The 144,179-nt window shown below is 40.1% G+C and overlaps 2 protein-coding genes across 2 annotated transcripts; both read right to left on the bottom strand.

Annotated features, from left to right (window-relative positions):
- Window positions 1–50,983: 50,983 nt before the first annotated feature.
- LOC122731980 (solute carrier family 15 member 2-like) lies at window positions 50,984–100,313 on the bottom strand. Its single transcript, XM_043972207.1, has 25 exons — window positions 99,043–100,313; window positions 98,698–98,779; window positions 96,805–96,949; window positions 93,835–94,059; window positions 93,415–93,514; window positions 90,887–90,974; window positions 89,078–89,107; window positions 88,485–88,556; window positions 83,587–83,669; window positions 83,049–83,135; window positions 81,243–81,332; window positions 77,445–77,498; window positions 71,681–71,734; window positions 71,345–71,377; window positions 70,606–70,694; window positions 70,333–70,414; window positions 69,228–69,359; window positions 66,299–66,349; window positions 62,794–62,955; window positions 62,590–62,636; window positions 55,110–55,217; window positions 54,715–54,811; window positions 54,443–54,586; window positions 54,131–54,235; window positions 50,984–51,100 (listed from the first exon to the last, which is right to left on the bottom strand). Exons 1-25 carry the CDS (start codon window positions 99,094–99,096, stop codon window positions 50,984–50,986), a joined length of 2,331 nt encoding a protein of 776 aa, XP_043828142.1. The 5' UTR covers window positions 99,097–100,313.
- A 5,141-nt stretch (window positions 100,314–105,454) lies between these two features.
- EIF3F (eukaryotic translation initiation factor 3 subunit F) lies at window positions 105,455–111,604 on the bottom strand. The gene is made up of 8 exons (XM_043971088.1): window positions 111,254–111,604; window positions 109,605–109,675; window positions 109,258–109,337; window positions 108,731–108,868; window positions 107,858–107,949; window positions 106,899–107,035; window positions 106,625–106,738; window positions 105,455–105,766 (listed from the first exon to the last, which is right to left on the bottom strand). Exons 1-8 carry the CDS (start codon window positions 111,573–111,575, stop codon window positions 105,689–105,691), a joined length of 1,032 nt encoding a protein of 343 aa, XP_043827023.1. The 5' UTR covers window positions 111,576–111,604; the 3' UTR covers window positions 105,455–105,688.
- Between the last annotated feature and the right edge of the window lie 32,575 nt (window positions 111,605–144,179).

Here is a 144,179-nt window from a genome sequence, read left to right as displayed (position 1 = left end):
TATCATCATATCTGCAAAAAGAGATAGTTTTATTACCTCATTCCCTATCCTTATGCTTTCTATTTCTTTTTCTTCTCTTATTGCTAGGATTTCCAATACAATATTGAATAATATTGGTGACAGTAGGCATCCTTGTTTCACACCTGATCTTACTGGGAAGTCTTCTAGCTTATCTCCATTACAAATAATGCTTGCTAATGGTTTTAATATTTTCAAAAGCAAAAGGGCTGGGGTTCTATCCAAGAACAACTTAACCAGGAAAATTGAGTATAACCTGCATGGAAAAAAATGAACATTTGACAAACTGAAAGACTTTCAGGTATTTGCAACAAAAAGCCCAGAACTCATTGTAAAATTTGATATAAAGGATCCAGAAGAAATATAAGGAAAACATTAAAGACTAATTATAAGGCACTCATTAAGGTCAAACTGTTTACTTGTTATACATATATACACATACATATATTTATATGTATAGAAATACTATAATTATTTTAAAAACTGTTGTCATTACTAAGGTAATTTGAGAAAAAGGTTGGAATTGAGTTGTGTATGATTCGGTGATTCTAAAACACAAAATTGGATAGGAAAAGGTAAAAGAGAGCAATTATATTATAAAAAATGGGGTGTGAAAGGAAGAACTAACACAGAGGAAGCAGGTGGGTGTGGAGGGCTGGTAATTTTGGAACCTTACTCTCATCTGGTTTGAAGAGGAAACAGCATGTACATTCGGAAGGGTGGGGAACTTTTCTGAACATGTAGAGAAGTGAGAAAACAGAGGGACAGGCCAGGGGAGGGAATTTTAGAGAGATGTATGGATTGGAATTTGGGAGGGTGGGGGAGAGAATATGGGGATTTTGGGAGGGGAGTGTGGATTATGATTGGAGAGAGTGGGGGAGAGGATGAGGGGACTCTTGGAAGGATAGGTGAAGTGGGGGTGGGTGGGAGGGTGGAGGAAGTAGATAACAGGGATAGGGTAAAAAGAGAGGCTGAAAAAGAAAATGGTGAGCAAAAATGGAGGGACATTCACAAATAGTAATCATAACTTTGAATGTGAATGGAAAGTTTATAGCAGCTCTCTTTTGTGGTGGCAAAGAACCAGAAATTGCAGGGATCCTCATCAATTGGGAAATGGCTGAACAAGTTGTGGTGGATGGTTATGATGGAATACTCCTATGCTATAAGAAATGATGAGCTCAATGATTTTAGAAAAGTGTGGAAACACTTGCATGAAATGAGAGTGTGAAGTGAATGGAACCAAGAAAACATTGTATACAGTAAGGTATTGTTTTAAGAATGACTTTGAGTGACTAAGTCATTTCGACTCTTGTAAATATACAAATTAAATCTACATATATAGGCACACACACCTATTTGTGTCAAATGATAGCCATCTCTAGGATGAGGAAGTGGGAAAAGGAAGGAAAAAAGGAAATTTATGTGATGAATTTGTTGTATATTTACAGGAAATAGCAAGTTGCACGTGGTAGATTTGCAGTTTCATGTGTAATCATCTTTCTTATTGTACCGTGTTATGGAAATGCTTGTTTTGTTTCATGAATTGAAAATAAAATAAATTTTTACAAAAAATAAAATGAAATTCATCATCTTCCCCTCTGCATCAGACCAAACTCCAAACCTCCCTATCGGGGAAACCACTATCATCTGAGTCACCTAACTGTGTAACCTCATTATCATCCTTAACTCTCCCCTTTTCCATATTTTCCACATCCAGATATCTTAGATTAGCACTAACTGACATTTCCTACCCTTCTGATCTGATCATCTTCTAATCTCTTCTCTGCTGTGGCTGGACTGTGCCACTGGCCATCCCCTATTCATGTCTATGGATTTTTGCCTCAGTGTCTTTACTTACCTCATCCCTTATTCCAGAATGCTCTTCTCCCATTTCTTCCCATTGAAATCTTCCCCAACTTCCAAAGTCTAGCATAAATGCTATGTCTTCCATAAAGCCTTCCCTAATTCCCCCAATTAGTGGATAGAAAGTTGGACCCAGAAAGACCTAGGTTCAAATCCTACCTCAGATACTTATTGACTTGGTGACTATTTTGGGCTACAATTTCCTCATTCATAAAATGAGAGAGTTTAACTCAAAGGACTAAAAGATACCTTCTAGTTCTAAATCTACCTATGACCTGCTTCCCCAGGCCGTAAATAGCGCTCACTTTCGCCCTTCTCACGTACAGTTATAATGTACTATTTTGTATTATAATAATTTATGTAAATGCTTTGTCTCCTCTATTTTCCTACCTTCATGGATGTTTTCCTCTGAAATCTTTATCTTTCCATGGAAATAGTCCTGAACAATGAGGATTTTTTAAATCTTAAAGGACCGTATCAACATCTGCCATTATTATAATTTTGATTATTCTCGGTGACTATAGCAGTGAAATACAAGTTTTGGCGGGTCTGACTGTTCTGGAAAGGTTTGAATAATAGACCTGGCCAACATACTTTGTCCTTCAAGGACCAACTTGGCTAATCTCATCAGCAGAAAATTGAGCAGGTGTTGAGTTTTATTTATTTATTTATTTTTTGGTCACCATCTAATGAAACCGTCTAATAAGTTGCAGAAGGGTTTTTTTTAATAAAACTTGGCAGCAACTGGCATGTAGAAGACAATAAGTGGTTGTTGACAGAATAATTTCTATCTGCATTGGTGGAAGGCTTATGCCAATTGATGAACTAATAGATCATTCAATCTTTAAGTCCCTTGAAGGTACTACTACAATTGATTCAAGTCCCAATTCCTCAGGAGACCCAGCACGGTATTGCTGTGTTGTGTTTGCAATAGGTGTTCAGCTAATGTTTGTCTAATTGAATTGAATTCATGAAATGTGTTGATAAGATAGGATCCATTTGTCTAAAACTAGTTGAAAGCAGCTGATAGCAAGAATGAGGTCCACATAAAAAAGCCACTGCAAAATCTGCTAATACCTCTGTGTTTCAGTCCCTGAGTGAAGTGGACGCCAGTGACAGTGTTTATCATATGGATGAGTGTTTGATTATATAACAAAACATAAGTGGGATTGAGGGGCTCAGGAAGAGTAGCTGTTCCTGGGAGGTGCCTGTGTCATGCAAAGAATGAATGTCATTCTAGACAAAGTTTGCATATTTTAAAGAGCTTTGATTTACTATCTTAAGGGAATCTGCCCTATAATATGAAGGAAAAGTATGTCTAGATTATAGGTACAGAAACTGTGACTTCTGGTATGTGACACACAGAAAGTTTCTTTGTGGACAGAATTGATTATAGAAATTCTGCCTTTGAAGAATTTAACTGCATGTAAAGATGAAATAAGTTTTGATTGTAATAGTACAATCATTGAACACAAATGAGTTGATCATCCAATTTTTTAAAAGAATAATCATACAATTTAAATAAAGAAGATTAAATTTAAGGCCATTTCTACACTTACTGGAAATGATATGAGATTTATGGATCTTCACAAGGAGTCAGTGACCCTTATAGCAGGATGGAGCACAATTTGACTGTGTGGGGTATATAATGTTGTTTGTCCTTCATTCTCGAAGATAACCATCAGGGTGATGTCATGACTTGTACTGAGTTGGATTTAAGTGAGAGAAGGCTGTGTAAAGTCACCAACCTCATTCTCCTTCAGAGCCATCTGGATCCAGTGGCAAGATATATATCAGGATGACTGGAGATGGCCGCGGATGTTTAAAACAATTAGGGTTAAGTGACTTGCCCAGGGTCACACGGCTAGTATCTGAGGTGAGCCTGGAATTCATGTCCTCCTGATTCCGGGACCAGTGCTCTATACACTGCACCACCTAGCTGCTGGGGGATAGAATATTAAAGTTGGAGCAAGGAAGATGAGGATTCAGATCCTACCTCTTACACTTGCTAGCTGTGTGACCCTGGGCAAGTGGTTTTCTCAGCTCCTCATCTGTAAAATGAGGTTTAAAAATACCTTTAGTACATCAGAGGAGTGATGCGATGTTTAAATTAAATAATGCATGGAAAGAACTTTGCAAGATTGATAAACATCTTTAGTTATTATCATTAATTCCCAGTCTTATAGGGGACTGGGGCTCCTGTTGCCCTAATATTTGCATAATTAAGGTGGTTAGAAAAGTACTTGCAAAATCATATTAATTTTTAGACGGAACATTGCTCTGGCTCATATTAGAGGGACTAGACTGGTTTCCAGGGCTTTAGATGGGAAAGAATAAAAATGGAATCTTTCAGGGCAGCTAGTGGCACAGTGGATGAAGCACCGGCCCTGGATTCAGGAGGACCTGGTTTCAAATCTGGCCTCAGACACTTGACACTTACTAGCTGTGTGACCCTGGACAAGTCACTTAACCCTCATTGCCCCACCAAAAAAAAAAAAAAAAAGGAATCTTTCTTCCACCCTATTACCCTACCCATTAGTGAGTACTTGGAGCTATTCAAGGAGAGAAACAGTAGGGAAGAAAGCATAGTAAGAAGAGGAAAGGAATGCTCCTGTGAAGTGGACTCTGCCAAAGGGATCGCTGGAGTGTCACGTCCACCTCCTCATCTCCACCTGTGGACACATGACAGAATTTCTGAGGAGGATCATCTTCTGATTGCAGAGTTCTATTTTCAGAGCCTTTCCTCCCATCAGTTAGCTTACACAATTCAACTAAAGAATCCTTGTACAATGAAAAGAATACTGAGCTTGGGATCAGCAGACCTGAATTCAAGTACTGACTCTTATGCTTAGTAGCCATGCTGCTGTGGGTAGAGTCCTCTCTTTGTCTCTTTTTCCCTATTTGTAAAATTCAAGTGCCTACATACCTCACAGTGCTATAAGGGAAGCATAAGGCACAAGTAATTGGGAGCAATTATTATTGTGAAATAGGATCATAAGTCATAGGATCTCAGTCAATAAACATTTATTAAGGACCTATTGTTGCATGCCTGACATTATGCCAAGTGCGGGGGTTTAAAAAAAGACAAAAGACATTATCTATTTTCAAGGAGCTCACAGCCCACTGGCTGTATGTCTGGAAGGTGCCAATCTTCTAGTTCAGCATCCCTTATTTTATAGATGAGGAAATCGATGTTCAGAAAACTTAGATAACGTTCTCAGTCATGTTGTTGTTGGTGGTGTTCATCCTTTGTTTTGTAAGAGGGCCAGTAACATCATGGAGTGATGTCTTGATTTGCTTGTGAATTGGATTGAAGTGAGGCAGAGTTGCACAAAGTCATCAGCTTCACTCTCTCTTCTAGAGTCATGCAAGTCCAGTGGCAAAAGTCAGGACAATTGGTGATAGCTCAGGATGCAGTGGATAACCCTGGCATCTTCAATGTCTGACCAAGCTCTAAGCTTTCCACAGTGCCCGATTTATGGCCATTGGAATAAATTGTTCTCATCTACCTGTTCTGCTGGGAAATCTTCCCATGCTTGAGCAGGCATTCCCTCTAATTCACCAGTGGGTTCAAGGCCTGTTGGTTACCCTTAATCTGGTTTAGACTGTCTGTTGAGATGGTTTTACTAGGCAGTGGCCACCGCATATGCTGCAGCTTCTTGAAACCACAGGTGAGAGTTGGGTAAAGGTGGAAGAGTAGTCCTGAAAAGGGCTCAGAAAGCCTTACACCAGAGGTACTAGTTCTCCCTAAACACCCTGAGGAGCTAGGTGGCACAGTGAACACAGTGCTAAGTCTGAAGTCAGGGAGTCTCATCTTCCTGAGTGCAAATCCAGCCTTAGACACTTGACACTTACTAGCTGTATGACCTTGGGCAGGTCACTTAATCCTGTTTGCCTTAGATTCATATGGGTAGTAAGTAACAAAACTGGAATTTGAATCTACATTCTCCAAATTCAGTACATTTCTGACTGTACAAAGCAGCCCTAACCTTTCCACTTTACTACACTGTGAAAATATTATCTTTTTATGTTAGGAGTTGGTGTTTCTCAAATATTTCGATTCTCTACTGCCACTAGAGACTGATAGATTAGTAAAATATGATAGAAAAGTTATTTTAGTGTGAAAAGTTATTTTAGTGATGGACAAGATTTTAGTAAGGTTCTTGTCAAAGCTACTGTTGATATCTTCAGGGACAAGATGGAAAGATATGGTCTGCCTCTGGATGACAGTTCAGTTAGATTAGTTTGGAGCTCCGTGAAAGACCAGGCTGGAACATTATTGATAGATAGGTCAGTGTCAAGGAAAAGGGAGGTCTCTAGTAGAGTGTCCCCATGAACCTGTACTAGGACCTATTTTTTCCAACATTTTTACCATTAATTTATTTTTAATATATCTTATTTATTTCATTAAATATTTCCCAATCACATGCAAACATTTTAACATTCATTTAAAAAAAGTTTTGAGCCCCAAATTCTCCACCATTCCTCCTGTCTTCAGAAAACAAGCAGTATGATATCAATTATACATTTGGAGTCATGCAAACCATATTTCCATATCATCATGTTGCAAAAGAAAACACCTATACACAAAAAACGCAAGAAAAATAAAGTTTTAAAAGTATGTTTCAATCTGCACTCAGAGTTCATCAATTCTCTCTGTGCATCCCTGTCTCTCAGTGTCTCTCTGTCTCTGTCTCTGTCTCTTATTCTGGAGGTGGATAGCATTTTTCATCACAGTGTGGTAAAATATGAAAGTTTTTAACAGTCGGTTAGGATAACTGAAAGACGCCAGTTTTTCAAGGACCACCCTTTTGGGGAGGAGACGAACAGTCCGCCTGCTGCGCACGTCAGACTGCCTGCGGGACTCGACTTCCGGGGTGGAGAGAACGGAAGTAGGGGCTTTGGCCTGCTTGGCGGGACTCCTGACGGCGCGGCACAGACTCTCTCTCTCCAAAGGTGGCCTTTTCGGTTTAGTGAGTTTTTATAAGGAACATAGACTAAGCTTAGACTTAAGACGATTTGTATTGTGTTTCTACTTTCCTATCCTTCTAATCAACATCACCTTGTGACTACCATAACAATAAATAAAAAGGTCTATCTAGAAAAACCAAAAGCTTCTTCCATTTACTAGTTTGGGAGATAAATTAAGGGAAAGGTTAAGTAGGGGAGATTTATGATCTAATATCCAATTTTAAATCTCACAACAGGTCCTTTGGGATTGTCATGGTTACAATAATTCAGATGAAAGAATAGGTGACAAATTTGCAAATGATGCCAGTCTGGGAAAGATAGCTAACCTGCTGGGGTGATAATATCAGCATAGCAAAAGGTTTCTCCAAGTTAAAACAATAGGCCAACTTACTAAGACGAAATTTAATAAAGCATTTAATAAACATTTACTGTACTTGGCATTGTGTTAATGTCAAGTCTTGCTATTGATTCGGCTATTTGGAAGTTTGGTAGGAGGAGAATTGACTTTGTAACAGTGCCTTGTTTCTGTGCTTGTTGGGAAGTGACTTCCTTTTAAAACAAAAACATCAATAAGATAAAAATGAAAATGGAGGAAAAGAAAGTACTGCTATTGTGTTTGTTAAAGACCCTCACCCAGTAAAAGAATGGCGAAACATAACTAGAGTTCATGTGATAGGAAAATGGCTATCTTAGTAAAATGCAAGGTACAAATGAGGCAACTGGGCAAAATGACGTTAAAAAAGTGGTGAAAGGGGTTCTTTTTTGGCTGTACTTACAGAGGTGTAGTGTTTAAGGCCAGTGAAGTGTACTATGACCTGACCTTATCTGGCCACATAAGGAAGTGTTGTGCTCAGGTCTGGGTGCCCTAATCTAAGAAAGACATTGACAAATTAATGGAGGCATGCTTCATGGAGAGTAACCAAAATGGTGTGGAAACTGATAATCCTGCTTGAATGAGCTGGGAATGTTTACCCGTTGGAGGAGATTTAGGAGGACCATGTTGGCTGCCTTCAAGGATTTGGAAAAAGGATCTTGCTTGTTCTCCTCAGCCCCAGAGGAAAGAATTAGATTTAAGAATGGAAGTTGCAATGGGGCTAATTTTGGCCAGCTACAAAGAGAAATTTCATAATAATTAGAGCTGTTCAAAAGTGGAACAATTTGGGGCAGCTAGATGGCGCAGTGGTTAAAGCACCGGCCCTGGATTCAGGAGTACCTGAGTTCAAATCCGGCCTCAGACACTTGACACTTACTAGCTGTGTGACTCTGGGCAAGTCACTTAACCCCCATTGCCTAAAAAAAAAAAAAAAAAAAAAAAAAAAAAAAAAAAAAAAAAAAGTGGAACAATTTTCCCCTGGTGTTAATGAATGGGTTCCACTTCTCTGGAGGTCTTCACTAGAGCCAAAGCTAGATGACCACTTGTCAGGGCTGATGCTTGCTCGGGTATACCTAGGACTACATGATCTTGGAGATCCTTCCATCTCTGGTATTATGAACTATACCAAGTATCTTTTATACTTTAAAAATAGTTTTCTTTTTTAACAGTACTATTTTATTATTTTTTTTTAACAAATTAAATGTAAAGATAGTTTTCAACATTCATTTTTATAAGATTTTGAATTCAGAATAAGCATCCTTAAAAAAACACTTTACTTTTGTTGTTTTCTTTTGCAACACCGCTAATATGGAAATATGTGTTGTGTGACTCCGCATGTATTATTGATATCAAGTTGTTTGTCTTCTCAAAGACTGGAATGAAGTGGGAAAGAGAAAGAGAATTCAGAACCCCCAATTTTTTTTTTATTTGTTTTTTTTTTTTTTTTGCAGGGCAATGAGGGTTAAGTGACTTGCCCAGGGTCACACAGCTAGTTAAGTGTCATGTGTCTGAGGCTGGATTTGAACTCTGGTACTTCTGAATCCAAGGCCAGTGCTTTATCCACTACACCACCTAGCTGCCTCCAGAACCCCAAATTTTAAAAAATGAGTTAAATTTTTTTTACATGTAATTGAAAATATCTAATAAAATAAAGATTTTTTTTAAAAAAGAAGTAAATAGGCTTATACATAATTAATTAAGCAGAACCAGAGTAATTTATACTATAATGCCAATGTTGTAAAAATGAAAAATTGTGAAAGACTTAAGAACACTGATCAATGCATTAGTTAACCATAATTCTAGAGGACTTGACAATGAAGAATGCTGTTCACCCCCCTGACATAGAGGTGATGAACTCAGCATGTAGAATGAGACACATGTTTTTAGATATGATCAATATGGAAATTTATTTTGTTTGACTATGAATATTTTGTTAGGAGGATTTTGTTTTTGTTTTTCTTTTCTAGAGTGGGGGGAGGATGGGAGAAAGAAAAAATGGTTTACAATTGAAAAAAAATTAATTACACTTTTTTAAAGAAAAGAAACAGGAAAAACCATGCTTCCACAGAATTAGTTATACAATATGTCATCACTTACCTTGCAAAGAGTAGCCAAGAATAATATAAAAACTTATGGTAAACAAACCCCTCGAATTACCATAGCAGTGCTTATAGGAGGCAGCCACCTATGCCATTATTTCATTCAGATTGCTCACGACAATATCATGTAAGTCTTTTGTGTAAAAACACAAAGTTATTACATGTAAAAATATTTTTCTTTTTCGTTTCAATCTCTCTATTTATACCTATATTGGATATTTTTATGGACAGATATGTATACATAGAAGTGTCTGTATACCATATATGTGTATGTGCATATGTGTGCATATGATAAAATTAAAACCCAAGTACTTGCCCAGAGACTAGAAGGGATTAAGCTTCAGAAGCAGCATTTGAATCAATTCTAGAGACATATATTAAGGTGTTACATATTTATAGCTCAAATTTAAAAATTAATTAACACCCAATTATGTGTGGAACATAGTACTCATACCTGGTGTGATGTTTAAAATCTAAATTGTGGTCGCCTTAAATTAGAAGCTTCAGCACCAGTCTTTGGGCATTAAACATTTATTAAAGCATACAGGTATTCACAAGGAGTTCAGACAGTTAAGAAAAAGCCCATCTAGCATAGAGTTCCAGCCTGGTTGGGTTCTTCCTCAAGTCCTCCTCCAGGAGCCTGCTTTAATCAGGAACTCTCTAGCAAGCTGATTGTGGAAACTTTTTATAGGTCTGGAACAGAGGCGGTCCTTACACACTGCTTCAAGCTGATTGGTTGGTATCATCCAAATCCATTGGTTAAGGGATAGCCAGGTGTGATTACAATCCAGTTAACTTGAAGTAGGCTTAATTAGCAGTCAATCACTCTCACTTGATTCAATCAGTATAGATTAATCTCTAGGTGGGTCTTTGACTATCTGCTAAGTCCCATTATTTCATCACACTGGGAATTTTGCTCAGTTAGTGAGCTCGCATGAGTGCATACGTGCGTGCGTGTGTGTTAGAGCAGAAGGGTGTGCCAGTAAATTGGGCTCAACATACTTCAAAGTAAAGGCAAGACTGCACAATTTTCTGGTTAGTTCAGGATGTGTAGATAAAACAATTAAACTATTTAGGTCAAAACTATATTTTGATGCCTTAATCTGTCTCTCTGTTTCTTGTCTCTCCCTTTTCTAATATATTCTCTATATGACTACCAATATATATGTCGCTCTCTTGCTCTAGAATCTTCAGTGGATATATATTGATTTGACAAAGTCCAAACTTCTTAGCACGTTAGCCTACCTTTTATTTTAAAAAGTTATTGATAATCTTTTTCTTTTCAAAATATCATTGTCATTTCCCAAATAACTCCATATCCCCAATAGAATTCTCTCTTGTAGCAACAAATAAGTACAGGGTATTCCACAAGTCTTAGTGTAGTTTTAAGCTAGTGAAACTTTAATAATGTAAAGCTTTAATTAGCTTAAAGCCTTGAGAGCTTAAAACTGAACCAAAAGTTTTGGGACACCCCGGTGATGTGGTCAAATCCAAGCTTAGGGAAAATCACTTTGGCACTTTGGATGGACTTAAATTGAGAGAAAGAGAAAAAGTCTCCCATCAGAAAAATGCTGTTATTTCAGAAAATGAGACAGGGAGGGAGTCTGGGTAAGAAAGGAGGATTGCAGAAAGGGGACCTCAAGGCTAAAAAGTCTTGCAGGTGCCTAAAAGTAGATATAGAAGAGAACTTCAAGGCTAGTAGACTTGCTAGTCCAAGTGTGCCAAAGGTTAAAGCTAGTTTGTACTGCACTTGCTTAATTAGTTTATGCATATTAACTGCCAATGCCCCAAAGGCAGGGACTACCTCCATTTTCAAAAATTTGATGTATGTAATGGGAGAGGGGACATGTTAAGGGGAAATATGTAGAGGTGTTCTGGGAAGATTGTACACCTCTTAGTCCTCCACCAATGAGGTGAAATGGGGAGGGACCTTTGCTATAGGAATAGTAGTTTGCTGTGACAAAGCATGCTACTCTTCTATAGTTTGTGCCCATTCTTGTGTTCACCAAAAGGGAAAGTCTAGTATTTTTATTTCTGACAAAATGACTGTTAAAGCTTTACTAGCTTCACATCACACAAAGACTTTTGAGACATCCTGTATACGAGAAAAACAACTCAACCATTTGGTCACATCTGAGAACTATAACCCATTATTCATGTCTAGCCAATCATGTTTGGAGAGGCGTGAGGCTTGATTTCATCATCAGTGGTGATTTCTAGACTGCTTTTCCAGAGCTCCAAAGCTTACTCTCTTTGGGTCTCTGGGCAAGTTCCTGGGCTTTAGTTTCTCCATATCTGTAAATCGAATGGGTTGGACTAGATATCTTCTGAGGTTCCTTCTGTCTTTAAATCTGTGGTCTAGCTTATCCACCCAGATAGATCCAATAAATTCACAGGTTCTTGGCTTTGCTTAGTTTTGAAAAGAAGAAGGGAGAGAGGGAGGGAAGGAGGGGGAGGTTGCGCTAGGCCAAACCCTCTGACATGATTGATCATGTAACTGGGTCATTAGGAGACAAGGATTTATGGGGGAAATACTGATAAAGGATAAGTCAATGGGATACCCAAGCAGAGGGCAAATCTCAGCAACAGATACCAGAAGCATGGGTGACTGAACCAGAAATTTAGAAAGCTGGAAGAGAGGACTGATGAGCATCGTTGGATCAGAGATTTATAACTGGACCTTAGTGTCTAATCCTTCTATTTCACAGATGAGGAAAATGAGGCAATTTGGAAGTTAAATTACTTTTATTCCCTAAAGCCCAGGTTCTTCCTCAACAAAACATGAGAGCTGGACTGGATAGCTTCTCAGGTCCTTTCCAGTTCTAGAGCTAGGACTCTTTGAAGTAATTTGACATCTATGAACCTTGCTTTGCTCATTTGTAAAATGACGATAGTAGTAGAAATGAGGGCAGGGCCTGCTCATCAGTTTTTATCTTTGAATCTTTGGAATTGTCTTTGTCTAGCATTTTTTCTTCAAGGTTTTCTTTTGGTACAAAATGACTAATATGGTCATGTTTTTTGTATTTGCACATGATTGACCCTTAATAAATGCTTGTTAAATTGAACTGAATAGGGGCAGCTAGGTGGCGCAGTGGATAGAGCACTGGCCCTGGATTCAGGAGGACCTGAGTTCAAATCCGGCCTCAGACACTTAACACTTACTAGCTGTGTCACCCTGGGCAAGTCACTTAACCCCAATTGCCTCACTGAAAAAAAAAATTGAACTGAATAACATTTGTGCTTCCAGCCTCATGGGATTGTAGTGGGGAAAGCATTTTTTAAACTTTAGTGCATTAGGTAAACCACCCAAAGTGGTCCTAGTATGCTAATCCACTGTTGGTTGAATTGTGAATGGATTCAACCATTCTAGAGAGCAATTTGGAACTGTGCCCTAAGGGGTATAAAACTGTGCATACCCTTTGATTCAGCAATACCACTGCTAGGTTTATATCCCAAAGATATCCCCCCAAAAGAGAAAAAGACCTGTTTGTACAAAAATATTTATAGCGACTATTTTTGTGCAATTGGAAATCAAAGGAAAGCCCATCAATTGGGGAATGGCTAAACAAGCTGTGGTATATGATGGTGATGGAATATTATTGTGTTATAAGAAATGACAAGCAGAATAATTTTAGAAAGGCCTGGAAAGACTTAGATGAACTGATGCATAGTGAAGTGAGCAGAACCAGGACAGCAATACTGTTTGATGAAGAATTGTGACTATTTCAACTATTCTTAGCAATTCAGTCATCCAAGAAAATCCTAAAAGACTAATGAAACATACTATCCACCTCCTAAGAAAGAACTGATATTAGCTGAATGCAGACTGAAGCATGCTATTTTTTACTTTCTTTCATTTTTTCTTTTATTCAAGGTTTTTTTGTTCAAAATGACAAATATGGTAATGTTTTATGTAATTGCATACGTATAACCTATATCCGATTGCTTAGTTCCCCAGGGAGGAGAGAGGGGAGAGGGGGAAAGAGGGATAGAATTTGGAACTCAAAACGATAAATAAAAATGTTTATTATAAAAGAAAAAATACGTTCTGAAAAATAACATAGTCCCAGTAGACACTTGGATGCCATGCCCAGCTTCATACAAGTGAACTGGACTTCTTACTCACTGAAAGTTTGAGAAGAGGTAGAAGGCATTTTGGATCCAAGACCACCAAGCATTTGCTTCAAGTGAAAAAGAGAATGGGGGGGTGTTGCTTTGTGAAAGAAGAAAATGTGGACTTTTAGGAATGATAATGGATCTGAGACAGATTTCAGTAATGAATTTGGCCTCTTTGAGGGGATCATGCCCATCTGTCATCTGTTTGACCATGTGAGGTATTTCATGCTGCTGTGTTGGACCCCCATTTAGTGGGTACCCCAGTCAGCCATCTGGGGCATGTCTTTTCAAAGAATATGCAGTATCTCATCTCTATTTCTGTCTGAGCAAACACTATAACATTCCTCTGGGTAATTCTGTTCAGCTACACCAAGCTTGGGATTCCCCTCGTTGGAAGATGAAGTCAACAGGACTCCTTGTTTAGGCTCCTGAACAGCTTTGAGGTGTCTATGAAGCCAGTGGAAAAGGTACAAATATCCGCCAACTGAATCACAGAAGTAACCTTATAGGGTGTCTATTCAAGCCTCTTACTTTACAGGTGAGGAAACTGAGTCCCAGAGGGTGTAATTCTTTCCTCATGGTAGAAGAGTCAAACACCACATCTGCACAGTTACAGCACAGACTTCATGGAATGACTGAGTCTATGAGATGTTTGGTTTTTAGGTGATGTTTTATATTCCTTAATGAATATTAGAGACAGGCAATCAGGGCCTTGTGGATGGAGAGCCAATTCCGGAATCATGAAGGCTCGGGTCATGCTCCTCCTTCTGACATAGTTAAATCATGTAACTCCGGCCAATCCATCCGACTCCAACACAGTCTTCCTACTGCCTTCCCTGAAACCTGGGGAGAATAACAAATTACACAGTGTATCATGCTCAGTTACAAAGTACTTTACAGGGTAATAACACTAAGCAATTTATAGCACTTAAAGGTTTGCAAAGCACTTGACCTCTTTGTCATTTGATTTTCACAGTGATCCTGGGAGGTAGGTGCTACTATTACACCCATTTTACAGATGAAGAAACTGAGGCAGGCAGAGGTTAAAATGACTTGCATAGGGTCACAGAGCTAGGAAGGGTCTGAGGTGACGCTTGATCTTAGGTCTTGCTAAGTTAAACTCTAGAGCTCTAGATACTGTGCCATACTGCCTCATCCTTTCCTCTCCTCACTTTATGGATAGTCTCCTTGGCACTTCTCGACTGCCTGTGAAGTAGCTACTGCAGGAATTGTTATTCTGACTTGGAGAAAACTGGGCTCCAAAAGGTTCAGAGATTTGCCTTGAGTCACTCACTGTCTTAGACTGCTCTGTATGGGTGCAATAAAGGGGTTGGAGGTCATGTCTACCATCATATAGTCACTGAACAGGTACTAATCTTCCTCACTGGGGGAGGGGAGGGAACAAGCATTTATTAAGTGCCCACTATGTGCAAAGCACTGGGCTAAACATTTTACAATTATTATCTTTTTTATCTTCTTAACAACTTTGGGAGGTAAGTGCTATTATTATCCTCATTTTATAGTTGAGAAAACAGAGGCAAAAAGGGGTTAAGTGACTTGACAAGATCACACAGCTAGTGAAGTGTCAGTCCACATTTGAACCCAGCTCTTCCCAACTCCAGTCCCAGTGCTCTATCCAATGTATCACCTAGCCCCAGGAGTAAGCAACTATACCAATCAAATCACAGGTCTTGTGGGGTTTCTTTTTCAAAAATGAACCCCCACCTCCAACCAAAACTCAGGTTCATTCTGTGAATGTGGAACGCTGTTAGTGGTGCCTCACTAACATCTCTGTCCAGTGCATAGTCCGCATGCAAACCCGCAGAAGGCTACTTCTCTCTTTTGTTGGTCAGCAGGGTCCCCATCACCATGTGTTTGTGCTTAGGTCTCCTGCCTGCAGCAGGTCTATTTAGGTTTCAGGTAATGTGAGGGTGGGGACCACCACCATGCTCAGTAGTAGCTCAGCCCTCTCACCATTTCATAGGCTCTTAGAATAATAGATTTTTAAAAATTGTTTATTTTTTGTGATATACAATTATATGTTATACATATATTAAACATAGATATAATATACAGAAAGACATATATGACATATATAATGTAAATGTTCTACATTAATACATTTAAATTTACCTATATATAATACATATAACTTAGTATTTTAATTCCTTAAATAAAAGGGTAGAATGATATATTCTAATACATATAACTTAGTATTTTAATTCCTTAAATAAAAGGTAGGTTAGAATGAGCTTATCAGGAGCCTTGATTGCCAGGTAAAAGAATAAGAGTGTTATTTGGTAAGAGAGGAAGCCATTGAAGGTTTGCAGGGCAGAGCAGGGACAAAATGAGATCTGTTCATTAAAAAGATTAATCTGGCAGTATGTATAGGATACATTGTTAGGGGGTCAGGGCAACACTAGAACCAGGGAGATTCTCTCATTTTGTGAAGTTGCCCATTTCACAATTTCTGTGCTACTCAAAGAACAAATGACTTGCCTTCTCACACAATTTTTGTCAATATAGGAAAGATGGTTGTATTAAGTTCTGCCCAGAACAGAGGACCATGGAATGAGTACCCCATGGATAAAGATAAAGAGGGAATGTGTCATATAATTACACTAAAAGCTACCCCTAGAGAGCACATCAAGGGCAGCTGGGTGGTGAAGTGGATAGAGCGCCCAGTCTGGAGTCAGGAAGACCTGAGTTCAAATTCAGCTTCAGACAGTTACTAGGTATGTGACCCTAAGCAAGTCACTTAATCCTTTTTGCCTCAGTTTCCTCATCTGTCAAGTGAGCTGGAGGAGAAGATAGCAAATCACTCCAGCATCTTTGCCAAGAAAATCCTAAATAGGGTCACAAAGAGTCAGACATGACTGAATAACAACACCACAAGAGAGCACACGAATGATTTATTACTCAAAAATTTCCATCAGCTTTTATTTTCAAATGCTTCACTAAACATTTTCAGTCATTATTGCTGTCCATGAGAGCCAGGATGGTGGAGTGAATAGAATGTTGGAAGATGTCTGAAAGACATGGGTTCACATCATGCCTCACTAGCTGCGTGACCCTGAGCAAATCACTTACTTTGACCTAGGCCTGCCTAACACTCTAAATTGCTGAGAAGATGTTGAACTGCCTTGAAGAGTGAGTTTCTTTACCTGGGAGTTTGCCCTCCTGATGAAATCACAGGTCTAGTCCCTATTCCTTTCCACAAGCCTGGGAGGACTGTGGGGCTTTGTTTTCTCACAGACAGATGGCACAGAGGAGAGAGGAGGCCTATGTCACATGGAAGGCACAGAGGCTGAAGCAGATCATGGTCACCACTGGTTGTTTTGATAGTTAGGGAAAACAAGAGAGCAAGTGGACAGGGCACTTAACTGACCACCGTTGGGTCAGTCAGCTTTCTCAGGGGCATCCCCATGCCTCAGATATGCTTTCTTTCTCCCTAAGCCTATTCCTCTTCCTAACTTCCCTATTTTTCTCAGTGGTAGTGCCATCCTTCCCTCATCCTCAACTCTTCATTTTTCCTCACCACCCAAAATCTGTGAGTTTCCAAGTCTTGTCAGTTCCACTTCCTCATCATCTTTCACACCTGTCCCCTTTCCTACGTTCACGACGATCACCACTCTAGCTGAGAGCCTCATCATCCCTCACTTGAATTATTATAAGAGCTTTCTGCTTCTAGGCTCTCTCCTGTCCAGTCTATCTTCCATACACGTATCAAAGTGATGGTCCTAAAGCACAAGTATGACCATAAAATATAAACTCCCATGTTTGGCATTTAAGCTCCTTCACAACATGGTTCCAGCCTAATTTTTATATTATTCCTCCTCGTATACTCTGTTCCAGTAAAACTGGCCTCCTGACTCTTTCCTGTACATGACATCCCATCTCCCACCTCCAAGCCTTTGTAGTGGTTTCTCATGCCTGGAAGCATCCCTCGCCGCCGCCTCCTCCTCTTGAAATACCTAGGTTTTTCAAGGAACAACTCAGGTGTCCTTTCCTACAGGAGGCCATTACTGATCTCTCCTCCCCTTCCCAGCTGTTAGTGCTTTCCTCTCTTGAAAATTACTTCATATTTACTTTGCATATGGTTTGCATTTACTTCTCTGATGTCTCTCCTCGGTACAATGAAAACTCCTCAAGGGTAAGGACTACTTCACATCTATTTTTTATACCTAGCATAGTACAGCACGTACTTCATAAATCCTTGTAGACTTGAAATTAATTGAATTATCCAGCCTTGGCTGCAACAGAAAGAGGAATGTAAGGACATCTCAGCTTCTTAAAGAAAACAGCTATGCTCAGCTCTTCTTCCCTGCCCTTTCCCATCACTGCCATCAGCCTCTCCTGGCTCCTAAGAAGCCCTAGCCCTCTCCCTCCTAAATGCTTTCTCTCTGCTTGATGAGTTCTACCAAATTCCTTTTATGGTGACAATATGGTGTTGATACCTAAACCAGGAAGAATGAAAACAGAAAGAAAATTATAGACCAATTTCCCTAATGAATATTGATGCAATAAATGTAAATATTTGCAAAACAATTGTAACAATTTATCACCAGGATAATACACTATGACCAGGTGGGATTTATACCAGGAATTTAGTGCTGTTTCAACATTAGGAAAACTATCAACATAATTTACCACATCAATAACAAACTAAACAAAATCTTATGATTATCTCAATAAATGCAGAAAAAGTTTTTGACAAAATATAGCGTTCATCCCTATTAAAAACACTAGAGAACATAGGAATAAATAGAGCGTTCCTTATAATGATAAACAGTATTTACCTAAAACCATCAGCAGGCATTATATGAAATGGGGATAAGTTAGAGGCATTCACAATAATATCAGGAGTGAAACAAGGATGTCCATTATCACCACTATTATTCAATATTGTACTAGAAATGTTAGCTTTAGCAAAAAGAGAAGAAAAAGAAATTGAAGGAATTAGGATAGGCAAGGAGGAAACAAAACTATTTGATTTGCAGATGATATGATAGGATACTTAGAGAATCCTAAGAAATCAACTAAAAACGACTATAAACAATTAACAACTTTAGGAAAGTTGTAGGATATAAAACAAATCCACATTATTCATCAGCTTTTCTATATATAATCAACAAAGCCCAGCAGCAAGAAATAGAAATCCCATTTAAAATAACTGTAGACAATATAAACTGTTTGGGAGTCTACTTGCCAAGACAAAACCAGGAACTATATGAACACAATTACAAAATGCTTTTCACACAAATAAAATCAGATCTAAACAAATGGGAAAATATCAATTGCTCATGCATAAACCATGCTTATATAATAAAAATGAAAACCCTTCCTAAATTAATTTATTTATTCAGTGGCATACCAATCAAAGTACCTAAACTTATCTTATAGAGCTAGAAAAAATTTAAATATTCATCTGGAAAAACAAAAGGTTAAGAATATTAAGGGAACTAATGAAAAAATGCACAGGAAGGTAGGCTAGCTGTACCAAATCTAAAACTATACTATAAAACAGCAGTCATCAAAACTATTTGGTACTGGCTGAGAAATGGAGTGGTAGATCAGTGGAATAGCTTAGGCACAGGAGACACAGTAGTAAAATATTATAATAATCTACTTTTTGATAAACCCAAAGTCTCCAGCTTCTGGGATAAGAACTGAGTATTTGACAAGAACTGCTGGGAAAACTGGAAATTAGTATGGCAGAAACTAGGCATCGCACACCATATAACAAAATAAGGTCAAAATGGGTACCTGATTTAGATATAAAGGGTGATACCATATGCAAATCAGGAAAGGAAGGAATAGTTTACTTCTCAGATGTATGCAGAGGAGAAGAATTTATGACCAAACAGGAGATAGAGAATATTATGAAATGCAAACTGAATCATTTAAATTACATTAAATTCAAAAGGTTTTGTACAAAACAGAAGCAATGCAACCAAGATTAAAAGGAAAGTGAAAAGCTGGGAAACAATTTTTACAGCCAGTATTTCTTTTTTTAAATTTTTTTCTGATAAAAGTATTTTTTTCCAGTTACATGTAAAGATAGTTCTCAACATTTGTTTATACAAGCTTTCCAATTTCAGATTTTTCTCCCTCCCTAGACAGCAGGTAATCTGATATAGGTTATATTTATATATATAATAACATTAAACATATTTCTGTATTAGTCATGTTATAAGAGAAGAATAAGAGCAATGAGGAAAAACCTCAAAATTGAAAAAACAACAGCACCAAAAACAAAAGAAATAGTATGGTTCAATCAGTATCTATACTCCACAGTTGTTTTTTTTTTCTGGATTTGGAGATCCCCTTCCATCATGAGTCCCCTGGAACTCTCCTGTACCATTGCATTGGTGAAAAGAATCTAGTCCATCACAGCTGATCAATACACAATGTTGATGATACTGTGTACAATATTCTTCTGGTTCTGCTCATCTCACTCATCATCAGTTCATGCAAGTCCTTCCAGATTTCTCTGAACTCCTGCTCATCATTTCTTACAGCACAATGGAATTCCATTACATCCATATACCACAACTTGTTCAGCCATTCCCCAATTGATGGGCAACCCCTCAATTTCCAATTCCTTGCCACCATAAAAAGAGCAGCTATAAATATTTTTGTACTTGTGGGTCCTTTTCCCTTTTCAGTATTTCTGATAAAGGCTTCATTTCTAAAATATATAGAGAACTGAATCAAATTTATAAGAATACAAGTATTTCCCAAATGAGAAATGGTCAAAGGATATGAATAGGCAATTTTCAGATGAAGAAATCAAAGCTATCTATTGCAATATGAAAAAAATTGTTCTAAATCACTCTTCATTAAATACAAATTAAAAGAACTCTGAGACACCACTTCCCACCTATCAGATTGGCTAATCTGACAAAAAAGAAAATGGTTGATCAGGAGGGTGACTAAAAAATTTGGATCCAGCTTTCCATGCTGTCCTCCCCTACCCCTCTACTGCCTAATGTTCTCTCCAGGGGCCTGGAAGACCAACCAGTTGCAATAAATTGGAATGACTCTATTTTTATGTCCCAGCTGGTTTGAACAAATGCACACAAAACACTGATACATATTAAACTATTTCAGAAACAAAGATATATCTAATGTAAATTGACTTTGTTAGTTACTTCTATACATAAAGGATTCATTTACTTGCATTTCACCAGTAGAGAAAATAATTCCTTTACAACTTGCCAGATTATCTCTATGATTTATTGTGACCAGCAATTTGATTATCCTTATAGCCAACATGATAATGAGACTATCCAAACTGAGACAGGTTGGTCATGGAACAGTATGTACAGTCTATCACTGCTCTCATTCTTGAGCCCCTAATTCTGCTAAAGCTTAAGCTTCAGTAACATATCCTTTAGGAATCATGGGTACCCCTCCATATTAAGAGGAAGATTTGGAATAGCAATAAAATGGAAGAAGGGCTCCAATAGCGAAATGAAAATTCTAACTGCTTTGGAGAGTGCTCTGTCTTTTCATGGCTCTCCAGACAAAGGGAACAATTCCCCACCCCATAAATTCCATAATCAATGACTGAGGGTAGTAATGGAAGAGTGAACTCTAGGTAGCCACACTAAAATTTCAGGCTCCTTTCCCCACTGTGAATTGTAAAGTCAACAGAGCTGATGCATCCCTGATACACATTTCAACCCTGCCATATATGCCAAGGCCAAGACAGCATTTACATCTTGAATTGGACATCTTTCCCCAATAAATAAACACATCAAATGCCCATCTCTCCTGCTGTGAGCCCAAGAGGTATAAACATGTGAGTGATTAATTTAATTATATTTATGTTAACTTCTGGATTTAAGGAGCATTCTTTGGTAAACCATATTTCCAAGATTAAAAAAAAAATTGTGATCTCAAAGCAAATTTAGCCAAATGTTAGCTATCACCTGACAGGTTGCTATGAGTTGAGTAGTTAATTTAGATGACAACTGTAATCTAGAAGAATACAAAGAGGGTGATTAAGTAATGGCAGAATACAATACAGAGAGATTTGTTAGTGCCACCAGTTGGGATTTGCTTCTAGGCTGTAGAGTAGTACTGACCCTAGCTTTGGAATTAGGTTAGCCAACATTGAGATAGAGTATGCAGGACTGGCAGAGTACAGGGAAGACATGGGAAGTCAAGAGGACAGATATAAGGAAACAACTGTAGAACATTATAAACTATCCAATTCTAGGTTGTTATAGCAGTAACATGGTGCTGAGAAGAGATGATCAAGCTGAGTAAGACAAGAGGAAAATTATGAGTTGTAAGATAGAATCAATGTCTTGATGAAGCTGAATGAAATCTATGAATGGGTCACTGTAGGGACAAATTGTTAAGTAATAAGGTGGATCAATTTTTGAGTTCTTTGTGATGGAGATCACTCAGCATGGCCTCACCCACTTTCCTGTCTTAAAGAACTCACAGCTATCTGCACCAGAATTCAGACACTGAATGCCTTCTTTCCTTCCTTCCTTCCTTCCTTCCTTCCTTCCTTCCTTCCTTCCTTCCTTCCTTCCTTCCTTCCTTCCTTCCTTCCTTCCTTCCTTCCTTCCTTCCTTTCTATTTCTCTCTCATTCATTCTTTCTTAACAATAACAAACTAGCTTTTGTATATAATCTTGTCAGTAATTTCATAGAATCACAGAATTTGAGGGTTAGAAGGTATTTCATTGGCCACCTAGTTTTACCACTATAGGATGATAATCCCTATGATAACAACTACTCACTCATCTAGTCACTTGCTTGAAGACCACTAGTAAGAAGGGAACTCATGACCTTCTCATTTGATCCATTCCATTTTTGAACAACTTTAACAGTTAGGAAGTCTTTCCTTATATTAAGCTTCAGTTTGTGTATATTATTATGATCACCTCTATTCAACTTATACCCATTGTTCCTAACTCTGACCTCACAGTCTCAGCAGAACAAGTCAAATACCTTGGAATGAATGAAAAAGGTATTCATTGTTTACTATACTCCAAGCACTGGGCTATGCACTGGGGACACAAATATAAAATAAGACAGTCCTTTCCTTCAAGAGGCTTATATTTTTATTCTTTTCAGAGAGACAACACATATAGGGGAGTGGTAGCTACAAAAGAATGTCTTGCTCTGAAAGTGACATGGATAGTAAGTAGAGTCACAGGGCAATTGACATTTTTTTCCAGAAGCCATCTTAGTATTGATTAGATTACTACTACCAGAAGAAGATGTTGGAGAGCAGTATGAAACATTCAACAGAGCAATAAGATGGCTGAGTGAGAATGGTCAGGGGTATGACACACAGTGCAGTCATTTAACCAGTGTACCATTTTATATGCCCATTTGGGTTGAAAGTACACTAATAAAACTTACACTCATCCATGCATGCAACCAAATTTTATTGACCATTTACAAATTACTGTAATATTAATTAAGGGGTGGAGAGGAAGATGACTACAAAACAAGGTTGTCCCATTGGTCTCTGTAGCTGTGGAATTGAGTCAAATGCTTTGGGTCATCTGTGGAACTTAAGAAACAATCACCCAAGCACCAAGAAACTGCCATGATGTCAGACCAATCTCTTCTTTCTTGAACTATCCATGTGGGTGACAGGTATGATACTCAGCACAAAATACTTTCCTGTGCTGTTATAGAAACTAGCCTCTTTCTAACTGTGTCTTAGAGTGTGATGGTGCTAGGGCCCTGAACAGAAGCATCAAATACTCATGGACTCAAACTTCCTTCTTATCCTCCCATTTTTGTTGACTATTTAACAATACAAACATTAATCCCCATAGGAATAAACCACCAACCTGACTCCTCATGGTACTCTCAAGGTTCCCTCTCCACCCAGATGGAGGCCTTTTGTCCCCTTTCAAGGTAGTATTCTGGAAAATCAGCAGTGCCTTCAGGTGAACACAAGATGCTTAATTTCTAAGTGCAGGGAAAACAGGGATTTGTCCTAGTCATGACCAAGGAGCAAGCTGATGGCTGGGATCTCTGATGGTTCTGGACAAAGGTATTTACAAGTTACATTTAAGTTCTGTTTGGTGACCAAGTACCTAAGCTTTTGGGGAACGGAATCTATCAATCAAAGCTTTAGTTCATTAGCAAGTGTTTATCAGTTTTTTACCAATGTTGACAGGACATGCAGGGAGGAGATATCCAGTGATAGTTGAAGATGTGAGATAAAGATTTTGGGGAGAAGTCAGGACTGGAGATACAGATTTAAGAGTCATCTTGAGGGGGCAGCTAGATGGCGCAGTGGATAGAGCACCGGCCCTGGAATCAGGAGTACCTGAGTTCATATCCGGCCTCAGACACTTAACACTTAACTAGCTGTGTGACTCTGGGCAAGTCACTTAACCCCAATTGCCTCACTAAAAAAAAAAAAAAAAGTCATCTTGAGAGAGTTGGTAATTGAATCTATGAATATAAATAAGATCACCAAGAAAGAAAGAGAGACAGAGATGTATCCATCTTGTGGACAGAGTAGAAAGAAGAGAGTACAACTCGAAGGATTAATATTGTCCATATGTTACAGGGTAAAAGGAGGAATATAAAATATAGCTAGTGTAAACATACTCACCCTTCATCACTAGGCTTCTCTGGATCTCAGTTTCCTCATGTGTGAAATGAAGACAAGATTATTTCCAAGGTTCACTTCAGGTAAATGGTCTATGATGCCCATTTTGGTCATCCTTAAAAACTGTTACTAGATATGATCATCCCTCAGGCTATTATCCTATATATGTCTTCCATTTCTAATCTACACTCCTAGAAAAAGGTCTATACCCATTGCTTTTATGTCTTCTCTTTCCACTCACTGGTCAACCCTTGGAAATGTGGCTTCTGACTTTTATCACTCGATTGAAAATCCAAAGTTATCAACAATCTCTATTGTCAAATTCGATGGACTTTTCTTAGTCCTCATTCTTCTTGATCTCTTTTCTGCATTTGACATTATTGCCCCTTTTTTCTTCTCTGGATACTTTTTCCTCTAGATTTTCATGATACCATCTCTCCAGGTTCTTCTACTTCCTGTCTGCCCACTCCTTTATCACCCTTGCTCTCTCATCATCCACAGCATCCCTTCCTTCGGATGTTCCTCTTATTCTATCTTGGTTCCCCTTCTCTCTTTATAAGCTCATCAATTCCCATGAGTTTAAATGTTAGCTATATGCAGAGGACTCCTAGATCTATATAACCAACCATTACTCCCCAAAGTGGGGTCCTGCATCACCATGTGCCTATTGAACATTTCAAATGATGTGTCATGTCATTATCTTATCCCCAAAACACACCTCTCTTCCGAACTTCCATATTTCTGTCAAATGTGATGTCCTTCTTCCAACCTCACATATTTGCAAGCTTGTCATTACCCTCATTCTCTCATTCTTCTTTATGCCACATAGCCAATTGACCACTAAATATTGACATTTCTGCCTCCATGGCATCTCTTTCCTCTAACCCTTTCTCTCAACTCCCACAGCCACCTCTTTAGTTCAGACTCTTCACTTTTCACTTAGACTATTTCAATAGCCTCCTCTCTGACCTCCCTGTCCCCAGTCCCTCCCTGCTTCACACAGCTTCCAAAATGGTTTTTCTTAAGTGTAGACCTGACCATGTTACTTCCTTAATCATTAAACTCCTGTGGCTTTTCTGGCTCCTCCAGTGACTGCTAAAGTCCCTAACCTATCCTACTAGCCTCATTAGACAGTACTCACCTTCAGGCACTCTAGGGACTGGCCAAATTGGCCTTCTTGCTCTTCCTCACACACTGTCCTCCATCTCTCATCTCCTTGGCTTTCCAATGGCTGTCTCCCATGCCTGAAATGTTCCCTCTTTTACCTCCATCTCACAAAATCCCTCTTCCTTCAAGACGGATCAGTCTCTACAGGGAGCCTTGCTTGATCTCTTTGTGTCCTCAATGGCTAGTGCCTTCCTTACCAAACTACCTTGTAATTATTCTAAATATACTCATATATGCACATGTTATTTCCCCTAGAGAATGAAAGGCCCTTTTGCTCTAAAGAGCAAAAGTTATTTCATTCTTTGTCTTTGACATTTCCCCAGTGTCTGCTATATAGTGAACACAATAATTGCTTATTGATTGATAATGACGTTATGACTGAAAGTGGATTATTCCTTTTGTAGAAAGAGGGATCCTGGACCTGCTGGGTTTTTTGTTTGTCTGTTTGTTTGATGAAGGGACAGCTTCTCTCAATGCAGATCATTAATTTTTCTGCACCACATCATCTTAGAGAATTGTCTAGATCAGAGAATTTAAGCAACTTGTACATGAGAAAACAGCCTGAATATGTAAGAGGTGGGACGTGAACCCAGGTCTTCCTGACTCCAAGGCCTAGATCCCCAAAGCACATCACCTCTCCAGGTTTGCACAAACATACTGTGCTATTTACCCTACACCTTCACCTTTTCTTCCTCATCTATGATCTGATGAGATGACAACTATGGCAACACTTGCTGATTATTTTGCCCTTTCAGATGTGACTTTCTTATAAAGATGCATTGTAAATGAAGTGATGCTGAATCCCTGCCGGCCTGCTGGCTCTCTTTTCCTAATCTAACTTTGGATTTGCCAGCCCAGCCCAGCCCAGGCTTCATATGAGTTGTCCAGGAAAGTTTTCTTTAGGATTCTTTCCTCTCCCCTCTGACCTTTTCCCCACCCCCCTCCACCTCACTTTTTTCTTAATGCTCAATTAGAGAAGGGTGGACATAGGCAGATGAGGGGGTGGGTGTGTCCAGCCCCTACAGTTTGTGACCAAGAGAAATGAGAGTGACATCACCTGAAACAATAAAAGGGCTTCTTTTGGTGCGTGGAAGACCTATATATAAAAGTCACATTTAAGGGTCCTGCAGTTTAATTCAGCAGCCTCCTCAGGTTTACTCAGCATTAACACAGCATCAGCTGCTAAGCCAAGCCCTCTGAAGGAAGAACTTTTCTTCAGACATTCCTGGGTGAGTAGACTTTATTTTCTTTGGGTTCAAGCAGCTAAATGATTTGATTATCAGGCAATTACTTAGGTGTCACAATTTCTTTCCAATGGCATGCTACCTTGGGGTGGAAGCTAGTCGAGTAGAAAATATTGCAAAGCAAAAAGAAGCCTTTGAAAACAATTCGATTGTGTCTTTTGAGATGCTAGAATATTTTTTAATGCAGCAATCTAAAAAGTATGTGTTGATTCCTTGGTTGAAATTAGAAAATGAAATATTCCCATGAACAATGGTTTCAATAACTGAAGAAAGTTGATGAAGGCAGAGATTTGTATTACTTTTCCTCCAGAATCAAGTCAGTCCCACATAAAGAATGCTAGATTTGAAGGGAAAAGGAACTTGGTTTCTAGCAGGGGTGATTAATCTGGAGTCTGTGAACTTTTAAAAGCAAATACCTTTAGATAATTTTATTTCAACATAATTAGGCTTCTTTAGAATCCTATGCATTTTAATTTATACATTTAAAAACATTTTTTTCCTGAGAAACGGTCCTAGGCTTCCCCAAACTGCCCAAGGAGTTCTTGATACAAACAGTGTTAAGAAACTGATTTATACACTAGTGTTACACAAGTACAACCTGAATCCTGGCCATTGAAGTTGTCCCCACTTCTTCACTATGATAAAAACTCCCATTATGAGCCTCCTTGTAAAAATATTCCCTCCCACCCTTCTTTTGTATAGAATGTTATCACAGGTGAGCTCTCCTCAAACCTTGCTCTATGTACTGACAACTCTGCTTTTCCTGCTTATACAGAAAACCCAACCAGTACAACCAAGAAAACTTGAACTTGCCAGATGCTTTCATTCTTAAGCTTTATTGTTATTCTCTTGTGGGGGGATCTGTTTTCAAGAGTGGGGTTCTTGGAATTAAGGACAGCTAGGGGGTAGAACGGATGGAGTGCTGGATCTGGAAGCAGGGAAACACAAGTTCAAATCCTACCTCAAGACTCTCATTAGCTATGTGACCGCAGGCAAGTCACAATCTTTTTTAGCCCCAGTTTCCCCATCTACAAAATGGGGATGAGTAGCACGCACCTTTTAGGGTTGTGATGAAGATGAAATGAGAACACTTGTGAAGTAGTTTACAAACCTTAAAGGGCTATCACCACCACCACCACCACCACCATCATCGGGTATTAACATTTCCAGAGCTCATGTGAAATATCTAGAAGTATCCAATTAGTCTAATGTTAAAAAGTGGAAATAGAATTATCACAGGCAAGCTTTCCTCAAACCTTGGTCTTTGCAATGGCAACCCTGCTTTTCCTACTTATTTGGGAACCCTAACCAGAACACTCAAGAATAATTCAACCTGTCAGATGACCTCATTTTTCAGCTACATGATAAATGTGTGCTGTGAATGTGTTCATATATATGTGCATGTAAAATGTTTTACTTTGATAGATTATTTTGAAAATTTTGATATTTTTAAATTCCATGTAAAAACAAATTTTAACATTTGGATTTTTTAAAAAAATTGAGTTCCTGATTCTCTCCTTCCCCTGTCCCCCATCCTTGAGAAGGCAAGCCTTTTTATATAGATTATACATATACCCTGGATAGATTAAAAAAAGAATTTGAAATTGCTTAAGTTTTAAATATTCCCTTTCTTTCTTTCTTCTTAGTGAACATGGTTTCTACAAGAGATGTGGCAAGAGCCATCATGGTCTTGTATTTAATTGCCTTACAAATACTGATGGAAAATCAATCAAGTAAGTATTGTATCGTGGTTTGCCCTATTGGTCAATTGGGCAACAGTTGTCTTTCAATTCATTCTGGAAAATGGGAAAGAATGAGTTAACCAAATGGTTTATGCTCTCTGTTCTTTCTCCTTCCATCTTTCTCTTGCTCCCCCTTTTGTCTTCCTCCAACTCCCTTCTTTCCCAGGAAGAGAGACTTCACTTTGACTGAACTGAAACTGATGGAGGGAAAAGGCTAAGTTCTAAAATGAGGAAAACAGGAAGGCATTGTTGAAAAAAAACGATCAAAAAGAGAGCAACTCCCAATTAGATCTCCAACTCAGTCCTTAAGTCCCTTGTTGCCCCTGCAGAGATTTGGCTCCAAAAGAGGGCAGACACCAGTATGGTTGCAACCCAGGATCAGCAACCAACTCCAGGAGAGAAGACATTTGGGAAGATTGACAAAGCTGACGTAGACGTACTGTCCAAAGTCAATCCCTACTTAGAATAGGTCCAACAAGAGATTGGATCACTATGGCCCAGGCCCCTGTGTCATCACTGTTCATGCTGCTGATTATTCTGACTCTGTTGAAATGACCAAGGTCCCCTGCTTGTCCTAGCCCCTAACCAGCTGCATTTGAATGACCATCATCACACTTATTGCTTGTTTTATCCTATCAATCTGTATTCCTTTAAAGAGCACTTTCAATGATCCTATTTCTATTAGTAATTCTTTTGAATGTAAGTTTGTGCACAGCTTATAAAGGAATAAAATTGTACTTTCGAACCTCTGTTCTACTTTACAAGGCCAGATAAAATCCTGCCAATGGTAATGTCAAACATGAAGCTTAGTATTTGTAATCATTTATGAGTATGTGGAGTTATGACTAATGTCATAAAATGACAGGGCTGAAAAGGCCCCTGGAGGTCACCTTGTCCAATCACCTCCCTGTACACTGGAGAAAACTGAGACCCAGGGAACTGGTGTGGTTTCCCCAAGGTCATACAACAAGTTAGTGACCAAATTGGAACTAGATCTTGGGTCTCTTACTTCCTACTCTAATTCCTTTCTACTATACCCATCTGACTCATTTTAAATTGAGCACTACAGTTAAAATCACAGGGGAAAATTAATATATTTCATACTTTTAATATATTAATTAAAACATGTTTACCTGTTGCTGCAATATACTAAAATTATATGTACATAATTTTGGTTTATATCTAAATTAAAATTATATATACACATATATATATATATACATATATACATACACAAGCGCACACACACTATATATACACACACACACACACACACACACACATCAGGGCAGCTAGATGGAGAAGGGGATGGAGTGTTAGGCCTGGAGTTGAGATGACTCATCTTCCTGAGTTCAAATCCAGCCTCAGACACTTAGTAGCTATGTAACCACAGGGAAATAACCTTATTTGCCTCAGTTACCTCATCTGTAAGATGAGCTGTAGTAGAAAATGGCAAACCACTCCAGTATTTCTGCCAAGAAAACCCCATGTGGGGTCACAAAGAATTCAACACGACTGAAATGAATGAACAACAACATATTTCTATTAAGAGGAATTGCATAGCACAGTGGAATGAAATTAGGCCTCTAAGCAAGTAAGACCTGGGTTCAAATCATACTTCTGACACATACTAACTGTGTGACCCTGGATAAGTCACCTAAACTTTATTTCAGTGTTTTGTTCAACTCTCTAGGACTATCATTTACAGAGCAGGTGGCAGTATGTGTTGGCAGAAGGAGTTTTCTCATCTGGGAGTTCTCTATGCCAATGAAATCCCATGTTCTGTCCTTAACCATATGTTTATGCTCTGCATCAGGAGTCAGTGTGGTCTAGTCTATAGAAAGTTGGCCTCAGAGTAGGCCAGTCTGGGTTCATGCTTCACCTCAGATACATGCTGGCTGTGTGGACCCTGTACAGTGTTTAACCTCTCAGTGCCCAGGTAACTCTCTGCAAAAGAGAAGACCTGGGGCAACATTGTCTCCATCCTCCTGTTTGAAGAGATGTGCAATAGAGGAGGCATTGGGCTAGTGGGTGTGGTACCGTTTAATGGAATTTTGCACATGACCTGCACGACCTGGGCTGGAATCTGGGCCCTGGCACTTATAATCAGTCTCCTACCTTGGGTAACTCACTTTCCTCACTTGCCTCATCTGTAAAATGGGGATTCCTCTATCTCCCTCACCAGACTTTTGGAAGCAAAGTGCTTCGTAAACCATCAAGCAATGTGGAAATGTGAGGTGTTGCTGTTACACTCTTATTCTGCTCGACCCCAGAGGGAAGAACTAGGTTCAATCGGTAGGAACTGAATAGCCAAGTTTCAGTGCCTAGAGTGCCCCAGTGCATTATAAGCACTTGATGAATGCTTGCTGAATTGTATTGAATTAACCATTGGAACTTAGAGGGAGCTAGGTGGCACAGTGGAGAGAGCACTGGACCTGGAGTCCCGAAGATGAGTTCAAATCCAGCCTCAGACACTTACTTAGCTGTGTGACCCTGGGCAAGTCGCTTAACTTATGTTTGCCTCAGTTTCCTCATCTGTAAAAAGGAGATAATAATAGTACATATCTCCCAGGGTTGTTGTGAGGATCAAATGAGATCATGGTTGTAAAGTGCTTACCATAATAGCTGGCACCTGGTGAGTGCTACATAAATGTTAACTGTTGTTTTCATTATTATATTTATTTATCTGATAGTGAGATGGGTTGTTCCAGAGAGAGTGAGCTCACCATCATTGGAGGTATTCAAGTAGAGGCTTCATGGCAGCTTAATGGGACACGGCAGAGAAGATTCCTTAACTACAGGCTCAGCTTGATGACCTCTGAGATCCCTTCAATTTCTGAGATTCTGTCATTTTAAAATGTATGCTGTTGTACACCACCAGGGAGGGAGCCAATGGCATCTTGGATCTTAGTGAAACTGGGCTGGTTATGTAAAGAATGACCAGAATAAGGCCCGTGTGAGTCCAAGGCTTTGCCAATGTGCAACAGGCTACTTACAGAGGAGCTACTTAATACATGTTGAGTTCTGGGGTAGCTAGGTGGCTCAGTGGATAAAGCACCGGCCCTGGAGTCAGGAGGACCTGAGTTCAAATCCGGCCTCAGACACTTGACACTTATTAGCTGTGTGACCCTGGGCAAGTCACTTAACCCCAACTGCCTCACCCAAAATAAAAATAAATAAATAAAAGTTGAGTTCTTAAGAGGTTAAGTAGTGCTAGGGTTTAGGCATTCTGGGCTTTAGTGGTTTCCTAGGATTTCACTGTGCTTTATAGAAGGGTTGCAGATTCATCTGCATCGATGAGCTTGTTTCTGGTGAAATAGTCGTTAAGGGGACTTCAGTCAGTCTAGGTGGAGTGTGTTGGGGAAGATTTCATTAGTTTCTGCCACTTGAAGCTGATTAAGTCTTCTCTTAGAATAGAGTGTGTATGTGTGTGTGTGTGTGTGTGTGTGTGTGTGTGTGTAGCCAGTTTTGGATATCCCTTCAATATATTCTGGAAACCAGACTCCACAAAATGGAATTGCAAAATACTGATCACATCCACGAGCTTTTTTAGTTCCAAAACTTATACACTCTTATATACTCTTTTGGTCACATGGCTTACACAAAATGCTAACTGAATTGCACATATTTCCTACTATTTCAGGGATATGTGATGGTGAGTGTAGGCGTTCTCTCCACACAAAAAGATCTCAATCCCTCTAGGACTTGAAGGAGTCTCTAAGAATGAAAAATTCTTCATTCTGTAGCCAATCTGGATATAGATGTTCTTGTTGTTCAGTCTTTTTTCAGTTGCGTTCAACTTTTTGTGATTCCAGTTGGGGTTTTCTTGGCAAAGATACTGGAGTGGTTTGCCATTTCCTTCTCTAGCTCATTTTACAGGCGGGAAAACTGGAAGAAACGGGGTTAAGTGACTTGCCTAGGGTCTCATGGCTAGTAAGTATCTGAGGCTGGATTAGAACTCAGGTCTTCCTGACTCCAACTCTAGGCCCAGCATTCTATGCACTCGACCATCTAACAGCTCCTTTAGATATTGCATTTGACTTAATTTTGGATTCTTTGCATATACACATATTATCTACCTTGGTAGAATGTAAGTTCTGTGAGAGCAGGACTTGTTTCATTTATGTTTCTGTATCCTTAATGTGAGTACATTGAAACACCTCATAAATGCTCATTGACTGATTAGTTAGTTGGTTGTCGGCAGTCACAGTTGGTCATCAGTCTGCTCCCCTTAAGCTCACATATTTAGAGCTGGAAGGGACCCAAGAAGATTTTCATTCCCTACAAAGCTTAAGCTTCACTGTCAGAGAGCATAGCCCTTAGGAATCCAGACTCATCTTCATATCACAGGTAAGTCTTTGGAAGGAAACTTAAGTGGAGGAGCTTCATTCATTCATTCATTCATTCATTCATTCATTCATTCATGTATTCATGTATTTATTCTTTCGTCAAACATTTTATGGAGTACCTGCTGCTTTACTATGTGCTGTGGGAGATTTTTAAAAACATGAATAGGATATAGACCAGTCCTAGTGAAGCTATTAATTAAGTAGGATCCTAGGTCTCTTGCCCAGGAATGAGAGAGGAAGGAAAGAATTAGAGAAGACTTCAGGTAATCCAGTGGTATCAGACTCAAATAGAATGGATCCCTCTTAATTGATATTGCCTTCTTGTTGTTGTTGAGTCTTATCCTACTCTTCATGAACCCATTTGGGGTTTTCTTGGCAAAGATACTGGAGTGGTTTGCCATTTGCTTCTCCAGCTCATTTTACAGATGAGGAAACTGAGGCAAAATAGGAATAAGTGACTTGCCCAGGGTCCCACAGCTAGGAAGTGTCTGAGGCCAGATTTGAACTCAGGAAGATGAGTCTTCCTGTATCTAGGCCTAGAATTCTATCCATTTTGCTACCTTATCAATCCATATCGGCTTTTTAAAAAGCAAAATAAAAATCAACCCCTCAAATTAACACCTATGTTGTATTATATTTTTAATTATTTTGCTAAATGTTTCCCAATTACACTTTAATTTGGTTGGGGAAACAATCAAGAGTTTTGTCACCACTTGAGGCTGCAAGTTTCAGCAATTTTAGAAAGCATTTATTAAGAACCTACTCACAAAGTCCTATGTTAGGCTATTATATGTAGCATTTCCATGGAGGAGGCATTCAATTACTTGGCCAGTTCTAGTGAGGCTATCAGCATAAGCAGCTGCTTGGGTCCATGCTTCCCTACTACATGACCACAGACTGTAGGCAGTCTGAGATTTACATAGTCTCTATAATAGTATATCAGTCAATAGACAAACATTTATTAAGTAACTATTATATGCCCAGCATTGTGCTAAATGAATGGAGATACAAATACAAAGAATCACTCCCTCCTATTAAGAAGCTTACATTCAAACAGAAGAGACAACAGTGTAAATTTATACAGAACAAATCTCAAGGGAATAACTACTAGATAGTTTAAGACAACTAAGGTATTTAAGAGAGGGGAGGTATTAGCAACTGGGGGAATCAAGAAAGGATTTGTGGGGACAGCTAGGTGGTGCAGTGGATAGAGCACTGGCCCTGGAGTCAGGAGGACCTGAGTTCAAAGCCAGCCTCAGACACTTAACACTTACTAGCTGTGTGACCTTGGGCAAGTCACTTAACCCCAATTGCCTCACACCCCCCCCCCCAAAAAAGAAAGGATTTGTATAGAAGTTGGTGCTTGAGGTGGTCTTGAAAGTAGAGAGGGGCTCTATGAGGCAGAGGTGAGGAAGGATGGGGAAGGGGGACAGCTAGTGAAATAGGAAATGTAAATAAGAGATGGAGTACTGGATATGAGCAAATGAGAGAAGGAGTTTGGCTGGCATGTGGAGTGAGTGCAAGGCGTAATATGTAAGGAAAAGTGTTGGTGGGGGGAAGGGAGCACATATTTATTAAATACCTACCAATCACCACGTACCATGCTATGTAATTCTACAAATATCATCTTGTTTGATCCTAGGGTCAAAGGGACCAGGGACCAGGTTGTAAGGATCTTTAAAAGCCAAACAAAAGAGTTTATATTTGATCCAAAAAGCAATAAGGAGTGTGTGGTATAACTGAACTGCACTTAAAAGAAAATAAATTTTTAACCTGTGTTGAGGATGGACTAGAGGGGAGAGACTTGAAACTTGAGGCAGGAAGGACCATTTTGATAGTCTTGGTGAGAAGTGATGAGGTTATATGAATATATAGAGAGGGTTGGATTGGAGAAATGTTGTAGAGGTTGAAATGACAAGATTTGGCAACCCACTAGATATTTGGGAAGAAAGCAAAGAGTCATGGATAACATTGATAGTATAAACTTGAGGGTCTGGAAGAATGGTGGTGCTTTTAACAGAAATAGGAAAATTTAGAAGGAAATCTCTATTTTAGATATGGTGTATCTGAGATGCCTCCCAGGATATTTGATTCGAATTGTCCAATAGGGGAATAGATAAGACCAGACTGTAGCTCAGGAGGTAGACTGGGGCTGGATGTATATTTCTGACAGTCACAGTCATAGATATGATAAAGTTAAGGGATTTGAGGAAACCATCAAGTAAAGGACCCAGGAGAGAGCCTTGGGGAACACTCAGTTGGGGATTTGATTTGATGACACACCAGCAAAGGGGACTAAGGAGTGATGAGACATGTAGGCAGAAAACCAAGAGAGTAATGAAAATTCAAAGTGAACAGATCCTTCAGGAGGAAAATGTGCTCAGCATCATTAAATGCAGTAGTGATCAAAGACAAAGATTTCTAAAAGATCATTAGATTTGGCAGTCTTGTTGGTATTTGCCTTATGTCTCAATATATGTCTTTCCTTTGTTGAGAGTGAATGTATTACACACTCAGAAAGACAGGGCAAACTTAGCTGTGGCAGCTTCTTCCACCAGTAAGCCCAATGAAAACCCTTCTTGCCACTGTGGTATGCCTGAAAGCAGCAGATAAAAGCACAGGAAGACCACCTTTGGGTTGCTATTTCAGGATGTTTTATTTATTCAGTGGTGGTACAATATGCCTCTTGAAAGAAGAAAGCACAAAAATGACATGATTCAGCTTGTGCAGTTCTGGGATCCAGTGTCCTTTGCTGACTCTCCCTACTTGTCTCTCCATCCCTCAATGTTGTCTGTGTGCCAGGATGTGGAGTAAGGCTCTGTTAGCCTTCAAGCTCCTAGGGACTGTGCTAAGCTCTAAAGAAACAAAGGCAAAAGGCAGTCCTTGTTCTTGAGGAGCTCATAGTCTAAGGTGGCACATCAGTGACATCTGGCGGTGACATTAAGAAGAAGCTTAAAAATACAAAGCCACTGGCTGAATGGAAATGAACAATTTAATCAATTTTTTTTTCTTTCAATAAATTTATTGAGGGGCAGCTAGGTGGCGCAATGGATAGAACACCAGCCCTGGATTCAGGAGGACCTGAGTTCAAATCTGGCCTCAGACACTTACTAGCTGTGTGCCCCTGGACAATCACTTAACCCTCATTGCCCTGCAAAAAAAAAACAACAACAACAACAACAAACCAAAACAAAAAAAAAAAGAAAAGAAAAGAAAAAAGAAAATAATAAATTTATTGAGCACCCACTTCTTAATGGCATTAAGCTAACCCCTTGAGGTTGAGTTTTTGTTGTAGTTTTAGGATAAAGGAAGCTAGGTGGCACAGTGGATAGAACACAAGGCCTGGAGTCAAGGAAAGTCATGTTCCTGAATTAAAATCCTGCCCCAGACACTTCCTACCTGTGAGACCATTGGCAAGTCACTTATCCTTGCTTGCCTCAGTTTACTCATCTATGAAATGAGCTGGAAAGGAAATGGCAAACAATTCTAGTATCTTTGCCAAGAAAACCCCAAATGGGGTCGTGAAGAGTCAAACAGGACTAAATAAAAAATTTTAGGATAAGGGAGACCAGAGATTATTTATAGCTTGAGTGAGATGGAAAGATTGAACTTGTGAGAGAAAGATTGAATGAGGGAAGGAGCATGTCATGGAGGAATACCTCTTCCTCAGAGGGAAGGAGGATGGATGCTTAAAGACACAACTTTTGACAGGGAGTGGTGTTAAGTATGTCTGTGAACATATCTGAGGAAGACCATGCAGTTCAATCTATTTCCTAAGTAGGAAATTTCTGTTGAGTGAGAAAATTGAATGTTAATGAGTGAAAAAGTGTCGATTAAGTTCTTACTATTTCCTAAGCACCATGCTAGCATGTTTAAATAGTATCTGGCACATAGATATTCAATATGTGTTTACTGACTGACTGATTGATTACTGTGATATTTAAAATCTATATTGTGTGATTGCCTTAAATTAGAAGCTTCAGCACCAGTCTTTGGGCATTAAACATTTATTAAAGCATACAGATATTTACAAGGAGTTCAGAAAGTTAAGAAAAAGAAGCCCTACCTAGCCTAGAGTTCCAGCCTGGTTGGGTTCTTCCTCAAGTCCTTCTCCAGGAGCCTGCTTTAATCAGGAACTCTCCAGCAAATTGATTGTGGAAGCTTTTTATAGGTCTGGAACAGAAGCAAGTGGTCCTTACACACTGCTTCAAGCTGATTGGTTGGCATCATCCAAATCCATTGGTTCTCAAGGTGTGATTACAATTCAGTTAACTCGAAGTAGGCTAATCAGCAGTCAATCACTCTCACTTGATTCAGTCAGTCTAGATCAATCTCCAGGTCGGTCTTTGAGTATCTGCTGAATCCCATTATTTCATCACAGCTCCAAATTCTGGGGATATAAATATAAAAGCCAAGATAGTTCCTGTTCTCAAGAGGCTCACATTCTAATGGGGAAAAAAGCACATATAGGACTAAGTATCGGTTTGGTCTGGAAAATTACACAGATGGTGATCAGGGATCAGCTGGAGGTGGGAGACAGCTAGGTGGTTCAGTGGTTAGAGCTCTGGGCCTAGAGTCAAAAGGACCTGAGAGCCAATCCAGCCTCAGACATTTCCTAGCTGTGTGACCATGGGTGGGTGAGTCTAAGTGACAGAGAGGTCAAGTACCTTTGCTTGCCTTAATCCACAGGAAGAGGAAATGGCAAACCACTCCAATATCTTTGCCGTGAATACCCCATGGACAGAGTCAGATACAACTGAACAACAACAACGAGATAAATAAGAGCAATGCAGATGACCTAAAGTCAAAGAGTGTGAAGTTGTAATGAGTCATGTCAGCAGTTTCATGACTTTCTACATCAGTGCTCATTGGGCAGGTTGTGTGACCAGGACTCAGGACTTGTAAGGTGGGAAAGGTTTAAAATGAAGGGATGGAATTTTAGGGGATCTACAAGGCCATAGAAGTTAGGCTAGGGGAGGAGGTTAGATGAAGCCAGAAGAGAGCTGGTAGACTAGAAAACAGAAAAGTTAAGGAACTAGCTAAAAATCAAAGGCATGGAGAAATGGGAAAGTGGGCAGGGAGCAGCCAGGGAGAGAGGCTCTGCTGGAGGCGTAATTGTACACAGTAACAGCATATATTGTGCAAACATCAACTATGATAGACTTAGCTCTTCTCAGCAATACCATGATCAGAGACAATTCCAAAGGATTCATAATGGAAAATGCTATCCACATCCAGAGAAAGAACTAAGAAGACTGAAAAAAGATCAAAGCATACTATTTTCAGTTTTTTTGTGTTTTTCTTTCTCATGGTTTTTCCCTTTTGTTCTGATTCTTCTCTCACAACATGACTAATTTGGAAATTTGTTTAACATGATTGCACATATATAAGCTATATCAGATTGCTTGCTCTCTTAGGGAGGGGGAGAGAAAGGGGGGAAGAAAAGTTTGGAACTCAAGATCTTATTAAAATGATTGTTGAAAATTATCTTTATATGGAATTGGGAAAAAATAAACAACCATAGAGGGAAAAAAAGATCTTGGAGGTTGAGGTTTCAAGTGAAGACAAAATCCAACGTGTGATTGTGGCTCTTGGTTGGGGGAGGTTAAAAGCTAGGCCTGCAATGAGAAAATTCTAAGCTGTAAACATTTTAACTGCAAAGTGTTTCAATTAGGACAAATGTCTGGTAGAGACAGCCTCTCTTTTGGGGTTATCTTTAATTTTGACTTGATAATCCAACAGCAGTCAAAGCGGGCACAAATAGATAAATAAAATCCCCTCTGGTTGTTTATTTCACCGCAGGTAAATCATGTTATTTCAGAAGTATGGTAAACCAGAAAAGACCAGCAGGGTTCAGAGAAGGGAAGAAAGAATCAAGCACAGTCCAGTTTAGCAGTACCTAGATCTTTGAGCAAGTTGTTACTGCCAGATTATCCTGCTGAATAACCCTTTTAACTGGGAAGCTCAGAATGCTTTGGCCAGCCCCAATTTCAAGGGAATCCTGGAAGGGAAAATCCTTAAAGGGATAAGACTAGTAGATCACAGCTGTCTCATAGGTAAGGAGGGATCCGTCCCCTCCACAGAAAATTACCTCTGACATCTCTGTGGAATGGTCATGCACATCCTTCATAGGGATGTGGGCTTTAAGCTCAGGGGTCAGAGTCCTTGTCAGAAGGAGATTACAGGGGTCTCTTCGCTAGTACTGAGGCAGGACTTTGTTGCTTTGCCCATACCCAGATCTGAATTACAGTCTTGGGTGGCAGTCCCAGGGTGAGGAGGAGCACTAGCACAGTAAAACTTGTGGCCACAGTGGATCCGGGACCATTGTCACAGTTACAGGGTAGAAAAGAAGGATTGTGGTCTTTTAAAGACCAGAGCATAGGCCTGAAGAGTAGTAAGCACATCTTTCCTTAGCTCATACCATCTTGGAAGAATTAAAAATGTACAAGTCCCTAGAAGTATCTCTGAAAAGAGCTGCATAAAACCCCTGAATCTTGGTATAGTGCATCCTCCACTCAGGAAGCAGAGCCCTACTTCAACAAAGAGTTAAAAGTTAAGAAGTAGTCTGGGAAAACGAGCAAACAGTAGAAAAAAATTCTTTTTTTCTGTTTAGAATTTTTTTCCAAATTACATGTAAAAACAAATTTTGACATCAATTTTTTAAAACTTTGTGTTCCAAATTCTCTTCCTCCCTCCCTTCCCACCCCCACCCTCAAGAACTCAAGCAATTCAATATAAGTTATACATGAGTAGTCATGGAAAACATCTCCACATTAGCCAGGTTGTAAGAGAAAACAGATAAAAACAAAACTTCAGATTAAGGAACTATCAAAAAAATTATGCTTCAATCTGTTCAATCAAGCCAACTTGCTAATTACCCAGCCAGCAGAACTTTGTGTGCTGTGGTGGTTCTTAGCTCTGACGAGCCTGTGCCCCTCCCCCATCTAGGCCTCCCACCACTCAGGATTTCTTCCTGGTTCCCCTTTGGGATGGGATAACCGAATTCCTCCTGAGGTCCCGCAGACACCCCTATATTTTCCACTCCCCAGCCAGCCATTCAGTCCTCTCACCTGACCATAAGCTTAGTTCCAGAAGACACTGGTGCTGCAGCTGATTTGGAGGCTCTGGGGTAAATTCCTCTGGTGCAGAATGCCTGGTGTCTGTGTCATAGCAATCATGGAGATGGACTCTACTAGCAGCCTAGCATGGCCCTCTCTAAGCTGTCTTTGGCCAGAGAATAATCTCAGCCTGTCTTTTTGTGGGTTTTGCTGTTCCAGGGGTTGTTTTGGGGGTAATTGTGTCAGGAGCTCTGTGTGTTTAATCTTTCTTCTTCCATCTTGGCTCTGCCCCGCCAGCAGAAAAAATTCTGACCATAGAATGTTACCATAGTGACAAGGAAGATCAAAATAGATACTCAGAAGAAGATAAGAAAGTCAAAGCTCCTACATCCAAAGCCTCCAAGAAAATATGATATTCAAAATTTGAATGTGCCACATTTGAAGCAGATATTGATGAAGAAAAATATGAACTGTTCTTTTCCAGGAAAGAGCTCAAAAGGATTTTGAAAATTAAGTAAGAGGGTAGAGGAAGAATTGGGAAGCCAAATGAGAGTGAAGAAGAAATCGTGAAAATCAAGAAACAAGAAAACCATGAAAAAAGAGTCAACACCTTGATAAAGGATACACAAAATACTGAACACAATGTTCTCTTGGTTCTGCTCATTTTAATCAGCATCAATTCTGGTAAGTCTTTTCAGGTAAGAAGGAAAAAATAGAAGACAATATAAAATATCTCATTGAAAAAACAACTGACCTGGAAAATAGATCCAGGAGAGATAACTTAAAAATTATTAGACTGCCTGAAAGCCACAATCAAAAAAAAAAATCCTAGACATCATCTTTCGAGAAATTATCAAGAAAAACTTCCCTGATAGTCTAGAACCAGAGGGTAAAATAGAAATGTAAAGAATCTAACATATATAGGGAACTAAATTAAATTTATAAGAATGTAAGTTATTTCCCCCATTGAGAAATGGTCGAAGGATCTGAACAGGTAATTTTTAGATGAAGAAATCAAAGATATTTATTTCCATATGAAAATGCTCTAAATCACTATTGATTAGAGAAATTCAAACTAAAACAAGATGCACCAGTTTTGGCAATAAATATTATTAATTAATATTACATATTATTAAAGTATTGACCTGGTGTCTCCCTGACTTCCCTAATAGCCACAGGCTTACAGAACTAAAGAATTATATACCCAGCATTCTGAGCCAAGAGGTTGAGCAGAAGAGAGAGAGAGAGAGAGAGAGAGAGAGAGAGAGAGAGAGAGAGAGAGAGAGAGAGAGGAGGCCATGTATGGAGTAAAAGAGAGAGAGAGAGCCTGACCCTGGTGTGTCCAGGGGTTTTATCCCCCTTAGATAGATGTGGATCCCCATACATTGATCTAAGCTAATTGATTATAGCCTCATTCAGTTCCATTGATTGATTATAACTTGTGGGATGGTTCAGAGAGGGTAAATTCCAATGTTCGGGTGTGTATTCCCCTTTCTAAGCAAAAAAAATCTATCTGTATTCCTTTTGTTCATAAGAACTCATCCCAGGCAGGTTTATGGAGTGAGGGGGAGAGAGCAGCTAAAACTAATGTCTGGGTTTCTCCTAGAAATCCATTATTAATAAATATTTTCTCACAACAGTCAGGATAGCACAAGATTTATCAGCTTTAACATTAAAGGATTGGAGGACTTGGAATATGATAATCCAGGGGGCAAAGGAACTGTAATTACAGCCAAGACTCCAGTAGATGTTTCTTGAATTTAAACATTTGCAAACCATCCCAAGTAGGAGGGGGAAGCAATACAGTAGAGTTTTCCTCCACAAAGATCTAGAAAATTCCCAGACTCCAGATTTGGAAATCTCTGTCTATAATGAGTCATTTTTCAATAGCCAGAACAGATCTAAGTGACTTAACCAATAGATCTGACTTCAGATCCTGCCACAGATACTTATAAGCTGTGTGGCTCTAGGCAATTAATTTAACTTTTCTTAGTTTCAGTTGTCTTATATGTAAAATTAGGATAATAATAGCATCTACCATACTAGGTGATATTGAGGTTCTAGTGAGATAACAAATTTAATCATTTTGCAATATAAAGAATTATATAAAGCCATTTATTTGTTATATGATTTGGGGAATATCACTTCATGTCTCTGGGTCTTTTTACTACTTTCTACATATGTAATTGCAATTGTTTCTAGAAGACTAAGGGTCATTATTAAAGGATTGTTGGTTACTAGACCAAATGGGCATCTGAGAGATAAAGATAAAAAGACAAAAATGCATCATTTTTCAGAACTGTTATTTGTATCTGTCTCTTAGATATCCAACTCTACTAAAAATTATGGCCTTCAAATAAGCATGCAGGGACATTAATGCACTGAAGGTAGAGCTGTGAATAGGTCCAGCCATTCTGCAACACAATTTGGAACTATGCTCCCAAGTTTATTAAGTTATTCATGCCCTTTGACTCAGCAATATCACTACTAGGCTTATGCCTACAAAAAGAGGAAAGAGGAAAAGTACCCATACACAAAACTATTTGCAGCAGCTCTTTTTTGTGGTGACAGAGAACTAGAAATTAAAGGGCCTTATATTGAGGAAGGACTGAACATATTATGGTTATATGAATATAATAGATTGTGTTATAAGAGATGAATGAAAAGACAAATTCAGAGAAACCTGGAAAGACTTATATGAACTGATACAGAGTAGACTGTGGAATGCATAAAGAAGAGAATAATTTTTATAAGAACACCTAAGAACTCTGAACAACACAATCATCAATCATGATTCCATAAGACCTATGATGAAGTAAATATACTGCTTACCTCCTGACAAAGAAGTAATGGATTAAGGCTCTACAATGAGACATATTTTTTAATATAACCAATGTGAGAATTTGTTTGCTTGCCCAAGCAGATTTGTTACCAGTTTTTTGGTTAATTTCTTCAAATGGGGGCATGGAAAGGGGAAGCAAGAAGGAGAGAATAGATTTTTGTTAAGTAAAAATTAATTTTTCTTTAAAATTAAAAAAGTGAATAGACACATACACACATACAAAAATAAAAAAGGCTGAGAAATAGCCTAAGGCATGGTTTTAATGCTATAGTTTTAAGACAGTTATTTAAAATCCTCAGAAGCCTTTCTCCCTGTATTTCCCTTTCTGGTAAAATTCCAGAAAGCAAAAGTTGCCAAAAATAGAAATGTTATCATATTTTTAATTACATATTCATTAAAATATTTAATATTTTATTTTTTCCAATTAGATGTAAAACAATTTTTAACATTCATTTAAAAAATTTTGAGTTCCAAATTCTCTCCCTTCTTCCCTTCCCCTGCCCCCATTGAGAAGGCAAACAATTAAATCTAGGTTATACATGTGTAGTCATACAAAACATTTCCATATTAGTCATGTTGTAAAAGAAGACAGACAAAAATTTCAAGAAGAATAAAGTGTAAAAAATTATGATTCAATCTTTATTCAGACACCATCAGTTCTTTCTCTGGGGATGGATGGCATTTTTCATTATAAGTCCTTTAAGGTTCTTTTGGATCATTTTTTGTAATGCTGAGAATAGCTAAGCCATTCACAGCTGATCATCTCACAGTATAGCTGTTACTTTGGACAAAGTACATTTCACTTTGCATCAGTTCATGTAGGTCCAGGTTTTTCTGAGAGAATTCTATTCATTGTTTCTTATAGCACAATAGTATTCCATCATAATCACATATCCCAATTCATCCAATCATTCTCCAATTAATGGGCATCCCCTCAATTTCCAATTCTTTGCCACCAGAAAAGAGCTGCTATAAATATTTTTGTACATATAAATCCTTTTTCTTTTTGTTTTTTATCTATTTTTGGATGAAAACCTAGTAGTGGTATTGCTAGGTCAAAGAGTAAACATGGTTTTATAGCCCTTTAGGCATAGTTCCAAATTGCTCTACAGAATGTTTGAATCAGTTTACAACTCCACCAACAGTGCATTAATGTATCATTTCCCCCACATCCCTTCTGATATTTGTCATTTTCCTCTTGTCTTATTAGCCAATCTAATAGATATGAAGTGGTACCCCAGAATTGTTTTGATTTTCATCTCTCAAATTAATAGTGAGTCAGAGAATTTTAAAAATATGGCTATAGATAGTTTTGATTATTTTATCTGAAAACTGTTAATTTCTTTGGATTATTTAGCAGTTGAGGAATGGCTCCCATTTTTTAATAAATTTGATCCAGTTCTCTTTATGTTTGAGAAAGGAGGCTTTTATTAGAGAAACTTCCTTTAAATTTTTTTCATAGTTACTATAGCTAACTGAATTTCCCTCCATCCTTTTCCCTGCCCATGTTTATTTTATTTTCTCTCTCCTTTCACCCTGTCCCTCCTCAAAAGTATCTGTCTTTTGACTATTCCTTCCCCAATCTGCCCTCCTCTTTTCCATCACCCCCTTCTCTTATCCCTTTCCCTTCCTACTTTAATGCAGTTAGATACGTTTCTATACCTACTTGAGTGTGCATATTATTCCCTCTTTTAACCAATTCCGATGAGAATAAGATTCACTCATTCCCCCTCATCTCCCCTATCTTCCCCTTCACTGTAAAAGCTTTTTTTCTTCCATCTTTTATGTGAGATAATTTACCCCATTCCACCTTCCCTTTCTCCCAGTGCATTCCTATGTTACTTCTTAATTTTATTTTTTTAGAAATCATTTCTTCATATTCAACTCACATATATGCCCTCTGTCTATATATACTCCTTTCAACTAACTTAACAATGAGAAAGTACTTATGAGTTACAAGTATCATCTTCCCATGTTGGAGTGTAAATAATTTAACCTAATTAAATCCCTTATGATTTCCTTTTCCTGTTTAGCTTTTTATTCTTCACTTAAGCCTTGTATTTGAAAGTCAAATGTTCTATTAAGCTCTGGTCTTTTCATCAAGAATGTATGAAAGTCCTCTCTTTCATTGAATGCCTATTTTCCCCCCTGAAGGATTATCCTCATTTTTTCTGGGTAGGTGATTCTTGGATGTAATCCCAGTTCCTTTGCCCTCTAGATTATCATATTCCAAGTCCTCCAATCCTTTAATGTAGAAGCTGATAAACCTTGTGTTATACTGACTGTGGTTCCATTATATATAAATTCTTTCTTTCTGGCTGCTTCCAATATTTTCTCTTTGACCTGGGAGCTCTATAATTTAGCTGTAATATTCTTGGGAGTTTTCATATTGGAATCTCTTTCAGGAGGTAATTGATGGATTCTTTCAATTTTTATTTTATCCTCTGATTCTGGAATAGAAGGGCAGTTTTCCTTGATAATTTATTCAAGGGTGATATCTAGGCTCTTTTTTGATCATGGCTTTCAGGTAATCCAATAATTTCTTTCCCCCCTTCTTTTGTTTTGTTTTTTAAAAAATATTTCTTGATTTCTTACAAAGTCATTAGCATCTATTTGCTCAATTCTAATTTTTAAGGAATGTTTTTCTTAAGTGATCTTTTGTACTCCCTTTTCTGTTTGGCCAATTCTACTTTTAAGGCATATTTTTGTTCAGCGAATTTTTGTGCTTCCTTGAAGAATTTTTTTAAAAAGGACATGAATAGCTATGGAACTACTCAACTGCTGTTTTTTCTTTCAGCAAAAGTAATCAAATTTTGACTATTGATTTATAAATCAAATACTAGTTCTAGTTATGCACCATGTTTAAGAGTTGTAAGAGGCTGGTTTTTATTTCTTTTGTTCTGTCTTCTAGGTTGAGGAACATATATTATTGTTTCAATACTATCCTTGTAATTCTTATCTGGTGTATTTTTATTACAATATCTTAAATAGAAAGAAATATCTGGTCCTTTGTGTTTAGTCTAAGTTTCTGTCCTCCTTTATTTATTTCATGTCTTGAAGGTCTTATTGTTGGCCTACCCTCTGGCCAGTTCATTCTGCCCAAATTGGAGAAATAATTAAAATAAAAGGAAAGGAAGTGGTCAGTACACAGATGTAAGCACAATAATGAACTTTAAAGTGAACTTTCTATTGGAATAAAGCCAGCTCTAAAGTCTCTTCTCCAAGTGTCCTTTCATTTATCAGGGGCTGCTATACATGGAACTCTCCCAGATGCTGTCCATGGTACCTCAAATTTCTTTCCTACTCTAGAGCATCCAGCATATACATATGGTGGTCTTAATATTACAAAATTTGCAAAATGTACAAAAGCTACTTCACTTTTTGTCAAGACATTAAACCATCTTAAATCTGGAGTGTGGAATAAGTGACAGCACATTTTATATAACATTTAAATATGTTTACTTACAGAAACCTAGAAAATAAATGGTTGGATGTCAGTTCAAACCAATATTAGCCAATTTTATGACAACCACATGATCAAAGTTTTACATTTTTATCCTGAAAGGTGTTTTGAGGATGGGGGAACAAGGAGGGAAGAAAATCAGGACCACTGACCAATATAAATATGCAACCTTGGAAATACATTGATTGAAATCTATTTCTTAACATAGTGAGTTTCTCATTGCAATTTTAACCTAAATGGGAGCATTCATTTGGACATAAGTATTAGCTCACTTGTTCTAACCAAATCTTTTATTTTTCATTTCCATGGGAATGTTTAATCCTATGTAAAATTTTGTCCAAATAATGGTATACTTTTATCCTTTAAGATATTGAAAGTTCTCAAACATGAATTGATGGAGTCTTTTTTTTGTTTGTTTGTTTTTGTTTTTACATTTTTTCAATTGTTAAGGATTCAGTTCACATTTTCTTAATAGTTATTCTCTCTAAGTTGAAGCAGAAATAGTTTGGTTCCTTTTTGGTTTGGAATCCTTTTTCAACAATCATTTATTAAGTGCCCACGGTGTACCACATTTTGTGCTAGACTATAAGGGATACTAAGACCAAAGTAATGATTCCTGGTTTTTAATATTCACTATAATGCCAACTTTGTGCAATGAGTTTTAGTAAATTCCTTAATAAAAGGTTTAAGAGGTGCTTGAGAAGATGAGTAATGGTGGTTACATTGCTTACTCATGATGTAATAGAAAAAGTGTTTGATCTGTACAAAATGTGAATATGCTACCTGTGTGTACTTGGACAAGTGACTTCACCACTGGCCTCAGTTTCCTCATCTTCACCTGGAAGGGGCTGGACCAGATAACCCCTTAGGTCCCTTCCATCTCTAAATCTGTGATCCTATGTTTCCTTATCTATAAAATGACAAGTTGGACTCAAATGTCAAACTCATAGATGCACAGATTAAAATGGAAATGGAAAATGTTTAATAAAGTGAAAATATAAATACAATATGCATAATACTAATTTGTGGTTTTCTTTCTTTGAACTTTAAAATTATTTATTTTTGTTACATTTTAAGTTCTGAACTGTCTCCCTCCCTTTCTCCCTATCCCACACTAGAGAAGCCCAACATTTGACACAAATAGATAGATATAAAGATGAATGTAAAACCATACTGTGCATAGTTCTATATAGTTCTATATATCAGTTCTTTCTCTGGAGATGGATAGCACCTTCTTTCATAGTTCCTTTGTAATTGATTTGAGTATTTATAGTACTCAAAAGAATTTAGTCATTAACAGTTGTTCTTTAAACAATATTGCTGTTTCTTTATACAATGTTCTCTTGATTCTTCTCATTTCACTCTGCATCAATTAATGTAAGTCTTTCAATTTTTTCTAAAATCAACCAGTTCATTTCTTATAGCACAATAGTATTCCATCACAATAATATACCACAACTAATTGATGGGCATTCCCCAGTTTTTTTGCTACCACAAAGAGACTTGCTCTAAATATTTTAGAATATATAGGCTCTTTTCCTTTTTCCCTGGTAACCTTGGGAAATAGACCTAATAGTGGTATTGCTGGGTCAAATGGTATACAGCATAATTCCAGATTGCTCTCTAATATGGTTGGATCAGTTAACAGTTTCACCAGCACTATATTAGGGTCCCAATTTTTCCACATCCCCTCCAACATTTGTCACTTTCTCCTTCTATCATTTTAGCCAATCTGATAGGTTGTTTTAATTTGCATTTCTCTAATCAATAATGATTTAGAGCATTTTATTTGACCACATATAGCTTTGAATTTGTCACTGAAAAACTGCCTGTTCATATCCTTTGACCATTTATCAATGGGTGAATGACCCATATTCTTGTAGATTTGACAGATTCTCCACTTGAGATATGAGACTTTTATCTGAGAAACTGTATATAAAATCCCCCTCCACCCAATTTTCTGCTTTCCTCCTAATCTTGGCTGCACTGGCTTTATTCAGAAACTCTTTAATACAATCAAAATTATGCATTTTACATCTCATAATGTTCTTTATATCTTGTTTATTCATAAATTCTTCCATGTTCTTCTAATTTTTTATGATAGCTCCCTTTATATCTAGGTCATGTATTAATTTTCACCTTATCTTGGTAAATGGTGTAAGATATTGGTCTATGTCCAGTTTCTGCCAGACTGCTTTCCAGTTTTCTCCTCCAAATATTTTTTAACCAAATAGTAAGTTCTTATTTCCCAAAGCTTAAATTTTTACACATCAAACACAAGGTTACTATAATCATTTACTACTTTGTAATGTATGTCTACTCTGTTCCACTGATCCATCTTTCTATTTCTTATGTCAGCATCAGATAGTTTTGAAAATTACTGCCTTATAATATAGTTTACTATGTGGTACTACTAAACCTCCTTCCTTTACCTTTTAAAAACTAATTCCTTTGATATTCTTGTCCTTTTTTCCAAATTAATTTTGTAGTTATTTTTCTAGCTCGATAGAATGTTTTTATTATGGCATTCAATAAATAAGAGCAGGTATAATTTTAATTTTATTAGCTCTTCCCACCCATGAACAATTACTATTTCTCTAAACATTTAAATCTGACTTAATTTGTTTAAAAAGTATTTTATGATTATGTTCATGTAGTTCCTGGGTTTGTCTGGGCAAATATACTCTTAGGTATTTTATTCTGTCTACAATTATTTTAAATGGGGTATCATACTACCTCTTGAGGGGTTTGTTGATGATATATAAAAATGCTGATGATTTATGTGGGTTTATTTTATATCCTGATATTTGATAAAGTATTAATTTTGATGAACTTTTTAGTAGGATATCTACTATTTTCCAAATATATCATCATATTATCTGCAAAAGAGATAATTGTGTTAACTCATAGCCCATTCTGATTCCTTCAATTTCTTTTTCTTCTCTTAATGCTATTGCTAACATTTCTGTTTTTTGTTTCTTTGGTTTTGGTAGGGCAATGGGGGTTAAGTGACTTGCCCAGGGTCACACAGCTAGTAAGTGTTAAGTGTCTGAGGCTGGATTTGAACTCAGGTCCTCCTGAATCCAGGGCCGGTGCTTTATCCACTGCACCACCTAGCTGTCCCTTTATTGCTAACATTTCTAATACAATATTGAATAATATTGGTGACAACTTGTTTCACTTCTGATCTTATTGGGAAGACTCCTAGCTTATCCCCATGACAAATAATGCTTGTTGATGGTGTTAGGTAGATGCTTTTTTTTTTTTTTTTTTTTTTTTTTTTTTGCTGGGCAATGGGGGTTAAGTGACTTGCCCAGAGTCACACAGCTAGTAAGTGTCAAGTGTCTGAGGCCAGATTTGAACTCAGGTCCTCCTGACACCAGGGCTGGTGCTTTATCCACTGCACCACCTAGCTGCCCTAGGTAGATGCTTCTTAGGGAAAAATCCATTTATGCCTATACTTCCTAGTGTTTTTAATAGGAATGAGTGTTGTGTTTTGTCAAAAGCTTTTTTCTGCATCTATTGATATGATCATATGATTTTTGTTACTTTTGTTATTGATATAATCAATTTTGTTAACAGTTTTCCTTATGTTAAACCATTCCTGCATTCCTGGTATAAATCCCTCTTGGTCACAATGTATAATTGTGAAATATTATGGTAGTATCCTAGCTAGTATTTTATTTAAGAATTTTGCATCCATATTCATTAATGAAATTGGTCTATACTTTTCTCTGGTTTTGCTCTTTCTGGTTTAGGTATCAGCATCATATTTGTTTTATAAAAGGAGTTTTGTACAACTCCTTCTTTGCCTGTAATTCCAAATAATCTATTTAATATTGGAATTAGTTGATCTTTAAATGTTTAGTAGAATTCTTTTGTAAATCCATCTAGTCCTGATGATTTTTTCTTAGGAAGCTCATTTTTGTCATGTTCAATTTCTTTTTCTAAATTAGATTTATTTAGATATTCTCTTTCCTCTTCTGTTAACCCAGGCAGTTTATGCTTTTGAAAGTATTTTTCCATTCCACTTAAATTGTTAAATATATTGGCATTTAAGTGGTCAAAATAACTCCTAATAATTGCTTTGATTTTCACACAGTTAGTAAGTGTCAAGTGTCTGAGGCTGGATTTGACCTCAGGTCCTCCTGAATCCAGGGCCAGTGCTTTATCCACTGTGCCACCTAGCTGCCCCCATACTGTTTATCATCTTTTTGTTTTTTTTTTAGTGAGGCAATTGGGGTTAAGTGACTTGCCCAGGGTCACACAGCTAGTAAGTGTTAAGTGTCTGAGGCTGGATTTGAACTCAGGTACTCCTGACTCCAAGGCCGGTGCTCTATCCACTGCACCACCTAGCTGCCCCCCTACTGTTTATCATCTTAAGGAAAACTCCATTTATTCTTATGCTCTCTAGTGTTTTTAATAGGAATGGGTGCTGTCCTACAGCCTCTTTTCTTTCCCTCTCTCAGTATATTCTATCCTTCCCAACCTCAATAGCAAGGGTGAAAAAAATAATGAGACAGAGCTAACAACTTAGTTTGCCTCCAAAGGGTTTATTGTGTGACAGGACTTTATTCAAACTCAGGATAGAGGAACTTCCCTCCTTTCATGCCCCCCACATTGATCCCAGGAACCCATCACATAACCAACCACCTTTCCTTATCCTTTACTCTGTTATTCCTTGAATATTCTCCACACACTCACTGTATCTGCTGCCCAGCCTGGGAGACAAGAGTACAAGGTGGCTTAATATTCACTGAAGCTTTCTCCCAGTCATCCTTCCCATGAGTGAGAGGTGGTCATATTGTATCTTCCCCCTTCCTTCCCACCTTCCCTCTAGCCACCCTCTCTTAACCTCTCAACTCCAAGAACACACACAAACATTCTGACCCAGAGTTAAATGAAGCTGGCTATAGCCAGTGTGTAGGACCACTACGGAGAAGGGATGGGGAGAAAGAATGCCAATAGGAAGGTCAGAATGGGAAAGGGCTGCTCTGAGGATGAGGGGTCTGGGACAAATGGACAGTTTCTCCATTTGTTCTCCAAGCATGGTTGAGGTGAAGGGGGGGTCTGAATTCAGGAGAGAGGGTCTTTCTGAAATTTCGGTATAGTTTCTTGGTAGTAATAGCTTATGGCGATGAAACTAATGATCACAACCAGCAGGATGACAGAAAGTAAGAAGTATTCAATCCACTGTAGAAAGAAACACACACAATCAGAATGGAATTTTCACCTGGAAGCCTATAAAAGATTTATGGAACTAGGAAATCATCGAATGGTCCCATGTACAACATTACATCTACCCACTATCCCCCATAGTCAGGAAGGCTCATCCCTCACCATTGCCTCTTAGAATCCCTGGTTTCTGTCAAAGCCCAGCTCAAGTGCCAATCCCTACACGAGACCTTTCTTGATGGCCCCAGGTGCTAGTACCTCTCCCAAATTACTTCACTGTTTTGGAAATGTGTAATTTTTTTCTTCTCCCCAAAGAATGTAAACTGCTTGAAGGTAGAGATTGCTTTGTTCTTTATCACTATTCCTAATATCTACCACAGTGTCTGGTACCTAGTACAGGCTTGATATTTGTTTTATGAATGGAACTGCCATTAAAAGTCACTCAATTTAACTCCAATTCACAGTGAGGAAGCTGAGACCTAAAGAAAGAGACTTGACCAAGGCCCTCTGACTCCCAGTTCAGTGATTCCTGCCCCCCCACCTCTCTACCATGTTTCTTTTAACTTCTCCTTGTCCCATTATAACTGGTGTCTTTAATACCTCACTTTGATGATCCTATAATACTTATCCCTTTGTGTTCAATGACTTTCATCTAAATGACACACCAGCTACCCCATCACTATGGTTATATCCTGGCCCTTGTCAACATGTAGTACAATTCATTTGATGGTGTCGGCAGCTTCCAGAGATTCAATTATCATCTCAACAAAGATGATTCCTAGGTCTATATATTCAATCCTAGTCTCTCTCCTGAGCTAGTCCCACGTGAATTTTAGACATTTTGAACTATAGTACCCCAAAACACCTCAAACTCAAAATCATGAAATAGGTATTCTAAGGCAGCTAGGTGGCACAGTGGATAGAACACCGGCCCTGGAGTCAGGAGGATCTGAGTTCAAATCCAGCCTCAGACACTTAACACTTACTAGCTGGGTGACCCTGGGCAAGTCACTTAACTCCAATTGCCTCATGACAAAAAAAAAAAACAACAAAAAAAAGAAAAATTGTTATTCTATCTTTCTCCTAAACCCACACCATCTTCTGAGCTTCCCTGTACTGTTGAGGGCACTGCCACCTACCCAGTTACCCAGGTTCACAACCTTGATGTCATCTTTTACTCACTCACACCCCACCAATCCAATGCAATGCCAAATCATATTGTTTCTACCTTAACAATATAAACTTCTCTCTTTACATTAAAAATTCTTCCCAGTCTAGTCCTTCCCTACATTTGAAACCTTATGCTTTATTCCTCTGCACAAATTTAATGATCCAGCTAGCTATGTAATAGCCTATTTGCTGTTCCCCACATGACGCTCAGTGCCTTTGCACCTGATGTCCCCCGTGCATGGAATGCTTTTTCTCCTCACCTCCGCTTCTTAAGTATCCCTGGTTTCCTTCAAGGCAGCTCAAACCCCATCTTCCATAGGAAGCCTTCCCTAGTACTCTTATTGCTAGTGTCCTCCTCTCTGGGATGACTTTTGAACTACTCCGTGTGTGTGTGTGGGGGGGGCTGTGTAGGAACTTAGTTATTTACATATGTCATCTCTTCTAATAGAATTTGAGCTACTTGAGGCAGGGACTGCTTCCCCCCCCCCCTTCTTTGAACCTCTGGAAGGGCTTATCACAGTTCTTGACATACAAGTGATTAATAAATGCTTATTGACTGTCCTGTCCCTCTTCTGATTAGGATTCCCATTGCTGCCTGTCCAAGCACTGTAAACACAATGACTAACTGAACTTTCTGATAAACCCACCGTGTAAACTCTCTCCACTCCTTGTCCTTCCCTTCTATTGATTCCCTCAATAATCCTCTTTAATCTGTTATTCCACTTTTTTGCACTAGAGGGCAGAACTATGCAGACATTGTTTACTCCGACCTATGCTGCTCATCTTCAACTGAGTCCCTGGTATTATTTAGAGCTGGGGCTGGGAGAAGAAGAGGGTCCCAAATGGAAAGAAGATTATTTCCTCAGATGAGAACTGAAAGGCTTGACTAATCTGGGTTCAAGAAAAGGGTGGTGATGTCATGGTTATGCTGCTACTTTGACTTGAGTCTAAAGGAATGAATGGAGCTTGAAAGGGAAAATAATTTTCTTTTCCAGACACCATACATGGGCAACAAGGGAAAGTTTGGATTCCCCATGGATAAAAAGGTATGAGGACATGAGGGTCTGTCTTTTTCCTTTAGCACCCTGCCCCCATCCAGTTATAAGCACTTGTCTTCATATACCATGAGCCAACATCCATCCCTACTCTGAAACCATCTCTCCTTTAGACAGAAAGCATAGAAATGACTCCTCCAGCAGAGAAGTACCCCCAGATCTAGGACTAGTCTACTTTCTGTGTTTGGACTAGTGGATGTATACAGGATGAAGGCATCTGGGAGCATTCTAGCAAGGCCCTTCCTAGAACTGGTCTGCTTTGACTCCTGGTCCAGGGATACTCCAAGAAAGCAGCTTGCTTTTCATCTTAGTGAGGCCACCCCAGGATCCAGAGGCAAAAGCAAGGGGCCTCAGGACCTGCAGTAGGTGATGGCAGCATGAGGGAAACAAGTGTGACTGTGCCATGGCTTCACCAAAAACTCAGGTAGTGTCACAGACTTGTCTGGGAATGGACTCTGCTTGGCCTTTGGAAAGCCAGCCTAGGGCTAGCTTCCTTGAGAGAAGATGAAGAAGGGAGGCCATTGCAGAGTCACAGAATTTGAGAGGTGGAGGGGACCTCAGTAGCAATCTAGTCCAACCCATAGTGGCCACCTAGCATCAGCCAAAAGAAATAACCCCTGCTATGGTTACTGGTGATTATGGTGCAATTTCTTAGAACGTTTGGATCTCTCCCCTGCTGAGGGTGTGTTTGGTATGCAGGCCAAGGGCTGGGATTAGGGGCAGCAGGGACAAGGGGAAGGGCAAGGTCCTAGAGAATCTCTAAAAAGGTTATCCCTGGGGCTGGGGCACCTAGTCTTGCAAAGGGCAAAGGAGGGGTATATACCTTAGGCAGGATGGAGATGTAGGTCACAAAAGACAGGGTCAGAGAACCGCTGAAGACAGTAATCATAAACAAAGTCTGCATGGTAACCTTCAAGCCTTTTGGGGCCTAGGGCACGAAAAACATTTTAGTCCCCCCTGTCAAGATCCAGGTACTGGTAAATTTCCCCAAGATCTGAGTGTAAGCTTAATCACCCATTCTTTACCACCCATTTTTCCTTATCATCCTCCCTAATCCCAAATACTCCCCTTCCTCTCCCATCTCCAACCATTTCCCTTCCATAGTCTGTATAATCTTTGGTACTGAATCTCTGACCTCATAGTAGAAAAACTCTATGCAGGCAACAATGAGTAAATATTTTCCTATCTCCATCATAAGTAACTGTGGTAATTGCCACCAAATGGGAGTGGACTTGATTTCAAGCTGCTGTGTTTTCCAGGTTTCCAGTACTATGGTGTCCTGAGGAAGCAAGTGAAGGCTAGGGTCTACATGGTGGTAGAGGAGGAATAGTGTAGGGTATGTAGCCGAGGGATAGGGATAGGAGAATGGGTTCAGACATCTTGACTAGCCTTGCTTTGATAACTCACCTTCGTAAGAAAGACCAGGTAAGAGGTTCCAAAATTCATCAGTCCCAGGTTTAACATATATGTCCTCTTCTCAATATTACAAAGCAGAAATTCATTTCTGGTGAGAGTCAGTCAGTCAATTAAATGTCTACATTGTGTCAGGCTTTTTGTTAAGTGCTGGGGATACAAAGGAAGGTAAAAGACAGTCCCTGCTCTCAAGGAACTCATATTGTAATGGGGGAGACAACGTGCAAACAAGTATGCAAAAAGCAGGATAAACTGGAAGGGAAGGCATAAACAAGAAGGGGGATCAGAGAGAGCAGAGAAGTTTTGCTACTTATACTAAATGGTGGTGGGATGCAGGTTACCCATTACCCAAATTGACCATAGGGATGATAGGAGAGATAATAATTCACCCGTTTATCTTAAAGCTTAGCTGTGGAGAGATCCCATTGAATTTTTTGAGCGTGTAGTTGTTCATAGGCAAGGCAATAGAAGCATCTTTGTCCAGAATATTGAAAATCCTGTGGATAAGAACCAAGTCTGAATCTGAGAGCCAAAGGTATGCGCTGCAACTATCCCCAAACAATACCCTTGCTTCTGTAAGACCTTACTTCAGTTCTGCTGTCTACTAGTATCTCCCCCATGCTTCCACCAGGCCTTTTGGGTGCCATCACTTTCCCTCTGTCACCTAATACAGAATATCAGATTGGAGAGGTTTCCTGGTTTCTGACATCTAGAGGTCTCTGCGTCACATCCATTGTCCTACTATCTTGGCTGGGTATAATTTTGCCCAGGAGTATAGCCTCCAGTCACCTCGAAGCCCCAATTTATGGCACTAGATCTAGGTAGTCAGTGGGTAAAATCAGTGCTTTAGGTCAAAGTAAGGACAGACTTATGGCGGGTCAAGAAAATCCTGTCAGTCTTAGAGCATGTAACAAAGAAAACTGTTGGGTAGCCATGGTTCTCTGCTTGACTTGTGTAGTGGATACCATCAAATCTCCATAGTAGAGAAAGACAAAGAGAAAACATGCTTCATTTGCTCAGTGGGACTCTATCAGTTCAAATGAGGGTCTGAAGTGGGATTTAAGTTGGTCTCCTGCTGGCAAGTCCAGTGATTTTTACATGAACCACCACCACCACCACCAACAACAACAAAACCCTTTGCCATAAAAATCAACAGTGGAAGGGAAGAAAAAGACACAAACTTGGAAGAAGACAACAATGTGAAAATAACTACAACCAAAGCCTCAAAGAAAAAAGGTCAATTGGATCCCAGTCCAACAAGAATTCTTGAAGAGTTAAGGAAAGTTAAAAGTGGTGGAGGAAAAATTAAAAAAGAAATGAGAGTGATGAAAGAAAATTATGAAAAGAGAAGTGAATTTGTGAAGTATATAGTGAAAGCCACTGAAATTATTTGTGCTTAAAAAATTAAAACTTTTTATAGTATTTCATTATCAGGAAATACTGTTAAGGAAAAAAATAACAAAATTGCCACTGATGTCAGTGAAAAATTTAAATCAAAACGAAAATTATTTGACTTTTTTGCAATCAAATTATGGATATTAGAAAACAGTTCAAGTAGCCATATTTATTTGCTCATGTGATGAAAATCTTACTGTGAATGAAGAACTGCTTAATATTATTTTTCTTAATGACACTTCAACAGGTCAGGATATTTTAAAGGAAGTCTATGGACTTTTAGAAAAGTATAATCTGGGGGCAGCTAGGTGGCGCAGTAGATGGAGCACCGGCCCTGGAGTCAGGAGTACCTGAGTTCAAATTTGGCATCAGACACTTAACACTTACTAGCTGTGTGACCCTGGGCAAGTCACTTAACCCCAATTGCCTCACTAAAAAAAAATTTAAAAAAAGTAATAGAAAAGTATAATCTTCCATTATCAGAGCTAGTATGTGATTGCAGACAATGCGACAGTAATGACAGGCAAGACAAATTTGTAGCTAAATTATTGGCTAAGCAGAATGAAATTGCTCCTGATGGCAAGTTTCATTATGTTTACTGCATTATACATCAGGAAGTTTGTGCTAAAAAATAATGAAAATTGAACTTGTGCTGTTATTTGTTAAGAAAACAATGAATTTTATATATTCTTGAGGATTGAATCAATGACAGTTTTATTACTCTTGGAAAGTGAAAGTGAGCAGGAAGATTTACTTAATTATACAGAAATTGGCTGGCTTCCATGTCATGAGATTTAGAAGCAATTTTGGCAACTTTTTCCATGAAATAAAACATGACAGACATGACAGGCATCACCAAAACTATTTAACAAGAACTGGTTTCAGGATTTGGCTTTCATTGTAAATGTTACAGGGTATTTAAATGAGTTTAATTTAAAACTTCAGGGTTGAAATTGGCTTTTAACATTTATGTACAACTGCACTAAAGCATTTTAAGATAAACCTTAGTCTTTGGGAGAGGCAACTAAATATTGTGATTTGACTCTTTCCTACATGTAGAAATTATCAAGAGTCATTTAGGTTTTGAAATTTCAGCAAATGTGATCCAGAAATTACAATTAGAATTTGAAAGATGATTTGAAGGATTCAAATGTGTGAAAACAATTTCTTCTACTATTTAGAATTCCATATTCTTTTGATATTGAGAGATTGAAAAGTAACATTCAAATGGAACTTGTTCACTGTAGTATAGTGCTAAAATAAAAATATATTGAAGCAAGGGCTCTAGATTTTTATTTTTACTTGGCAAGAATTTTGTTCAAATGTGCATGTTTGCTACAAGAACTTTAGCAATGTTTGGTAGTGCATACATATGAGCATTTGTTTTCATTTCTAAAGACTATTAAAACGTCATATAGGATGAGATTAACAAAAGAGCATTTATCCTCCATCCTGAAAACTGCATTATCACAAAATTTATACCCAGTATTGATGAAAAATAATTTCTGGCAAAAGATGCCAAGTTTCTAGTAAACAATATTAATTTTAATTTTAATCTCCTTGTGCTGAATTGTTTTATAATGATTTTAAATCTGATATCAAAACAAAATTTTATGCATCTTTTCCCCCGATAACTAGTTCTTGTCTGATTTGTATGCATGCGTATAATATATGCACATATTGAAAAATAAATTGTCAAATTTCTGATATTTTTTTTGGTGAGGGAATTGGGGTTAAGTGACTTGCCCAGGGTCACACAGTTAGTAAGTGTCAAGTGGCTGAGGTCGGATTTGAACTCAGGTCCTCCTGAATCCAGGGCCAGTGCCTTATCCACTGCATACCTAGCTGCCCCTGATATTTTATTTTTAATAAATTATTTGTATAATTCTTATCTGATTTCCATGTGTTGATATATTAATAAAAATAAATATGTGGTTTTCTAGGTCAATATGTGGCCCACAGGGTTCCTTATGTATAGTTAGTGGCTCCTGTTATTTGGTTTTGACACCAGTACTGTAGGTTACTTGGATCTGTGGAGAATGGGGGAACCTGGTATGTTTTACATATGGTTGTTTTACACCTATCTATATCGATATATCTATGGGCCAAAAAATTATTCCTTTATTTTTGGTTTTTAATTTATAATTCCATAGTGTTATGTACAGTATACATAGGAATTGATTTTACATTATGTGTGAAAAATTGGATCTTGTAAATGGTAAAAAATCAAAAATAATTTTCAAAAAGTTATCAAAACATCGTGACTTTTGGCCCACCCTGTAGTCTTATATTATATGTTATGCTATTATATATTATATAGTTATATAAATATATTATAGATATGTATTTTTCTTTTGCTTCTATGGCTGTGTGAGTAAGGAATGATATATAATTTCCTGTACTTGTATGGATGATTGCATGATATAACCTTGAAACAGGCCACGTTTCCAAGTGGGTAGGGGCACCATGAGCCCTTAAAGTCCAAATGGGTAAGTCCCCTCTTATCATGCCCATAGACTAATGAGACAAGTGCAGCCACCCACAAAAGATGTAAAAAAGCGGCATAGAGGTCACTAGCTCCCTGAATGGCCAAAGACAGACTAGTATCCATAATCTATGATGAGGTATTCTAGGTTTGGTATCAAGAGCTGGGAAGCCTGTGCTAATCCCCCTAGTAGCTAGGGTTCTTTCCCTTCTCAATGTTGTACATACACATTTAGCCCTTAAGTAACAGTGTCTTTGCATCTTCAATGTCAAACACAGTGCCATGTACATAGCAAGGACTTAATCAATGTTTGTTGGTTAGATTAGATTTGTTTTTTTGTTTCCCACCAGATTACAAACTCCATGAGGTCAGATATTGTATCTTGTTTCAGCTTTATATCCTCAAGACCTACTACAATGTCAGCCCAAGCTATGATCTTCTCAGTGAGGGCCCTTAGCCCTTGTGCAGATCAAAACCTTACCCATGCATTTGTATCCCATTTGATTCTTTTCCAAGTCTTTATATAAATCCTCCATGGCAGAGACATCTGATCTGCCTTTCCTTGGGTTCTCTGAAAATTTCATGGATATTAGCAATTTGGGATCATTGCTCTATGACCTCCATTGCTGGTCTTCACCCGTGCAGCTAATCCCCCTTTGATGCCACTTTTCACATTCTCTCCTCGTTGGGCACATCTTTGCATTGCATAGGTGCTTAGTGTGTTGATTTGAATTACAGCCTGTGGTACCAGGACACTTGGGTGCCATCTCACCTCGAAGCTAAATGTGTTCACAAGTGTATCTGCACCTTGGTCACATGGTCACATGGCACAGGAGTATCCTTAGAGACATCAAAAGCTTGGGCAAATACAGTGAAAAGCAAGGATGAAGCTGGAAGCCTATAAACAAGCCACTGCTACTGCCACTGCCACTGCCAAGCTTCCTATCTTGGGGGCAGCACGAGGCTGTCCAATGTAGGACAGTGGAAAAGCAAAATAGAAATTGGCAGTTCACCAAGCTCTCTTCCTCTCCCTGATATATAAGCATGATGTGGCAAGGTGTGCCATATCTTTCTTCCAGAGCCATTCCTGCAGTATTATTGTCTGCTAGTCCCACAGTGATGGCCAGGTAAATTGATCCTTGCTAACCAGCTTTGGGAAGCAGATAGTGAGAACACCATTTGCTACTATTTTTCCTTCCTTGTTATTTACATACCAGTTTACTTAATAAGCTTTCTTTTGTATTACTCTAATGTCATGAATTTAAATCTGGCTGGCAAAGGGAGGAGTTAGAGAGAAAAGTTGGAGCTTGAGTGGAGATTGTTGAATAAACAGTGAACCCTAATACAGAAAAAAAAAAACCCAGAACAAAAATGTTGTCCTAGGAATGCATTGGTTCTGAGGAGGAATAGAAGGGAGTTTAAGAGGAAGAAGACAACAAGGTAGTGTATGCTAGTTCTCATAATTCATGCACCCGAGAAGAATATACAAACATGAAGGAAGGGCTAGGGAGAGGAGGAACAAGATGAACCTCAATCTTATCTGAAAAGACAAAGGAAGATTGAACACACACACACACACACACACACACACACATATACACACAAACACAAAGGTTAGTGTAGAAACACATCAAATTCAACAGGGAAACAAATAACGATTGGGGCAGAGGATGTACCAGGATTTAGTGAAGGAACTTTCATAGCCCTGGGCTTGATATGTTATATCTCAGTGAGCACAGATGGAGACTGCCATGACCTGCCGGCCCTGCTAGAGATTGCCAATCTCTCTCACAAAGGACTAGATTAAATTTTCCTGTATGTATGTTTGGCAAAGAAGGAAATATATTTTAAATAAAGTTCTACTCTTTTGATAGAAAAGCTTTAAAAATGAGTTAGTGGGAACTATGCGCAAAGCCTTATAAAACTGTGCATATCCTTGGATCCAGCAATGCTACTCCTAAATCTGTATCCCAAAGAGATCAAGAAAAGGGAAAAGGATCTAATTGTACACAAATATTTATAGCCGCTCTTTTCTGTGGTGGCTACAAATTGGAAATTGAGGAGACTCCCATCAATTGGGGAATGACTGAACCAGCTGTGGTATATGATTGGTAGATGTTATAGAATATTATTGTGTTATATTATACTAAAAGAAATGACAAGTAGGTCGATTTCAAGAAAACCTGGAAAGACACGTGAAGTGATACAAAATGAAGGGAGCAGAACCAGAAGAACATTGTATACAGTAACAGCAATATTGTTCTATGAACAACGGTGAATGACTTAGCTATTCTCAGCAATGCAATGATCCAATACAATCCCAAAGGTCTCATGATGAAAATGCTAGCCACCTCCAGAGAAAGAACTGATGGAGTCTGAATAAAGACTGAAGCGTACTATTTTTCACTTTCTTTTCCTTTTTAGTTTTACACAATTGAACATATATAACCTATATCAGATTGCTTACTGTTTTGGGGGGAAGGGTAGAAGGAGGGATAGAATTTGGAACTCAAAACTTTTTAAAAAGGATGTTAGAATGTTTTTTTACATGTCATTGGGGAAAATAAAATATCATTTTAAAACATGGATTAAGGGTGATTAGAAAAATTAAATTGCTGTCAACAGCCCTTGGTCTTACTTTGGGGCAATTTCCTCTCTGATGGATAACACAGAAGTCATCCATTTTAGTTACATCTCTGAGAATATAGGATCCTACTTTATTCATTGATTGCCTATTAAAAATGGATTCCTAAGGTTAAAGCCCTAGCTTAAAGGCTCAGATTTAACAAGGTATTTCCCCATGTATGTCAAAACCATTCTAGATTCCTAGAAATATGTAACAAAAGAGATGACTTTCTTTGATGACCTTATCATGATTAATGTCAAGATAAGTATGAAGCAGAGAGAGGTGTTATTGTCAATGTTATTTGCCATTGTCATACAGGAGATCCCATGCAGAACCCAAACCAAAGAGAGGTCCTCTAGATACTTCTGTTTGCAGATGACACGATTCTAATTGCCACATGTCTCAGAACATTGTAGAGCCACCTGAATGAAATTCATAAGCACTCAAAATCGTTTGGTCTAAGCACACAGTAAAAATTAAGTAGATAAAGTATAACTGTTGACAAGACATCCCAATAGGAGGTTGGGATGGAAAATCCATTGAGCTGGTCTCTCAATCTAGTCTATATCTTGAATATATGGACATTATAGTTAGTATATCTTGAAAAGACAAAGAGATGGATAATGAACTATGCCAGGAATAGAATGGGTGGGCAACATTGCTTATAGGAAATTATATAGTGCCTTTGATGACACTCTTCCTCCCCCCCCCCAAGCTAGGAAACAAACCACCATCTTTTTCATATTGATATTCCTCCAGGGTTGCTAGATATTATCACAAAGTTATGGAATATCATATTCTTTGAAGAATAAAGTTGAGGACCTCCCAACGGACGATGAAGAGATGCATGGTAGGTATGAATAGGATGCATCACTAATGAGTAATGATGGTATCCACAATATATATGATAAAAAATGAAGGTGGGCCAGTCATGTGATGAGAGCAAAGGAAAACTGGTGGCCAGTGCAATGCTCCACTGGCCTCTATGTAACTTTGAAAAAATCTAGAGGAAGACCCCTAGAAGGTTGAGTGACATAGCTTCTGAATGCCAATCTGACCTTTGAAATCTCAGAAAGGTCACCTCATGCTTTCTCCTCAGGGTGGAGCTGCCCTGGTTCTCACAATGTCTTTCTTAGTAGGGTGGTAGTGCTCTGATTCTCCCATTGGTCAATGGGGCTGCCCACAGGGAGTTGTGAAACAGACAGGCAGATGAACAGTTATTGACAAATACACTAGGTCTACAGGTGGGAAAACATAAATATTTTCCCTAAGCCTGCTGGGTGTGGACAGGGCCTCAGGACATGCTGTCTTTCACTGTTCCCAAAGCATCCCTTTCTTTAGTTGAGAACTGAATCATATATACCTCACATATGCAAATCCATTCTCTGGTTTGTCAAATGTCTCCTTGATCTAAGGCAAAGAGAGGGAGAGAAATCATCACATGACAGCCCTAATTCTTTCTTCCCTTCATAACCCTTGTTAACTCTTGTCTCTCCACTTCTCTCACCCTCCTTCCCCCCAGAGCCACCCTTGCTCTTCCCATCTAGTGTCTACTCCAAACTCTCACCGGCTTGACTGAGTAAAGCTTCATGTTTTCAGTCAGAACCAACACATATGTCGTCTTCTCCTCCAGGAGAATCTCTTCTTCTTTAGTGATTGTATGGGAAAATAGATATAAATGCAAATACTGATGGTCATCGTCCAAGCTGATTTTGTCATAGTCACCTGCCTTTTAGAAGAAAGCCTGGGTCAATCTATGTACCTCAAATGACTAAAATAACCTCATGTTTGAAGATTGCTGTGACTGTCCAGTTTTTTTTAGGGGGGGGGGCGGGCAAAGAGAGTTAAGTGACTTGCCCAGGGTCACACAGCTAGTAAGTGTCTGAGGACGGATTTGAACTCAGGTCCTCCTGAATCCAGGGCCGGTGCTTTACCCACTGCACCACCTAGCTGCCCCCTGACTGTCCAGTTATTTTTTGAACTGTCCAGTTATTAATGATGGGTATCTCTTCTTTAATCTGTAGCTTTGGGAATATGGCATGGCCCTCAGTGTTTATCAGTAGATTATTTCTGGACATAGAGGACACAGCCCCTCTTTAGAGAACAAGATGGATTTTTACTATAATGTGAGAAATCTCAGGATAGAAATTATGTACCAGTGGGAAAATGATATACAGTTGAATTATAGAGACCAGCTCTGCTGGTTCACTGCATGGGATTGGATTCTGATCTTAGCACTGTGCTTAGATCAGTCCAGTCCAGCAGAGTTGTCCCAGTATTTCAGTCTCAATCCTTGGAAATGGGGAAAAAATCCCAACAAAGCCCTTTCTCAATAGTTTTATAGAAACTACTCTCCTCACTGCTTTCCCATCCCCAAACTTGGACTAATATAGCTTCTCTGGTCACCACACTCAATCTATTGAGTTCTTATCTTGTTCTAGATTTTATGATTAACTTAGTCTTCTAAATTCTCACCTTTCACTAGTCTGCCCTCATCTCTCTAGCCCTAAGACAAGATCTCTTTTCCTTGATCATTTTATTTTATTTTGAAGGGCAATGAGGGTTAAGTGACTTGCCCAGGGTCACACAGCTAGTAAGTGTCAAGTGTCTGAGGTGGAATTTGAACTCATGTACTCCTGAATCCAGGGCCAGTGTTTTATCCACTGTGCCACCTAGCTGCACCCTCCTTGATCATTTAAAAAAATATATTTCTCTGACTTTTGGACACATCACCAACCCTGTATTGTTATTACTGTATTATCTTCTATGGACATTGCCAGAAATATGGTTTGCGTAGTGGAAAAGACACTGGACTTGAGCCTGGAGTTCAAGTCTCAGTTCAGTCTCCCTTTGGGCAAATTCCCTTTCCTCTCTGGATCTTCATCTTCAGAGTAAGGAAGTTGTACTAGATAATCGATAAGGTCTTTTTAAGATGAGCTGGAGAAAAATAACAGCATGGGCCAAACATGGAAGGGAAAGGAATGACAGGGAAGAGAGATACAGAGACAGAGAGGCATGGAGCTGAAGCAGAGAAAGGAGAGATCATGGTGAGCCATTGGGTCCCTTTAGGAAATCTACTAGAATGAAACTGTTGGATGCAATCACCTCTTCAAAGACGAAGAGAAGGTTCAAAAGATTTTCTGTCTCCCCAACTTCCCTTCCCTGTACCTGTCCAGTTACAGCCTCTAGTATATGTGTGTCTTGCTTCTTTTATTTAAGCATTTATTGTATTGTGATTTTGGTGCATGTATAAAGAAACTCAGGACTGGTCTCAAAGGCTTATATTATATATCTAGTCTATGTTGAGAAAAGGGGAGTAGATGAAGTCCACACACCAATAAGCATTTATTAAGTATTTACTATATGCCAGGTTCTCTGCTAAACACTGGGGTTACAAATTAAAACCAAAACCAGTTAAGAGGTTGACTGGAACTACACAAAATTTAAATTAAGACAGAGAGCCTTACCTCTGCCCAAATGGTAGTAATTTTCCTAACTGAAGACTCAGAGCTATTGTGACTGGATTGATAACTTTTTTTCTGCTATAAACGCTGAAATAATTTTTTTTAAGAACCATTTGTACCTGATGCCCATTATATGGTTCTTAGTCTCAAAATGACCTAGTTGTTATAACAGGACATGACTAATGAAATCTCCAGGGAAGAGAGGGGGTCACCAAAGAATGATCATACCATGAACCACCACCCCCTCTCTCAGGCCTGGTATATCCTGGGAAGGATTCAGCTCTTCCCCTTTCCGGAAGGGAGGAGGAAGCAGGAAGGATTGACTTTTGGCCAACTTGACACTCCACAGTGACAGCTTCTGGTAGTATATTTACAAAGTAAATATAAAATAATTTCCAGGGGGAAGGATACCCGAAGCTGTGGTTCTCTATGTCTGGAATGCCTTCCTTAGCCTTACCTATATCTTTATCACTTAAATAGATAATACATCAAAAATTATTTATGATTTTGACAGTTTGGAAATTTCCTCCACCAACCCATCTATAATTTAGTAAATTATCTTCAAGTTGTTTGAGACTCAAAGATAATATTTGATTACCAATAGTCACACAGTAAGTATCAGAGGTATAATTTGAATCTAGTTTTTTTTTACTCTAACTCTGGCATTTGATTTACTAGGCCATGCTCTCTCTCACCCTCCAAAGTCCAACTCAAATGATACCTATTCAATGAAACCTTCCTTGGTCCCTCTAATCAGTTGTTAATTAAACACCTTTCCATACAGAGGATCTCAATAAAGTGCTTTGTATCTCTTTAATATTCTTACAATGTAATATTGTCTAAACACAATAATCTATCTTGGTGTCTCACTACCTCCCATTCTCCTACCAGTGCCAGTTACTATATTGTAAGTTCTATGAGGATAGGTACTGTGTCTTATCTGAAACTTTTCTAACACCACAGTGTTGTCCTCTGCAACTAATTCTGGAAGAGAGTTCATAAGGTGCAGCACAGTATAATGGAAATAGTACCAGATTCGGAGCCAGAAAACCTTGGGTCAAATGTTGGCTCAGATGGTTACTATCTAAAGAGCTATACCCTTTGGAGAGAAAGCAAATCCTTGCTTACCAAATGCTGATGATTTGAATCTACAGGTGCCAGCATGTGAGTGATCATCCAGTAAGGGTCAGAGTAAGAAGAGATTAGTAGTGATGATTGGTAACACGATCAGGGGTAATGAAGCACATGTTTGTCAACCTAAATATGATAGGAAAGAGGTCCCATAACATCCAAGGGCATGTATTCAGGACAAAACATTAAATCTCCCAGAATTCTCAAACTGGGTGAATTCTGCCCTTTTTTGCTGATTCATGCGGGCACACATGATATTGCCAAAAAGGAATCTAGGAAACATTGCTAAGGATTATGAAGTCCTGGGCAAGAAACTGAAAGTTCTAGGGACACAGGTGATGTTTCCATGAAGACTAGTGTTAAAAGACAATGACTTCAGAAAAGAAACAGATCAAGGAAGTGAACAGTTGATTAAGAAGATGGTATCTGAAATTCTAACTTGGATTTCTGACCCATGCTTTAAAATACAGGCATTACAAGCTCCTGGCCAGGGACAGAATGGCTAACAAGGATGGGTTTCCTAGTCATCTGAAAAGAGGGAAGAAGAAATTAATTTATGTCAAGGCCCTGAAGAACTACCAGCATGGCCCAGCCCAGCAGTAGAAGAGACTCAGACTAACATATCCATCAGCAATGCCACATTTGAATGTCAGATGAACTTGGTGAAGGTGAATGCTTTGTAGTAAATCCTTTAAGTTTGAGCCAACTCTCACTCAAGGACTTTTGTGGTATAGGGGAGATTATGTACTTAGCTGTCTAGAGAAAATGTTTATTACTTCTGTTCTTTCTCTGTCTTCTTGGTAAGTATTGTTTTATAAAAAGAAAAAACCCCGGGGGCAGCTAAGTGGCACAGTGGATAAAGCACCGGCCCTGGATTCAGGAGGACATGAGTTCAAATTGGTCTCAGATACTTGACATTTAACTTGCTTTGTGACCCTGGGTAAGTCACTTAACCCTTGTTGTCCCACCCCCCCCAAACCCCTCAATTCCCCACCCCCAAATAACAAACAAAAAGCCCTATGTATATCTAATAAGCTTGATAATATTAAGAGTAGCTTCTATGTAGGTATAATAATAGTAGAGTCACTCAGAAATTCATTGGAGATAAAATACAAGCAATAGAATACCATGGCTTCAGATGTCTATACCCAAATGTACAAAATATGAGTAATAAAAAAACAGTGGTAAATTTGATTAGGAGATAAATTTGACCTTACAGGTGTAACCTAAGTCCCAAGGCCCATTGTTATTGAACTCTCTCCTTATTGTTTGAGATCAACGCCCTGCTCCTACATGAGGGAAAGATGGATTTGGTAAGAAGCAAGAAAGAAGAGAAATCGTCTTTTCACTTTTGCCTGGAACAGATATAATTTCTGGTCAATTATTTTTGCAAGAAATTGTGGGGTGGGGTTTTTTTTGCTATTTCTTTTCATAAAATCATGTATGATTTACTTAATATATTAAAAAAAGAAACTTTCCCTCTAAACCTTCCAGTCTCCTACCTTCAGGGGCAGCTAGGTGGCACAGTGGCTAGAATGCCAGACCTGGAGTCAGGTAAGACTCATCTTCATGAGTTCAAATCTGGCCTAAGAAATTTACTCAGTGTGTGACCCTGGGCAAGTCACTTAACCCTGCTTGCTTCTGTTTCCTCATTTGTAAAATGAACTGGGGAAGGAAATGGAAAACCACTTTAGTATCCTTGCCAAGAAAACACCAAATGTGGTCGCAAAGAGTTGGACAGGATTCAAAACAACTTCTACCTTTCCTGTTTGGGGAAAGGGCAACGCCATCTTCCAAATCCATCAGACTCACAACCTAGGAGGTATCCTGGACTCCTTACTTTCTCTCACCTCCCCCCACCCAATATCCAAGCTGTTGCCAAGGCCTGTCCATTTAACCTTTGCAACAATGCTCACCTATGCCGCCTACTCTCACATCTGTGTGGGGCAAGTCACTTAACCCTGTTTGTTTCAGTTATCTCATCTGTAAAATGAGCTAGAGAAGGAAATGACATCTGTACTAAAACAAACAAAAATAAATAAACAAACAAAAAAACCCAAATGGGATCATGAAGAGTTGGACATGACTGAAGCAAGTGAACAACAAATCAAGTGTTCATTGTGGAACTGGTGTTGGTGGGGAGTCAAACCTTGGATATAATGTATGGGTCGTCTTTTTTTTTTTTTCATTAGTTTTCAATAGTGATTGGAAGTTTAGTTTGAATCTGCAAACCACACGCTCTAGACTAACAAGATTTAAAGGATCATATAGATATAATTCTAGCCTGGTACCCCCTGTCTCAGAGGAGAACAGAGTGGTCAAGCTTCTGGCTCCAACTTCCTGCTTCCCCTCCTGGCAGAAATTAGAAGTGATACTGTCATTAAGAGTACATTTTGGGCAGCTAGGTGGCACAGTGGATAAAGCACCAGCCCTGGATTCAGGAGGACCTGAGTTCAAAGCTGGCCTCAGACACTTAACACTTACTAGCTGTGTGACCCTGGGCAAGTCGCTTAACCCACATTGCCTCTCAAAAAAAAAAAAAAAGAGTACATTTTGGGGGCAGCTAGGTAGCGCAGTAGATAAAGCATCAGCCCTGGATTCAGGAGGACCTGAGTTCAAATTCAGCCTCAGACACTTGATACTTACTAGCTGAGTGACTCTGGGCAAGTCACTTAACCTCATTACCCCACAAAAAAAAAAAAAAAGAGTATATTGCAGTCCATCCAAATAGTAAGAAGCAGTGGATGAGGAGTCTGGAAAACAAACCAAAGAAGTCTGGCAAGGAAGCATGATAGATGAATAGTGATTCAGTTATCTGAACAACTAGTGGGGTGCTGCTTTTCCCAAACCCAAACAATTGACAGTTCATTTTAATTCGACTAACTTTTATTAAATACTTATTATGAACCAGCAACTATGCTAGGTTTTAAGAGAGAAGAACCCAAAATGAAGAGAGGATGCTAAAGACCTGGAAATAATCTTGGACCTTATTATGACCAAAAGGAGTGTGGAAGTCACTCCCAACTTATATGTATATATTTTTCACCTCTATGTTTATTGAGTATAAAAAAAAAACATTTGATTCAGAAAAGCAAGACTTCTACACTAAGGTGTTTCCATCTATTTGTCAAAATCATCCCATATTCCTTGAAAGGTATAAGAGGAGATAACTTTGTTTGGTAACTTTCTATCTTTGAATATTAAGCAAGTATAAAGCAGAGGTGTGTATTTGAAACTGTCATAGAGTATTATCTATAAGAGTACACATGGCAGGTGGCCTGATCCAAGGTCAGAGTCCAGGATAGACACACAGATGTACAAACACATTCACACACAGAGAAATGCACAAAGAATAAAGGCTTACTCCCAGACATACAAACACACATGGAGATACGCAGATACTCACCTCAAAAGCTCTGGACATTTTAGAGAAGACCATCTTGTTGTTGTTTTTCAAGGTCACATTAAATGGAGTGCTAGCCACATTAATCATTCTCAGGTAGCACTCCTGGGAGCCAGGACTTTTTCTGGGAGAATTCTGAAGGAACCAAGTTCAAGCAGAGCCTCACTATAACCCCACTCTGTTCCCACTGATTACCCCCACAGGAATCTAATGTAAGCATCCCAGGACCCTTCATGTTCCTCCATGCCCCTTCCATATATCCCTAACCTCTTCATATCTCCATCAGGCCACACTTTTATAGGCATGGATGGAATGTCTGGGATGAATATGTCCATGGATATTGGCCTTTCCTTCCCTTTCCAAGTGGCAGAATCCAAATTTGAACCCAGGTCTTTGAATTCGAAATCCAGTACTCATTCCATTGGATCCCTTGCACAGGGAGGAAGGGCCCATCACCCCCACCCCCATTCCCTCCCCATCCCATATCCCCATTCACCTCTCTGTGGCCCTTCTGTGCTCCTCTTATTACCTCCTATCAGGGTGGAGGTGATAAGGGGATTTGGCCCTGCCCCTGAATTCTTCTCTCCTTGTTAACAGTGAACCATTAATGGTGAGTCAGTGGATATAGTCATTTGGCCAATTCTGAATCCACCTAATGATACTATTGTCTGCTCCATTTTGTCCATAAGGGTTGGATTAAGAGATGGGCTCTACCCCAAGTGGTCCCCTGATCTGCCTGCTGGGAATGCCAACCCTGTCAAAAAATATTCTCATCTTCCCCCATCGCCTATCATCTCCCTGTCATGAATTACCTCCCTCCATTCATTCTTCCAATCAATCCCCTTCTGACCCTTCTTGTGTTTAGGGTACCAGAGGGATAGCTAGAGAAGGGAGATCCCTTCAAAACTTCTATTAGCCTCCATCTGCCACAAAAGGAAGCCCTTGTTGTGAAAAGCTATATGAGGCCTTCCATCACCCGTGTACTTGAGCCTATGTTCCCTAGAGGCGAGGATGGACCCCTTCTTATCTGTCACGACTGGACAACCTCCCTGATTCCACTCAGAAAACTCCATAGAGACCCCTGACTACCCTCCCCACCCTCTTTTACCTCAATTTGTAGTTCCAGGTGAAATAACGTTAGGCTTGAGAAGTAAATGAAGCTCATTCCTATTATCATTTTCTTTATTAACCTGGAGGAAGAGAGGGGAAAACAAAGTGAATTAACCAGGCCTGAAAGTAAGGATGGGAGTAGCCATGGTCAGATAGGTGAGGTTATAAAATACATATAGGGCTTCTCACATTCAGGACGTTTAGGAACAAAGGCCCCTGAGCTCTCTCCCACCTCCCCCAGGGAAACCCAACCCAAGAGAAAGACACCTACGAGAACTTTAATCCAATCTGATGTAACACAGGGATGAAAACCAGTTCTACTAAAAGGAGGACGATCAGGAGGACAGCAATAAAAAATACCTGGATCAGCAAAGAAAGGTCAGTTCATCCCTCTGTGCCAATTCTCTTTGTCCCAATGAGTGTGGCCCCTCCCCACATCACCCCACAACCAGCATACACATCTCTAATGCTGAATCTACTACTGAGGAAGGGAGAAGACTGCTGGGAGGATGAGAGGGGGAAGGGAAAAGAGACCCAAGGAGAGGAAAGAGGCAAAGGGGATACCAATAGACAGTGGGAGGAGGAAGGCTGACAATCAGGAAGGAGAGGAGAGTCAAGATGAGGCACCCTGCAGCAGTAGATTGAGCGCTGAGTCTTGAGTCAGGAAGACCTGGGTTGAAATCCTGCCCCAGACTTTTATTAGCTGTGTGAATCTGGGCAAGTCTCTTAACTACTTTGTGCCTCAGGTCTCCCGTCAGTTGGGGGTTAGAATCAATGTCCTCGGGGTAGCTAGGTGGTACAGTGGATAGAGCACCAGCCCTGGATTCAGGAGGACTTGAGTTCAAATCCGGCCTCAGACACTTAACAATTACTAGCTGTGTGACCCTAGGCATGTCACTTAACCCCAATTGCCTAAAAAAAAAACAAGAATGAGAGAAGGGTTGGATAACAAAGAAGGGGTAGGAGTCAAGAAGGGTAGAGGAAGGGAGATAGGGCAACACCTTTCATACCTTTTTTTGGTCTTCTACCAAAGAATGCCCAGCCTGAAACACAGTAAGAACATCTTAATGATTGGAGGATAATCATTGTCTGTGCATTAACATGCAGGCATCTAGGATCTCTGGACAGATCCCAAGAACCATAGCACAAGGGACAAAATGATCCCTGGTGGGCAAGCCACGGAGGAAACCCTGGAATCCATCCTCCTGACCCTAGAAGCAGTAAACAATGATCACTCCCTGAGCAGCTAGTCTTCAGAAGGAAGCACCTAGGTGCCAGGTGATTGGAGTATTAGACTTGAAGTCTGTTGGGAAGAACTGGATTCAAATCCTGATTCAGACATTTACCATCGGTGTGACCAGAGGCAAGCCACGTAACTTCTTGGACCTTCGGTTCCTCGTCTATAAAAGGAGGGGGTTGAGTTCAATGGTCACCAAAATCCCTTACATCTCTAAATCTAGAATCCTAAGGCTTTGTTGTCTTTTATTTGGGGGAGGGGGGTGAGACATGGGAAGACTGCATTCTGGATCTGTTCTTCCTAATCTGGGCCAGAGGCCTTAACAATTTCCCTTATCCCTTATCCCTATCCCATGCAACCCTACACATCCCTCAGCCAACTCTATTTATATACACTCATCTATTAGCACTTTTCTCTGTGCCCTCACAAATGCCAGTTCTATCTCTGTGTGCAAACTCTCCTCACCTTCCACTGTTTCCACCAGTGTGGCTTCCACCTCTTTATCATAAATGAAAGCTACTTCTCCCTTGATGAAATCACTTCCAGTAAAGGCTATACCTTCTCCAACTTTTTGGACTTACAGCAAGCAGAAGAATTTGTCTTCTGCCAAATCCACACCATTGCTCCATGCTCATCACTCCACAGCCTAATTTCTTTAGTAATACACACATTGTGCACTTATACCACAGTCTTCTACATCCTCATTGTTATATTCTAGCAAACTCCCATATTTACTTACATCTTCATTGATGACCTCAGGACTTGGCTCACAGTTCTACTCTTTACTTAATCCCTTGCCATCATCAATACTGACTTCAACAATCACACTAAAGACCAGGGATGGTCTGGAAAGATGGTAGAGTAGGTCAGAAAATCCCAGGCTCTCCAGATTTCCTCCACAAACAGACAGGAAGACCTTTCCATATTGACCATTAATATCCTCAGCTCCATTAGCTGTCATCCTTACCTCTCCCCTAGTACCATGTGGCACTTCAACTTTCTGTGCCTCAGTTTCCTCATTTCTAAAATTTTTGCGTGTGGATTCGATATCTTTAAGGTCTCTTCTACCTCTAAACACAATTCCATGATATCTACTCCACTCTGCCTCTTTACCAGCACAGGCATACTTTGGACTATATTATCTCTTACAGTTATTCTTAATGATAGCATTTATTATTCACTTATTGTGTGCCAGGTACAATGCTAAGCACTAAAGATACAAATACAAGCAAACTAGACAGTCCTTGTCTCAATAAGCTTATATACTAATGAAGGAAGAAGACAGAAAAAGAGGATGTGGAAAGGAGGGAGAGGTAGATACAAGCAGAGGGAGGTGTGGAGATGACTGGCGGTTGCATGGAGGCAGGTTTCCAGGCAACATAACATGAAAGCTCATCAATAGGACCTGGCATCCCAGGGGCATGGTCTTAACTATCTGGTGGGGGTTGGGTGGGGGGGGGAATGGGAAAGATGGCTGGGGTGCAAGAACCATAATGTCGTGATAACTTGCAAGTGTATCTACATCCAGTATCTTGAACTTATAGTTACTATCTTCCAATAAGTACTTACTAAATATTTATAATACTAGTATACTATGTATGCAATAATAGTTTAATACTATAATACTATTCCTAATAAGATTGGGAGTGTTTCTTCTCTTTAACATATTCTTTGCCCTCCTTATAAATTCCAGTCCTCAATCCCCACTTTATACACCCAGATCATTGGTGTCACCTGGCTTTGTCTTCCTATCCATTTTAAGTTACTCCTATCTCATATTCTAGCATACCTTGTCTCTTGCCCTTCAGCCAGGTATAATATACTAATTTACAGTCCTAAGTTGATTACCTCCATCATCCACTTTCAATGAAACTCGGTTTTACAAATTCATGTTATCTAATCTTGTCTGAGCCCTCTGGGCTTCCCCAAAATCTTCTTCTTCATCTCCAGTTTACACCATTTTTCATTCCCCAAAGAGACTGTTCTAAAAAGTTTTTATTTTCCCAAATCTAAACCCCACTTTTCTTACCTTCTACTTTACTGAATTCAAGGCCATTTGATAAGGGCTCTCTCAACTTGCTTCCTCTTTAGCTCAAAATTGATCTTTTCTGAGGAAGAGATGGCTTTCCTTCTTTCCAAAGATAACTCCAACCTGTACTTCCCCTGGGCTTTTCTCCATTTAAAATTCTTTTCCTTTCATGTATGCTCAGCCTCTCCCTCTTTACTGTCTCCTTTCCCCATCTGCCCACAATGTTCAGTTCTCCCTCATTCCTTTAGGAAAACAAAAAGAAAACCTTCCTCCCAATCTCCAATGCCTCAAACTATCTTTTTGTCTATTTTGCCTTTCCCTATTAAACTTCTGGCAGAGGAGGGGAGGAGAGAGTGGTTGGTATTTTCTTCCTTCACTTATTCACCATCCACTCATTAACGCTTTGTAGACATTTTCATTCCACTTACATCTATTTTCCTAAATCCAGTGGACTTTCATTCATCTTTATCTTCCTTGGCCTCCCTGTTTCATTTGACACTTTTGCTCTACTTAAAGTCTACCAGCTTTGAAATCCCAGAATTATCTTTGATTCCTTCTTCCTCACTACCTATATCTGCCTGGCCACCAAGATCTTCACAATGCTTCTGGCCTACACACACTCCCCTTTATTTCCACCACCACCACTATCCTAGCTTAGGTACTCAGCAAATTGTGCCTGGGCTCCTTAGTAGCCTCATAACTACGTGCCCAGCCTCCAGTTTCTCTCTGCTTCAATTCATCTTCCACACACACCACAATTAAATGAATCTTTCTAATGAGCAAAGGACCAGAGGGGGTGAAGAATCCCATAATTATTTCTGACCATCTCTAAACATTCACATAGTTATGATTACTCTAAATTAAAAACCATTGTCAAATGACCGTCAAGTGAGTATACTTTTGTAGGAATAGGATACTTTCAACCTTGATGTTTTTGATGTAAACAAAACCAGAACAAAGGGAAATATTAGTTAAATAGAAGCATGACACCGATGCTCTCCTTGGAGAGACAAATTAAGGAGCTGGTGGCATTGGCTTTATCATGCTCCCCAAAGGCAACAGGAAATCTCTTGTTATGGGACATTTGGAGTACACTGGAGTACTAATGATAAATATTTGTAATAAAACTGCTGTGATAATGCTTGCAGTTTATGTACTTTTATCTGTTGTAGAAATAAAGAAGTTCCATGAAGAATTTTCTAAGACCCTCCAAGTTAAATCAAAGCATATTTTGATACTCAGTGACTTCAAGGCAAAAGTGGGCATGGAAAAGGATAGTTAAAAGATGCTGAAAATTGTGGTTCAGGAATAAGCTATAAGAGAGGCTAAAGTCTGATAGATTATAATACTTTATTTAAGAAAAGAGTTGAGACATACTAAATATGATCAGCATTAAAAAAAACACCAAAAACAAAATAAAATTGATTACATTGTAATGGACAGGAAATAATTCATTATTGGTGTAGGAGTCATTCTTGAATCAGTGTGTATAATTAATAATAATAATAATAATAATAACAGTGATATAGCTAACATTGATTTAGCACTTTAAGGACTGTGACTTGCTTTGTTTATAATCTATATGATCATTACAACAACCCCATGGGATAGGTGCTATTATTTATTCCCATTTTATAGGTAAAGAAACTGAGATTAAGAGGTTAACCAGGTTCACACAGGTAGTAAGTGTCTGAGGTGGGATGAATACTGGTCTTTCTGATTCCAAGTTCAATTCACTATGCCAAATTGTGTAGTTCTACTGCTGAACTGTGAAGAGATCAAAATTCATACAAAACTAGAAGAAATAATAAAAAATGGAAAAAAAATATGTGGTATTGCAATTAAAACAACTCCAAACTGGCCTGTTTAGTTGAAATGGAGGAAAGAATATCAACACTGATTATGACAATTTTGTACAAAACTTTAACCAACGTAAATCAACTTGCCATAATGAAGAGACTTAAAAAGGCTAAAAATTCCTTTATTTAGGAAATAGTTGATCTCCTTGCCAAATGAATACATGTGGTAGATAAGAATAATACTAGATTACAATATAAATTTAGAAACTCATTTAAAAACGCTTATGGAATCAGATAGGAGATTATGAGTGGTATTGTTTAATGAAGGCAGAAAGGTGGCTCAGTGGATAGAATACCAGGGCTGAAGTAAAAAAGACTCATCTTCCTGAGTTCATATCTGGCCTCAGACACTTCCTAACTGTGTCAAGTCACTTTACCCTGTTTATCTCAGTTTCCTCATCTGTAAAATGGGGCAGAGAAGGACATGGCAAACCACTCCAGTATCTTTGCCAAGAAAACCCCAAATAATATCATGAAATGACTGAATAAAAATAGTTTCATGAAACAAAGAAAAGGGGGAGAAAGAAAACACATTTAAAGAAAGCTTGGCAAGAAACTCAGCTAAGTAAAATCAACTCCAAAGGATTGAAGAATCAATCAATTAACAAGGATTTATTAAAAGCTTACTGTGTGTCAGGAATCGAACACACAAACAAAATTGAGATGGCCTCTGACCTCAAAGAACTGATGACCCTTGTACAAGATACAACAAGTCTGGAGAGAATTAAATACCCTGTATGTATAAAATCAAGGCAGCATACTATGACATAAGGGCAAGAAACACATGACAATGGAAAAGACCTATAACAAATTCTTTTCATCATCATGGAGCGAAGCCAGTACATTTGAATTCTAACATTATAGTCTCCAGATGTGCTGCTTGAAAAAGTTGAAATAGCCTTGGAGAAAGGGATACTGGAGAAAACAAAGATGAGAAAATCAGTTGGCGTAGACAGTAAACACAGAAGAGGTCAAAGCTGGAGGTGATCAATTCTCAAACAAAGAGGGGAGGAAGATATTAAAGGTGTAGAAAATATCTTAGACTAAGTTATTATGATCCTGTTCCCCCCTCAAAGGCAACTGGCTATGAACACACAAACCTATTTTTCCAGTCATATTTATTTTTTATGAGAATATGCCACATGTGAATTGAGGGCATCCTTGATGAGAGTCTAATTAGAAAGGAATAGGTCTATATACAGGGTATCCCAAAAGTCTTACACTGTTTTAATAGTTTATAACTACACTAAGACCTTTGGGACATCCCTGTATTTACCATCACTCAATTAATTGAAAGAGGAAGTCAATACAAGATCCCAACATACCTGTTTGTTGATTGTTTTTTAAAAAAGCATTTCAGTAGGGCAAAATGCCAACTTACCATCCCTTCCTTCAATGTGGTATCTCCCACGCACATGCTAGAATTATCCAAGATTCCTCAGAAGATATAACAACAGAGATGTCATTGTTCAATGACCCTCTTAAAAATGGATTCTTCTGGATCTCCTCTGTGACAATGGTAGATACTTTTTCAAGAATATGCCTCCATTTTTTACCTTGCTTGAGATTAATAATCAAGATGATATGTCTGCATTAGTTGGAGGCATCTGACTTCCTTTCATGACCTGGGATTGATCTGTCATCCAGGGATATCTCCAATCTAAATTCTGCTTTACCATTCCACAAAGAAAGGCATTTGGACATGAATTACCTTCCTCTAGCTCCAAGAGCTCTCCAGATCCCTAGCATGCAATGAACAATCTTTTTCTGTACCATCTTTGCACTCATATCCTTCCGGGGCCCTCTGGGAGTACTCCTCTTCTCATCCCCATACCTTTAGGGTTTCTGGCCATGGGTTAACTTAATAGGGATGGGGGTGGGAGTGGAGAGAGAAGAGACAAGGAATGAGGCAAATAGAACATAAACACACAGATGAAAGTGTACTACAAGGGAAAGAGATGGGGAGAATAGGGATACAGTCATACAGTACTGACCACAGTATGATTCATCTTCTTAGCTTGTAAATTCCATTCTACTTTCTGAGGGATAAAAAGAGGTGTTACCATCATGTGCCCTTTTTTTAAAAAAGTAATAAACATTTTTATTTATAGTTTGGGATTCTAATTTTTATGCCTCCTTCCCTTCCTCCTCTCCCCCTCCCTGAGGTGACAAGCAATCAGATATGGGTTATACATGTATGATTATGTAAAATATGTGCCCTTTAAGAACTATCAGCTCCTCCAAATTTTCATGCTGGCGATCTCAGATTCATCTTTGACTTCTACCTCTCCTTGCCCTCCCACATATAATCCCAGAATTCCAGAACCTGAGTCAGAAGGGACTTTAGAGCCCACGCACAAGAATCCCTTTGAGGTAAGTACTCTGGTGAGTTTATGGGGCTGTGGCATCTACTGTGGCTCCTCTGTCTGCCCACAGTGGCCCTTAGCTCAGACTTGGTTGGTGCTTTCCACTGCTGACGACTTTCATTATAAAAGGATGAGCCTGAAGACAGGGAAACCAACTCTTTTCCTGAGCTCCAACCACTTACAACTTTTTATTTGTTAATTTATTTGATTAATGTTTATCAAATTACTGAATTGAATTTTCTACTGTTGAGATTATCTCTGCTATACATTTTAACCTGATTTTACCTGGATATGAATGGAAGTGGGGGCATATACAAAAAGGTGTGAAAGGACAGCCCTGATTGACTGTTGGTCCCACCCTATCTAATGAAGCTGTAATTGGTTGGATTTCTTTTTCCCCCCAGAGAAGAATACCCAGCTCTTCTGCGTTACAGATATGGAAGTGTATAGAGCAGGGCCTGAAACCCTTTATTAAAAAAATATTCTGATTAACTGTATTTCAATATAGCTTGGTTTCTTTTCTAATCTTATATATTTTAATGCACTTAAAACTATTATTCTCAGAAAGGGTCCATGGTCTTCAACGGATGGGAGCTCCTGATTCAGTGACTGTAGAAGGAGAATTGCATTTGATTACCTTTTATGCTTGGATTCTGTGCTGCTAATGTTTAGTGACTAAAGTAGCTTTTAGTTGGATTTTATGAATCTCAAGTGCCTGTTGTATATTTTTGAAAAAAATCTTTGAGTCTGTTTAACTAAGCTAAATTGAGGACCAGACTGCTATGGTTTACAACAGGTTCAGGAAGTGGTCATTCTTTTTTTTTTCACTCGAAGCTTTCCAGTGAGGGAGAATCCATAATGTCCAGTTTCACTTTTTTTGGACAGCTATAATTGTTATGAAGCTTTTCCTTATATCAAATCTAAATTTGCCTTTTACCCCAACTTCTACCATTGCTCCCAATTCTACCTGCTAGGCCCAAACAGAACAAGACTAATAATCTCTCTTTCATGTGCCATACCTTGAAATACAGGGTGTCCCCAAAGCTTTAGGATTGTATTCCCCAAGTCTTCTCTTACCCAGGCTCAATGTCCTTCCTCATTTCCTTCAATTGATCCACATAAGGTATGATCTCAGCCTTAAACCATTCCAATTATTTCCAATTATTTTCCAAGTATTATCCAATTTATCAAGGGCCTTTCTAAAATTTGGGGCATATAACTTAACATAATCCTCCAAATGAGGTCTGATGAGGACAGAATAAAGTAGGACTCTGACTTCCCTAGGTCTGGACTCTTTGTCCATCAATGTAACTGGAATCTGATTGGCATTTTTCATTGCCATGCCCCATTGTTGGATTATTACTACAGTCTACTCAAAACCTCATGTTTTTCAGATGAATGGCTGTCTAGCCATGCCTTTTCCATCTTGTATTTGTGAAGTTGACTTTGGTCCCTTTGGAATTTAATCTAATTAAACTTAGCTCAGTGTTTGCTACTGAAATCTCCTTATATCCTGATGCTGTCATTCAAAACAGTGTCATGCCATCTGCAAATTTGCCATGCATGTCATCTATGGCTTTATCCATGTCACTAATAAAATTGTACTGAGAGGATCTGCTTCTAAGTTGTTATTGAACCCTTAATGTTTACCTCTCCAATCAGTCTTGAAACCATTTAATCATACTATTATCTAGTTCAAGGGGTCAGCACTACCTGTTTTTTATATAGCTCACAAGCTAATATTTTTTCATTTTAAAATACAATAAAACTTCACCTAAAGATGTAAAAACAATTCTTAGCTATACAAAAACAGGCAGCTGAATTTGGGACACCTACACTCTGCTGACTTCTGGTCTGGTCCACAACTCTCCATTTTGTCCATAAGAAAAGCAGGAGAAACTGTTCAAATGATTCCCCCTAAAATTAAGATAAACTGCATCAAAGGCATACCCATTGTTTACCAGTCCAGTAACCCTGCATGTCAAGATAAGAAATATGGCTAGTTCTGAATGAAATTTTCCATGTCACCTCTTTATAGTCACCATTTCCTTTGGGAGCTGGATGCTGTCTCAAAATGCATTCTAGAGTTCCAGGGGTCTTAGTCAAGTTTCAGTCTACTATGGAATGTCCTTGATTAGAATGCAAGATCCCTGAAGGCAGGGCCTATTTCATTTCTCTCTTTGTATCCCCTTTGCCTCCCAGAGTACCTAGATCTTAGTACCCATTTATTAAAGACTTATTGAATGATCATTTGTAAATTTTATATTTTTCCTTATGTCTTTGCAATTTTTCCATTCTCCAATTCTGTGGGGCTTTTCCCATTCAGTAGCTTATTTGCCAATTCTTTCAGCACTCTAGGATGTCATTCTGGTGACTTGAACTCATCAAAGGCAGCCAAGTGTTCTCTTTACTATCATCTTACTCATATTGAATATCAACTACCCTTTAGCCATTTTTGCTGTCCATTTCAGTCTAAAAGTCATTAATTGCTATGTCCTGTCCTTTCTTGCTTTGTAATGTTTCCTGAGTCCATTCCCTCTTCTGTATTTCCATTCCTGACATCTTGGTACAGAGCTTTGACTCTCACCTAGGTCACTGAAGAAGTCTCCTCTTTTCCCCACTTTCAGTCTTTCTCCACTATAATGCATCCTTCATATATTGCCAGATTAATCCCATTCAGCATACCTGTGGTCTTTTCACACCACCTTTCCCCCTTACTCGAAAAAGTTTTGATGGCTCCCCATTACTTAATAAATCAAATCTAAACTTCTTTACCAGGCATTCAAGGCCCATGTGATTGGCCCCCAACCTAAACTTCCTGTCTTATCTTCCCATTACCTCTCATCAATCCAGCCAAATTCAACCAAGCTTCCTGCCTCTCTGCTTTTGTCATGCTGCTCCTTTCCTCTAGTGTGACCTCTCCAGGTCTCCAGATCTGCTTGTCGAAGTCCTAACTGTATTTCAAGTCCTAGTTCAAATGTCAGCTTTATGTATCTTTCTCTGTACACTAAATTAACATAGCACTACATACTTCTTGTAAATGTATTTTCACTTTCTATTTATTCATATTTGCTTCTTATTCCCCTAATCAACTGTAGGCTCTATGAGGGCAGGGATGTCACTTATGTCCCAACTAGAACATGAGCTTAATTTTGACCAGACCATCAGTTCCCTGAGGCCAGAGACTCTCTCCTTTGTCTCTCTTGCACTACTGTGCATATAATGCTGCACACATGATAGGGGTTCAACAAATACATGTAATACACCCTATTTCTCTCCCCAACACCATTCAGTTCTCCCTTACCCACTAGTGATCTCTCACCTTCCCCTTCTGCACTTACGTGCTCCATTCACTGGCTCCCATCTACTTTTCAACCTCATTCACATCAGTCCCTCAAACACAGCTTTGTCTCCTACCTGTTTTTCACACAAGGCCCAGAAAATTGGAAAGGGTGAAATGAAGAGCAACAGCCGAAAAAGAAGCTTCACTTCATTAATATCATTCTCCTGAAGGAAACAGAGGACAGGCGAATAGGGATTCAGCCATTGAGTGGGGAAAGGGCAGACGTATTAATAGAGGGATGGATAAACAGATGAAAGTTAAAGACCGCTGTATTGGTGGGGTTAGGCAGAAATCATCATCATAATTATGGAAGGAAAGATGAATGGAACAATATATAGGGGACGGGCATGGATGGGGGATGGAAAGATGGGGAGAGACAATTGTAGAATGGAAAAATGGACAGGTAGGTGAGAAATAGAGTGATGATTAAATAGTAGTTTGGGGCTGGAAAGAGAAATAGAGATAGACAAGGGGATGAGGTTTACCAAAGGAAATTGGGAATAGGTAGAGGCTTAGAGACATAGATAGGCTTAGGGATGGAAAGGGGGTAGGAAGTGTAAAAAATAATTATTAATAACTATAACTAACCTGGAAATTTTATATAATTTTGGACTTATGAAAAATTATGATTATATGAAAATGATAGGTTTAGAAAAATTCTAATTGGGCCGTAAGTCCCTTCGTGGTCACCATTCAAATGTAAAATTATTTTTGAATGACTAGCCTAATTTGGGGGGCTAATCTGACTGGGGTGACTAATCTGGGGACTTTTGACTATCTGGCTATCTGACTTCGTTAATTTAATGTAGGCCGTTTATAAAGTTCCACCACACTGCTTCACTCCCAAATTGATAAGCACAGGATTAAGAAGCCCCTTAACTAAATAATCGAAGCAGAGCTTATGAGATACTATTTAAAATTATGAATACAGAGAAATAAAATGTACAACCTGACTGCTTTCCTGCAGTCTCTTTCCACTGCATCTCTTTCCCACCTGCTGGGCTTTGAACTTTTTTAATACAATAAGGGCCTTAGCCGCCTCTCCTCAGGGCACTCAGGTACTTTATTCTAACTCCTCTTAAGCTTCACTTTCTCCAACCTATATCCTGTGCTGACAGCTTCTGTGCTCTCCGCTACCTCCTTGTCAGAGAGCCCCTTCTCAGCCTCTCTCGTCAGCCCCCCTAATCTTGTCCGCCGGCCTTTCCTCCTTGCTCCTAGTCCTGCGTTACTGTTCGTCTCATCCCCCTGCTTCTAATCTAACTCCCAGGTCTCTATATACCTTTTCTTCTCTCCACTCAAATCTCGGGACTTCCTGCGTCCCCACAGACCAAGCTAATCTACCAGCCAGGGCTGCAGCTGGGCGGGGGGGGGGGGGGGGGGGGGGGGGGGGGGGGGGGGGGTGCGCTAGCATCCTGTGCCTCAGCACAGGCTATCCGGGATCCTTCGGATAACTCTGCTCAGGTCGGAGGGAGCTGGGGCTTTTTTCCCCCAGCAGTCTGACCTGGCGTCTTGTACAGCCCACGGGGCTCTTGGGCTCAGCTGAAGCAAAGGGGGAGGGAAAGAGACCCTGAGTGCCTAAGGCTTTCTAATCTCAGCCTAAAGGTAGGGTCCCCAAATCAAAATAAATTTCCACAGAAGAAGAGGTAGGTAGGTGAATGAGGAAAAGGGCAAGTGAATGGAGATAAGGGTTAGAGAATAGATAGACTGGAAAGAACAAAGCGCAAAAAGGCAGAAAATAGGTGAATGGAAAGATAGATAAGTGTCCTAAAAAGTGAAATGTCCTTATCCAGAGCCCATAGGCACAATGGGGGTAGTCCTTTCTATCCTTGTCTCTATGTCTCTTCTCTTGATGGGTCAGTCTGGGACAACTTTCCACTTACTGAGAACTTCTCTGATGCCCAGTCCAGCCAATGATCCCTCTTAGGGGTCTTCCAAGAACAGTGATGTAGCTGATTTTTAACTGCAAACTACAGGAGTACATTGGAAAAGTCAAGACAGAAGACCCAAGAAAACCCACTTCATACACACCCAAACCCAACCCCCTTCCCCTACACAAACTAGACCAAGTTCTAAGCTCTTCTAGAGCTTCTTTTGGTTACATTTTTCTGCCACACCACATGCCCAGCATGCGTTTCTGTTTTGCCTCACTCCTCCAGGAGGGGGAGAGAGAAAGAGTAGAGAGGGAGAAAGGCAGAGAAAAGGAGAAGAAAGAACAGGGACAATGAAAGGGACAGGAAAGGGAAGGAGTCTCTCCTAGCAGTTTCAGCTTTATTTTGGACAGAGAAGCCTAGTTCCCAGGGCTTGAAGAACTTAACACTCCATCCCAGATTCAGTTTCCATTTGATGTCAGGCTTTGGGAATCTAAGGGCTCATGTCCACTCACATGGTTAGATGTAGGCATAAATAAAACCCACTCACCCGGATACACTTGAAGATTTTCCATAGATTGCTCCCTTGGGGTGCTTCTATGAAGAATAACTTCTTGCAAACTATAGGTAACACTGAAAATAACAGAGCAGTCTGAGATTTTAGCCCCACATCACCACACAGATATATCATGGCCACACTGCTCAACAAGCTTAAGTCTCTGCATTAAAACAAAACAAAACAAAACAAAACAAAACCCAAACAACAAAACAAAACACTTTTGCTAAAGAGACCCTGCTCTGCTATAATCTTGGATTTCTATGAGAGGTAGTTTGTAAAGGAAGTGTGGTCCAGGCCCTTTACCCTCTCGGAATGCCTGCCTCAGTCTAGTATTGTCATCTTAGCCATTCATTTGGTACTGCATTATAAACTACCACCTTGTGCTACCATATAACTTGTGACATGAGTTTTCTTCGTCTTCTCTGTTAGATTTGAAGCTTCTCTAAGACAGAAACCATGTCTTTCCATTTTCTTATGTTTCCCTCACTGAATACAGAGTGTTTAACAATGCTGAATTGAACAATAAATCCCCAGAAAGTTGACAGGAAAATAATTTTAAATTTAGATTTCTAGAAACATCTACCCGTTTTCTCTAAGTTGTTAGGAGAAACTTATCTCCTTCCAAATAGAAAAAACCAGTCACAGGGTTTTGGTATTTTCTTGGAAGCAATGCCATATAGAAACACAGAAACTGAGCTTTTTGATAGGGACCTTGAAGCCATCCTGCACTGGATTCATCTTTCTAAAACAGTGCCTTCATCATGCTCCTGCCCTGCTTGAGAATCTTCTACAACTAACTTGTCACCATTCCCAAGTAGCATCTGTCTGCTTGAAATAGCCTATTCTTTCTGTCCCTTACCTGGGCGATCTGCATATACATGCATAGCACATTTCATAGTCTGGAACACAGGAAATTTTATTTTGGACTTTTTTAGGGGTGAACATTTATGTAACACACTATCACAGACATTTTTATTCATCCATGTAAAGAAACTAAATTTTTTAAAATTTATAATTAAAAAGTGAACTTTCTCAAAAACACAAACTCAAACATGAGATACAAAATATCAAATGTACTATGTAAGTGACAAGCATGGATAAACAAAAATAGGTCCATTTTCATGCTCTTTATTCTTAACCACATAAAAAGCTAATCCATATAGAACAAAGCAGATTAAAGTTTCTTCATCTTCCCATCCCAGAGAATTAGGCATCACTCACCAGGTATTAAGGATAAATTCTTCAATTAAATCCTCCAGGCCATGATTAATTAATTAATTGATTAACAGATGAGGCAAATGCTTTGGTTAATTAACAGATGAGGCCAATTCTTCAACATACAAAACCATGAATAAGCCAAGGTACTAATTCTTAGATACTTTTTTTTAAACTTATATTAGTTTCTTAAAAAAGCTCTTTCATATGAACAACAAAGATCGCAAAGCACTGAATGAAACTATGAAAGGCCTAGAAAATGGAAAGTCAATCTTACTCCCCTAGGAATCAAACCAAGGTTTGGTAGCATTCGTAGCCTAACCTTTCATTAATACTGACAAACACATCTATTTCTTCTCCATCCTCAAAAAACCCTTCTTTCATCCCTGCAGTAGCTATTGTCCCATATTCTACTGCCTTATGTGGTTAAACTCGAACAGACTATCTCCAACTAATGTTTTCACTTCCTATTACTTTTTTCTTAACTTTCTGAAGTCTGGCTTCCAACTTCATAATTTAACTGAAACTGTTTCGAGAGGTATCAGTAATCTCTTCATTGCCAAAATTGAATGTCCTTTTCTCTACACTTATCCTTCTTGTATTCTTTGTCTCCTTTGACAGTTCATGATTGAAGCAGGCTCGTGGCAGAGGACTTGAGGAAGAACCCAACCAGGCTGGAACTCTAGGCTAGATAGGCCTTTTCTTAACTTTCTGAACTCCATGTGAATACTTGGTATACTTTTTGTTTGTTTGTTTTAGTGAGGCAATTGGGGTTAAGTGACTTGCCCAGGGTCACACAGCTAGTAAGTGTTAAGTGTCTGAGGCCGGATTTGAACTCAGGTACTCCTGACTTCAGGGCCGGTGTTCTATCCACTGTGCCATCTAGCTGCCCCTCTGGTATGTTTTAATAAATGTTTAATGCCCAAATACTGGTGCTAAAGCTTCTAATTTAAGGCGACCACACATTAAATTTTAAACATCACAGTTGCCTCTTTTCTCTTAATAATCTCTTCTCTCTTGGTTTTTGTGATACTGCTTTCTAGCTAGTACTTCTCTTATCTGAGCACTCCTTTTCAGTCTCCTTTGCTGGATCTTCATCCAGGACTATCCCTCAAGACTCTATGCTGGATCCTCTTCTCTTTTCCCTTTATACTATTTCACTTGGTGATCTTATCAGTTTGAAGGATTAAATGATCATTTTATGTTGAAGATTCTCCGATCTACTTTTCTAGCCCTAACCTCTTTGCTGACCCAAGTCTCTCATCTGTAATATTCTGTAGACATCTAAAACTCAACATGTCCAAAACAAAACTCATCATTTTTCCACTCATGCCCTCCCACTTCCTAACTTAAAAAAATTATTATTGTTAAGGATTCTGCCCACCTCCCAGTAACCATGGCTCATAATCTAGGAGTCATTCTCAACTCACTCTCTTACCAGCTACTCACCCCCATATCCAATTTGTTCCCCAGTTCTGTCATTTTAACCTTTTCAACATCTCTCATATATCCCTTCTTCTCTCCTCAGATGCTGCCACTACCCTGGTGTAAGTCCTCATTACTTCATACCTGGGCTATTAGAGTATCTTGTTCCTTGGGTCTCTCCCAACTCCAGTCTGTTCTCTACTCAACTGTCTACTTGATCTTCCTAAAATGCAAATCTGACCATGTCACCGCCCTAGTCAATAAACCTCAGTGGTTCCTTATCACCTCAAGGATAAAATATAAAATTTTCTGTTGAGTATTTAAATCCCTTCACAGCATGGTCTCTTTTCTACCTTTCTTCTTATACTCCTCCCCCTTTCCATGTTCTGTGCAATCCAATGAATGACACTGGCTTCCTTGCTATTGAACAAGACTCTCCATCTCTTGACTCTGTCCCCTATGCCTGGAATTCTCTCCCTCATTTCTGCCTCCCAGTTTCCCTGGCTTCCTTCAAGTCCCAGATAAAATACCACTTTCTACAGGAAGTTTTCCCACCTTCCTTCAGCTGATTATTTCCAATTTATCCTACATGTATCTTGTTTGCACAGAGTTCTTTGCATGTTCTCTCCCTCACTGGACCATGTGCTTCTTGACAGAAAGGATAGTTTTTTTTGCCATTTGTTGTATCCACAACATTTATCACAGTGACTGACATATCATCATAAGAAGCACTTTACAAGCACTGGCCCTGGAGTCAGGAGGACCTGAGTTCAAATCTGGCCTCAGACACTTGACACTTACTAGCTGTGTGACCCTGGGCAAGTCAATTAACCCCAATTGCCTCACCAAAAAACAAAACAAAACAAAACAAAACAAAGAAGCACTTCACAAATGCTTATTGACTAATAGACACACTATAACCTGGAAATAATCTATCTTAAGCTTACAGTTCATTCAAGGCAACTTTAAATTTGTTGGTAATTATTTTCCATATCATCCCCTGCCAATGTTAAAACTTAGTGATATTCCTATTGCACTCACAAGTCGCAAATTTTACAAATTTCTTGTTCAAGTGACTGGCAATCACCAAGTGATTAAAGTGGGTAAATTGAAATTGTTCTTTCCTGCTCCTGGTTTCTGTCAAAGTGATGATACACAAATGGACATTTTCCATTCTTATCTAGGGAAATTAAGATAACATTATCTATTTGCATTTTTCACATTGTTATGGAAAATACTCTGAGGGAGTTGAGGTAGAACCAAGATGTTAGTTTAGCAGTAGTACCAACAGCTGAGTTCTCACTGATACCTCCTCCACAAAGATCTAAAAAAAATTGCACCAAACCAAATTCTAATTGGGAAATTCAAGGAAAAAAAAAATCACAGTGGGTCATTTTTTTTTTCCAGCCCATGTCAGCATCAGGAGATAGATGGAGAAGTCTGTGGACATTGGGGATGGGGTCTGGCCAAGAGCATTATAGCACAGGGAGAGACAGGGCAAGAAGCCATACCAGAAGATCCGGGCTTATTGTTCATAGATCCCCTGAGAAGGGGACCAGGGCTTAGGAGTAATGTTCCAATGGTTTCAAGGGTTTGTGGGTCCTAAGCTCTATACTGAGCTACGAACAAGTTCAGGAACAAATGGTAGGTTTTCTTGGGAGGAGAGTGCCCCTTAAATGAGCAGAGGTGATTATTGGAAGGGAGAATGAAGGCACTTTGAAGAGCTTCCCTGAATAATCAAATGCCTCCAGATGACCAGCTTGGGTGGGTTTAAGGAGTATATCAAGGCAGCCAGGTCATGCAATGGATAGAATGCTGGTCTTGGAGTCTCTAAGACTCATGTTCAAATCCAGCCTCAGAGATTTAACTAGCTGTGTGACCTTGGGGAACTCCCATAACCTCTGTCCACACCAGTTTCCTTATCTATACACTGTTTTAAGTGTCATAATAACCCAAGGGAGGATAAAATAAGATCATGATATTTGTAAAGTACTTCAGAGGGGCTAAATAAATGCTAGCTATCATTATTATTGTAATTCCCACTTGGTGTCCTGTTATCTGACTGTGGTCAAATGGAAGGAGAGCCTTACCTACCCGGAGGCAGGCATTGCCAGTCATGTGTAGACTGCACTAGAGGTTTGCTGTGTCGTAACTCACATGGGCCCATTGGTACCCCTGGCCAGGGCAGTTGGCTAGAGCTATTCATCCTCTCTGTTCCCTACCCTCCCACCTATGCCAACACAGCCTACCTATGGTAATAGCCAAAATGCCAATTGAGATGCCAAAGTATTTCAAGCTGCAATCTTTGTAGGTGCACTTTTCTGTGGAATGGAAGAGACATCAAGTTACTTGGAGCTCAGCCTCATCTTTGTTATCTCTTTACTCACAGAGTCATCTGCCTTGTTTATCTTTCCCTGGAGGGAGTACTTCGTTCCCACGTTATTTTACCTGAATGCTCAAGGAATATGTGGTTTAAAAAGATCTAATGGGGGCAGCTAAGTGGCCCAGTGGATAAAGTACCAGCCCTGGATTCAGGAGGACCTGAATTCAAATTCGGTCTCAGACACTTGGTACTTACTAGCTGTGTGACCCTGGGCAAATCACTTAACCCCAATTGCCTCCAAAAAAGAAAAAAGATCTAGTGGTAGGGAACAGATAAAGAAGAAATTTGGTCCCCACTGCCCTGTCCTGTTCATTATGGAGCTAAGGACAATTGAGTGCAGGAGGTGAGGGACTGCCATCCTCTGTGAAGAAAGAAAACACTTGAGAAATAGACACCAAGCCAGGGTTCTCTGAAAAGCAGAAGACGTGGTTTTTGTCCTTGATGCATCCAAATACTCACCAGCGATACTTTGGAGCGTCTTTTTCTTTCCTACATGGTGTAGAGGCAAAAGAGAAAGAGAAGATAAAGATCATTTGGGAGGTTTCCTTATGGTATTTAGATCTGGGGCCACAACAGGCACAAAGGAATTGGGCCTGGGTCACACCAACATAAATAAAGATAGAGTTACAAAGGTGAGTTAAGAAAGATCAGATTTTAGGGGGGCAGCTAGGTGGTGCAGTGAATAAAGCACCAGCCCTGGATTCTGGAGGATCTGAGTTCAAATCCACCCTCAGACACTTGATGCTTACTAGCTGTGTGACCCTGGGCAAGTCACTTAACCCCCATTGCCCTGCAAAAAAACAAAACAAAACAAAAAGAAAGAACAGATTTTAACCCACACTAGCATCTCCAAGAATAATACATTTTGTGAGACCTTTAACACTTCTTGAAATTCCCCATTTAAAAAAATGCTTTCTGCCAATCTTCCCATTGTTCAGAAAACATTCTAGAAGAATCCTTAGAAAACTTTGAAGGGTGGGTTGAGTGATTATTTCAGGGACAGGAAAGTAGGGAAGAATCAAAGCATGTTTTCATTCTGCAGAATGGTTGGAAGCCCTAGGAGGTGATAGCCAGGTAACTGGGGCTCAGCCTGAAGTCAAAGCACCCCCCAAGGTCTATGCCTCTTTCTTCTGGCCCTATACTGTACAGTTTGCCCCTGTTGAGTCATTTGATCTCAAGTCACCCTTCCTGATGACATCACCACACCCCTGGTCTGAAGCTTGGCTTTCCTCACTACTATATCCTGTATCCCTTTATTATTTCTCCCCTACCCTTCTACTTATTTCTGGGAGCTGGGAGAGTGGCTGTTGTTGGCCATTCCATGGAAATGCTGTTTGGGAATAATGATAGCCTTTCTTCCAGATAGATGCAGCTGGGTCAGAAATTCTTTGTGCCCTGGCCTGGTTGTACCGTTTCAGGAGTTGGTTGTCCAGACCTTTCCCAGGTGCATATCTGGAAGTAAAAAGGATGTCGGTGCCTACTGACCTGAGGCAAGATCCTGAGACTTTCCTATTCCTCAGGTGAGCTCACCCCAACCTCAAATAAATTTGCCCTGAGCGCCACAATTCTTGGTTATAGCTGTCAAGCCACAGATAGACACTATAGCTTTTCTTTGTGCTTTTATATGCTTCAGTTTCCAAATTTGCAAAATGAGAGTTGGCCTCACTGATGTCTAGGATCCCTTCCCAACTCAATAACTGTGATACTTCTTTTGGGGGGTGGGGGGGTGGGGCAATGAAAGAAGTGACTTGCCTAAGGTCACACAGCTAGTGTCAAGTGTCTGAGGCCAGATTTGAACTCAGGTCCTCCTGAATCCGGGGCCAGTGCACCACCTAGCTGCCCCCGTGACGCTTCTTAAATAAAAAGTGGAGCTCTTCCAGGACTGAGATATGAAGGTCAGTGGCCTGCGTGTATACCACCCTCCTGTCTTCTGTGATTCTTGCACACTCAAGGACCAGGTGACTAAGGAAGATGGACAATCATTTATTCTAGACATCTCAAGTGGGAAAAATACCTATATAATAGAATGTGGTTCGTTTGCCATCTAATATCTGTGCTTCACTTTCCAAGTCTGGAAAATGTGGGCAATCCCTGCTCCCTCCCCTCCCCCCTTTGTGAATTGTAGTCAGAAGCTTTGCAGACGCCAATTCTTATTACTTAAAAATTCATTATTTTCTATACCTTTCCTGGGTGTTATATGAAAGAAAAGAGAATCATGGTACACTATGGCTTCTGCCCAAACTTTACAACCCCAGAATAACTACTGACCCAAGACGAAGGGGGTAATGAAGACAAATAATTTCCCAAAGATCGTAGACATGTATAAGAAGGAGAATACTTTGCTTCTTTCCTTTACCTGAAATCAATAAAAATAAACTATTCTCAGTGGCACTAGAAAGCACTACATTTTTATTAGCTTTTAATCTCAGTTTCCAGAATGTTTTGACAAATTCACAGCTCAGCCAGGGCATTAATGAGTCAGTCTTTTCGCCGCATTGCCAACTTTTGGTGCATTCATCTTTTAACACCTTTGTCAATTTGAAGGGGATATGACAAAATCTCCAAATTGTTATTACTTTAGTATTTGTGATTTGGAGCATTTTTTCATTTGGCTGGTTGACTGTGATTCCTCTTTCACAATGTGTTCATCTCTTTTGACCACTTATCTACTGGGGAATAAACCCATGGCCTTCTCCACTTGTGTTCATTTCCTATGTATCTTAGATACCAAACTTCCTCTAGACAAGGAGCCATGATATCTTCTCTGGCCCTATACATACTCAGTACTTGAACCCAGGGCAGAAAGTCATTTATTTAGAAAAGAAAAACTCGCTGCTAAATGATAAGGAAATATGGACAGGAGAGGTTATTTGCTTCCCTCTCCAGTTGTGACTATGGATTCTCCCAGAATGCCAATCTAGTAACCACTAATTGTAGAATGAATGACTGTGTTTACCTTTGGGTTTGACTAGATGACTTCTAAGCTCCATTTTAACTAGAAGATTCTGTGATTCTGAGTTGTCCTAAGCTTACTTTTTTTTTGTATGTGGGACAAAGAAGGTTAAGTGCCCAGGGTCACACAGCTAGTAAGTGTCAAGTGTCTGAAGCCGGATTTGAACTCAGGTCCTACTGAATCCAGGGCCTGTGCTTTAACCACTGTGCCACCTAGCTGCCCCTAAGATTACTTCTCCAAGCTTTTCTCTTCTATTGACTGGAATTTGTTTAGCTCACGTGTCCACAAGCAAACCTTCACTAACCCCACTTGCCTATATACAACTCTTCCACATCTGACAGAGATAATCATAAAACCTTAGAGCTGAGGTATCTCTCTGTGTAAGGACAGGGAGACCAGTGCTTTGTATGATCTAAGTCAAAGTCAGTAAATTCTATGATGAATATGTCTTTGGAAATTATAATTCATGATCCAGTGACACTGTCCTCATTTTTTCCTCCTCGCACCCCACCTTGCATTGTTGCTTACTTGTGGGCACCATTAATTCTATAGCATATACTCTTCGCTTCTCATTGCCACTGTCAACCAATCATTTTCTTGCTCTTTGGAATTCCTTTGTATGTGTACATGTTTGTGCATGCATGTATATGTGTGTGCGTGTATTTTCCAACTGAATTCCCTCTGTAGTTCTGTTTGACTAAAGCTAATTTAACTTGACTTAATTCAATTCAATCCAACTTTTACAGATCACCTACCATGTCCAGAGTCCTGTGCCTGGTGGTGGTGGGAGATATAGAGCTTAGATAAGATGTAGGCCCTGTCCTAATCAAGCCCACAGTCAAGAAGGGGCATACGACCGAAAAGGACAAGGGTAATGCAAATGACAGTTGGACTGTTTACAAAGTCAGCATTCTCCGAGCATATTCATCCTGTGGCGGGAGGCTACCTAGATATGGGCTGGGGGCCAGGGGGATACTAGTCAAAGGGAAAACATTTTCTACAGAATTGACTATGGGTTTCTAGTTTTAAAAGAGCCAATTCAGTACAGAATAATAAATATCGGCCTTATATCAGGTCCCAGAGCATTGATTAATATGGCCTGCTTCTGAAAGGTGAAAACAATTTAAAATAAAAATTCTTTCTCTCTCTCTCTCTCTCTCTCTCTCTCTCTCTCTCTCTCTCAAAAAAGCCCTTATATTAGGGGCAGCTAGGTAGCACACTACATAGAACACTGCAGTCAGAAAAACTTGAGTTCAAATCCAGCCTCAGGTATTTACTAGCTGTGTGATCCTGGGTAAGTCTAAGTGATAGAGGTCAAGTGACTTAATCCGCTGGAAGAGGAAATGGCAAACCACTCCAATATCTTTGCCATGAAAACCCCATGGAGGAAGAGTTGGACATGACTGAATAACCACCACAACAAGAAGAGATAAACAAGAGCTATGCAGATGGCCTAGTTAGACAAATAGTATGAAGTTGTAATGAGTCATGTCAGCAGTTAACCTCGATTGCCTCACACCGCCCCCCCACCCCCCGGCCAAAAAAAAAGGCCTCAGATTGAATTTTATCTCCATTTCTTGGAAGGAAATAGCAGTCCTTTTACAGAGCTAAAGAATAAACAGGGAACAGCGGACCCGTGTTCAAATCATGACTCTGTCATTTACTCCTGGTCTGACTTTAGGCAAATTACTTAGGCATTGTGGGCTTCTCTGTAAAATGCTGGACTAGATGACCTATGAGGTCTCTTTCATCTTCAATCCTCTGATATTCTGATGCTGTGGTCCCCGAAGGAGGATGGGGTGCAGGAGTGAACGAGAGACAACCAGCTATTCTGCACACATACCTGGTGCGCTAGAAACTGTTCCCCAGCAAAACAGAACAAATTTGGCATCTTGATACCAATGCTAGAAGTCACAAAGAATAAGCCAGAAATGGCAAGGAACCTGGAGGGAAGAAGGATACAGAGGCACTTACTGTGAGCTCCCTCATGAGTACACCTATGACTGATGGACACCAAGCTGTGGACAAACAGCTCATTCCACAGACTTAACAAACACGGAGGTACCGTCACTGTAGAATTAGTTCCCCACCCCTGCAGATGGAGGTAGAGACAAAGGCTGAGCTCCAGGTCTGCCCATTCTCTCTGTTCTCCTAGCTACTAAACTCTTGCAAAGTCTAGAGTTTGCTCTCCTAGCTTATACAGACCTGTGTGCGCCCACATGGCCTATGTGTTTGGGACAGTGGGTGAAGGGGGATGACTCACCTAGACCTGTTAATGTCTTCTGGCAGCAATTCCATGATAATGACAATGATATGGCCAAATAATAAGAGTATATTGCTTACGATGATGACACTAGAGGAAAAGAGACTCATTAAGACCTCGAGAAACACTAACCAAAAGCAGGAGAGCAAGCACTGAGTGAGGGAAGGAGAGGGAGAAAGAGAAAAAAAGAAAGGGCCAAGCAAAAACAAGCTTAACCCTCTTCCACTGCAGGTGTAAGTTCTCACTGTTATCTCCTCTCTCTCTCTCTCTCTCTCTCTCTCTCTCTCTCTCTCTCTCTCTCTCTCTTTCCCTCTCTCTCTCTCTCTCTCTCTTTCTCTCTCTTTCTCTCTCTCTCTCTCTCTCTCTCTCTTTCTCTCTCTCTCTCTCTCTCTCTCTCTCTCTTTCTCTCTCTCTCTCTCTCTCTCTCTCTCTCTCTCTATATATATATATGTAACTGATAAAAACAGTCTGAGGACAAGAAGCTATTCTTTTTTAATGTAATAAACATTTTTATAGTTTTGGCTTCCAATTTTGACCCCTCCTTCCCTCCCTCACAAAAAGCTATTCAGCTATTCTTTTATATTTAATCTGTGATTATAACTGCTTTTCCTAATTGAATAAGAACATTGGGATGTGTAAGCACATCTTCTGCTGGATCACTGAAAGGATCCTTAGGGTGGTTCCAGTAGTGCATAGATCAGCAGGGGCCATGGGTACCTTGTGTCATTCCCACATGGTTTTATTTGTTATGATTTTATTATGCAAGAGTCTCATTATTTGATAAAATATTTCATTAACAAGCTCTGATTTCTGCTACTCCTGAAATGGTGGTTTAGCTACGAGGGAACGAGGCCCAATTCTTTTACTATGACGTTCTTTTCTTTTGGACAGCGACAGAGTGAGTGGTGAATTACAGAATAACAATCTCTAAATCAAAGCCATCTAATCCAACACTTTACTTGAACAAGAATCCTTGCTAACAAGTGGTCATACACCTATATTTCTGTAATGGGGGTTCACCAATGGTTTGTCTGTGGGCACAGCCCTCGAACTGAGACTGGAAGCTCATTCCCCTATACTCCCTTAGAAAGAGAGAAAAAGCAGGAGACAGCCTGTGGGGATGATGAAAAGAGGGGAAAGGGAGAGGGGAAAGAAGAGAAAGGCAAATGTTGTTGGATTACAAAGTGGGGGGGGGGGCATGGATAGAGCACCAGCCCTGGAGTCAGGAAATCCGGCCTCAGGCACTTGACACTAGAGGTGTGACCCTGGGCAAGTCACTTAACACCAACTGCCTCACAAAAAAACAAAAACAAAGTATGGGGGGGGGGTGTGGAGGAAGTAAAGTATAAGAAGACTGGATAGGGAAGAAAGGGCTTGATATTTGATCCTGGCGGTAAAAGGGAGCCACGGGAATTTACTGAGTAAGGGGGTGACATGGTCATTTTAGGAAGATGACTTTGGCCATTGAAGAGAGGATGGATTGGAGTTGGGGAGAGAGCTATCAAGGCAGGGAGACTCAGCAGATTATTACAGGTGTGAGAGACTGTATACAAGGGTGTGAGCCATAGGAGTAAGAGTTAAGGGGCAGAGCTGTTGTGAAAGTAGAATCAGACCCAGCAACAAACGGGAGATGAGGGGTGAATGAGAGTGAGGGATTCAGAATGACACCAAAGTTATGGAGCTGGGCAGCTGGGAGGATGGTGTTGCCCTCAACAGTAATAAAAAAGTTTGGAAGTAGAGAGAATTTGGAGGGAATAATAATGAGTTCTGTTCTGGACATGTTGAATTAGCAATACTTAAAGGTGTTCGGTCTGAGATGTCCAATGGGCAGTTGGTGCTGTGAGAGCAGAGGTGAGACCAGATGTTAGGAAAGTCATGCCTCTGTGAAGAGAGGAGGTGAGGTCCACCACAGGCCAAGCGAAGCCTGGTGGAGAGGATTCCTAGAGAAGAAAGTTAACAGGCTGAGGGGGACGGGTGGTGAGATGGGAAGGATGGGATTTCAAACAATTTGTTTACTCCCTGGTACAGACTTTCATTGCCTCACACCTGGACCATTGCAATTACCTCTTGCCTGGTCTCCCTGCCTTAATAACCATCTCCCCGACTCCAATTCATCGTCCCTCCAGTCACCAAAGTTGTTTTCCTAAATTGATCGTGTCACCCCCTTACTCAATGACAGATGGAGCTTTCCCCTCACAAACCACATGAGGTCACAGTTGTCCCACAGACCCAGCACTTGGATTATAATGGCTATTTACATCTGCTGAGTGCTCTTGGTTATTCTTCCCCGCCCCCCCACTCTGGATCTCATTCCTCTCATCTGCGAAATGAGGGGGTGAGACTCTGTGACCTCAAAGAACTCTTCCAGCTGTTAATTTATGATCTACCACATCTGGCTCCCCTTGGTCCAACAGAAGCCTTGTATCTTCCTATCTGGTCATCCTCCCATATGACCCTCTATCTAGCTTCTGTTCTACTCTCTGTCCTTTTTTGACATCCTTGCCTGATTGGTAATCTTGGTTCAGTTGGCAGATCAAGGCTTTCTCATTAATAAGTGTTCCTGGCATGCGCGCACGCGTGCGCACGCACGCACACACACACACACACACACACACACACACACACACACACACCCTGCATGATCCTTATAACAATGTGAGGGAGGAAACACAGAGGGACTGAATGTTAAAATCCATGGGGGTTGGGGAGCAGCTAGGTGGTGCAGTGGATAGAGCACCAGCCCTGGCTTCAGGAGGACCTGAGTTTAAATCCAGCCTCAGACACTTGATACTTACTAGCTGTGTGACCCTGGGCAAGTCACTTAACCCTCATTGCACCACCCTCCCCCCCAAAAAATCCATATGGACACTATGCTAAAAATTCTAAACAAAGTCTTCCTCAGCAGCCTAGTTCTTGATCCCTTCTTGAGAGGAACTCACCTATGCTGAGAAGGGAAGAAAATATTTTCCTTACTTGAATTTTCTAACCCAGGAGTCTGTGATGGTGGCGCCAATAAGGGCCAGGATGACCATAGAGGTTTTGTATATTTGATGCAGGTACCTTCCTTCATTGGTGAAGTAAGCCAGCTGAGAAAGAAAATATAAAACAAGCACACCTGGGGAGGGGGGGAAGTGAGGGATATGAGTGGAGGGAGGGAAGAATGCAAATGAAATAGCCTAAAGGAGTGACACAAAGAGGGCAGAATGTGTTCTGGGTATAGGGTCCTTGCCCATTCAGTTGGCATGTGGAGAAGGCCAAAGGACCCCCAGAGTCACTGTCTTTGACATCAGTGTCCATGGAGTCAATGTCTGTGGGGTAAGAGTGGGTGTGGAAGTATGCGAAGGACTCTTTGATCCCTTTTTAAAAAAGCTATATTAAGATAATATTTCACTGTCTTAGTCCAAAGTCCTTGGTCTCCCTTCAATGAATGATCTAATCAGCCTTCCATTTAAAAACCCAATCAAGTCTGGGGGAGAGTGGGATTTTCTGAAACTAAGGCTAGGGAGAAGAAATGTCCCTTTAATAAGGGACATTTTTGTTAAAACCCAGAGCCCATTTTGGCTTTTCAGGAAGACTTCCTTTCCAAGGGGGCATTTTACAGCATTAATACACATATGTAACTGTTGGGTGAAAACCCTAAAACTGAATTTTGTCCTTGTTTTATCTCACCTTGCCTTTGTCTCATGGCTACTATAAAACTATAAATAAGGTTTCTGACAGGGAAATTTTTTGAAGGAGGATGCTTCTCTGTCCCTTGATTTGGGGTGGCCATAATTTCTCTGTGTTCCTGGGGCCAGAGTTTGAATGGGGGAAGAGTGTCCATGGGTCCTGCAAAGTTTGAGCTCCCAAGAACCTACAATGTGAAGTAGGTTATAGTGTCCACAGGCCCAGTCTCCATAGGACTAGAATGTCTATGGGTTTAGTGTTTGTACTTACCATATATTTGGGTTTGTATACTTATTATTTACTTATAAGTATACACTTTGTATCCATCTATAAAATTCAGGTTCCTAGAGGGTAGAGGACATTTTACTAGGCATATTAAAGGGGCTTAATAGATTCTTGCTCATTTGTTTGATTGATGGGGCCCGAGTCTACATAGGGTCAAAGAATACATGGGACTTGACATTTATATTATACAACATTTCCATACACAATGAACAGAAAAAGATTGTACATAAAATTATGCATCTATTACAATGGATTTTGAAATACATCATTTTTTACATATATTTACAGGGTATTTTTTTTTGTGCATATGCCAATGGACTCCTCTGGCAGTCTGGTGAAACCTAAGGACGCCTTCTTAGAATAGTGTTTTTAAATCCTAAAATTCAGTTAGAAGTTAGTGAAAATAGGACCCAGTTTAGGGAGAGGCATAGGCTTGGAGGAGGTAACAATCACAGCACACAAAGTTGTGCTGCCTGGTTAATTAGTTAGTTGGCCTGGGGTTATCTACAGACCAGAGAACAGGCCAGGCAAGTGAAAAACTTTCCCCTCCTTAAATCATACCACCTTAGACCCCCTGAAGCTTGGGACAATACATCCTGGAAGCAGAACCCCACTCTAAGAAGGAGTTAAAAGTCAAGGAGTTAGTGAAAATAAAGATGATTTTCCTCCCATTCAAGTTCACAGATCCTTTTGGCAGGCTGTTAATCCCAGCTTAAGAACCCCTGGTTAGTGTCCTAAGTGTTCATAGGGGCAGAGAGGGTACATGGGGCATAAGTCCCAGAATGCCCATGGGCTCATAGTGGCCATGACGTCTAAGTGTATACAGATGTTTGGATAAAGGAGTTTTCAGGTAGTAGTGGAGGGGGTGTTGGATATAGGCTGGGGTGGGAAGAGGTGTAGATAGGTACATACCAAATAGTCCACTGAAGCCGACAGTCTCTAAGTACCTGAGGATCATCAGCAATATCACAGATAGTGGATACTTTCCAATCCTCTGTGGGGACAAAGAGTTCAGTGAGAGATGGAAAATATGCTTAGAGTTGGTCCAGAGAGAGTGATTTGGGAAAGGGATATTGGGGCGGGGGGAGGATTGCAAAATTTAGAGTGAGTCAGGAGAATGGTTTGGGGAGCTGGTAAGATTTGGGGGCGGCTGGAAAAATGGTTGAAGAAGTTGGTTTGGGGCAAAGACCTGGGGAGGTAGTTAGGGGATGGTGAAGGGATTGGGAACCTCACTCTGAGGAGGGAAGTCCATTATACCCTGATATCTAACAACGGGTCATCTTTACTTTTCTCAGCATCTGAAACTTCCATCTTAGTTACAACTCCCAACGACTTTCAACGGATCCCTGGCCACTTGAGGTCATGGAATCCTGGAGACCCTACAGGAGTCACTGTTTCCATCTTCCAGTTCAGAGATAGGTAGCATGCTGGTCTCTAGTTCTGACACCTTAATTTTGTATTTTACTATTCTCAGATACCTCAGCTGAGTAACGATGATGGGTTGACTTCAAAGAAACAATCCTAATAGTGGTTAATGATGTTACGTGTAGTGTCTCCACTATCCAACTGATTCTGAACTACCGTCATTAATCTTCCTGTATCATATTTCTCCTCTGTTCAGAAACTTTTAACAGCTCACTCTCCCATCTTCAACTGAAGCCCCTCAGCCTTCAAAGTCCTGCATAGCCTATTCTAGCTATTGAACCCTAACTTCTGCTGCTTTGGGACATAAACCTTTCACAAGGTTAGTCTCTTTAGTCACTCACAATAACAGGCATACCCCCACTTCCACTTTTCCTCGTATTGTTTCCACAACCAAAAGGCCTCCAAATTTCTCTTTCTAAATCCTGTCCATCTCTTAAGGCCCAGATAAACACCCATAACTCTTCCGTGTAGCCTTTCCAAATGGCAATCTAATCTGCTTTGACATGCCACATTGTCATCAGAACTGGGTATCCCCTGTCGTAAGCCTTTTTCTGATGGTTTACAAAGTAGACTTTAAGCAGCTTGAGAGCAGTGATGTTGTCTCGGTGCCATGGTGTTTAGAGGCATTTGTGCCGAGAAAGCTTTTTTTGCTGCCTGGAGTTGTGTAGAAAGTCACAATTTATAGTCAGTGTCTTTTTGAAAGCCAGAAATACCATCTAAGCAGCAAGCAGCAATGAGAGATATGATAAATGGAGAGAAATGTCACTTTCCATATCAGTAGCTCAAGTTTTTTGAAGGGAGGAAAAACCCCTATTAGCACTGTTTTTCCTAGACTGTGCCCGTATGTATTCTGAGAAAACTTTTCATAAGAATGGTGAACTTATAGTATTGACTTCACATTTTCTGTCCATCTCCATTTCACAACTACCATCCACTATGCCCTAGAACGTGACCCCTCATTTTGCTGGTCAGGGAGAGTTCATGAATGTGTAAAAGACCACCCTCAAATTGTCTACTAAAGAACCCCTATTATAACACATCTGCTAAGTGGCCATTCCCTTGTCCGAAGCCGCCCACCCCACACCCCCCACTCGCCCTTTAGTGCTATTATGTGCCCAGCCTGGAAGCCAATGCTTTTGGGTTGATAAGGGATTGGTTCAGTACATCCTCCCTGCTTAAAAACATGCTCTTTGGGCTACTCCCCCCCTCCCCTCATCTTGGTTGGCTACTGGTCCTTTCAAGGGTTAAGTGCTAGGGCACCAGCTTTAGTCCTTTTCCATGGTAGTTGTGGCCTCTGCTCTCGAGAATAACATCATTTAGTCACTGGCAGTTTTCAGTGACCTCTTATGCCTCGGCCACGGAGGACACTTCAGCTAGCCCCTGAGCACATGAGGAGGTGGGTCCTATGATGGATGGCATTCAGGTTTCCTGCCATGAGCACTTCAGTGCCATGGAAGCTCAAGAGGGAGAAGACGTGCCTGGTGCTGGTTTGATAATAGGCGGCTTCACAAAAGGGCACCTTGAAGGTGGGTGAGATGAGAATGTAAGAAGCAGTGAGCTGGTCCGTTTGGCTAAATGGTGTACAGGAAAATAACTGAAATAAGACTGGAAGGGTCATGGGACTCCCACCCTTTTCTAAAATAACCCTTTCCCTCCCTGGGCCATCTATTATGCATCTATTACAATGGATTTTTACAATGGCTCCTTAAGGACAGCCTACTAGACCAAGTTGGTCTGTCATACTGGCTGTGACCCTTGTCCTCTCTACCTTTAACTCTGAACCAAAGCAGCTTGGGAGATTGGTGAGCTAGACTTATTGCCAAGACTTGGACTCCGATCTTGTATCTTACGCTCCGGGTGCAAGCCACTTACCTCCTCTGGGATTGTGTCCTCAAACACAAACGTGTCCAGCTAACAGGGCTGGTCCAAGGCTCCAAGAAAACCGTGTATGTGAAGTGTCTCATAAATATAAAGTGAAGTGATGCTAGTGTAGTAGATGCAATATTACGACACTGGCATTACATGAAGATTGTTGGACCCGCCTCAATGAAATGGCCAGTCTGAGAACCGAGGGACAACCTGAAGGGATTTGTATCTGCATTCATCTACATATGGGCAGGTGAGAGCGCTTGCAACATAGCACCTGGGAGGCTCAAGTACCAGACCCAAATAAGAAGAGCTGGATTAAAACTCTAACTCGGATCCTGGGCAAGTCACAGTTTCTGAGCTGAAATGAGATGACTGGAAGGTGCTTTTCATACCTCAAAGTGTGATTAAACTGATTATTCCTTTCTCTCGCATCCCCCTTCTCTTAGGTCTCTCTTTTGGCCAAAACTTCTTAGAGTCATGACAGCACAAGGGGTTAACTGAATGTGGGGCTTGTGTATACCTATTTTATATAGCTCTATACCTGAGGTCGGGTGAAAAAGGGGTTACCAAGTGCTCTAGAGTGTGTGCTTCTCAGCATCATCTGTGCTCTCCACTGATGGACAAGCCAGCTAAGTCCAAGTCCAAGAGGAATTCCCAAGATGGGCTGAAGTGCTCCAGATACTCCTGTTTGTGTAGGACACTATGCTCACTGCACTAAATCTTCAAAGAGCGCTGAGCCTCCTGATGAGATTTGTCACAACTCAGGAGCTGGGCTTGACTGACTATCTGCACAGGAAAAATTAAGGGAATGAACAATCTCTCCTGCCTAGAAAGAACCGGATTGATAATTAGGCCTGAAAAGCAGGTGGATAAATAAGAGTCTGTCTATCTGCATATGGAATAAACCAGAAGGCGCAATGACCTTCAGGAAAACGTAAAGCTTCTTTCATGACCCCAAACTTCTTCCAAAGGTCCATTGTTTTAATAGCAATATACTCCTTCCTGGTTGTATTGTACGGCTATAGAACACAGAACACGACAGTTATCAAAGAACCCAAAATGAATCACTGAGGGCAATGGAGAAATTTATGGTCAATGAGATGAGGCTGAAACGTAGACCCAGTGAGGACTGAAGGATTTCATCAGGGAAATAAATGTAGGTGGCCTGCTCATGGAACGAAGGGTGGGTGACAGATAGCTGGCCTTCCACTAGTATTCTCCTTCCAATGGAAAGGCCTCCAGCACAATGGGTGGCTCTTCTGTGGAGGACAGGCCAAATCTGTACCACTGAAAGGAAGAAGGAACCAAGGAGACCAGAGATCCACTAGAGCACCAGGGTTCCAACAGCTACTTCACTCCTGAGAAGAGTCTGGAGAAGTTCCTGAGGAACTGTTCCAAAGTCCCAGAAATAGGCACTCATTCCTTCTAAGTAGGTTAGACACTTGCTTAGGACAACTGGTAAAGGATGGAAGTGAACAATAGCTTATGGTTCTAAAGTGCTTTAAATACACTTCCCATTTAACCTTCACGATGATCCTGACATAGACAGGCCAATATTATACATTAAATTTCCAATTTAGCAACAAGCCTCCCCAAATAAACTAGGCTGGTGCTTAAACGATAAAGGTGCATAGAATCCATCCCTAGGTTAATGGCCTGGCTGGTTCACATGACGTTGGCATAGGCATTGTGAACCAGGGGTTTTCCTAGACCATAAAGGTCTTGGAATGAGTTTAAAGGAGGTAAACATTTTATGTGCACGTAACAGGTGAGGAGCTGAGGCAGAGGAGTTACATGCTTCGTTTAAGCTAGTAAATGACTTAAACCCAGGTCCTTCTAAACTCTAACACCAAATCCTCAAAAGATCAGGGAGAAAAAGCAGGTATGACAAAGAACTACATTCCAAGAAAGCCCCATGTCCTATCCATCCAATTCTGGAACCAGCTCCCTGTACCACCACAGTTCACATTTGTTTTGTCCACAACTCTGTCAATTTGTTTAAACCCAGATGCATGAGGTTTAAGCTATCTCTCACATGGGCAATTCCATCTGAAGGGCTGTTTTTGATGAACACATTCCCACTTTGCTATGCTCACAAATTATTCCTTTAGTGTTCTACAAATCGCCCGGATCTTTCTGAGCCTGTTTCTCCCATCAGTAAAATAAGGGAGCTGGAAGAAATATTTTTAAAAATTCCTTCTGGATAGAGCACTGGCCCTGGAGTCAGGAGTACCTGAGTTCAAATCTGGCCTCAGACACTTAACACTTACTAGCTGTGTGACCCTGGGCAAGTCACTTAACTTCAATTGCCTCACTTAAAAAAAAAAAATTCCCTTTAGAAAGCCATGTTCTAAAATCATAGGGCAACTATGAACCTCAAACTCACCAGCACTGTAGACCCATCCTTTTGGAAAACCAGAATATTTCTCCATCTCCTTCCAATCCCACATCTTTCCTAAACTCCCATTCTCCAGTATTTCAGAGCTCAGCAATAATCCTAACTTTCCATCCTCTCAATTCATACAACTTTATAATTCATAGATCAAAGAGAATCCCCAACTAGATTTTAAGATCCTTGGGGGAAGGAATGATCTTTGCATTTTTTCTTTGGGGGCTAGCATAGTGCTTTACACACAGTAGACATTTACAGGATCAGAGATTTAGAGCAGGAAGGGCCTTTAGAGGTCATTCATTTAGTCCCACATCATTTTACACGAGGAAACTGATGCCCAAAGAGAAATGATTTGCCCAAAGTTATAAATGTGGTAAATGGCAGAGCTATGATTGGAAGCCAATAGCTTCAATTAAACATAAAATATATTAGAAATATTTCCACTGGACCATGCTGCCAGTATTTGTTAACACTTTAAGTAAATGAGATCGAATGGGCTTCTTCATGATTGACTCAAGTCTGTGGTATAGATCAGATAATCTTGAGAGACTTTTCTTCTAATTCTCTCCTCATTCCTTCTGCCAGCAACTTAATACTCCTTTATTTTCACTTTTATGCTCTCGAATCACCTTTAAGGTTAGCTCCGTGTACCTATTATATTAAATTCCACCTCTCAGCTTTTTGTCTTCTGGACACCAGTAAAAGCCCCACTGATCCCTTTTTGGTTTCATGAACATTTCTAACCCTTGCAAGTAGACCGCAACATCCTTGAAGGCAGGGGGTGTTTCCTGGTAGCCCCTTTCTCCCCCAGTACAAAGCTGGACATGAAACACATGTCTAAGGAGTATGTGAACACAATCATCTGAACTTTCCTTCTCTCACCATCTCAAAGAGCAAGAACTTAACTACTGCTGCAGCCTCCAACCTCACACTTGAGCATAAAAGATACTTCATGTATTGAGATGTATTGAGATGTAGTGCTGGCTGGAATCTATAAGACCCTACAAAGACTCAAATCCTGAGCTGTGTTTGTGAAATGTTAGAGAATACCAAGTACTACAGTCACAAGCCCAGTCTTGGCATAACTTGTTTTGTTTTAAAATGACTGTTTATGGGCATTAACTGTTTTTGCTTTTGTATTCCTAGCACCTAGCATAGCACCTTCAAAAATTGTGGCAATTTACTGTTTATTGAATGGAATTCCATCTAATTCATTCAACACCTACCACTGTGCTCCACACAAAGAAGTTACTTAATACATGCTTGTTATAGGTGAACAGGATTTGCTTGGTAAGAACTTGCTTTATAAAAATACCTTCTCTGAAAAACACTTGTATAAAATAACAAATACCATTATGAAGGGTTGCTAAAACACACAAAGATAAAGGAAAAAAAGGATAGCCTCTGATCAAAGCAGGGATTTCCTAGTCTACAGGAAGATCTCCAAGGGGGAAATAGGGAAAAATCTTCAGCAGCAAGTACAAAGGAAGGAACACTTACTCCTTGTGCCACCCTTGGGTGAGTCGTTTACACTCCCTGGGTTTCAGTTTCTTCATCTGTAAAATAAGTTTGGGTAGATGACTTCTGAGGGACCTTTCACCTGCACACTTATAGCCCAAGGCCCCAAGAACCTAAGTCAAAGCAAAGTCTAACCCTCCTCACTCATCCTGAAGGATGGGCACAGCACAAAAGTGGCAGGAGGAGCATCAGAAGTGGAAAAGATTGCTATCATTCTCCAGCCCAATCTCTGATTTTACAAACGATATAAATGAGGCAATGTTAGAACAGGCTGAGGAGAAATAGAAGCAGATAACTCAGTCTATTGACTAAGTTAGGCTGGCTAGACAGTGGGGGTGGGGAGCTAGGGAGCTGGGCAGAAGAGACATGACTTCCCCAGCTGGTGGAGATCAGGATTTTGAAGAGCTTCCCAGTGTCCAAGAAATCCTTCCTGGCCCAACACCTCCAAAAATACTCATTGCTTGATTTCAAGAGTCTCCAAATTAGTACCTCCCTCCCCAAGGGAAAGGTCACAATCAATCCTTTACCCAGGGGGAAAAGGGATGTCTGTGGTTTATTTGGAGTTATAAACAGCTCATCTACAGACACAGGCAACTGAAAGGTGACAGTTTTTTCTTCTGTTCTACCCTATGTCTCGGGCCCCTAGAGAATCCACATCAGGTGAAGTTGCTGGCTGTAGCTGCTGCTCCTTGAGTTTCCTCACAGGCTCACAAGTTTCTCATTGAGAGCAATTTGTGACTGGGTTAGATTGGCAAGGTAGGTCACCATCAACAGGTCCTGGAGAAGAAAGACAATGTAATTAGAACGCAGAAAAAAGCAACAAGGCACAAGCATATTCTTTGTGAGGTGCTGTGAATGAGGACGGATGAGGAGGAGATGAGCCAGGAAGGATACTCGGGTGGGGAAGGGAGTCAAGAGGACTAAATGAAGAATAATCTGAATAAAGAAGTTTTCTGGGACAGCTCATGGGGCTGGAAACGTTCAATGGCAGCGAGTAAGGTTAATAATAGGAATGTTTCCAGCGAGTAAGTTCTGTTCCCCTATTTATCCTGAGAAAGGGAGGAGGAACTTAAGGACAATCACATTCCTGAAACTACAGACCCCCAAGGAACCTCAGGACCTAAGAAGCAGGGCTGAATGTAAAAGGAAATAATGCTTCTTTGATGTGACCCAAACAAGTACCAGCTTGGTGGGGCGAATCAAATTAACAAGGCCAGAAGGGCTGGCCTTGGATGTCGGACCCAATGCCACTCAACCCCTTGCTCAAGGAGGAAGAAGGAGGTAGAAGAGGAAGAAAAGGGAACAAAAGGGCTCGAGCTATGGGGAAACCAGGGAGGGAATGGAGCCTTCTAGACGGTAACTAGCCTATAAACTCCCCAAACCCTTTGTTTTCACTGCTTGGGTTCGGCCCCTGAGCACAGGGTATCACACTGTAGTTCACTGGCATTTAGAGGTCTGAACAGAATTGTTCCCAGGTCTTATTTTGGCTTATGGGGCTGCTTCAGGTCAGAGTAAGGACGGCAGAGACTACTCTCATTGCCCTTCTTTAAGCAGTCACCTCTTTGCCCCGTTATAAACATTTCCACCAAGGTGACTAAGAACAGGTAGGCCACAAGATTCAGGGGTAGTTCTTACATTGATGTTGCTGTTCAGCATGGCCTCGAAGTCCTCAGGGGCAATTTTGGGAACTTGGTTAACCAGGCCCATCAGGAAGCGGCCCACGGTGTTGTCAGCAGACACCTTTCCAGACTGAATACCCAAAATGAGATTTGATTATAACAGGAGTTAACTCAGATGGCCTGCCCCACCCCCCTTCCCACGATGTTATTCTCTGACCAGCATGTCCTTGGAGCACCCTAGATCTCACCATCACCCCTCATTTTCTCTCCTTTCCCCCTCTCCCCCTTACCAGCACGTCCTCAGCATACTGCAACACTGTGCTTAAAGCATCCTGTATCCGGGCTGATGCTCCACCAACTTGCTGCAGATCACTTGAAAGGCCAATCACACGGTTGGGGCTGAAACATGTCTTCATGATCAGGTCAACTATGAGTCAGGGGGAAGGAAATGTTGAGCTAGATCTGAGGCTACCAAAAGGATCCCCTTCTTCTTCCAACTAGCCTCCCCCCCCCCATAACATTCTACAGGAAAATGGGAGCACAGAATTCCAGCCTCCATGAAAACATAGCCAAGCCCAGAACTCAAAGACAGTTACTAGCAATGGAGGGCAGACGGCAACTGCAAGGCAAGTGAGGAGGAGCCTGAATGGCTCTGCAGAGTCCACCACCACGAAGGAACCACAGGACATCCACCAGACAAGCCTGGGGCTTGCGTCTGAATGGTTTGTATTTTGGGTCCTTTGGTGTGATCTACAGCAGAAGCCATGGGGAATGTTAAGTATGGGATAAAATGAGGAAGGTCTAAATAAGAGGAGAAGGAGGAGGAGGAGAAGAGGAGGAGGAAGAAGAAAAAGAAGAAGGAGAAGAGGAAGAGGAGGAGGAAAAAGAGGAAGAAAAGGGAACAAAAGGGCTTCCTAGTAGAGGCTGGGGTGGGAAAGTCTCTCTTTAGGGCAGGCCAGTTACACAATGATGGAGAAGCAGCAGCAAATCTGTGAAATGAAATCACTGCTATTTTCAGTCAGATGCTTGACTCAGGGGCCACCCGCTGAGGGAGGGTTTAGACAGAGCCACTGTGGGTCTTATTCAAGGACAACTGCTTGTCCCTCTCTCGAAGCCCATCTCAAGGACCTGCTGGGCCAGCTCCGGGCTCCCCAGACAGGTAACAGATCAAGCACCTCTGTGCCTGTTACAGACCCTCTGTCCACACATCCAAGGGGTCTACAGGGGCAGCAGAAGGAAGGTTACTCACTTCCAATTCGCTCAGTATCATAGTAGACATATTTCACTGTCAGGGGAGTGAACATCACTCCCATGGTCTTCCCAGGAACGCCCATGGAAGCACTGGGAAGAGAGGACATCAACACCATCAATAGCTGCTGAACTTAGTTGAATAGCTCCCATAGCCACAGCAGGACCATAGGGGCCCCCAGCAGCACCAGAGTCATTCCGAAGCTAGGACAGAGAACACCCTGAAGGTGTAAGCGCGTCTGCAGTAGCAGCCGAGATTTCCCTGCCAAGGCTCAAAGAAACATTTTTGGACACATTTCAACACATCAGACCTGTTGTGACATCTTCCCTTTGAGACTATGTTGCTATGAATGGCTCAGGGCAAGGAAGTCTATCTTCCCCATCTCTTCCCTGAGCCTCCACCAACCTCCAGGACAGCCAAATGTGAAGTAACAGGCCTGCTCACATTATCAGGATGAGCAGGGACTCATCACCATCAGGCCTTATGTTCTGCCCTGCCCCTGAGGCCTCTACAACCTTGGGAACTGTCCTATGACCTGTCCTTTCCATCCACCCACCCCAGAGAGGGGGCTCCCTGAGCAAAGGCTGTCCAGTCTTGTCCGTCTGTATCCTCAGAATTCAGCGCAGTGCTTGGGACACAGTAAATGCTTTTTAATTCGATCATTCAAGGAGCCGTTTAGCAGAGCCTGGGGAGCAGGAGAGATACTGATGGCCACACAGACAACTGTTTGTGCAAGCCTGGAAGGGTTTCTAAGACCTGGATGACAGGTCAGGAGCCAGTTCAAGAGCAGGTGTGTGTCTGATGCACAAAGATCACATCTATGACTGTCAGGACTCTTTCCCAGTTGGCTCCTGGTCCTTCCCAGCAGCACACCTGACATAGGCTTTGATGCTCATTCGTCCATTCTGGAGGCTGGTGTCCACGGTGAGATGAATGGGGCTGTGAGCCTCCCGGCTGTAATACTCATGAATCAGCACCGAGTGCTCTGTGATGTCATGGCCTGTGGCATACCTGGAAAATAGGACACGATAGGACTGAACAATTCAACAAGCACATATTAGGCACCTATGGAGTGCCAGATGTTAGTGGGTAACGAATGGTGGAAGGAACTTAAAATGTTATCTAGTTCAACCCCCTCATTCTATGGATGAGCAACCTGTGGCACACAGCATATAGTAGATACTTAATAAATGGTTGTTGAGTAATTGATCTTGTAAGGAAATTGTCCCCAATTTTAACTTTATCCCATGAGAGGAAGAGTACAGAGCTGGGCCTGGGACATTAGAGGAAAATAGCTGTCCCAAAGGCAGTATGCTTATTACCAGTATTTCACCAACTAGTACTGAAAGACTTTCCATCTTGCCCTGCCCTGCCCTGCCCCAATCTGAAGCCTGACTTACCAGCCCAGAATAAGCTCACTTGGAGAGACTTTCTTGTGTAATTCATACATATTCTTAGCAAATTCCATGTCCACAGCAACCTGTAGAAGAGAATATGAAATTCCTGGTTAAAACCCAAGCAAGTGATCGCTGGGTGATGAAACTTGGGATGCCTAAAAAGCATTCTCTGTCCCGTAAATGGTCATTTCAGGCTCAGGACAAAAAGCAACCAATCTGACTAGTCTTAGCTCTAACCTTTGTTCTGCTGCAGGGGAAGTAAAGGTGGTTCCTAGGGCACCCAGGCCATATCCAGCTGATGTGGAACAAGAACAGCCCCAATTATGCACCATGCCCAAATTCCCACTCACCTCATCCTCAGACTCATTGTGTGGCACTGAAAAGCAGTTGGTGACTTCTACTGAGTGTTTGTCAATTGTTCCTACAAGACAAAGAAAACCAGGAATATGTCAACCCAAGCGTTCAATAAACCTACAGCTTTGAGGATCACACTGAGCACCTGCTTTGTGCCAGTCCTGTGTTAAATACCAAGGGGGGTAAAGGGTTATAAAGCCAAGATCCTGGCTCTAAGGAGCTTATGGTCTATTTGAGAAGGTAAGAGGATGCCATAATAAGAATAGTTAGCATTCACATGGCACTTTAAGGTCTGCTAAGTGCTTTGCATAGGCTATCTCATTTTATTCTCATATTGCTCTAAGAAGGGGCCATTATTATGCCAATTTGTTGATAAGGAAACTGAAGCTGAGAAAGGCTAATGAACTGCCCAGAGTCACAAATAAGTACCTGAGCAAGATTTCAACTCAGGTCTTGCTGACTCCAAGTCCAGCCATCGTGAAAAGAACTAGCAGTTACAGAAGCATATTATCAAAAATGAAGGTACTTTATTTTGTGTAGAGCTATGCCCTGGTGGTGGGTGAAATTCCCATTCTGATCTTTCTGGATTTGACTCCACAGTTGGAATTTTTTTTTGACTGTGCATCCTTTTATTTTTTGGTGAGGCAACTAGGGTTAAGTGACTTGCCCAGGGTCACACAGCTAGTAAGTCTGAGGCCAGATTCGAACTCAGGTACTCCTGACTCCAGGGCCGGTGCTCTATCCACTGGGCCACCTAGCTGCCCTGTGACTGTGCATCCTTATCAATAAAAACATTTTATAGTACATTTCCCCAATATGTATATATTTACTTATGTTATTTACACAGACAAGAATAATCGTGTATATTTTAAAACACAAAACCTATTTTAACAGGACAGTGATGTGGTAAGAAATTATGTTTTAAGAAAATCACTTTGGCAGCCACATGGAAGACAGATCAGAGAGGGGAACGACCAAGCAAAGTGGCCAATTAGGAAACTGTTGTAGCTTCTGTAAGGGCGGGTGGGCTTGAAGGATGTGGAAATAAAAATGATAAGATGAGTTGAAGACGACACTGAGCGGCTGCTCTGGGTGGCTGCAAAGACGGTGGTGCTCATGACAGTGACTGTGGAGCTTGGAAGAGGGCGATGTTATGAGATCGTGATCCGTCACAACTCACCCACACCTCCTCATCTCACCGTGCCACCCAAGTGAAGAGGGGAAATTGGCCCGGAGCCCGCCCTCTGAGAGGGGCATCTCTGCCCGAAAGGAGGGGGCGGAGGAGCGGTCCTGCTGAGCCCGCTGTTGAACTGAACTGACTAATGACAAATTCCTTGGGATCAGGTCCCCATTTGAACCCACCGATCTAAACTTTGGTCTCTGGAGGGACGCCGTCTCCCCTGGGTTTGTGAGGACACGAACGTTTAGGAAAAGGGGCGTCTCTGCCACGGTGAATCCCTGGGGGGTGGAGGCAGGTAATTAGACACAGGGCCAGGGCTCGCTAACAGCTGTTCTTCGGGTCCACTCCCTCGACAGTTTCAGCGTTAGCTGACTAGGGGCTATGCACGTGCCGACCATTACGAAGGAAGCGCTGGGCTGGAGAGGATGCAGGGGGAGACTCTCCGGGGAGGACGGGCCCGCTTACCCAGCAGGGTGCCGATGACGCGGCCCGCACCCTCGTTGCGACGCTCGTAGCTGTCCACGATGGAGGCGAGGATGACCGGGTGCAGCCGGACCACGCGGCCGCCAGGGAACGGCCCGGGAAGCCCGGGCCCCAGCGGGGCCGGCGCCGGGGTCGGGGCAGCCGGGGGAGGCGCCGACGCCGGGGCCTGCCCCTGGGCCTGTGGCGGGGCCGCGGCGGGAGCTGGGGCGGAGACCGGGGCGGGATCCGGGGCAGACGCCGGGGTCGGGGTCGGGGCCGGGGTTGAAGTTGGGGAAGAACCCGAGGCGGCCGTCACAGCCGCCATGTTGCCGAAGAGCGAAAGGAAGGAAGGAGAGGCGGAAGTGAGGATGGAAGGCAGATCCAAGGCAGGGGAGCCTCGCTATTGGTCTAGCCTCAGACACGAATCTTCCTCCTCGGCGCTTATTGGCTACGAATCACTCTCAGGAAACGAAGGCACCTCGCTTGACTCGGCCGGTCGCTGAGCACAAGAACTTCCGGTTCTCTCCTCGATTCCGTCGAGAATTTGTGCGCCCGGATTTGTGTCTCGTCCGGGAGAGTTCCGGGGCATACGGGGCCGGGAGCTAGCGAATTGTAACATGCCAATTTGTTTTCTTGACAAACAAAGCTCAAGGACCACGAATTGAAGCCCCAGTGTGGCCCCTACGTTTTTTCATTTTCCGGAAAAGTTATGAAGTTTCAGTGCTTTCCCAGAGAGGCTTTTGCTTACATTGACTGAACAGATACTTATTAAGCGCCTACTGTATGCAAATCATTGTTAGTATGAAAGTACAGAATGGAGAAATCGGTGTCAAAACAATTACCTACTTCTAGATGGGCACACTTGACCCTTACCATGAGGATCTGCAAAGAAGAGTTAGGGTGAGGGTTAGGGTTTGAGTGAAATTACGGTTAGGAGACCAGCTTCCAGTTCCTAAAAGAAACTGATTTGAAAGAATGGCTTCAGGCATCAGCTATAGGTATTCCCCAGCAATATAAATACATAAATATATTGGACAATCAATTGATTAAATTTGAGCAGGAGACTAGGATAGATGTAGGCAAGGAAAATACGGCATTGTACACTTGACACTAGCTGTGTGACCCTGGGCAAGTCACTTAACCCTCATTGCCCCACAGATGGATGGATGGATGGATGGATAAATAAACGAATAAATAAATAAAAATAAACAAATAGATAAATGAATGAATAAGTAAATAAATAATTGAATAAATGAGTGAATGAATGCTGCATTGTGATAGTAAAAATTCTAGGAATTAAGGGAAGAGGCATCTAATCTGCCATCCTGCTAATTGTGCAAAGGACAAGGATATCCTCAGCTGAAGGAATCTTTGTGTTTTATCCCCTACCCCCCATAACTGCCCCCCCTCCAATAGCTGGGGTTGATAAGAAAGCTGTCATGAGATTTACTACCATAGTTCTTAACTTTTCAATCTGCTGGACTTCGTAGTCCAAACTTAGTGTAATTATTGTAGAATTATCGACCTCACTAATTTTTCCTCCTCTAACAGAGTAATCAGTAGTAGTTCACTTTTTTTTTTTAACGGGGCAATGAGGGTTAAGTGACTTGCCCAAGGTCATATAGCTGGTAAGTGTCAAGTGTCTGAGGCTGAATTTGAACTCAGGTCCTCCTGAATCCAGGGCTGGTGCTTTATACACTTCACCACCTAGCTGCCCCCAGTAGTAGTTTACTTTTACTTGGAAAGGAATCCCATAGCTGATTATGAATCAGCAGGTAATTTGGACTCTTTCATATTGCCATGTTTTGGTAAGCAAAGAAGTGAAGGAGGTTTCCTTTCCTAAGGTACCCCTCCATTGATGATGTAGTATAGTTACAGTGAGAATAACTTTTTTTTTTTTGGTGGGGTAATGAGGGTTAAGGGACTTGCCCAGGGTCACTTAGCTAGTAAGTGTCAAGTGTGTGAGGCCAGATTTGAACTCAGGTCCTCCTGAATCCACCTAGTTGCCCCAAGAATAACTTTTAATACCTTAATAAGAGAGTAGATAGAAGCTTGTCAACTTTACACAAGTAACTTCATTTTGTTTTTATATACACACACATACACACTCATATGCATATATGTAAGACTGTACCATACTTATTTCTGCCTGTAATTTGTTTCTCTGAGGGAAAATAACATCTTCTTTCATATGTCCAAGTCTTTCCATGTTTTCCCAAGTCAACCAACTCATCATTCGCTTCACCATAGCAAAATTACAACCCGATAACATCTTATCTGAGAGATTGTCTATGAAAAATTTCCCCCAGATTTTCTGCATTCCTTCTATTCTTGGCTATTTGTGTTTATCTATATCAGAGAATGTTGGTTTAAAATAATTGAAATGATCCATTTTACACTTCCACAATGCTCTCAGCTTATAATACAGTATAAGGTCTGACACTGCTGGATCTCCTGAGGTGATGTTCTGTCTTTTTTTGTGGGGGAAATTTGGAGGGTCAAAAGTTTTCCGACCAGCTCTGCCATCTTCTCAGAATCCTCTCCTATGTGTGTGCTCTTAAACACCTAAGAAATACATGGACCCTCTGATAAAATAGACCATTAATGAGAAAATTATATAAACCACTTCATCAGTATTTTATGTGAAAAAATACCAATCAAATTATGTGGCAAACAATTTAGGATAGAGGCAGCTAGGTGGTGCAGTGGATATAGATATAAATATATAATACATATATATATATATGTGTGTGTGTGTATACATGTATGTGCATGTGTATGGCATAATAGGCAAACTTATTACCCTCATACATGCATGTATATATGCGTACATGCACATATATACATACATACATACATACATACATACATACATACATACATACATACATACATACATATTTGTTGTTGTTGTTTACCCTTCATTCCCAAAAGAGGACCATGGTATTAGGGAGGTGGTTTCATGACTTGCAATGAAATGGATTGAAGTGAGGGAGGGCTGTGAAAAGTCACCAGCCTCACTCTTTCCTCCAGAGCCACCTGGGTCCAGTGGCAAGATATAGATCAGGACGACTGGAAATGGCCCTGGGTGCAGTGGGAGACCTTGACCTTTTAAGCTAAGGCCTTTCACTGGTCTCAGTTTGCCTAAGTCAATGCCCATTCAGTGATTAAGGCTAAGTAAGTAAGAAGGAAAAGAAAGGTCTATTTTACCTAGTCCAAAAAAAAAAAAAGAAAAGAAAAGATAGATAAAAGGAAGTAGGGAAGAAGACTCTCAGGGTTTCTAGTCAACAGAGATACAATTTCTATTTAGGCCCACTCTGAGCCATCAAAAGGCCAAACAATGGCAAAATGAGGCCTGGGTTGGGACCTATTGGGACCTATTGTTGACCAATCAATGAAGGCCAGAGTTATTTAGGTTTAAGGAGTGCTCCTTAGAAGACATTTTGGAGATAAAGCCCAAGAAATCTTGTAAGGCTTCTGTAGAGCAGGTAAGGGTATAATTCCCTATATGGAAAGAGGGATAGAAAGGAAAAGAAAGGAAAGGGAAGGGGAGGAGAGAGGAAGGAAGGAGGGAAGGGGATGGGAGAGGAGGGAAGAAAAAAAGGAAAGGAAGAAGTTTCACTGCCCAACTGGAGTATGTATGTATAAACTACTGGAGGCCACAGACATCAGATGAGTCCCAAACTGACTGGATTCCTTGCACTTGAGATACAAACATCCCTATGTTCCAAGTGAGGGCACTGCCAAATAATTTATTGATGGAGACTTGACAGATGACCTGAGAGGGAGACACCTGACTTTTCCTGGACAGAGAAGGACGTCATTGTATTTTCAATCATAAACAAGTTCAATGTTTGTGAATCATCCCCTAGAATCTGTTCCCTTCACTAAGTAATCCAATCAAGATTTATATTTCCAAGTGGGAAGGGTGACTCAGGACCCTCTGGTCTAAACCCTTTAGTTCAACATGACCTATGTGCCAAAGCCTTGAAACCAGGCTCATAAATTCATACCAGCACGCAGGAGCAAATTCATCTTAGTGTTCTCTGTACTTGAACTATGATTGGAATTCCAGCATGTTGGGTGTGAGAGAATAAGTAGTGTGATGTTGAAGCTTCCTTGATCCAGACATAGTTTCCTTCCCCCATGCAAGCAGATTGCCCCCAGCATCCTTGTTTCAGTCCAAAAAGGGTCCCAACTGAATATAATAGAGGCCTCTCTGACTTGGTGGAGGTCTAAGACCCTTATGACTAACTAGATACATTTCCAGATAGAGATGGGGGGGGGGGCATATCCAGAGAAAATAATGTCACTGTATACTTGCTGTGTTAGGGCAAAGTAAACCCTCTTTGTTAAATGTTCAGTGACTAAGAAGTGCCTTACTTTCTCCTGTCATCAAACCTGAACTAAGAGAGCACTTGCTTTGAAGCTGCATTTACAATATTGGAGCAAATCCACCTGTGTTTGGGATATGGCCCAAGGAGGGGCCTATGGCCTATCTGAGGTACTATCATTACTGCCCATGGTTATGAGAATGAAGGAATTTGAGGTACTAGGTGTTTAAAGAGGCAGGAATTGTAGGGGTGGTGGTAGTAGAAAGAAGCCTGTAATCCAAGGGCTAATTTTGTTGGAAAAGATCCATTGTGGCTTGGTGGTCAGTTGTTCTTTGTGCTCAAAGAGGACTAAAAAGACATCATTATGTTGGAGTCAAACTATAGTGTATCTGACTGTGGCTGAGAAGACCATATGAGTTCAGAAGACTCTCCCACAGGTCAGGCACAAATAGTACATATGAACATTTGGAGGAGAGATGTCTAAATTTGTGCATCTCATTTCTTTTGGACTACTGAAATTTTGCTTTGCTCATAAAGTACAGAACCTTCTGTGATGAGGGCATGCCATGCTGAATGGTCCTGTGACAGTATCTCCTATATCTCACAATGGATCCCAACGTTCTTGAGAGAGACCTTGAGAGTGTCCCTGTATTGCTTCTTCTGACCTCCACGTAATCACTTGCCTCATTCGAATTTTCCATAAAAAAAATCTTTTAGGAAAGCATATGTTTGGCATTCAAATAATGTGGCCAGCCCATTGGATTTGTACTCTCTGAAACAGAGTTTGAATGCTTTCCAGTTCAGCTTTAGAAAGGGCTTCAGTGTCTAGTACCTTATCTTGTGAGGTGATCTTCAGAATCTTCCTAAGACAATTCAAAAGGAAGTGATTCCATTTCCTGGCATGGATCTGGTAACTTCCCAGGTTTCACAGACATACAACAATGAGGTCAATACAACAGCTCTGTGGACCTTTAGTTTAGTAGCCAACCTAATACCTTTTCTCTCCCACACTTTCCTTTGGAGCCTCCCATACGCTGAACTAGCTTTGGCAATGTGTGTTTCAACTCATTGTCTATAAATACATCCCTGGAAAGTATTTCTGTTGTTGTTTGGTCATTTTTCAATGATGTCTGACTCTTTGTGAACCCATTCAGCATTTTCTTGGCAAAGATACCAGCACGGTTTGCCATTTTCATTTTAGAGATGAGGAAATTGAGGCAAACAGGGTTAAGTGACTTGTCCAACGTCAAATAGCTAGTAAGTGTCTGAAGCTGGATTTGAACTCATGTAGCCGTCTTCCTAACTCCAGGACTAGTGATCTATCCACTTCACCATCTAGCTGCCCCTCTGAAAAGTATACTACCAAGGTAAGTGAACTTATCCACAGTATTCAAAATTTCTCCATTTGCTGTAACATAAATTTGTTCAATGTATGAATGGCATGATGCTGGCTGGTGGAGAACCTCTGTTTTCCTAGTGTTAACTGTCAGGCCAAAAGTAGGATAAGAAAATGAGAATTTCTCCATTTTGTTGCATCTCAGACTCAGAGGTTGCATTGAGTACACAATCATTTTTTATTTTTTTATTTCTTTTGGTTAGGCAATTGGGGTTAAGTGACTTGCCCAGGGTCACACACCTAGTAAGTGTCAAGTGTCTGAGGCCGGATTTGAACTCAGGTCCTTCTCTGTGCCATCTAGCTGCCCCAGCAAGTACACAATCATTTGTGAACAAAAAGTTAAATGCCAACTCTCCCTCCACTTTAGACTTGGCTTATAGCTTTTTTCAAGTGAAATAATTTACTGTCAGTGTGGTAACTGACCTCGATGGTACTTTCATCCTTGTTGAAGGCATCCAATAACATCACTGAAAACATGATGCTGAAAAGCATGGGAGCAAACACACAGACCTGCTGTGTGAGAGGATGAGAGCTTCATTCATTATCCAGAACCTATGCAAGCATGCCATTGTGGAACTGCCATGCAATCTGATGAACTTCTCTGGGCAACCAAATTTTGCCAAGGCTTTCCACAAGCCCTCACGTCTGACAGTATCAAAGCCCTTGGTCAAATTGACAAATGCTGTATACTGACGTCAGTTCTGCTCCTGGCATTTCTCCTGAAGTTGTTAGGGAACAAACACTGTATCCACCACTCCTCAGCCATTTCTGAAGCCATACTGGTTCTTGGGTAGATGACCATCTTCCAGTTGAAGGGTCAGCCTATTAAAGAGGACTGTGACTGGGGCAGCTAGGTGGTGCAGTACATAAAGCACTGGCCTTGGATTCAGGAGGACTTGAGTTCAAATCCAGCCCCAGACACTTGCCACTTAACTAGCTGTGTGACCCTGGGCAAGTCACTTAACCCTCATTGCCCTGCAAAAAAAAAAAAAAAAAAGATGACTGTGACCAAAATCTTGCCATCAATGACTAAGGGAGAGACTCCACCCTTATCCCCACCACGATTGTCACAGGACATTCTATTCCCTTTTCCTTTATGGAGATGGACTATGAAGGCACACTTGAACTCCCAGGGGATAACCTACTCTTGCCATGCAACCCAGAAGATTTCAGTTGACTTTTGTATGATCAGTGGATCCCCACACCCCACCCTTGTAAATCTGTGCTGGAATAGAATTAGCACCAGGAGTTTTCCCACACTAGAGGAACCAAATGGCATTCAAAACTTCTTCATTTAGAACCTAGATTAGATAAAGATTTACTTCAACCTGAGGCATAATGTCAGCGGTTTCAGCATTGGTCCATGACACTCTTGTTGAGAATCTTATGGAAGTGTTCAGGTTAGGTCTCCATCTGTCCTTATCACTAATCAATGTGGCTCTATCAGCACTGAATAACTGAGATACACCATAGGCCTTTGGTTCATAAATAGCCTTCAAGGCATCATAAATGCATTTCGGATTGTTACTATCAGCATAAAACTGAATTCCACATGCCTTCTTACTGAGCCAAGAATCCTGCATCCCTCTAAGCTTCACTTTCACTTTACTTTGGATGAAGTTTAATGCTGCCTTTTTTTTCCTTTTTTTTTTTTAAATCATAAAATTATTTTATTATTTTCCAGTAACATGTAAAGACAGTTTTCAACATTTGTTTCTATAAGATTTTGAGTTCCAATTTTTTCTCCGTCCCTCCCTTTCCTTCCCCCTCCCCAAGACAGAAAGCAATCTGATATAGGCTATATATGTGCAATCGCATTAAACATATTTCTTCATTAGTCATGTTGTGAAAGAAGAATGAGAAGAAAAGGTAAAAACCTCGAAAAAGAAAAACAAAGCAAAAAAGTAGAAACAGTATGCTTCAAGCTTAATGCTGCCTTCTTATAGACAGATGAAATATCCTGCTGATAAACTCTCTGGAGATCTCATTTTTCATTTAGCAGCTTCTGAATTTCCTCATCATTTTTGTCAAGCCATTCTTGATGTTTGTGAATGCTCTGGCCCACATGAGTAAATGTAGTGCTGTACACACCAAACTTCTGAAAGCTGTTAATTTTTTCTTCTCTCCTGTTGGATCAACTTTCTCTCCAAGTTAGCAACAAACTGTTCACCATGGCTAAGTGCTCTAACCTGTTGACATTAAGTCTTCTAGTAGTCATCTTGCCTTGGGGTCACTGCTTTTGTTGAATGTAAATGTTTACCTTGGAGAGGGTAAGGCTATGATCACAGTCCAGCACTGTGCCACATATTGCCTTTGTCACTCTTACATGCTGTTTCTTCTCCTTACAATGACATACTTTATTAAATTTATTAATTTATTAAATTTCAATGTTTGCTGTGAGGGTGCCTCCATGAAGGTTTATTATGCTTAGGTAAACGGAAGACAGAGTTGATGAGTAGGTGTTAAGATACACAAATCTTCATTAGTAAGTGAGCGATGCTGTTGCTATTTCCAACTCCATTCTTCCCAGAGACTACCATGTCTGATAGTCTGTGCGTACTCTGGCATTAAAGTAACCTAGAATTCCAAACTTGTCCTCTTTCAGCACATTGGTGATGAAGATCCCCAGGCCTTCATAACATTTTTGTTTGACCTTGTCAGGACTTGTCATGGTGGGAGCACACACACCAATGATGACAGCATGGCACTTCCCTCCAAGTGGCAATTCCACTGTCATGACTCCTTTAGGGAGGCATACAAGCATGTTGACTAAACTACTTTTTTTTTTTTTTTTGCTTGGGGCAATGAGGGTTAAGTGACTTGCAGGGTCACACAGTAAGTGTCAAGTGTCTGAGGTCTGATTTGAACTCAGGTCCTCCTGAATTCAGGGCTGGTGCTTTATCCACTGCACCACCTGGCTGCCCCTGGACTGGATTACTTTTGCTTGTGAAACTTATGCTAGATTCACAGCATTCCCCATCACTGTAGACACTCCACAAAAACATGGTTTTTTTGGGGGGGGGTTGAGTTCTAAGTTTGGTAAGGTGGCCTTCATATGCCAGCCTTGTTTCACTCAGGGCTACTGTTTGGATGAGATATCTCCTGAGTTCTCTCAGAACAAAAGCTATTTTCTTCTAAATCTACTGGATTTCTTTTGTATAAGCATGCTTATGTGCTGTTCAAAATTAATTGTTATAGACACCAGTTTTGGGTGTGCTGCATGGCAGAGAAAGCAGGGAGAGAGTTTCAACATGCCAGTTAGCACAAGCAGGAGAAAAGCCCTCAAAACCCATGTGGTTTCCCAGAGAGACAGCATATGGTCTTAAGGAGACCCAAGAGAGAGAGACAGAAACCATGTGGTCTCAGAGAACTAAGAAAGGAAGATCCAGAAGAACCCCAGGAGACCTTGCATGGCTTTTTAAAGAGTTTCTATTCTCCTTTCATAGAGGTGGGTCATCATGCATCAAACAAATCTAATTGGTTAGCATCATTAAACTCCATTGGTTGAAATGACTTGAAGGTGCTCTACATTAAAATGAACTCTAGGGATAACATCAAGGAAAAGAATGAAAAACCTGACAACAAACAAACCCTCACTCAAGTTGCTTAAGTCCATTATCTAGGTATGGTTTAATCCCTTCAACAACCTAAAAAAAAAATCTATCCTTCAACAGTCTAGTTCAAACAGTCCTTCAACAATCTAGACAAAAGAATCTCCATTCCTTTTGTTCCCTTGGGTTTGTCCCAGATGAGATTTGATGAAGTTGCTCAAGGAGAACTAGACTTTCTGGAGTGTGGTGGGGAGAAGGGACTTAGAAAGTGATCTCTGGGTCCCCCAAGAAATTGATTATTAATAATTATTTTCTCACAATACTATATATTATTGTTTGTGTATATTATGAATATATACATGTTTATATGCACACACACACGCACATATATATATATATGTATATAATTCTTTGAGATGCCTCATGATTAATTTAATCAATTAAATTCACTCCCCAGATCACAGTGAGAAGGTGATCCTGTGTCCTGGGCTGCCTGTGTGCAGGGTTGTGACTCTCAGTGTATCTGCTCCTGCTGCTTTGTCACTTGCCCATCTCTACAGGACTTCAAGGGCAGGTAAAACTGCTAAAAAGGTATAGGTGATGGGGCAGCTAGGTGGCGCAGTGGATAGAGCACCGGCCCTGGAGTCAGGAGTACCTGAGTTCAAATCCGGCCTCAGACACTTAACACACACTTACTAGCTGTGTGACCCCGGGCAAGTCACTTAACCCCAATTGCCTCACTAAAAAAAAAAAAAAAAAAAGGTATAGGTGATGTCTTTTGGCTCACACATTGATTGGATTTAAGTGAGGCAGAGTTGCTCAAAAGCCTCACTCTCCCAGACTCAGAGTCCCATGGCAAGACAAAAAAAAAGCGTCAAGGTGACTGGGAATGGTGTTAGAGATTTGGGTCAGGGAATCAGAAGCTTTCAGGTCCATTTGTCCTCTGACCAAGCTCTAAGAACTCTATAGCACCTGCTTCTTCTGCCTTTATGGCCTGTAGGAACAAATAGTTCTCATCCACCCATTCTTCTTGGGGAAGTCTTCATGTGCGTGGTGTAGTCGCACCCCACCCACACCCCCAACTCACTGACAGATTTGAAGCCCCGTTATCTTCAGCCCAGTTTAGCCTATCTATTGGAATAGTTTACTGGGCTGTGCCAGGTGAACACCAACAGTGGATCAGTAGCCCTGAAAAGGGCTCAGCAATCCCTCACACCAGAGGTCTTCATTTACCCTGAACAGCAGTATACCCCTGTGGCTTGGTAGTTTACTTATGATGGCAAAAAGGGAATTGTTAGGAACATAGAAGGAATGTCAGAGATTCTGGAAGTAGAAGAGGGGAACAATTCTTCTGTGCTCTGTGATCAGGGCCCGTGAAAGGAAAATGAGTGGGGAGAATAGATGGGTCTGGAGGACCAGACCTGCCAATCTGAGGTGAAGAAATCTGATAGCCAGAGCCCTGAGCAGGCCTTGGGAGGGGGCATGGTACTAGATATTAGGGGAGAAGTACAAGTGATCTGGATATAGTCCTCAGGAGTGAGATTGAAAAGCACCCCAGTGAAGGGGTGTGGGGGGGGGAAGCACAAAGCTACACATATGAGCCCCCCCCCAATGCTGCCCTAGATCATCTCACCTGGGGCATATTCCCAACAACTCTGGTTACATCTGAACCCTTAGTTTAAAAGGTCACCCAAAGAGGATTCAGTGGTTCTGAGAAACAGGCCAAATTCCTATGAAGAGTGTCAGACATAGAACTGGGGAACATCTTCTATTGGGAAGCTCTACTTAGGTGGTAGAAAAGGTGGATCAGAATTGTGGAGAAACTTTGAATATCTGGGCTTTGGTCCCTTTTTGCCCTCAGGGTTGATACCTTTTTTCCCCTTTAACCTCACACCATTGAGTTTACACTTCAGTAAAGAAGGGATTCAGAAACTCAGATGTTTAAGGGCTCAAATATGAAGGATAGACTTTGCAATCTAACATTGAAAAGATTTTTGAACCTGGTATAACAGACTTTTCAGCATTTGGCCCAAGGAATTAATTGAAAATCCATTCAAGTGTTAGCCCTACCAACAAGATGAGCCAACACCAAAGTATTTCTTTGTATTTTTATTCCTCTCCCTCCCCCCTTCCCACCTCTCCCCTCCCATTTAACAGTTAATAAATTCTGTGTGTAAAATATCGTCTCTCTCCTTACATTTAGCCAAATGGAATCTCTTTAAGACACAGGTCTCTTAAAATAAATAGAATGTGCTTGCAAATTCAGCCCAGCTATGTTAAAATTATGGGAAATTGGGAAAAAACATTGATATTTAAAGGTTGAAAGAAGTTGTTAACAGGAATATTAATATTCATTTCCACTGGATTTGATTGGAAGTGATTAAAGGATGAAGATCTGGAATTATTTTGGGAACTCTGGTCACTTGAATGAAGATTAGTTTTTTCTAATACAGAGTCTGCCTGGGGAAGAGAAAGAAAAGAATTATTATTAGGTTACCCACTGATGAAACTATTGAACATACCTTCTGTAAAGCTACATTCTGTGGTACTCAACAATGGAAGGTATCTGAGAGCTAACATATGCCTCTTTGCTTAGGACCATCAAACAAAATATTATGGTCTTGAAATGAAGGGGCTGAAACAGTGTTGGGAGGAGGAAAGAAATGACAGATGGACAAAAAAATCCCCCAAAACAAAACAAACCAAAACCAACCAACCCAGGAGTCTCTTGCTCTTCATTCCAAAGAAACTGATGCCACGAAAATTCAAGCACTTAGGATTGTTTCAACTCCAAAAGAATCAACTGGGCAAAACAGGCTCTCCAAATCATGGCTAAAGAAATCACAGAAATGCTGCGTTTCTCCAACCTTTCCTTCTTCCCTAGAATTGAGCATCTCTATCTCTAGCTCAGATTAGCAGCACCTGGTTACAGCCAGTCATCATCTAGGCTGAATGAGGTTAGTTCAAAAAGTCCGTGCTCTCCTAATTTCCTTACTCCGTAATCCAGTCTGAACTTTCCTTTTTCATTCCCTCACTGAGACCAAGAGCTTTCTTCCTTTTTCTCCTTCATGCTGTGGCCCTGTAACATTTCACACTACCACCTATTATGCAATACCAGTAGACAGCTTGTTCAAAAGCAAGGAAGGACTCTAGAAAGGCAGTGTCTTGAATAGAGGTCATCAGTAGTTTCAAGATTAGTGTTAGGGGCAGCTAGATGGCGCGGTGGATAGAGCATCGGCCTTGGAGTCAGGAGTACCTGAGTTCAAATCCGGCCTCAGACACTTAACACTTACTAGCTGTGTGACCCTGGGCAAGTCACTTAACCCCAGTTGCCTCACTAAAAAAAAAAAAAAAAAAAAAAAAGATTAGTGTTAGCCTTATAAGGCTAAATCCTCCCAAACCCAATTATCTCCTGACATTTGATAGGGTCCGCTAGATTGTCATTAGCAGGTAAGCTTCTTCACCTGAAGATTTTTGTCACAACTTCTTGAGATTTATCTACAAGGCATTAAAGGCTTTTACACATTTCTCTAACATAGCTCATGAAATCACAGGGCTTTGAAGGATTTCTTATGAGCATTTCTTATGACCCGTCCGTTTAACTTCTTCATTTTTGATCTTTTATTACTAAGCCAGTACCTAATCAATCAAAAAATGAATGTTAAAGACAAGTAATTCATGAATGCTCTATTAATTTGCCATGCACAAGGGAGTCAGCCTGATGATTCTCTCAGAGGTGTGCCTGGCATTGACCAGGTGGGGAATGTGAGAATATAGAGAAGATAAAGGAATTATACCCTTCAAAAGAGGGATACTGTTGGAGCAGCCAAGTTGTACAGTAGAGCACTGGGCCTGGAGTCAGGAAGACATTCTGAGTTCAAATCTGGCCTCAGAATCTTACTAGCTGTGTTACCCAGGATGAGTCACTTAACCTTGTTTGCCTCAGTTTCCTTATCTGTAAAATGAGCTGGAGAAGGAAATGGCAAACCTCCCCAGTATATTTGCCAAGAAAACCTCAAATGGGGTCATGAAGAGGCAGACATGACAAACACAAACAACTGAACTTTGCAGGTTCAAACTTCCACATTGATGTCATTCATGTGACATATAAATCTTTGCTTTTATTTCTTTAAGCTAAAGTCTCCACCACCAGAAAAATAGAGCCATTCTACTAAGCCCAAACCAGTCAATTCATCAGGCACATTGGAATTCTGAGGTATAAAGATGTAGAAATAAACATATAATACTGAGCATATTCACATAGCAAGGGAGACATACCCGAGTTGGAGTCAAGGCTACTTCAGCAGATGAGACCATGACTTGGTTATAGTGGGTATACCGATTTCTACTAAAATATTTTTAAGGGTTTTCAGTTGCTGTTCTGAATACTCATTTTTTCTTTTTCTGGCTTTATAGCTAAATGACATCATGCCATCATGCCTTCTCATTTCTTCCTCATTTGGTGACTTCTCTGAAGTAATTGGTTGAAAAGGGGGATCTGAGCAATAACCATGGAGAGTAAGGTGATTAGATAAAAACAAATGAGAGTCAGACAAAGTTCTTGCTACCCTACATGGTGCTGAGACATATAGATCCTATTTTAAGCAAGGAAACATGTTTTAGAGTATATGAACATTAGCAACTTCCAAGCATCTAATTCCTCCCCTCAATGAACTCACCAAAATCTTAAGTCCCACATACCCACCCGGATAGTTTTCCCAATTACTAGCAACCTGGAATTGTATAAATCTGAAAAAAAAACAAACCTTTTTTATTCATTTCAGATTGCACTGTGTTCCTCACTGATTGAGCCGTATACCTTCCCTGTTCCTCTGTGTTCGTTATCTTTTTGCTAGGCTGAATTTCTCCAAGTCAGTAAGCAAAATTTTCCTGAATATTGGTTTCTTCTTGCTGGGTGGAAGAGGTCTATATGTATTAGCTTGGGTTACCTGGAATGGAGAAGAGAAACATGGCAAGATATTCCCCCCATTTTGGAAATGCGTGTTCTAGGAATGGAATCGAAAGACTGATGAGAGAAAAGATAAACCTAATTATTTGGAAGTTTTTAAAAGTTTTCAAGATTTTGATGAAGAGAAAAAAGTTCCAAAATGAAGAGTATTTTAAAAAATTAACTTAGGGTCATCATCTAGAACTATCTTAGTAATTTAAGGCCAGTACTTTAGTAGTACCTCTATCTACTGTTAGAGATTTGGGTCAGGGAATCAGAAGCTTTCAGGTCCATTTGTCCTCTGACAATTTATATGTCACCCCAGACAATTCTCTAATATATAAGACTAAAGGTTATAGAGATGAAGTTAATTAATTGAATAACTCTTAATCATTAATAAATAAGACTAGAAGTTACAAAAAAAATGACTTAGATGTTACAGAGAAGGTGCTTATCAACATTGGTACATGAAGACCCCCTTGCACCAAAGAAATCAGAGGTCCAATTAAACAAAAATACAACTGGGAAAAGTTAAAACCATAGCAGTACTTTTAAATTAACCATCCTAAACCCACAGCCAAAACTTAACAGCTACTGAGATATGAATGTCTAGAGAACTCTGGATAAGAACATTGATTTCCAGGCTCATTATGAAGGGTGACCACGTATTAGTAAGTTGTTTTAAACAATATGCCACAATGACAATTTCCAAATGTGTGTTTAGATTGGCCTTGCCATTGTTTGTACTCATTTCCTCATTTTACCCTAATTTCTCTTTTATATATGTCTTTAAAATTCCACTTTATTGGTCAGCAGAAAACAAAAAAAGTGTTGCAATGCCAATTCTTACCAGAGATTTCTGATCCTAGATGTTCCTTCACACAGGCTCAGTTGTGGGTCCTAACAATTTGGGGATCTTTTAAAGACCCAGGCAAAACTTCACAGCTGTAGAGACTTTAACACCTGGTTAAGTTAAGGAAATAAGTATGTTGCTGAAACAAAGATGTCTCCTTTATTACTTTCATTAACAAAGATTTAAACTTTAAATTGCATCTTTTAAGGAGATTCAGATAGGTGTTAACTGGTTCCTCAAGTGAACATTATCTTCACAACTTCTTTTCCTTTTCATTAAGTGATTGTTTGAAATACTCCTTTTTTTTAACCTTAACTCAGAATCCTCAGTTGTACCTTGCCATAAAATGTTCCAATGAAATGGGAGGGAATGCCTACAAATAGAGGAATGGCTGAACAAGTTGTGGTATATGAATGTAACGGTATACTATTGTGCTATAAGAAATGATGAGTAGGTGAATTTTAGAAAAACCTGGAAAGACTTAAGTGGACTGATGCTGAATGAAGTGAGCAGAACCAGGAGAATATGGTACATAGTAACAGCAAAATTGTGTGATGATCAACTGTGATTGACTTAGTTCTTCTCAACAATTCAATGATTCAGGATAATTCCAAAAGATTTATGATGAAAAATGCTATCCACATCCAGAAAAAAAGACAAACCTATGGAATCTGAATGCAGATCAAAGCATACAATTTCCCTTTTTTGTTTTTGTTTTTGTGACTTGCTTTTTATTCTGTTCCTTGATTTACAACATAGCTAATGTGGAAATATATTTATTGTTGATATGGGGTTGGAACACATCGAGGAATTAAGGGACTATTAAACTAGCCTACTAGCTAAAAGATGACACACTTAAGAAGTAAGGGAGATAAGTCTATTAGATGTGGCTGCTGCCTGATTGGTGCCAAGGGACAGAGATAACTCTAGAAGTCAGAACCACCACCCCTCACTGAAGCTTTCCCCACCCCCAAAGAGAACTTCCCATCATCAGATGGTCACCACATCGGTCTCCCCATCTATCAGCTATAAAAGTTTTTGGCTTTCTTCTGTTCAAGGAGAAAGGTATCTCAGAGAATCATATCTCTGAACAATCTCCCCTTGAGAGAAGTCCTTGGTGCCTTTCTCTAGCGCCTAAATAAAAGATGCTTTTATTCTAATTGGATTTGTGTGCCAGAGGGTATAATTATTTTTTAATCATAAAAGTATTTTATTATTTTCCAGTTACATGTAAAGATAGTTTTCAACATAGTTTTCATAAGATTTTTAGTTGCATTTTTTTCTCCATCCCTCCCTCTTCTCCACCCTCCCCAAGACAGAAAGCAATCTGATATAGGTCATGTATGTACAATCACATTAAACATAGTTCTGCCTTAATCATGTTGTGAAAGAAAAATCAGAACAAAATGGAAAAATCTCAAAAAAAAAGTAGAAACAGTATAGTTCAATCTGCATCCAGAATTCATAGTTCTTTTTTTCTGGATATGTAGAACATTTTCCATCATGAGTCCTTTGAAATTGTCTTGGATCGTTGTATTGCTGAGAAGAGTCAAGTCTATCACAACTGATCATCCTACAATGTTGCTGTTGCTGTGTACAATGTTCTCCTGTTTCTGCTCACTTCACTCAGCATCAGTCCACTTATGTCTTTCCTGGTTTTTCTTAAATCTTCATATTCATCATTTCTTATAGCACAATAGTATTCCATTACATTCATATACCACAACTTGTTCATTCATTCCCCAATTGTTGGGTATCCTCTCAATTTCCAATTCTTTGCCACCACAAAGAGAGTTGCTATAAATATTTTTGTACATGTGGGTCCTTTCCCCTTTTTTATGATCTCTTTTGGATATAGACCTAGTAGTGATATTGGTGGAGGAGGTTAAAAGGGGTTAACAGATAACCTAAGACCTGAGCTCTAATCAACAGTAGCTAAAAGGGTTAACAGAGAAACTAAAGACCTGAATTCTTATCAACCAGAGGGTTCATCAACAAACATTATCAACAGAAGCTTAAGGAGACAGTAACCAGGAACCATAAACCATTAATAGCCATTAATATTCCTAGATGACAGGAAACAGAAACTGTACCTAGAAACCAGAACTTAAAGTAAAGAAATGTCCTAAACAGAGAGATCCTTGGGGTCTGACAAGTTTAAACATGTCACATGCACAGAAGGACCAAATGTGTCCTTAGGTTCACCTTATGACATTTAAAGCCCAAAAACATACCTGTAGGCAAAAAGGTACCTGACTTGGAGGATGTTTGGGACAAACTGCCTCAGTTTACCCAAATAAATCGAGGAGACCACCAAGTCAAGCAGAGACAGATTTATTACATTCTTGCAAGAATGGGCAAACTCAATGACCAATTGAGTCGCAATAACTAATACATGCCTTGAGTTTTTATAGTAATTTTGGTTTACTGAACTGACCCAAGTCCATTATCTCATCAATAAAACTTAAAGGAGACAGTGAGAATTTAACAAGCAATTAACTTTTAGGCAAAGCAGATACTAACTATACTGGGGGGTGGGGGTGGGGGCAGGGCACTGGGTATCTTTCAGACTCCATCCTCAGTTTAATCTGACTCAAATCCATAATTATCCCATACAGAGGACATCTTAGGACCCCAGGAATTCCAAATTAGGATATTAACTTCACAAAAGAAGAGATTAAGTTAATGAGGAGATAACCTACTTTTCTCACTATAAATATAACCATTTTTCTTCTCCCTATTTGAGACACTTTACTTTTCTCCTTTGGATGATTCTCCTTGTGGCCTCACAGATTTTTTTTTGGGGGGGGCAGGGCAATGGGGGTTAAGTGACTTGCCCAAGGTCATACAGCTAATAAGTGTCAAGTGTCTGAGGCCTGATTTGAACTGAGATGCTCCTGAATCCAGGGCTGGTGCTTTATCCACTGCACCACTTAGCTGCCCCCTGACTCACAGTTTTTAAATAAAATTTAGGAAACTGAATTACTAATTCTTCGGGACACCTTGCACTTGATTTGATCAATTAATTCCATCCAGACTTCAGTATTACTGGGTCAAAGGGTACATACAGTGGAGAGGGTATAATTTTTAAAAGAGGAATACCTAAGGGCTCCCACCAGCTATTTCCCCCATGAGATTGCTTGGTCTTGGAGGGGGAGGGGATGGGAGAGAGGGAGAAAAATTTGGAATTGAAAATTTTATTAAAAATGAATGTTGAAAACTATCTTTACATGTAATTGGAAAAAATAAAATACTATTTATTCAAAAAAAGTTCCAATCAATCCCTGTCCAAGCAGTTCCTTGCTTCCCATATTAAAAATAATCTAAGAGTCAGAAGTAATTTTACATTGTTAAAAAAAAATCATGAATTTAACAAACAGGACCGAACATGAGCATTTCCATAAATAAATAATAGAAAAAGATGATTGCATATGATAGCTATCCAGGTAGATGAAACATTTATTAAGCATTCACTATGAGTCAGGGACTGGTTCTAGATTCTGAGGGTACAAATATAAGTGACATGGGAGTTGGGACTATTAAATTTTAAACTGGCCAACTAGCTGTCAGGATGGGCACATATAATCTTGGTTGAAAGTGTCCCCCCCCCAAACAAAAACATGCATAAAGAGGAGCTATAAAACAAGGGAGAAGTTTGGGAAGAGGAGGAGAAATACAATTCTGAAGATACCTGGTGTAAGTGAGGAGGAGACACATGGTTAGGGCACTTCCTAAAATGGTTATTTCTAGGTGGGAGTCAGTAATCAGGATAGGGCAGGCAGAACAGAAGTTTATGTGAAACCCTGAACCTCCATTGCACAATTCCTCCCCCCCACCCTCCACCATGTACAATACATTTGGCATTATAGTATTAACCCTACACTGCTTGGATTTGTCCCATTTTAACTTCCTTCTCTCTTACATGTGGGTTGTTCTTTTGTTTGTTTGTTTGTTTTTCTAGGACAGTATGGCCATTTTTTTAAGTAGTCATGCAAAACATTTCCACATTAGTCAGGTTGTGAAAGAAAACAGGCAAAAACCAAACTTCAGATAAAGGAACTAACAAAAAAATTATGCTTCAATCTATATTCAGACACCATCAGTTCTCTCTCTGTAGATGGACTGCATTTTTCCTAAGACCTTCATCAATTAATGCTCATCATCAATCAGTCCTCATCAATCAATCCTCATCTTTATCTAATCATCAATGAATCAATCATCATCATCATCTTACATTACTCTTGCCTGTGCTTCAAATTTTTTTCAGTTACTATTTTTAACTGTTTCCCTCCATCTTATTCCCTCCCCCATGATATTTACTCTATTTTCTATCGTCTTTCACCCCTCCCTCCTTATCCACTTCCCCTTCTACTTTCCTGCAGGGTTGGATAGATTACTACACCCAATTGAGTGTGTATGTTATTCCCTCCTTGAGCCAACTCTGATGAGATTAAGGTCTTTGAGCCAATTCTGATGAGTGTAAGGCTCATTTGCTGCCCCACTCCTTCCCCATCTCTCCCCACTCCATAAACCCTTTCCTGCTTCTTTCATATGGGATTTCACCCCAATCTGCCTCTCCCCTTTCCCCTCCCCCAGTGCAATCCTCTCCCCCCATAATTTTATGGGGCAGCTGGGTGACGCAGTGGACAAAGAAGGCACCCTGGATCCAGGAGGACCCAAGCCCAAATCCTGCCTCTGACAAAAGACACTCACCCACTGCTCAACCCCGGGCATGCCACCCAACCCTGACCACCAGACAAAAAAAATGATAAAAAATAAATGCTTTACAGATATCATCCCTTCACAATCAATTCCCCTCTGTACCCTCCATCTAAATTTATTCCTAACATCTGCCCTGATAATGAGAAAGTTCTTATGAGTTAGATGTTTCATCTTCCCATGTAGAAATGTAAAGAGTTTAACCTTTTAACATTCCTCTTGATTTACTTTTCCTGTTTACCTTTTTATGTTTCTCTAGGGTCTTGTATTTGAAAGTCAAATTTTCTATTAAGTTCAGGTCTTTTCCTCATGAATACCTGAAAGTCCTCTTTTTCATTGAAGTCCCATTTTCCCCCTGAAAGATTATACTAAGCTTTGCTGGGTAGGTGATTCTTGGTTGTAATCCCAATTCCTTTGCCCTCTGGAATATCATATTCCTTGCCCTCCAGTCCTTTAATGTAGAAGCTGATAGATCTTGTGCTATTCTGACTGTGGCTCCACAGTACTTGAATTGTTTCTTTCTGGCTGCTTACAATTTTTTCTCCTTGACGTGGGAGCTCTGGAATTTGGCTATAACATTCCTGGAAGTTTTCATTTTGGAATGTCTTTCAGGAGGTGATCTGTGGATTCTTTCAATTTTTATTTTATCTTCTGTTTCTAGAATATCAGGGCAATTTTCCCTGACAATCTCTTGGAAGATGATGTCTAAGCTCTTTTTTTTTGTCATGGTTTTCATGTAGTCCAATAATTTTCAAATTATCTCTCCTGGATCTATTTTCCAGGTCAGCTGTTTTCCCAAGAAGATATTTCACATTGCCTTCTATTTTTTTTTTATTCATTTGTGTTTTCTTTGTTGTGTCTTAGTTTCTCATAAAGTCATTAGCTTCCATTTGTTCAATCCTAATTTTTTTTTGCAGGGCAGTGAGGGCCAAGTGACTTGCCCAGGGTCACACAGCTAGTAAGTGTCAAATTTCTGAGTCTGGATTTGAACTCAGGTCCTCCTGAATCCAGGACCAGTGCTCTATCCACTGCACCACCTACCTGCCTTCAATTTATTATTGTTGTTGTTATTAGAGGCAATTGGAATTAAGTGCCTTGTACAGGGTTACAAATTTGAACTCAGGTCCTCATGACTCCAGGACTGGTGCTCTATCCACTGCCCCTGGACTTGCATGTGAAAAAACAACTTACCTCATGAAAGTATGAGATGTTCTTAACCCCTCCTAATGCCTCCCACTTGAAGCTTGGTATTTCCTCTGTCTTGCCTCTCCCACCTGCTGTTTGGGCATTCCTTTTGCCTTAGTACCCTATATAAACTCTGTTCCCAGCCCCTTCCTCAGGTACCTCAGCACTTGCTGTGTGCCATCCCCAGCAGTTACTCTCTTGCCCCAATTAAAAGACCTTAATTTTGCTATATTGCCTGTTTTCTTTTGAATTGTAATTGACACAAGAAAACTCCAAAAGGGATCATGAAGAGCTGTATTTTAGTTAATGAACGGTCAGAATCTCCTAGTCCACAGCAGTTCTAAGCCAGCCCCGACACCTTCCTGGCTGTGGCCCTCCTAGCATGTGAGGAGAACATTCGCTTCCCCAGGAGGGTATGGGGAAGGGGAAATGCCTAAGCAGGGGAGAAAGTAACGGGAGGAATTCAAAGGTCCTCTGGGGAGGATAGGCACCCCAGAAAATCTGAGGAAATCTCGCTCCAGGGCTTGCGGGCAGGTTCCTGGGGATCCCTGGTTGGATTTGAAAGTTGCTCCCTCCCCTTCCCAGCTCGTCCTTGTCTTTCCTTCCCTTGCCCCCCCCCCATCCCCACATAGGTGGGGCGATCTACGGGAAAGGCCCTTCAGAGTCATCGACGAGGACAGTGGGGGAGTCCTCAGTCTTTCTGGCCAGACTCTCTACTTGCCCACCAAGAGCCCAGTGGGTGCCAAAATTTGAGTGCCGGCACGGTGCCTGCACCTCAACATCATTAACGAGGTAAAAGTGGAAAGCGGGGGAGGGGAAGAGTGGGTACTGAGGGAGGGATGAATCGGTGCTGGACTGTCTGGTGGAATTCATTCCCTATCACATCCCCAGCAGCCAGTAGTGGAGGGTGGAGCTGTTGGTTACACTGGGAACTCGGGGTGGAGGGGTATAGGTAAGAAAGTAGAAGTACCCAGTTACTAAACTCTCTGAGGAGACTGGCTCCTCCCTCTTCTTAATTCTAGAATCTGGCTTCTGATCTTATCTTTCAGATGAAACTGTTCCTTCCAAGCTTCTAGTGATCCAATTACCAAATCCAATGGCCCATCATCATATTGATGCGGTAACTTGCCCTCTTTTCTCTTCTCTCTAGGTTTTCTTGACACTCCTTTCTCCTGGTTGTTCTTTTTTTTGGGGGGAGAGGGCGAGGCAATTGGAGATAAGTGACTTGCCCAGGGTCACACAGCTAGTAAATGTCAAGTGTCTGTGGCAGAATTTGAACTGAGGTCCTCCTGAATCCAAGGCCTGTGCTCTATCTACTGTGCCACCTAGCTGCCCCCCTGGTTGTTCTTTTGATCTTTCTGAGTATCCTTTTCTAAGATCTTCATTCAGGTCATGCTTAATGCTCTTGGGTGTCTGTCTCATTGTCTTGGGCCTCTTTTCTTCCATACTACTTCACTTCGTGATCTCATCAGCTTCTATGGATTTAATTATGTGATGAAGAAATGGGGGTTAAGTGACTTGTCCAGGGTCACACAGCTAGTAAGTGTCAAGTGTCTGAGGCCAGATCTGAATTTAAGTACTCCTGACTCCAGGGCGTGTGCTCTATCCACTGCACCACCTAGATGCCCCTATGTGATGACTCTTAAATCTACTCACCATCCCTAAACTCTCTGCTGCTCTCAAGACTTTCACTTTCACTTGTCTTTCAGATATCAAATTAGGTGTCTGGCAGGCATCTTAAACTCAACATTACCTAAAATGAACTCCATCTTTCCCTTGCAACCTCTCTCCCTCCTAAACTTTCATATCATGGTTAAAGACACATTCTCCCAGTCTCTGAGGTTTGCAAGCTAGATGTCATCCTCTTTGCCTTGTGATTTCTCCACTTCCCTATCCCCACCCCCCATCCTTTAGCTGTAGCTAAAGTCTGTGGATTTCACTTTTGCAGTATCTAATGAATATATGCCCCATCCTCTCTTTGGATATTTCAAACATCCTGATGCAGGCTTTCAACTCCTTGCCCCTGAACTACTGCATTTCCTGTCTTACCTGCCACAAGTCTCTCTCTCATCCATGAACTCTGGTCCATCCTCTATTCAGCTGCCAAACTGTTTTTCCTAAAACACAGGCTTGACCATTTTCAACATCCTACACAGTAAACTCCAGTAGCTCCTTATCACCTCCAAGATTAAATAAAAACCTCTTTGGCCCTTTATAACCTGTTCCCTACCTTTCCACAGTCTTCTTACACTATTTACCCAACCTGAAGGCCAATTAGCAACACCGGACTACTTGTTCTCCACCCCACCCTCCCCCCAAAAAAACCCCAAACCAAAAAAAACCAACCAAAACAAAACAACAGCATATCTCAACTCTTGGCATTTTCTTTGGCTGTTCCATGTCTAGAATACCATCCTTCCTCATCTTTACCTCCTGACTTCCTTCAAATTACAGCTAACTTGCCCACCTCCTTTGATATTACTTTTGTAATTGTTTTGGGACACCATGAACCACATGCATATAAGATGGTGAACTTAATAAAGTCTGTGTGTGTGTATGCACATGCACGCACGCACGAGTTTGTAGAAGGCCTGATGGACTTTTATTGATAAACTAATTTTTTGCAATAACATTAATTTGTTAATGACTGTAACCAGCCCTAAATGTTATTAACGACACTTGCTATGAAGGGTAAAATCTCATGAGACTGTAATCTGATATTATTCAGAGTTTTGATTTAAGGTTTGTTATGTCCTTGAGCTACTGTTTCATGAATTCAAGAAAAAATGCCAGCCACTTAATGATAGTGGATATCTGCCCCTAGGAAAATAGTTGGGGAGGAGGTGACCGTTGGATTAATAGGTGGCTTATAGTATTCTCACCTCAAATCAAATGGAACTAAGGCTGCTTTATCCTATTATGCCTTTTGAGTCATTCTCTGCCCTTGGACTTAGGCCTGGAGGCCTAAGTACTGATGCTGCTATAGTGGTTCCAACCTGCTGCTTCCTTTCATAGCAAATCTCTTTAACTAGGGCAAGTTAAGGCGAGGTTTTATGATGAATCAGGTTGGTGCAATACCATATCCTGAACTACTAAGTGGGTATTTGGCCTTGTTATCTGCCTGTTTGTAGTTATCTTTGTGTATTGGAAGAAGTTCTTAAATTTTTAAGAATAAGTAGGCTATTGGAAAAATATCAATTGCTCATGCATAGGCCAAGCTAATATAATAAAAGTGATAATTCTACCTAAATTAATTTACTTATTCAGTGCCATACCAATCAGACTACCTAAAATTATTTTATAGAGCTAGAAAAAAATAACAAAATTCATCTGGAAGAATAAAAGTTCAAGAATATCAAGGGAACTAATGAAAAGAAATGCACAGAAAGGTGGGCTAGCCATATCATCAAAACTATTTGGTATTGGGGGTAAGAAATAGAGCCATGGGGGCAGCTAGATGGCGCAGTGGATAGAGCACCGGCCCTGGAGTCAGTAGTACCTGAGTTCAAATCTGACCTCAGACACTTAACCCCAATTGCCTCACTAAAACAACAACAACAACAACAACAACAACAAAACAAAGAAATAGAGCTGTGGATAAATGAAATAGGTTAGGCACAGGATACTCAGTAATAAATGACTAGAGTAATCTACTGTTTGATAAATCCAAAAGAATTTTTAAAAACAATTTAATAACTATTTCAATATGATTGGAATCTTTGTAATCTTTTCTATTTTATTTGATTCATATAAAAACATTACTTGGAGAGTCTATAGGCCCATGACACACACATAATGTTAGGAAATCTTGTACTATTAGCACCAGAGCATATTTTCCTGGATGACTTTGATCAAGTTGAAATCACCGTCACCTCAAATAATCTATAGACTTTCTTGGAGACTCATGGAGGATGATATGGTGAGGCAAAGGGTAGGTAGAAGTTGCAAGTGACCACTTTGATCTCAAGGTTTAGATTTTCTTCATTTTCTCATGAAATTGTCTATAACATTTACCTGTGGGAAGGAGAGAGGGGAAAGGGTGAGAAAGTTTTGTCATTTTAAACAAGAGGAAATGTTCATACTACATGCTCCATGTTCTGGGAAGTAAGGTTACTGAGTGGGATAGAAAACAGGAAATTTCAGGTCATAAACATTCTGCTCTTTTTTCTGGTTAGACATATATATATATATATACACACACACATGTATATATGTGTATATATATACATGTATATATGTGTATATATGTATATATGTAGCACAATGCTCAATTTCAACAACCACATATTAAGAAGACTATAGATAAGTTGTCCTGGAACCAAATTAGGGTGAGACATTTCTAATAGGAGTGGATGGATGGTTGAGAAAATATACTTACCATAGTTTCAGCCATTTCCAAGAGGTATGTCACTGTCCTTTGAAAAAACTCTTTCCTCTTTCTTCTGAGAGACTTTTTACTCTTAAATACAAATAATATAGCATGCCATTACAAAGGGAGAAGGCTTTATCTTTAAGGAATATTTTCTAATTTAATGGAATGTTTGAGGGTATATTTGGAAACAAAGAAAAATTGGGGTCCATTACTGTTTACTTCACAGTATTTTTTTTTTTGGGGCAATGAGGGTTAAGTGACTTGCCCAGGGTCACACAGCTAGTAAGTATTAAGTGTCTGAGGCTGAATATGAACCCAGGTCCTCTTGAATCCTGTGTGGGTGCTTTATCCACTGTACCACCTAGCTGCCCCCTACTTCACAGTATTTTTACGCAGGAAAAAGTGTGTATGTGTGATGTGCCAGAAAATCTAGGCAAACCAAGGGATGAAAATAACTTTTATCTTTGATGTAGTCTTACTAAAACAGACATTCTAAGAATGCCTGGCTAACATGTTTCATGATTTATGAGTCTAACTTAACATGATCCCATGGGGTGGGGGAGGAGCTAGGTGGCACAGTGGATAAAATACCAGCCCTGGAGGACCTGAGTTCAAATCTGGTCTTAGATACTGGACACTTACTATCTGTGTGACCCTGGGCAAGTCACTTAACTCTCATTGTCCCGAAAAAACAAACAAACAAAAAATGATCCCATAGACTCTTCATGATAAGGATTAGTGTGGAGAAATTATTTGGATTGAGTGGACCAAAAAATACAATGGACTTTTGCTCACTCTTACCGAACTCCTTTTCTTTTTCTTCCTTTTCACTTTCAGCTTTGGCTCTTTTTGCTCCTGGCTGGACAGGTCACTTTGTGAACTTAGCAGGATTTCTATATCATTACTTGAGTGAGATAGATTCACATGTTCTGGGAATGAAAAAGAAAGCGCGAAAATTCCAATTTCTCATTAATTAACTAAACTAATTATGTGTCCCTAGTTGAGTGCATTGGGCCAGAAATGCTACCATCTTCCAAAGAAGTGACCTCTTTGAGAAATACAGGTTTGGTAGGAATTATAAATCAATAGCACATGGCTGAATACCTGCTTCTATCTGGGGTTGAAAAGAATAGATGGAAATAAAAGCAAATGTAATATGACATCAAAATATGGGTAACCCTAGGGAAGTTTCTTCTTAAAACTATTTGGAATTCATTTGAATTGCAGGGTAAATGGAAGAATGAACAATATATTGTTTAAGGACGAAAAGAGAGAAAGCATGTGGATGGGAAATGCCAAAAAAAATTTATGTGAGAAATTACCTGGTATATCTGGCTGAGGTTTCTCTGTAGTTCCATAGTCAGTCAAACTGGACTCAAAAACTCCATGCTGTTTTGATGTCCCTTCTAGGTAATAAACATTTTTATTTATAGTTTTGAGTTCCAGTTTTTATCCCTCCTTCCCCTCTGTCCCCACCTCCCTCCCTGTATGATTATGCAAAACATTACCATATTAGTAATTTTGCACAAGAAAACTTGAATAAAAGAAAAAAATGAAAGAAAGTGGAAAAATAGCATGCTTCAGTCTGTGTTCCATCAATATCAGTCCTTTTTTTGGATGCGGATAGGATGCTTCATCATTAGTCCTTTGGGATTGTCTTGGAACATTGTATTACTGAGAATAGCTAAGTCATTCACAGTTCTTCATCAAACAATGTTCTCCTGGAGCAGAAAATTGTTGTGAAGGTGTTAAAGGCACAGGCACAGAGTCAAAAAAGTAAATAAAAAGGATATGTATTTTTGAATAATAAAGAAAATTAAAATGTGAAAAAGAAAAAGAAATTTGCTTGCTTGCTTGGGATGAATTGACTTGCCCAGGGTCACACAGCTAATAAGTGCCTGAGGTGATATTTGAAATCAGGTCCTCCCAAATTCAGGGCCAGTGCTCTATACACTGCACCACCCAGCTGCCCCTCTGATAGATCAGTTTTGAACTGAAAGATAAAATTTTTGTGATTCTGTGACCTGGGTATTTTACAGAGTATTAGATAAGAGCTTTGGTGGCCAGGTTGAGAACTGTTAATGCAAATTAATGAGACCTTTCCAAAAACTCATGCAAAAATGTGTATTTTCATATGATTTGCTATTTCTTTTTAAAAAAAAATTTTTTTTTAATTTATGGGGCAAAGGGGGTTAAGTGACTTGCCCAGGGTCACACAGCTAGTAAGTGTCAAGTGTCTGAGGCCGGATTTGAACTCCGATCCTCCTGAATCCAGGGCCGGTGCTTTGTCCACTGCGCTACCTAGCTGCCCCATGATTTGCTATTTCAAAAAATTACTTCTGAACTTTATTCATTTTTGTTTTAAGCATACCGAGTAGTAATTATTCCATTCTCTGAATTATTTTAATTCTATTTTATTTGCCATAAAGGACCAAAACTGAATTGTGCTATATTCACATTTAATTTTTTAAAAAGAAAAATTATATTTATTACTCAATCATCATTCCCCCCCGCCCCCCCCTTTTTTTTTTGCAGGGCAATGAGAGTTAGGTGACTTTTGCCCAGAGTCTTCAATTATGCTAGTAAAGTGTCAAGTGTCTGAGGCCAGATTTAAACCCAGGTACTCCTAAATCCAGGGCCAGTGCTTTATTCACTATGCCACCTAGCTGCCCCCTCTCTTTTTCTTGTAAACTTCCAAATGACAGATTTTTTTTTCCAAAAGAAAATCAACATCCTTGGGGAAGCTAGGTGGCGCAGTGGATAAAGCATCAGTCCTGGATTCAGGAGGACTTGAGTTCAAATTTGACCTCAGACACTTGACACTTACTAGCTGTGTGACCCTGGGCAAGTCACTTAACCCTCATTGCCTCACCAAAAAAAAAAAAAAAGGAAATCAACATCTGGAAAAGGAAAGATTTTTCTTTTGAGATAACTGAAAGCAAAGTAAAGCACGTTTTGGGGCAGCTAGGTGGTGCGGTGGATAAAACACCGGCCCTGGATTCAGGAGCACCTTAGTTCAAATCCGGCCTCAGACATTTGATACTTACTAGCTGCGTGACCCTGGGCAAGTCACTTAACCCTCATTGCCCCACCAAAAAAACCCCCCCAAAACAAAAAAAAATACAAGACAAAACAAAAAGTAAAGCAGGTTTCTTCTATTATTGAAAATGAACAAAAAATGATCAGTCTCTTCTTTAAAAAAAGATATTGTATTGTTCAATGAAGACCTGTGACTGGCTTAGCAATACAATGATCCAAGACAATCCAAAGGAGAAATGATGAAGAATTCTAGCTGTCTCTAGAAAAAGAACTGATATTGATTGAATAGACTGAAGCATGCTATTTTTCATTTATTAAAAAAAATGCTCAAGTCTTCTTCTACAAAATAACTATTATGAAAATGTGTTACATAATTGTACATGTCTAACCTATATCTGTTGCTTAGCCTCTCAGGGAGAGGGGTGTAACTCAAAACGTTAAATAAATTTTTTTTTTTTTAATGAGGCAATTGGGGTTAAGTGACTTGCCCAGGGTCACACAGCTAGTAAATGTTAAGTGTCTGAGGACAGATTTGAACTCAGGTCCTCCTGACTCCAGGGCCGGTGTTCTATCCACTGCACCATCTAGCTGCCCCCTAAAAATGTTTTTAAAAATTGAAAAAACCAAAACCAAAATGATCTGGACTAATACTCACCTGTCACTTGATTCTGGTCCTGTTCTTTTGCCTCTGGGAATTTAGTCAGGAGGTAATGTTCAGTAGACATTGGATCCAGGAGGTGATTGGTAGTCTGAAATTTACCATGTTCCAGATTCTTAGGTTGACTGCAATTCTTCTCCAGGAATTTACTCTTCCTAGCAGTATCATTGTCACAAACCTTGTCCTTTTCTGAGGTATCTTTGACTAGGGAATCAGAATTGATTAATCCTGATAAGGAAAGAGAAATGGCTAACTTGAAATGTACTAAGAAAGGGTGACATCTAGTTTTCACAATATTTTGTCCTTTGTGCTTTAGAATAAAGCTGTCCAGAAGGAGAGAAATAGCATATTTCATGAAAAAGCAGGTGAAGAGAAGGTAATAAGGAAAGAGAAAGGACACTGCTGATTATAGGACCAGGAAAAAAATCTCACCCATTTTTTTTTTTTTTTGGTGAGGCAATTGGGGTTAAGTGACTTGCCCAGGCTCATACAGCTAGTAAGTGTTAAGTGTCTAAGGCTGAATTTGAACTCAGGTCCTCCTGAATCCAGGGCCAGTGCATTATCCATTGCACCACCTAGCTGCCCCAATCTCACCCACTTTTAAAGGGAGACTTGGGACATCTAAACCTTGGAAGTCATATTCTTGAGGAAGGTTCATATAGAACAATAGGAATTTCTATAGAATTGGTATTTCCAAAGCAATCACCTTGAAATAGTGTTAATTTCTAATTTTATAGTTTTAACTTTTCCAAAAAACCTTTTAAGAAAGTCCTTTTTTGGAATTGCTTTAAGATCCATTTCAAGAGGGAAGAGGAAATATCAATTAAAGAACAATCACTCTAATTTTTCATGGAAAGCATCTTTAATTTACTCATTCTTCTTTGCTTCCTTCCCTTTTTGCCTTATCCTAACATAAAATAGACTGCTCATGAATGAATAACTTTTCTTTGTCATAATTGAAGACCAAGTTAGTAAAATCTCTTCTTCCTGGTACAGAATTCTGGGAATTTGATAAGCACTTTTCCAGTTATTTTTATTCCTTAGCTCAGGGCAATTTTGGTGAAGATTGGTGAATTTTCAGGAAGGGAAGAAAAGATTCTCTTCCTTCTCAGTTCTGTGAGGACTCAAATCAACAATGATGAAAAACCCAGGTTCAAGAGCAGAGAATTTCTCACATGACTCAAGAACCAGATTTTAAATAATCTGAATTAAATTTTGGAATCTCGGAAATAATTCTGAAATTAGTCTGAAAATTAGAGGCATAACTTATCCACCACAGAAGCCTGAGCACTAAGAGAAGCCTTGAAAAAGAACTTTGGTGACTCACCTGAATTATGTGCTCATTATTAATTGTGATTATGCATTATTAATATTGAAAAGGACACATGCTAAGAATTTGTATTCTCACATGATTAGTTATTTCAAAGTAATATTCTTAGAAGGTTGTATACACTGTTCAAAATGGTCTTACTCTTGTTCATAACTGCAAAGAATTTTTCTTTTCCAACCTTCCTTTAAGATTTAGTTTAATAACCCATACAAAAACTGAATTTATAGTACAACCATACTTCATTTTTTTCCATATAGAAAATGTTGTACTTTTCAACTCATAATATTGTCACTTAAAATCTTGTTTGTATGTTCCTTTGTTTCTTCTTCACAATCTAGATGTCAACTTAGAGAAACTAGTCTCACTCTTACTGTCCAATGTATTGAAAGGTCCACTTGTTTGCCACATCTTTTGTCTACTTTTACATGTTGTCATCCTCATCCTTTCCTCTCCTCATCTCTCCTCTTTTCCTTTCCTCAAATTTCAAAACAAAATTAATCTTTAAAGAATGAAGCTGAATACAATGGAAAGAACCTTGAATCTAGTATCGGAAGACTAGTGTTCAAATTTTTCTCATGCTCACTAATTTTGTGACCTTGGGCAAATCACTTAAATTCCCTGTGCCTCAGTTTTTTTTCAACTGGGTAATGAGGGAATTTGACTAAATGGAATCCAAGGTACTTTCCAGATCAGAACTATGAATCTATGGTTTTTCTCTTCAATTCAAGGAAAAGTATTAAAGCAGGTTCCTTCTAGAAATTTGTACATTTATCATGCCCTTTCAGATACTTCCTGTACACTGACACTTAGGTGCTGCTAACAAATGGAAGAGAAAAAAAAGATTATGGCAAAGTCACCAAAATTCATCATTTCCAATAAAAGATAAAAAAAAAAAAACTGGATCAAGACTCACCAATCCCTTGGTTGTGACTCAGCTCATTCTTTTCCTCACTTAATTTTAGCAGGAGGGAATCTAAAATGTCAAATGGGTTTGAGATGTCACTGGTAGACTGAAATGCTCTCCATTTTTCCTCATCTTCAGGTAGACTTGACATCTTCTGCACACCTTTATCCATGGTGTGTTTTTTCCTGCACAATGTGAAGTGAATGAAACTGAAATAGGAATAGAGATATGCTTAAGACTAATTTGTATGGAGGCATAGTGCAACTAAGAACATCAAGACTTTCCTATTTGTTCCCTCTCTTTTTAAGAATATATATAAATATATAGCATATATATAACTATATATACACACATATGCAATACATATAAACATATCTGTTTACACATATACAGATATATGTAAATATACATTAAAAAGGTGTGGGAATGAGGAGGGGGCAAGATAAGGAAATAAAACATTATAGAAGTAGAAAATTAAGATAAAGAAATATTTTTTTTGGAAAAGTTATGTGATCTTTGTGTAATATCTCCTGGACACAATTTTACAACATAGGTTGTAAGCAAACTCTGAACAATACCTCTTCCCATGGATCACCTACCTGAGAGTGAAAAGTTGCCTTGGTACAGGAAGGCCAAGGTCTAGTTTCATAGGATCTGGAACAGAAGGGTGAGGAAGCCTCTTATATCTTCCTGGAGGGTCAATCAACAAACTCATCAATAAAGGAACTCCCCTTTTCAAGGTAATTAAGTAAATTAACACCTTGCTTGACATACTTGCCTTGAATGAATACTTGAAACATTTCCTAGTTTGGATATCTCTCCAGTCACATCCAACCAAGTCATTCTTTTTGTTTGTTTGTTTTTACAGAACAATGAGGGTTAAGTGACTTGCTCAAGGTCACACAGCTAGTAAGTGTGAAGTGACTGAGGCTGGATTTGAACTCAGGTCCTCCTGAATCCAGGGCCAGTGCTTTATCCACTGTGCCACCTAGCTGCCCCCTAACCAAGTCATTCTAAACCATCAAAGCCCAATGTCTGTTTCCAAAGTATGTATGGATATATGAATACACAACAAAAGCTGTAGGAATTTGGAATAAAAATGAAAGGCAATTTAGACATTTTAATGCTTCAGTAGAATATAAAGTTCTTGGAGGTAATGAGAGCCTTACTTTTGTTATTCTGATCCCATATTGTCAGGATTGTTTTGAGAACAAAGTTCTTGATTGATTGATTGATTAACTAGTAGGTGCTAAGTCAGTTATTCCTTCATAATCCTCAGCCTCATTACTGGGGGGGGGGTGAGAGTTCTTGATTGATTGATTGATTGATTAACTAGTAGGTGCTAAGTCAGTTATTCCTTCATAATCATCAGCCTCATTACTAGGGGTGTGAGAGTGTGAAGTAGCAAACCTTGAATCAACAAATACTTGCTTGGGAAAAGTTTATTGAAAGAAGGCTTGGTGCCTCCCCAATTCCTTGCCCTATCACCATACTCTCAAAGCATCACCATTTTAGAGCTGGAAAGATCTACAGGATCATTGAAATGAAGAGAGGGGAAATGACTCACTCATCTCACTCCACTGAACCTATTTAGAGTCAAATAGGGTTGAAGATGGATATAGTAAAGGACTTGGAGTTAG

This window comes from Dromiciops gliroides, chromosome 6 (genome assembly GCF_019393635.1).
Source record: "Dromiciops gliroides isolate mDroGli1 chromosome 6, mDroGli1.pri, whole genome shotgun sequence".
NCBI classification, from domain to species: domain Eukaryota; kingdom Metazoa; phylum Chordata; class Mammalia; order Microbiotheria; family Microbiotheriidae; genus Dromiciops; species Dromiciops gliroides.
This window is presented reverse-complemented; position numbering and strand designations above follow the sequence as displayed.

What these genes read in the sequence shown, in the direction of transcription:
- LOC122731980 (XM_043972207.1), bottom strand. Translation starts at nt 99,096, where the DNA reads ATGGAAGTTTCAGATGCTGAGAAAAGTAAAGATGACCCGTTGTTAGAT. An exon ending in CGGCTTCAGTGGACTATTTG is followed by an intron (nt 96,950 to 98,697) that starts GTATGTACCTAT and finishes CCCCCTCCCCAG; the next exon opens with GTGTGCTTGTTTTATATTTT. An exon ending in CATTTTGGCTATTACCATAG is followed by an intron (nt 83,670 to 88,484) that starts GTAGGCTGTGTT and finishes TGTTATTTTCAG; the next exon opens with TGTTACCTATAGTTTGCAAG.
- EIF3F (XM_043971088.1), bottom strand. Translation starts at nt 111,575, where the DNA reads ATGGCGGCTGTGACGGCCGCCTCGGGTTCTTCCCCAACTTCAACCCCG. An exon ending in ACAATGAGTCTGAGGATGAG is followed by an intron (nt 109,338 to 109,604) that starts GTGAGTGGGAAT and finishes TCTCTTCTACAG; the next exon opens with GTTGCTGTGGACATGGAATT. An exon ending in AGTGAGCTTATTCTGGGCTG is followed by an intron (nt 108,869 to 109,257) that starts GTAAGTCAGGCT and finishes CCTATTTTCCAG; the next exon opens with GTATGCCACAGGCCATGACA.